Source organism: Aplidium turbinatum, chromosome 6, assembly GCF_918807975.1.
Source record: "Aplidium turbinatum chromosome 6, kaAplTurb1.1, whole genome shotgun sequence".
In the NCBI taxonomy this organism is placed as follows: domain Eukaryota; kingdom Metazoa; phylum Chordata; class Ascidiacea; order Aplousobranchia; family Polyclinidae; genus Aplidium; species Aplidium turbinatum.
The window spans coordinates 7,219,298-7,363,476 of record NC_137477.1 but is presented as its reverse complement, the minus strand read 5'-3'; the positions used below and the strand labels follow the sequence as shown (position 1 = coordinate 7,363,476).

General features: G+C 37.7%; 9 protein-coding genes and 1 pseudogene across 9 annotated transcripts; 8 read left to right on the top strand and 2 right to left on the bottom strand.

The window, feature by feature from the left end:
• Nucleotides 1–1,643: 1,643 nt before the first annotated feature.
• LOC145771618 (sodium-dependent phosphate transport protein 2B-like) lies at nucleotides 1,644–14,008 on the top strand. Its single transcript, XM_082583333.1, has 11 exons — nucleotides 1,644–1,729; nucleotides 1,897–1,971; nucleotides 2,787–2,840; nucleotides 6,784–6,927; nucleotides 7,951–8,097; nucleotides 8,712–8,823; nucleotides 9,270–9,435; nucleotides 10,255–10,359; nucleotides 10,994–11,108; nucleotides 11,819–12,022; nucleotides 12,242–14,008. The coding sequence occupies exons 2-11, from the start codon at nucleotides 1,950–1,952 to the stop codon at nucleotides 12,940–12,942; spliced, it is 1,770 nt and encodes a 589-aa protein (XP_082439459.1). The 5' UTR covers nucleotides 1,644–1,729; nucleotides 1,897–1,949; the 3' UTR covers nucleotides 12,943–14,008.
• A 19,389-nt stretch (nucleotides 14,009–33,397) lies between these two features.
• LOC145771883 (uncharacterized) lies at nucleotides 33,398–38,490 on the top strand. Its single transcript, XM_082583635.1, has one exon. The coding sequence runs from the start codon at nucleotides 33,398–33,400 to the stop codon at nucleotides 36,689–36,691; it is 3,294 nt and encodes a 1,097-aa protein (XP_082439761.1). The 3' UTR covers nucleotides 36,692–38,490.
• Nucleotides 38,491–49,044: 10,554 nt separating this feature from the next.
• Nucleotides 49,045–52,940, top strand: LOC145772365 (uncharacterized). Its single transcript, XM_082584244.1, has 6 exons — nucleotides 49,045–49,192; nucleotides 50,167–50,360; nucleotides 50,813–50,999; nucleotides 51,524–51,664; nucleotides 52,081–52,322; nucleotides 52,905–52,940. Exons 1-6 carry the CDS (start codon nucleotides 49,045–49,047, stop codon nucleotides 52,938–52,940), a joined length of 948 nt encoding a protein of 315 aa, XP_082440370.1.
• An 8,089-nt stretch (nucleotides 52,941–61,029) lies between these two features.
• LOC145772055 (cytochrome P450 2J4-like) lies at nucleotides 61,030–67,210 on the top strand. Its single transcript, XM_082583864.1, has 3 exons — nucleotides 61,030–61,883; nucleotides 62,736–63,046; nucleotides 66,757–67,210. Exons 1-3 carry the CDS (start codon nucleotides 61,085–61,087, stop codon nucleotides 67,162–67,164), a joined length of 1,518 nt encoding a protein of 505 aa, XP_082439990.1. The 5' UTR covers nucleotides 61,030–61,084; the 3' UTR covers nucleotides 67,165–67,210.
• Nucleotides 67,211–81,009: 13,799 nt separating this feature from the next.
• LOC145771888 (telomere length regulation protein TEL2 homolog) lies at nucleotides 81,010–95,903 on the top strand. Its single transcript, XM_082583641.1, has 16 exons — nucleotides 81,010–81,145; nucleotides 81,752–81,936; nucleotides 83,916–84,101; nucleotides 84,318–84,475; nucleotides 86,081–86,228; nucleotides 86,506–86,677; nucleotides 87,061–87,202; nucleotides 87,446–87,578; nucleotides 88,266–88,376; nucleotides 89,076–89,304; nucleotides 89,498–89,626; nucleotides 90,172–90,288; nucleotides 90,863–90,994; nucleotides 91,758–91,853; nucleotides 92,132–92,317; nucleotides 94,580–95,903. The coding sequence occupies exons 1-16, from the start codon at nucleotides 81,035–81,037 to the stop codon at nucleotides 94,859–94,861; spliced, it is 2,517 nt and encodes an 838-aa protein (XP_082439767.1). The 5' UTR covers nucleotides 81,010–81,034; the 3' UTR covers nucleotides 94,862–95,903.
• An 831-nt stretch (nucleotides 95,904–96,734) lies between these two features.
• On the bottom strand, nucleotides 96,735–99,459 carry LOC145772763 (triple QxxK/R motif-containing protein-like). The gene is made up of 4 exons (XM_082584640.1): nucleotides 99,321–99,459; nucleotides 98,744–98,825; nucleotides 97,504–97,589; nucleotides 96,735–97,034 (listed from the first exon to the last, which is right to left on the bottom strand). Exons 2-4 carry the CDS (start codon nucleotides 98,799–98,801, stop codon nucleotides 96,951–96,953), a joined length of 228 nt encoding a protein of 75 aa, XP_082440766.1. The 5' UTR covers nucleotides 98,802–98,825; nucleotides 99,321–99,459; the 3' UTR covers nucleotides 96,735–96,950.
• A 1,095-nt stretch (nucleotides 99,460–100,554) lies between these two features.
• Nucleotides 100,555–123,155, top strand: LOC145771565 (rhophilin-2-like). The gene is made up of 15 exons (XM_082583269.1): nucleotides 100,555–100,687; nucleotides 100,898–101,013; nucleotides 105,399–105,527; nucleotides 107,252–107,330; nucleotides 107,706–107,908; nucleotides 110,383–110,549; nucleotides 110,779–110,966; nucleotides 112,602–112,758; nucleotides 113,709–113,828; nucleotides 114,549–114,643; nucleotides 115,101–115,200; nucleotides 119,356–119,432; nucleotides 120,182–120,322; nucleotides 120,675–120,833; nucleotides 121,403–123,155. Exons 1-15 carry the CDS (start codon nucleotides 100,643–100,645, stop codon nucleotides 121,763–121,765), a joined length of 2,139 nt encoding a protein of 712 aa, XP_082439395.1. The 5' UTR covers nucleotides 100,555–100,642; the 3' UTR covers nucleotides 121,766–123,155.
• A 10-nt stretch (nucleotides 123,156–123,165) lies between these two features.
• LOC145771564 (MMS19 nucleotide excision repair protein homolog) lies at nucleotides 123,166–132,928 on the bottom strand. The gene is made up of 6 exons (XM_082583268.1): nucleotides 130,817–132,928; nucleotides 129,799–130,020; nucleotides 129,445–129,672; nucleotides 125,593–125,703; nucleotides 124,808–124,903; nucleotides 123,166–124,299 (listed from the first exon to the last, which is right to left on the bottom strand). Exons 1-6 carry the CDS (start codon nucleotides 132,806–132,808, stop codon nucleotides 124,135–124,137), a joined length of 2,814 nt encoding a protein of 937 aa, XP_082439394.1. The 5' UTR covers nucleotides 132,809–132,928; the 3' UTR covers nucleotides 123,166–124,134.
• A 2,381-nt stretch (nucleotides 132,929–135,309) lies between these two features.
• LOC145772364 (zinc finger MYM-type protein 6-like) lies at nucleotides 135,310–135,892 on the top strand. The gene is made up of 2 exons (XM_082584243.1): nucleotides 135,310–135,677; nucleotides 135,790–135,892. The coding sequence occupies exons 1-2, from the start codon at nucleotides 135,310–135,312 to the stop codon at nucleotides 135,890–135,892; spliced, it is 471 nt and encodes a 156-aa protein (XP_082440369.1).
• Nucleotides 135,893–136,127: 235 nt separating this feature from the next.
• On the top strand, nucleotides 136,128–136,612 carry LOC145772363 (zinc finger BED domain-containing protein 5-like; annotated as a pseudogene).
• The last annotated feature ends 7,567 nt before the right edge of the window (nucleotides 136,613–144,179 follow it).

Here is a 144,179-nt window from a genome sequence, read left to right as displayed (position 1 = left end):
TCTAAGAATAAGCTATCAAAGGCTTTGTCAGTCCGAGAATAATGATTGAAAACCAACCATAGAAAAAATGAAGGTAATACCGAGCTATTTCAGCTTCTGGCTTTCATCCGTACTACAGTACAACTATTCTAACCACATTTTTCGTCAACCGCGGTCTTTGCTGCAAATTATTATCTTTTCCAGCCAATGCCCTAAACTACATTAAAACCGTTGGTTGCATGGTCACAGTGGGCAGCAGAGTTTGTTTTCGTTTCGTGTTTTGTAGTTATATAACTCGTGATGAAGCTACTGCACAGTTTGCAATACGATATAACAATTTCAGCTATTCGCTTTTAGCCTAATTATAATCTTTTATTTCTGCCTCAAAATAACATTCACGACACAAAATTCTATATCACAGTAGGTTAGCCTACATAATTATAACATAGCATGATGCCCTTCCGTGCCATTGATCTTTGTATACCGGACACTTGTATCTTTACTCGATAATGAGCTGATGGATGAGCATTATTGCTATATCTTATCTTTAAACTTTAAAAAAAGATTGGCCTTTCAGCAACAAAAGTGCCCTTTTTTCATGATTTTGCTCTCCCAGTCAAAAACCGTTCCGGCGCCCCTGGCTAAGGCTATTGAGCCGAATCAAACCAACCCACTCGGAATTTTTTAAAAGCAAGCTCAAGCCAGACCTTCTGATCAGGCTTTACAACCATGAATTAATTGGCGCACCACCAGCGTTGACAAGAAGTCGGGGATGATTTTTGGGCCCGAAATGTATCTAGGGCCGTGCCTTTTTAGAGGTAACCTTACTTTTTGCTTTCCATTACTGTAATGCGTTTGTATTAATTCCAGGATCTTGTTCTTTTAGAGATCGGTGCCATACATTTTGCAGTTTTGAAGGCTAAGACTTCTAATAACTAGTTGGTGTCGAGCACAAGTTATATTTTCCCAACGACCCCGACTGCCACCAAACCCAAGAAAAAGCCTGAACACTCCAGCACCAGACTTGAGCTTGCTTTTAAAAAATTCCGATTGGGTTGGTTTGATTGGACTCAATAATCTTAGCTTCATCACTGGTTACAGTATAACTACAAAAAAAATAAAAAAACACCAGGCCTTTGTCACCTTTTCAACATGTGTAAAACAAGTTATACGATTCTTGTTAAGTTGGGCGGTCACACGCTACAGTGATTTTCCCTAACCCTACAAGAGTAGAGTAAAAGAGTATTTTTATTTTAGATTTGTTTAACTGGCACATTTTTGCTTGGGATACGTGTTACATTATACACAGTACACTTGCATGAGTTGCCGACATTTACTTTTTTACATTCTTTCTTTTAAAAAGTTTTTGTAGAACTTCAAAACTTTTCAAATCAAAGTCAATGTGACCATGACAAGAAGCTTTTGGACCTACTTTGGAAACCACTGCACTGTGCAAAATGCGAAACTTTGCTTTCAAAAATACGTTCTTTAGAAAACGAATGTAAGCTAAAAAATTTTGTCAAATTTTTTCCATGCGCACACCACGCGTTGCCCATGCCGCCTTAGACGCTATGCTAGAGAAAAAAAAGACAAAAAAACAAGAGCAGCGGATTCTAATTTCCTATAAAATGCATCGCTTCTGGGCACTTAGAGTACTATTTGCGAACAAAGTACTCTTTCAATGTGTTAATTTAATATCTGTTTCTTGTAACAGACAATTTAAATTCAAAATGTGAAAGCACCTTCGCTGGTAAGAGGCGTCTATTTTACATTGTACAGAAGTGAAACGTTGTTTTTGGCATGTAAAACTTGAATTGTTGTCGGATTCATCAGCTAAGTAGTCTAATAGAAAGGTTTAAACATAAATGCAGTTCAAATCTTTATAAATCGTCTGAAACTGTATATTTTAATTTTCAGTTGTTGTGTGTTAAAATATTCTTTCGTCTACAAAGTAGAAGGTTTTTGCAAGAATGACCAGAAAAAGAAACTCAGGTAATTAAAAATTTGTTAATAAAGATAAAAATTAAAACATGTAAGATGATACTTTTTTGCAACAAAGTGTTATTATTGTACTGCAGAAAACCACATAGCTTTTCAAAAAAAGTGACTTTGTACCAAGGCATTCGCGCATTTAAATTATTTTGATATCTGACGAACGTCTGTTTTTCACCTCACAAATAAGTTTTGAAGACATTGAATCAACGTAAAAAGAACAAACTCTACTTGCTAGGCTATACCTCGCATAGTTTTAAAACCATTTTCCTGACATGCCACTTAAAGCAGACTGGTCTTTGTCACTTAGGCCTACCCAGCCAGGAAAAGTTACCCTTTTTAGATTGTTTCAACATCTTACGATGTAAAAAGCAACTTTTGCTAAATTGGTATCAAAATTTCTTATAAACAAAATTTAGTGTTTTCCTGATGAATTATCAAGTCTTTGGAGTATTTAAAAGTTGCTAACATTCCTTGATATGCCATCAATTCATCTATCTATGAACATTATTGCATTCGCAATCAGTTTCACATTAAGATTAAACGATAAAATATTTTTGGAGAGTACTTATGTTGTATTGCACTATGCAATAATATTGCCTTCTCAAGTACAAAAATCACTTATTTCTAGGCTATAGGTTATTAGAAGAACAATACTTGACAGCTTTACTTCAATTGTTCTCAAACCGAATGTAGCCTACAATAGTAACTACTCTAAAAGTTGGTATTTATTTTGAAGTGATTTATTTAAAAAATTATCAATTTTTCAAAACTCAACATTTTTTGTAGAAATTAAATTTCATTTTTTTTTATAGTAAGTTCCGAATCTTCATCTGAAGATCCTTGGGGAATCACCAATGACCAAGAAGGTGAGTTTTTGCAAGGTACAACTTATTCAATTTGATAAACAAATAAATGTAAATAAATATAATGAAGGAATAAAGATTTAATATAATTTTAAAATTTAAATTAAATATAAAAATGATCGCTCAAAAAAGAATAAAAACTATTGGACGGGTTACCTGAAATGAAGTTAAAAATTAGAATCTTTTAGTTTACGATCAGCCCTGGATTGGTGAGTGAGAGCACTAACTAGACTCAATAAGTGGTGGGGAGGAGAGATCCAACCAGTCGGATACTCGGATACTCAATTTGCTCCATGATTTCATTAACTGAGGTCTCAGATAAAACTATATATCAGAGTTTAGAATTATTGCAGTCTGCCAACTTGCTCTAGAAAAAATGTAACTTAGTTTGGTTGTTTTGTCATTAGAAAAGCGATGAAAAAACAGTTCAAAGAATTTCGATTGTGCTCATGCAATGCAACTGCGTGCATGACGTCAATGAATGGAAAGAGGTCGATGACGTCACTTTTTGTGACATCATGCACCGTGACCGGAAGTGACGAGATTTTAATTGAAAAGTTTTATGTCTAAACTATGGGCAGTGCCAACAAACACTTGCACACGATTTTTTGACAAAAGTCCCAGCTATAGGCTAGGACAACATTAATGACCTTGTTAGTGCTGAAAAGGTTACGGTTGCTCCACACGACACATTGAAATTCACGTTACATAGGCTCATATGTACAAAATCTGTGTGTATTTTATTGCTAAGCCTACGAAATCCGAATGTATACTGATAGGTCACTTTAAGGATGCTTAAGCATTGTTATTAACCAGGCTAACTTTGGCCATGTCCTCTTCATTTGATTCTAGGACACACAAGATTGTTTTATTTTCAAAAATGAAAGATCAATTCAGTTGTTTTTTTTATTTCTGACCATCACAGATGCATCCACTGATCTTTCCGCTTATCGTGACATGCTTTCGGTGTGTCTACCTGTGCAATAGTTGCAAAATAGAATGCTACTCAGCAAGGTCACATTTTTACGCATTATAAAAGGGGGCGTTGCCTAAACCGTCACGCTCAAATGCAGCATAAAGTGGCACGTCATACTGACGTCACCCCCAACGCGCCAAAGCTGTTTTTTGCTCATACAGATGCGCTTGGATGAGAAACGAACAGACTTTTTATGGTTTCCTGCTCAAGTTCAAGCTCGTGATCTTCAGCAACAACCAACGACATTAGTGACGATTACTTGTGGCCTAAAGCATGAGCGACGCCTGATATACAAACAACTGTGTTCGCTTTAAAAAAAAATCAAACATTTGGAATTTTTACATCAGGCATTAGCAAAATATGTAAAAAAAAGGCAAAATTTGAACAAAAGAATAACTGTGTGATTTTGCAAAACTCTAAAGAGTCCTTACGTCATCACTAACCTAATAAAAAGGAGAAGTGAACAAAAATTCTTTCATACAACCGATGGTTAACCAACCGTTTTTCTATTTATCTAATAGAAAACAAGTGCAAAGTAATAGTATGATCAACTTTTTATTAAGACTTGATGAAAACCAACGAATCAATCGGTATTATTTAAATTAAGGTTTCCCTTTTAAAAGCGAATTTTTTTTTTATTTAGCCCATATAGTCAAATTCAGTTACTATTTTCTTATAACCTCTGCAGTCTGTTTTACCCAATTACTGAGGATCATCAGAAGGTCAAAAAGGAACCATCAGAATTATTAAAGTGCTGCCACCAGCGGATGCCGCAATATCCTCAAATAAGACGTCTATTAAAAAATAAACTAATCTAAATAACAACATTTATGACGTCACAGAGAAGGTGCCTGTAGAAATAAAATTGATATTATTTTAAAGTGATTGAGTTTAAATTTGTTGCGATGACGACATTTCTTGCAACATTTCTGACAGTTCCAATAATTTGCTCTGCTTGGCTTTTTTGCTTGGCATTGAGCACTTTTTTTTAGTGTTAATAGCATTTATTGTTTAGCCTATGAAGTCTATTTCTATTAAAAGCAGCAAATACATGGATGCATTGCACTTTATATCACAATTTGAAAGTGGAAATTTGAAGAGTGGAAAGAGGGGTCATCAAAAGATCCTTATTTAAATAGAACCATTTTGAATATTTGAATAAGGACCTTCTGATGATCCTCTTTTTAGGGTGAAACAAGCTGTAGAGGTTTTAAAAAGTAATAACCATATTTGATGTAATTTGCTTTGCTTGGCTTTTTTGCTTGGTATTGAGCACTTTTTGTAGTATCAACAGTATGTTCAATTTATTAAGATATAGATATACACAAACACATTGAATGTGCTGCTGGTACTACGATGACAGAGAAGGCCACAGGATCAACGAAGTCAGCTGCCACTCTCATACGAATAAGCAAAAAAGAAAACTACGAAAGGAAGAAAACATACAAATGCGCCATTGTTCACGAACCTGAGCTCTTGCAACATTTTCATAATTTAATTTTGACACTTTTATAACATTTGATGTTCAAATTATTCTTGACCGTCCACGTCCACTGCTTCTTTTTCAATTTATCTTTTCGAACGCGTCGATGACTCACATTGTTCACCGGTTCGTGGTCATCTGACAAGGTCGTGGTCGGCCACATGGACAACACGTGATCGAAGGAATGTGACATTGTGACCTTATGGCTTAGAAGGATGACGTAATACTCCCGTCAATTGGCAGCTTTTTGAAGATAATTTTTGCTTTTTATCTTAATAAGTGTTCATTTTGACTTGAATTAGGGTTGCTTTTGCCAAAACCCTGTAGTTTAAATTAAGCTTGCAATCATTTTTGTCGCCAATAAAAGTAAACAACTGAATCCAGTGAAAACCTGTTCCGACCTAAACCTTGTTCGTCTAAACGCAATACTATTAAAATATTGGAAAGTTTTTTTTAGTGTAAACTCGTTTGACCTCACTTAGATTCAAAAACAAACTAATAACTATATTAATTATGTTTCCCGGCAGCCGATTTGTAGCAAGAATTGACAGCGATAGACACCGTGTTTCGCCCATGAGGGTTAGCGAATCGCAACTGCTCGCTGTACTAGTGAGCGCTCAGCCTTGTGCTGATAGCCGGGAAGAACGCCCCTTTCTTCACAACTACATTAATTTATAATTATAAAACAAAAAAGAATGAGACAAAGTTTTCGTCAGTTTTAAAACGCTTGGAGAACCCAAAATGAGCAATAAATCTATACCAAACAACATCGAAGATTAACAAATCAAAGACATAGGTTTACTTCTCCTTTCATCTTGGAAGTATCAGTGCCTCAATCAAATCTAATTGAGCAGAAAATTAGAACACCTATGGCGCAGACGTGGTGCTTTTTAATTATATTGTCGAGACTCGTGATTAATACTGCTGATCTTTTGAAATTGTTCTAAAAGTAATTCACCAATGAAAGCAGCAGAATAAAACATCTTTTCACAGAAGAAGTATCATGAAATCAATTCCACGTCGGTTTTTCGCAAGATTTGACGCTAAAACTTATATCAGAACGGCACCAAAACGTCATTTTCGATACTGCAAAAGTGATTGTTAAATCATTGATTTTGTGTTGCAGTGTTGTCTATGACTCCATCGCAAAAAAACATCCAGTGTGGTTTGAATGTCCGAAAGTTGTTTGTGTTTTTTGGTTTGCCCCTAGGCTTATATCCGGAATATATTTCATATAATGGCAAACGTGTCGGAACACGATGGCTTTTGTCAACAAATAGTTAACTGAAACCGCTTTACACTGTAGTGCACAAAGCCAAGCACAAACACTTCAGATTTGCTTACGGTACCCAAAGGTTTATTCTCTGAAGTTTTGGTGAAATAAATCTTAACAAACATAAAAGAATCCATATCGAATGTTTATTATCATAATGATCATCATTATTGTTAATATTGCCTATTATTATTACATATCGTTGTGTTTTTAGAATACACCAAATGGAAGGATATGGGCACTAAGAAACGAATCAAATTTGTCTTAATCTCGATTTTGAAGATTGTTCTGGTCTTAGGATGCCTGTATTTGTTTGTATGCTCTCTAAGCGTCATGGGGTCTGCCTTCCAAATTTTGGGTGAGTTAAAATAAGCATGGAATAAAAAACTATGTCTTGATTTTTCACCTTTTTTGCATACCTTGCAGACTGTTGTTACCAGTTTGACTAACAGTTCCTGAAAATTACGTTTCCTATTCTGCCACTGTCGTTCCTACACGAAATAATGGATCTCAGCACTCTGAAAAAGTAAAAAAAAGAAATTTGTAGAACATATGTCAGAGATTCAGAGTATTAGCAGCAATCTGTTAACGTTTGCAAACTGTAGGTAACAAATCAGGCGGCATAATGCTTCATAGGTAGCCTAATCACTAATCAATAATAAAAAAAAATATTTTGAAAAAAACTATTGATTGAAGATACATGTACATTTTTTAGAGCTGAGAATGCTTTTTGGAATGCAAGGTATTGTTATATTTGTTTAGTTAGCATACGTTTAAGAAGAAACTTTGCAAACTTTCTGCAATGTATGTTTTTAGCATGGTTTTCAGCTTTAAATCGAGTTACCAATACTACAGTAGTACAGTAATAAGAAATTGACTAACCTTCTAAACGTACAGCAATGACTACATTGAATTGCTTAGAATTAAAACAGTTTACTTCGGTCACCAGCTCTCTAACAACTAGATTAGGGGTGATGAACCTTTTTGCGGTCGCGGGCCACTTTGTCAATTACACATGAGTTTTCGGGCCACACAACTTTTTTGATCGTAACCTACTATGAAATCTTTTAGAAGCGACTCAAGATACTATTCATGAAAAGTAACAAACGGCAGATGAAAGTAATAAAACCCACACAGTTGAAATTATCTTACGCAGAATCGAAACATACAACAATAAAAAATAAAAACAAAATCAACTTGAGCAAAAACGGTAGGGCAATTGTACTTGCACTGATAATGAAGACAGTTTAATTTTCGAAGCGTTTGCTTTCATATGAGTATGATTTCCGGCCGCAGGCTCGTCACCTCTGAACTAGATCAAACCACAAATGTAAGGAGAATCAGAAAGAAGCATTATCGGTGAATGGTTTTTACTTTGTAGCCGGAAAAACAGCTGGAACAATATTTGGCCAAGAATCCGTCCTATCAAATCCTATTGCTGGCCTTATCATCGGAGTTCTTGTCACTGTTTTAGTGCAAAGTTCTTCGACATCTACGTCCATAGTAACCACCATGGTTGCAGCTGATAGTAAGTGTGTTCTGATGATTCTAAAACTGTTACTTGTTGTAATTCGCTTGATTGTTTGTCGATTACTGGAACTTATCATTGGAACTTTGCTACTGCATTGCTTAGTAAGGATTTTAGAGAACTTTTGTGTCTAAACGGACAATCGTAGCACCCAATTTTAATTATGAAGCGTCGTTTGACAGCGTGTCCGGACCAAATCGGTTGTCTCCTAAAAAAGGCCATCTCCGAATCGGGATATCTTTGAATTGGCGGATCCGAATAGGGCCATTCTTAACTATCATACACCACTTAAATTGCAAAACAAATAATCTCAACTAATTTCTGCGTACAAAGTCTGTACACCATCTTAATAGTGTTTCCATTAGTTGAGTCAAGGAACCCTTCCGTACCAGTTACTCATGAACTGATATATTTCAGCACCATCCACGAAACAAAGAGAATGTTACATTAGAATTAGATTACACTTTCCGGGAAAAAGTGGAGACGAATCACAGAGACTATTGTAGACCTGGCGGCTTTTTTCACAATTTTGTTGTAATTATTTCCTTTATTTAAACAAGGAAAGTTATAGCAATACAAGTTACGTGATTAATCAAAGTACTTTCTTATTTCAGTTATTAAAGTTCATAATGCAATTCCTATTATCATGGGAGCAAATATTGGAACCTCTGTCACCAACACAATAGTGTCACTGATGCAATCGATGGACGTGAAGCAGTTTCGAAGGTCAGTAAAGGTCTAGTGAACTTGACTAATCTCGCTGAGCTATTTGCCATGCATTTGAATTTTGAAAGCTTGCAAAGCTTAATTCAAACTTTACATGATTTTAGTTTTGTGTGGGAAAGTGAGCCTAATATCGAAATTTTTATGATTGAAATTATTTTAAACGTGAGTTAGGTGAATGGGTTAAACATCAAATTGCAGGCCATTGAATTATACTGATGAGCTATCTGGTGAAAATACTCTTTCGTGAAAATTTGCTTCGGTATCGCTTAGAGCCTTAGACATTTGCAAAGTGCAGGCTTATTGTCTGTAATCTCGCAAAAGTTCACTTTTGATAAAACCAGCACGAAACTATTTCGGGAAATACCAACCGCTGCAAAACGGATTTGTGGAAAGTATCATCGTATGCTAATGTTTCTGTCTTCAGCTTTGGTTTTATTTTTTCATAGATCTTTCGCCGGAGCGACTGTGCACGATATTTTCAACCTGCTCTCTGTTTTGATCTTGTTACCTCTAGAGGTCGCAAGTGGTTATTTGGAAAAATTGACCAAAGAAATTATCGATAAAATGTTAGAAAACTACACGAATCAGATCGATCCTCCAGATATACTAAAAGTAAGTTGACGATAACGTAAAGTTGCAGCTACTCAGCTACTGTATGTGTTCTAACGGTTACAATTTACTTGGTGAATATTGAGATTAAATAGACGAGAATTTCAATCAAGCCTATTTCATTTGGCTCTAAGGTTATGTTAATTAACGTAAATCTAACAAAAATTGACGCATTTTCGTCTGCTTTTGCGAATAAATCATTAAAAGTTAATCTGAGAAATATAATAGTCACATCATAACCATGATGCCAACTTGAGAAACTTTGTCAGCTCAGCTCTTGGCAAGCAAATAGTCAACAGACTGCATTATTGTTAAGTTTCACAAAAAAAAAAACGTTAGTTTTTTTAATAAAGCTGTTGGCGCCATGTCACCAATGCTGTTGAAAAATTAGTGGTTTGGATAAAACAGACAGTTGTTGAGAACTAGAATATAGTTAAAGGCCACCGGCTTGCCACAAATTAGATATATTCGAGTTTATCATTACCAGCACTTATCTTCTAATTATTCAAGCAAAAGAACTAAAATTACACCATTGTCCAAGTCTGGAATGTGCAAACCTCTCGTCAGAAGCTGAAGTGTCAATTCCTGATTTTATCAATGCAATTACCGTAACAATTCAACGTGGTGCAATTAGTATGTCATCATTGTAGGCTACTGGCTACACGTCACTATACGAGTTGCTTCAAAGATTTTGAAAAATTGAAATATTTTTTGTAAAATTAAACAAGATAAATAATATTCAAAAGAGAAACTCGCTACTTCTGCCTTTTTATTTTCATTATTCTACCACTTATAACGTAGGGTATTGCATCTAATTAACAGGTAATCACTAATCCTCTAACAAAGAAGATTGTGGAAGTGAATAAAAATGTCATTCGAGATGTTGCACAAGGAAAGAACTTATCTGATTCAACGAGCATTCTGAAGGTAAATCGGGTTGAAAATTCTAACCGCTGCATTAGCCTAGTTATGTCATCAACAAGATGCTAATGCTACCTACTTTTTCGAATACGGAAAGGGTTCATATGTAATAAACACTAAAACGTAAATTCAAACTCAATCGGTTAAACAAAATATCTTCTTTACTGTAAAGTTGTCACTTACTTCACAAAGCTCGTTCGTTGAAAATCTTTTTTTTATGAATAAGCGGATTATGCCCTATGTTCGTGCCAATATCTGTATAATCCTATACAATTCCTCGGTAACTGGATTAAAACTGGGCTACTACTACTAGTATAAGCCGATTTACTCTAGGTAGGTGTATTGCTATAATTTTATATTTGTGAACGTAACAATACGGTAATCTATATCGCCTTTAGTGCCATGGTCTGCTTAAAATCTCACCGCTTCCACAAAAAACTCCCGCTGTATTTACGCCCTAGCATGGGCATCAACTTATCCTGTTGACATTTGACAGTCCACAGTTGCTCTTATAGCCATAGTATTTGTTGAAGACAAACATTCGTTGCAGTTTAATTTTGCTGTAACTCTATTTTAACTGATTTCTTGCTTTACAAAGTTGATTAAATGTAATAAATGGCGATCGTAAATTTTCCTATAGATGTCTTGTCACCTTGAGAACAAAACCGAAGTGGATCTATCGTACAACGCATCGCTGTCGTCAAACACAACGCAAACTATGGCAACCTTCACTGTTGTAAACGAAATTGATGTCTGTGAGTTTTTACCTACAGTCAATTTAACGTGATAGTTCACATGGTTAAAAAGCACAGGAATACCTTTCTGTTTGGATTGTTCATAAAAAAGTACGGTACTCTCCTTTTTTGCTTAATGTTGATGGTGCTTAAGATTTTATAGGACTTATAGCCTACTGCATTTTAGAAAAGGTCTTTGTTTATTGAAATCAAGTTGCCCTATACAAAACTATCAGCCAAATTTCAAACTGTCAATAGCCTACTGTAGTAGATTCATGTGAGTAGTTTCAGACAGGCAATTTGGCTGTTATGAATTGGCTGAGTTGAGTTTCATGCGGCGTGTTTTCAGTTCTTCTATTCTTAATTACTTTTTGTTCTTAGCCAGAAAATTGGCATACTGTACTCCATGACAAAAAGCTTGTTAGAGATCTGACGACTGTGTCAATTTTTATTACTTGGACTCTGCAGCACGTCTTAGCGTTTGTTTTTGTAGTTTCTTTCTTTTTCTTGTCGATAAGTATCGTTGTAGTAGCTTATGTATTCAGTTGGCCAGGATGATCAGAAATAAAACTCAACTGAATTGTTTTCTGTTTACATTATTTTTTTCCAGACTATAATGAGAAATTTTTTCGTGAAGATTTTTTTATTGTGTCTTAAAGGAACCTTTTTTTGTGATTTTCGTATAAGGCTTTAGCTGCTGGTGCAAGTCTCTTAAATTTACAATCTTTTAGGTGTACGAAAAGGAGTATTCGCAAATTCTGTGATACCAGATGAAGGTGTTGGTGCTATTTTGCTGGTCCTTTCCCTGATAGTTCTGTGCGCTTGTCTTTTGACGCTGGTGAAAGTTCTAAACTCTTTGCTCAAAGGAAGTGTCTCAAAAGTGATAAAAAAAGTCATCAATGCAAATTTTCCTTATCCGTTTGCATGGTTAACAGGTAATTTTACTCAATGTTACTTGAAAAGGGACTTAATTGCTTCCTTTAAAGAAAAAAAAAAAACATGCAGTAGGCCTTGTGGAAATAAAATGTTTCAGTAGCCTAAGATTTTTTTTTCATAACGAAACGAGGCAACACTAAAAGTTTGTACATAAAATATTTTCAATTGTTTTCTGTTGAACACTCGTTAACTATGCTCAAATAAAATGTTTTGTTCAGGTTATCTCGCCATCATCGTTGGTGCTGGTTTGACGTTTGTCGTCCAAAGTAGCTCAGTGTTCACCTCCACGATGACTCCTCTGGTTGGGATCGGAGTGATCAGCCTTAAGCGGATGTATCCTCTTACACTTGGTTCCAACATTGGTACAACGACTACAAGTCTCTTGGCTGCTCTCACAGCTGATCCTGACAGGCTCTCTGACACTCTGCAGATTGCTTTTTGCCATTTCTTTTTTAACATCAGTGGAATAGTGATATGGTATCCCATTCCTTTCATGCGACGTATTCCACTTAAAGGAGCCAAATTTTTAGGAAATACCACAGCCAAGTACCGATGGTTTGCTATTGTGTACCTTATTTTTGTTTTTTTCATTATCCCAGCTATCTTGTTTGGTTTAAGTTTGATTCAACCGATTTGGGTGCTGGGAGGCATCCTGATAGTTGTCGGAATATTGCTCCTGTTTGTTGTTGTAGTAAAAGTAATGCAGGCGAAGTGCCTAAAACAACTTCCAAACATGCTGCAAAACTGGAAGTTTCTCCCTCTTTGCTTCCGTTCGCTTGCTCCTTATGACCGAGTCATTATGAAAATCTTTGGAGGTTGCAAATGTTGCAAACAGACTGAAGATGGCTTCCCCAGCATCGACGTAAAAGGCAGAGATAACAAAGCGTTTGAAAACAGTAACGATGTATCTGCAGTCTGATCAATTTCTTGTCCCCATTTGCACTTCAATATTGCTTAAAATGCACAATCCATTTTAACAAATCGTTGCAAATAGTCGTCACGGTTAGCTAGAAATCCGTCTCCTTTTTTGTAGTCGCAACGTTGTTCAATTGGGAATGGTCATCGCAATGAAACGCTTGATTTTATTGTTTGTTGGCTATAAAAATGTACAGAATCCCTGCTGTATATTTTGCTCCGCCTCCGCATTTGGCCTATTTTTACATTGCTCGTCATCAACAAACCATTTTTTGTTTTTGATTACTAGTTAACCCAGATAGCAAATCAGTCGTCTTTTACGTCTGCAGACGTTAAATCAATGTTAAAGGCGACTGATTTGCTGTTATATTTTGTAAAAACACGAAAAAAAAATGAATGACGTGTTTATATTGAAATACCCAAAAGGCTATGACAGAGAAATTCTGATGTATACGCCAGGCATAAGAATGACTCAACTCTTGCTGTATTCACGGCCTATGAGAGGTGGGTACGGCGTATCCTTGAGGGCCCAGGATTGTGATTGTTGGGGGCCCGAAATTGTGATTTTGTAGTTTCATTCTAAACGACTGAATTCAAGCATAAAAGTTGTTATTCTTTAGTCCTGGGGAGGGCCCGTAATGTAGAAAAAGGGCCCGGTAATGTAATTGAATGCATTGCGCGCAAATTAGGGGCCCAAAGTGGTGATTAAATGCTTTACGTGCAAAAATGTTTTGTTAAAAGCATTCTAAATTAAATCATTAAAGTTGGTTATTCTCCTGTCCATGGGGGGGGGGAGAGGCATAGTGTAGCAAAAGCAGGTTTGAGAAAAACCAGGTTTTATTAAAAAAAAAAAAAACTATTTGTAAAAGGTAGTTTCACGCTTATTTCACTTCAAAATGAATTTCGGAGCAGAAGCCGGAGTGAATACTTTCGGAGCAGGAGCACAGCCGGAGTAAAAAAAGTGACTTCGTTTACTTCTGCTAGGCATTTGGTGAATGTAAAAGTTAATGAAGAAAGGTTATTCGTCAGATGATTAATTTGATTATGTTTTAACAAGATGTTATGTTTGAGCCTTGGTAGAGAGCTTGACTTGTTGTTCCAGATACATAGCTATACATAGCCTCAGTAACGTTAATATGGATTTAACATTTTTTATTAAACACACAAAAAAAGAAAAAAAACTACCAAATCCAACGTTTAACACCGCATAGTGTCCTCATCAGGATAATTATAGGCTACATCTAAGAGAAATAAATAAATGAATTTGAAAATTTTATATTAAAGATGTAGCCTACAAGCGACATCTCTCAACAGCACCAACAACTGACACACGAATTCAATGCAGGATACCAGTGGCGGCTGGTGGCCTCCTGAATTGGGGGGGCTGCAAGGCAGCATATCCAAGAATTGTTGGAGGGCGATATCAGGCGAACCTTGCGGGCGTGTCGCCGAAGGCGACACCCACGGCGGGGGGTCTGGGGGGCCTCCCCCAGAAAATTTTTTACAATTACATTTAATTTGGTGCATTTTGAGAGCATTTTCAAAAGAAATTTGGGAGTGGAATAACAGTCAAAAATGCTGCTGTAGAGCTTGAAAAATACTAATATTTCAAATTTTTATATTCAAAATCAGTGCTAAATACAAATCAAACTATGTTCTATGCACTTCGTCGTTTTCTCAATAGTTCGCTCAGTTTGTTGTCTGCAAATATTTATTGTCGATCGCCGGCATCGGACACGATTGTCCACATACGATCCACACAAAAAAAATACACAGAAACAAAAGACAAACAGAAGTACATTCACAGGAATGACGCTGAAGTAAGCAATAAATTTATTAATCAATCGTCCATTTCAGATCATGCGATCCATATCACACAAATTAAACATGCGAAACAAAAATCAATATTCAAAATGAAATATCATACTTAATCTGTTCAAACACCCAACTATAAAAAGAAATTTAAACTTTATCAATCGATGAATGTTGATATCACTGCTGTGCCATAGCAGCCATCAAGGCTAGGTAACGGCATAGCCTACATAGTGGTATTATAATGAAGGAGGTAGTTTGAGTTACGATAGCAGTCATACCTTATCAGGGAATCAACAATAGAGTTTGACGATGATTCACATTACCCAACAAAAAAAAGGCCCTTTTCCGTTGTAATGCATCAAATGTTATATGACATACAATGTTACACAAGACTTGATGTTCACGTAGCCTACGCTATAATGTTTGGGCAAATGGTGAATAATTCTAAATGCATTATTGAATGCAACACGCAAGCGATTAATTCACGTTGGTGATAATTTTCCCATGGTGACATGCATACATTGGGGTACAATATGAACGGAAGAGAACATTTTTAACTTCACTGGAGCTCTTGTAAAATTTTAATTTATTGGTAAAACAGTATAGTGATCGTACTTGTCGGTTTATATCCTTGTCATCACACATTGCCGTGTCAAGAAATACACCCAAGTATCTGACGCTATCTACAGATTTGATTTGACTTCCGTTGAGCCGTGAAATTGGATTTAAATTTAACTTTAAGTGATTAGTTAGAAAATACGCAAACGACTTTTTGCAGTTAAAAACGATCTCATTACAAAGTACATAATCTTCGCACACACACAGTATATTGCAGTATACATGTAGTATAACCGTAGCTACATCTTTTTTGGAGCACCCTGCATGTATGCACCCATTGCTCCAGAACTAAAAATGCTTGGAAGTTAACATTTTTTATTCTTTCCTACAAAAATTATCTTTTGCCAGCTGAAGCCAGCTAGCAACCCTGCATGTATCACAATACAGAAGGACAAAGACAAAATCTCAATTCTATCACAAGTATAAATGCCCACTGGATGGCAAGTATAATTCAGTTCAATTCAAATTATTTTTCTTTGACAGAATGCAAAAGAAATGATATTGTAAAAAAGAAATACAGTAACAAAACCAACAAAAGGAAAAGGTGGCAAAACCTTAATGGTTTAAGACGTGCATGAAAGGATCTAATATTGCGGTATATGCATCGATAAATATAGTTAAGCACGGCCACCAAACCTGACACTTTAAAACAAGTAGATGAATTAGTTAAGAATCAGTCGCCTCCTCATTCCAGAAACAATTGGAGCGCCAATTCTTAAAGCAATGAGAACACGACTGAACCTAACATTACAAAAACAAACAAATACACACACACATATTGTAATTATAACCATTGATCTCGCTCAAGCCATAGGTGCCACATTTACTCTTTGCTACACATTACTGAGCATCACGTATAAAGGACAGCGGACCTTTATTTATAGATGAACTCCATTCGGCGACTTTTTGCCATGGCAAAATGGTCAATTACCCTCTCGTTGAAATCTTTGGTTTCAGTTATTAAGCGATTTTCTATTGACACCATGGCTAATGCAGAAAGTCTTTCAGTACACATGGTGCTGCGGGAAAAGGTTTTAATCCTTTTCAGTGATGAAAAGCAACGTTCTGGTTCTGCTGTTGACATTGGAGTGGTAAGTAGAATTTTAGCTAGCTTTATTACTTCAGAAAAAGTTGATTGCATTCCTTCCAGGTTTAGCAACGAAAGCAGCTGCACAAGTCCACTCACTGAATGCATGTCATTTCTAGAATAGAGAACAGACAGCTCCGGTTTGAGCTTGTCTTTGATTAACATAGGGTATGCTTCACAACATTTTTCTAAAGCTTTTTCTGGAAACTGTCTTGCATATTGTGAAGCATTTTTCAAATTAAATAAAGTGCTTGCTTCAAGATGATTGGTGAACTTGAACCTTTCTTGACACTGCATTAAGACAACATCACATACTTCTTTAGCATCAATGATTTGGGATTCAGGCATTCTCCGTGTGGGTGAAGGTGACTCATTGTCTGCAGCAATGCCTTCCCTTATTCTTTGTATTGCTGACAGAAAATTATCCAGAGAGCACTGCACTTTGAATGACTCAAGCTCCACAGACTGCAGCTGAGCAAACAGTATGTCAACATGAGGCATGATTTTCGAAAAGAAATCTAACCAAAACACAAATTTTGGATCTATGAGCATTCGTTTTATACCAGCAGCAGCAAAGCCAGTCACCGAAGAGTTGCTTTGTTCCAAAGTTGAGCAGCATTCTATAAGTGCGTCTTTTACCTCCGATACAGCATTCACCGTCCTGCTTTTAAAATTCCATCGTGTTGCTGATGGGCGAGGAATACGCCTTTGAGCAACTTGGTCCAAAGCAGCCATTCTTTGAGGAGATTTGGAGAAAAAACTTGGGATTCCCGAAAGACTGTTAAAAAAGACTCTGACACTGGTATTCTGCGAAGTGGCTTTTTGTATAACCAAGTTTAGCTGGTGTGCATAACAATGGACAAAGTGTGCATTGCTATATACTTGCTTGATTCTTGATTGCACACCATTTCTTGCACCACTCATAGCAGCAGCACCATCATAAGTTTGTGCTACAAGTTTGGATGTATTGCTCCCAAGCAAAACTTTAAGTTCCTGAAATAGGATTGAAGACAGAGCTTCTGCTGTCTGGTTAGCAGGATTAAAAAAAACCCAAAATCTTTCAACAGGCTTCCCATGACTTTCATACCGTAGTACAATCACCATCTGTGTCTTCTCTGAGATGTCAGTAGTTTCATCACACATGATTGCTACAAATTCAGACTGTGATATTTCTTCTTTAATTTTGCTTTTGCAAAGCTCACGAATCGTTTCCAAAAGCTCATTTTGAATAGTTTTGGATGTACCTTTGAATACCTTTGCAGAATTAAAATGATTTTGGAAGCGTGAGTCAAGATTGGAAGCAAAATCAATTAACCCCATGAACACACCAGGATTTTTTGAGCCTTGACTTTCATCATGTCCCCTTAATGGCAATTCAAATCTGCCACAAAATTTTATACAATCTATAATCTTTGACAATACTGTTCTGTTCTTCGTTACTTCTTCATTATGTTTAGTAATGGAGAGTTGATATCCAGAATCTATAAGTGTAGCAATATTAACTCTGCCAAGCACTGAAAGACTCAAAGTATTGTTCATGTGGAAAGTTGATCTACTATGCTTCTCTGTCTTTCTACTGAGATGTTTCAGGTCTTTCACACCTACTTTGGTCCAGGAATGTTCTTGATCTCCACCAAACAGTAAACAGGGAAAGCAAAAGAAAGCATTTTCACTGTTGCAGCCACACAGCCAGTCATGATCATCATACACATTTCTGTTAAACTTCCTTGCATAAGGGTTACCTCTACTGGTGGATGATTGGGAAATGTCAAGGTTTGGAGTGGGTCTTCCTTGTGCTTTGATGCTAAGTTTTTCTTGCAGAGACAACTGGGAAAACCTAATTTTTTTCAATGACATTACAGAATTATCCATTGTATATAAATTGCAAAATGTTCCAATTAAAGTGTAAATTATTATAGCATAAACCTGTTAAGACAAATGAAATCATTGTCAATTTTTTTAAATGAAGGTAGATTCAGAGTCAAAATAAGAGTATCCATATATATATGATATTTTTTTTTTATTTATTTGCATCAGACTCAAGATGAAAGTAGAAACAAAGCAGATACTCAACTCCGAAGAGCTGAGTCGTAATGTACCAAATACAAAGATTGAGTGTAACAGTCTGTTCGCATTAGTTCATATATCCATTGGTTGGAAGACAAGTTACAGCGGGTTACAAGCTGATATAATTTTTTACAAATGAAAGCTTGAAAAATGGTGATATTGTTATCAACGAATGCAGAGGTGATGCTGCATCGTCTCTGCAGATTAAACAACATTCTGTAACAATTATTGTATCCAACACGTAAGCGATTACTACTGGATAGAAGATAGTTACACCATAGTTGACAGGCATATAAAGGCATACAATAGGAACGAAACAACACATTTTTAACAGCAATCAAACGTTTGGAAAACCTTGCTTTTAACATGTTTTCAGAACAATACAATGACCGTAATTGTCGTTTCATGTCTTTATCATCAGGTAGAAGCGTTAATTATTACTCCAATATATTTCAAGGGTCTCAAAGCAGATACGATTTTTATTTAAATACCGTATTATATATGATCGGATTATAGCCAAATTTCAACATCTAGGCTTTATATAAAACACCAACAGTTTTGTTGCAATTAAATATAATGTCATGAGAAACTACATACATTTGACAAACATTGATGAGTTTCTGGAGTCCCTTAACACTTGATGCAAAACAACACAAGCCTTCAGCATACATTAAATGATTGAAGACAGGAGTTGCCAATGCAGCAGCCAACAGAAAGACCGTTTAATTCAGAAGATAAATCATTCATGTAGATGCACTTCTGCAGCATACCGGTACTAGACCTAGAGGGCAGACACTAGTGAAGCACCTAACTTAACTATCTATCACTCCTGACGGATCACTGAGTGGAAACAATTATCGTTCCTTGCCCTAGAAAATACTATACCAACCCTCAGCAGCATGGAGTCACATGCAAAGATCAAAACTGGGCAAAGATCAAAACCCTAACCTTATTCCTAACTCTAACCCTTACCTTAATTAACCCTACCTAACTTTAATCCTAACTCTGGCAACACCTGATTGTAACTATGGCAACAAGTGTGTAAAAATAGCCACTTTGTAATAACAATAATAGGATGGATAAAGAAAACCGGACATAAAAGAAACCCATCCTCAGGCAAAAGCAGGTTTCGATGTGGCCCAGGAGAGCAGGTGTTGAGCTCTTTTTATGGTCAGACTGCACATCACAGTCACACAGTAGCCTAAGACGATTGAGGTTCGAGATCCAGTGTAAGTTATTGTTTCTTGTCCTAGCACTATTGTTTCTTGTCCTAGCACTGTTGTTTTCTTGCCCTAGTACCGGTACATCCTATAACCTGTTGAATACCCTAATCCTACAGCTATCACATTTACAGTCATGTCTCATCGCTACTCTGCGAAACAAAACTTAACTTTAAAAAGTCTGTAGAATTATTCGGTTAGGGGGGGGGGGCTGTTTTCCATGCAGCCCCAACAGATTCAAAAATTGCTGTTATGTATTCTGTAAAATACCAAAAGAGGTGGAGCTTCAAGGATATTTTTTAGCCAATCAGAGCACTTGAAATCCAAAATCTGGGGCTGCAAAGAATGTTGTCCCAAAGCCATGTTTCCAAACAAATTTTTAAATATTTTAATTTTCAATCCGCAATCCATAAGTGAAAAAAGTAATCGGGTCGGACAAACACAGAGGAAAACATATCTTCCCTTTTTTCTCTTTCTTTCAGGGGGGGCTGCAGCCCTGCAGCCCCATGGCACGAGCCGCCACTGCAGGATACACAAATTGGCGAGGGACAGATCACATGATATGCACAACGCAAAACACTAAATAATAGTTTTATTGCAGCCTGACACTGTTGTTGCGCACAGATGTCCAATTCTGCAGTAAAATGTTGTATGGTGTGCAATATGCCTAAGCAAGCATCACGCGTTTTGCCCAAGACAAAGGGGGCCCGGAGTGAGAGGGGGCCCGGAATGACTCTTCGTACCCCTAGTGAAAGTTTCTCTCAGAGGCCCTGGCTGTATTGTTGCTTCCTTTAATCGTAACTTAACTAAAATCACTTTTGCAGCAACCATTCTCTATTGCAAGTTGTTTAAGCTTTTCCAGGTGGGCCAAATTTGTTTTGCTCAAAGAAAGGTGCATTATGTAGTAACATTGTGTTATTTAACATCATTTTCATACAAAAAGCAATATGCAGGTTTAAGTATTTTGTTATTATATAGCCTAAGTTAGCCTCCGTATCACCAGATATGATATTTAGAATGAAAGTTAGAATATAGCCTCCCTAAGTTATAGCCTACGAGTATCTGCTTTCCATTATTAACTGAAACATTCAGAAATTTTTGTAAAACATAGCTGTGTTAACGTGAAGGATGAAACCTGACGTTTTGATTTCAATACCTAGGTCAAATTTTGTTCGAGGTTACTGGTAGACAAGCAGTGATGGATTTATCATTAGACTAAAGGCTGAAGCCCAGAGGAATTTTGGCAAATTTTGTTTGCCCTCCAAAACGTTTTACTCTCCTACGGCACGGCTATGGTCGTTTGTGCTTCCTTTATTACCAGTCCAGTCCTTGCTGTATCCTTGCGTTATCTGAATAAAAGTCGACGATTGAACTCCGGGATTGAACGAAGGACCCGTGTCCTGATCACCCTTTGTCACTATAACACCCAGGGGTGTCGTTATCCTGCCCACAGTTCGACTCTCGGGGTGTGCGCTTGAGCAACACATTTCTGGACTGCTTTCCATTCAGCGGCACCTAGTGAATGGAATAATTCCCCGGCAACAACACCAAGGGCGGCGGAAACGGGGGGCAGGAGGGGCAATGGTGCCCTTTTGAGGTCATATAGGCTAAGCTACTGCATATTTTGCCATATAACAATTTCTGCTATTCGATTTTAGCCTAATTATAATCTTTCATTTTGCCTCAAAATAGTATTCACGACACAAAGTATCACAGTAGGTTACAGTTACATCATTGTAACATAGCATGATGCCCTTCCGTGCCATTGTTTTTTGTATACCGGACGGCGGACAAGACAGTGAGGACACCTATATCATGACTTGATAATGAGGCTGACAGATGAACATTATCGCTATATTTTATCCTAAAACTTAAAAAAAAATTAGCCTTTCCGCCACAAAAGTGCCCTTTTTTCGTAATTCTGCCCCCCCCCCAGTCAAAAATCGTTTCGGCGCCCCTGAACAACACTTCAACAATCGGAAAACTTCACTCTGCCAATCTCGGTAACCGGCCCTGCGTCAAGAGCCTCTACAGTCCACAAGTAGCCGAAGTAGGCTATGCGAAACTACCAGGAATAACCAATCAAGGCTTTGTCAGTCCGAGGATAAAGACTTAAAAACCAAACCAAAAAAAACCGAACCAGTCATTCTATACTAGGCTACAACGCTGGCCACAAAGTCAAATTAATAAAATAGAAATAGCTCGATTTATGACACTTAAATTCAAACAAATGATCGGAATTAATCAGAGCTAGAACCTAGAACAGTGGTTCCCAACCTTTTTGTTGCCACGGACCCCTTTAGACAAATTATTAATTCTGCGGACCCCTACCTAAATTTTGCCTGAAACTCAATTAACATACTATTGACTATTGTAATAATTATGCTACTCAACTACTGTAGGCTACTGTGTCATATTGCATTGCCGCTACGACTCTTGCGGCAAATATCAGGTCAAACAGTTGCTCAAATAAGAAAATGAATGAATTGTTCAAGAAATGTCAGCAGTAGGCTATTTGAATATTAAGGTGACCCAAAGTGCCATGCCGAAACATTTTTAACGTAAGCCAATTTAATGAGAGGGCTGTTGTTTGTTTTCCTGAACTAAACGACTGAACTGTGGTTGAGTTTTTGACAATGCAACACGCGTGTCATCTTCAACGTCCAGGCGATTTCGATGTTTAGGTTTTATTGCAACAAGAGCTGAGAATCCTGCCTCGCAAAGGTATGTGGTTATGAATGGTAACAAAACAATAATCGCTTTCTTTGCCAAGAATGGGTAGGTTTGCAGTTGTGAGCACCAAAATTCTTCCACGGTTTTTGAATGAAATTCAATGCGTAATAACTCTTTTGATCTCAAATCAATTAGGTCATCTTTACTGAGATCGTCATCGCTAATGTTGTTCAAGTCAAAAAGAAAAGGATTTAGAATCCATGTTTCAACTTCGTTCGGCAGGTGTTCTAAATTAATATAACGTTGAAATGAGATTTGCAGGGTTTCAAAGTGTGCGCAAAATTTTTCTCTCATAGAGATCAAAAGAGTAGGCCTACATTCTCTTTGAGTTTCATCCATCAAGATAAGATCTTCTAACATTGGAAAGTTAGCGTAATTACCTGCTTCCAATATGCGTTTCCAAACCGGCAACTTGGCTAAAAACGCTTTCAGTTTTTCAGCTGCATCAATTATTGTCACACATGGTCCTTGAATTCCACGATTAACATTGTTAATACCAAAATATGACCGAAAATATCGGCTAAGTAGGCCATGCCGTATAGACAACTTTTACTCTCAAACAGTTTTGAGAGGGGACTTTCTTTTGCATTCAAAAGAGTTGACATATGATATGGTTCATTTTTAGCTGCTGCAGTCGTTTCAAAACTTCTCCTCTAGATAACCAACGTACATCAGAATGATACAAAAGTACTTTGTAGTCTGACCCTACTTCTTGACAGAGCGCTTTAAATGTACGATGGTTTAGAGCTCAGCTTTTGATGAAATTAACGACTTTCACGCAATTCGTTAGAATTTCTTTGAGACTTGCTGGTAAAGTTTTTTCTGCGAAGGCGTACCTGTGCAAGAAGCAATGGGTAAAAACCACACGAAGAGCTTCGTTATTTACTAAAGCAGCAAATCCGGATTTGTTCCAGAGCATAGCTGGTGCTCCATCCGTGCATATAACTTAGAACAAAATTCATCAAGTGCATGCATAATTGCATATAGTCCAAAATTCATCAAGGTAATCACGGACCCCCAAATTCTTTCTCACGGACCCCCAAGGGGTCCGCGAACCCCAGGTTGGGAACCACTGACCTAGAAGAACTTGAATATATAATTTTCTGATAGAAAAAAATAAATAATTAATGAAAACATACGTCTGAAAAGCGGACACTGACAAACAGTCCAGGGTTGTCAGACAGCTTTTGAGAAAAAGAGCCAAACAATGTCGAAAAAAGGGCCAAACTGGGTAAAAAAGAGCCAAATTGTTCAATAATGTTAATAACGTTGCTAACAAAAGAGAATAACGTTAACAATGTCAACATTGCAACAACACAGTCTACATTCTACAAGAACAATTGCAAATCTTCATCTTCTACAGTGTTTCCACTCGAATTTCTGGCATTGGCATAAACATTGTCAGCTAAACACTGTCTAAAACAGTGGTTCCCAACCTGGGGTCCGCGGACCCCTTGGAGGTCCGTGAGAAAGCATTTGGGGGTCAGTGATCATCTTGATGAATTTTGGAGAAAAAAAACGAAAAACGATCTTTTTACTTTCATTTCTCTCATTAAATTTGCTTACGTCGAAAAAGTTTCGGCATGCCACTTTGAGTCACCTTAATATTCAAATAGCCTACTGCTGACATTTCTTGAACAATTCATTCATTTTCTTATTTAAGCAACTGTTTAACCTGATATTTGCCGCAAGAGTCATAGCTGCAATGCAATATGACACAGTAGGCTACAGTAGTTGAAAAGCATAGGCTACTAATAGTATGTTAATTGAGTTTCAGGCAAAATTTAGGTAGGGGTCCGCAGAATTAATAATTTGTCTAAAGGGGTCCGTGACAACAAAAAGATTGGGAACCACTGGTCTAAAAAATCGTAATAACACTTTTCAGTCTCAATTTCCAAAAGATCTTTATTTAAACAGCTGGTTTGATAGTATGTGCCAACTGCTTCCAAAAAGAGCCAAATATTGAAAACAAAGGGCCAAGGGGCCAAACAATTTTTTTGGGGGCCAACTACCTCTAAAACCAAAAGGGCCAATCTGGCAAGCCTGAAACAGTCATAGAAAAATAAGCGGCAAAGTTTCCAATAATCCCAGTTTAAAAGAGTTGCCAAAAGGCAGAATTTTAAGTATTCGACAGTTACTTCGGGAAGGTTTGCAAAATATTTTTTGTCAACTTTTTCGCTGGGTAAGCCAAAATGTTGTCGTTGCTCGTAGGAAATATTGTTTTATGCAAGTAGTAGTCTTAAGCTGATTATTGAAGGATTATTTTTCAGGGTGAAAACAAAAACATAAAATAAATTTACATACAACCAGAACAGAATTTTGTTTAAAAAAAAAAAAATGTTGCAACTTTTTGTTTAGGGAGCATGATTTACTAATTTTTACTCAATCTTTCATAAATTTGCTGTGAAAAGCCTTGATAAAAAGTTTTTTATTTTATTTGATAAGGAGTTATCACAAGTTTTTTTGAATCAATGCTTCCCCTTTTTATGTTCCATGGACAACTGGCGAGTGCTGTGTGCGCCGCAGATATGATGTTCTTCTAATGCTACGTTATGGCGATATTGCGAAGGTGTGTGGAAGCAGATATGAAAGATGTTCTCAACTTCTCAAATTGTATTTCCATCAACCCAGTTTTGTTACTTGACATATTCTTCAGAGTTAACACTTGAAATAATCGCGGTTCCGTGACACTGCACGCGATCACTTGTTGGTCTTTTGTGTTGAAAAAATCAAAAATATTTTATTTATTTTATGAGAAAATGTTTAAAAATATTCTTCATTTATTTATTTTATTTTTCGTCATTAACGCGTCTTGGACGAAAAAGATACTACTAACTACAACAATAGTCGATATAGACCTACCTGCACGTCAATAAACGGGAAAAAGTAGGTTTAAATTAAAACGTGCCTAAATAGGAAATCATGCAGTAGGTTCTGTGTCTGTCGTTTGCACGGCCACGAAACCCAAAAAACAAACAGCAAAAAATAAAACAAAAACAAAGAGAAGCACACACTTGTAGTAATAAATACAGCCTAATGAAAATTGTTGTGGATTGAATTTGCCAGTTCCAATATTGATGTGGATGAACTGCAATCATTAGAGTCATTATCATTTGAAAGAAATTAAAGCAAAAGTGTTTATGATCACTCAAATTTTTAAGTATTCAGTCTAAATATCAAGTATTGTAAATATTGCAAATTTTGTTTCCTTTTAACGTGTTTTCAAACAGGGATTTCAAACAATCTGTTTTGTGAATTGCACACAAATTTATAAACTGTTCTGCTTGTCAGAAAATTGCTTTTTATCTGGCAACTTTATTAAGTCTAGGAGAAAGGGCGTAGATACTTATGACTACATAGATTTTCTAAATTTCTGTCAACCTGAAGGCTTTGTCATTGCAATGTAATGGAGTGATGTCAAATTTGCAAGTCTGGATTTTGATGAATTGGTATTCACCCAAACTTTTCCAGCCACCTTAGTTTAAGTATCTTTGCAAAGAAGAGTATATTCAGTCATTATTAAAACTTCTAATCTATTAAACATCAGAAATTCTACGGAGAAAGAGTATGATACAGTATGTACCGTATATTATTAATTAGGCCCAGGCATTAGGCCTATCCTAGTTGAAAGTATTGTGAATGAATTACAATAGACCTAATCTGAAGCACTTTCCTCACAATAAGGTTAATATTGGAAACTTTTTATCTAAAAAATATTGTTTGTGAAGATGGAGAGCCTAAAAAACTTTGTATGCCAAGACATTTATTTTCTAGACTATCTGGTTGTCAAAAAAGGCCTAACGTTGGGCTCTTTACTTAAGACAACACTTTATTGTTGTGAAAGTTTGATGTACATCATTTTGTTTGACATTTTGTCTATTAGTTTTTTTATTGTTTTGTTTTGTCGTTACAATATGTACGGTATGCATATGTATGGTATTGTTTTCAATGTGGTACTGGTAAAGGTTACTATGCTAAAGGAAATTCAGTTAACTGGTATACAAGTGCAGCTTATTTTATTGGAATTGGGAATAAGTATTTGTTCGATTGGTAGGCCCTATGCATATATTGGTCTGGTGGTGAAGTTTGACATTTTTAGATTTGTGAGTACCATGCTTTTGTTACCCAAAATGTGCCAAGCGTTGCCTGCATTGCTTTTGTTACCAAGCTTTCTAAGAGTGCTTATCAAATCTTTGCATTAACAACATTTGTAAATTTGGTGTACGGTACTAGTTCATGATAATATGGCATCAAAACTAGCAAACCTAGACTGATTAGCCTATTCTTGCAATTTCTTTGACAACTGAACTCAAATGTGCAGGAAATCTTGAAACTATTGCCTCAGAGGTAGCTTGAGTGCTGATTGAAATTCCAGATTAAACAACAATCATTTTAGCCATTTCATCATCACTATTTTATATCTTGTAAAGTTTATACAGTGTTTGACCCTTTTTTTATCAAAATGTTTCACTATTGCACTTTTGTTTATTTGAACCATAGGCATATAAAGCCGAGCAAAGTGATCAAGTTTAACATATTCAAGTTTATTACATTTACAGAGACACAAAACTACACAACAAATTAAATATCGTACGTTTTCACATCACAAGATGTCTTCTTTAGGAATAACGTACATATATATGCCTAATATACAATTTAACTGCATCTGAATAAAATACAGTGGTTTACTAAATCTATGTATGAACAAAAAAAAACGAAAACTGCACAGTAGTTCTGACTAGCTCAAACTCAATGATATAGGGTGCAACCTAGTTCGTACCCTGAACAGTCCGTACCCTCAGTTTGTACCCTAAAAAAATCGAGAGAAAAAATAAAAAAAGCCGAGGTTGCTGATCGCAGTTTCCGCAAACATTTTAAAATTTTCCCTCTGAAAAGATGGAGAGAAAAACGCAGTTTCCGCAAACAAACAAACTGAAAAGATCGAGAGAAAAAATAGAACAAAGCTCAAGTCGCTGATTGGAGTTTCCGTTTTTCCACAAACATTTAATAATTTCCAGTTGATGATCCTAAGAGTTTGCTGAAGTCGCTGATCGCAGTTTCAGCAAACATTTTAAAAGGGTTAGGGTTAGGAAAAAATTGAGAAGAAAAAATTAAAAATAGTCCAAGTCGCTGATTGGAGTTTTCGCAAACAAACAAACTGAAAAGATCGCGAGAAAAAAATGCAACAAAGCCGAAGTTGCTGATTGTAGTTTTCGTTTTTCCACAGTTTCCGCAAACATTTTAAAACTTTTGGTAATGATCCTAAGAGTTTGCCGAAGTTGCTGATCGCAGTTTCCGCTTGCAAACATTTTAAAAGGGGTTAGGGTTAGGAAACAACCGAGAGAAAAAAGTTAAAAAAAAGCCGAACTGAAAAGATTAAGAGAAAAAAATAGAACCATTTTTCCGCAGTTTCCGCAAACATTTCAAAATTTCCGGTAGTGATCCTGAGAGTTTTTGTTTGTTTGCGGAAACTGCGATCAGCGACTTCAGCTTTGTTTAAATTTTTTTTTCGATCTTTTCAGAGTACGAACTGAGGGTATGAACTGTTCAGGGTACGAACTAGGTTGCATCCAATGATATAGGCTCTACGAGAATCATAGGTAACTGCTTCAAAAAATGTTGAACAGATCACATGATGTGGTAGAAAGGCAAGGCGCAAAAAAACTAATTTTAAAACACAGAGAGCAAGAAAGATGAGCCGCAAGCATTCAATTGTCTGTTCAAAGGTGGATTGTTACGTCTTATGTACAAGGCTTCTAAGATCTTGGTTTGATACTCAGACCTGCCACTGGACATGATCTTAAGTTGCTTGATAGAAACGTTGTTTTCGTATTCAGTACATGTGAAAATGTGATGTTTAATTGCACTTTTCTGTATCATATAGAATTCAAAGTGAGATGTTCCCCAGCTCTACTCGATAAATGTCTTGTTGGCATACCGATGTATGTCAGGCTTGCATCACACAAACAACTGAATTTATACACGACATTAGAACATAGAGCAAAGGGCGTAGGTGACTTTAGCTGTATTTAATTTGTTGCGTTGTTATGTGTTTCTGTAAATGTATATAATAAACTTGAATATGTTAAACTTGATCAGTGATCACGTTGCTTGACTTCGTATGCCTATGGTTCAACAAAACAAACTCTCTACCGAAGCTCTTTTGTTCATTTATAACAGAAAATTCGGTTTTTAATTTTTCCCACAGTAAAGTCAAAGTTCATCAGATTTGCCTATTGCTCATTATGGTCTACATATGGAATCAATACACATTGAAATAATGATGTTTAGGCTTATATATTGGTTTTAAGAGATCTGAGAAAGCTTCTTGGAGATCTTAATTCATATATATAACTAGTCTATAGTTTCATTCCATGCCTTTGATCTTAAATTTAAGAAATGACTGAAACAGTGGCTGGTTATAAAATTTTACATCAGAAATAAATTGTTTTTATTGTTTCTGGAATTTATTTGCTTGTGTCGTGGTATTTTTAGGACTTGATATCTGAGTAATGTATCTATTTTGTATTGGGATATTGCATTATCCATTCCACGTGCACTGAATGGTTGATAATCATGAAGCTTATGGGATGGTGTCCGTGTCTTAGCTAGTCACCAAATATTTTGAGGTTTGATCTGTATGTATCACTGGAATTCAGCTAGCCTAACTTGTAATCATATTTGCATGCTTGTAACTGAGTTTTGAATCTTTTAAAATTCAACATTGGTTAAGCTTTTATCTATCATCACTTGTACCGTTGTATCACTTTGTCATATACTGGGAAGTACTTTTTCAGCTTTAAGTCAGTTTATTGAAATCATGGAGCAAAAATGCTGAGGTTGAATGATTGGGCAAGTTTATGAGTTTTTGTACATTTATTAGTGGCTATATTGATGGTTTTATATGTTTGAAAACCATCGACTGTTATAGCAGTTTTACTCATGGGGTCTGCTACTATTCGGTGAGTCCGATTCGGTGAGTTCCTCCTCTAACCTCTAACCCTAACCCTAAAACGGCAATGATAATTAGGCTACGGTACCCAATAATTTAAAAAAAAAAATTGAAAAAATCACCGAATAGAAATCGGACTCACCGAAACGGGCCATTCCGTACTCTTGAGTATTATATATATTTGATTGAGTATATTTTTATGTTTTAATATTTTTTATTAAGTCCTCACAAATGGAGTTGTATTCATGCTTGTCTTTTTTTTTATCACGATGTTGAATGTTGATTTGTGCTGATCACAAGTGTTTTTATGTTTATAAATTAACTTAAAATACTTTTTTGTATATATTTATATATATATATCTACTTTTTAAATTGAATTTTCTGATGATTGTCGTTGTGATGAAACTATGATTCTGATGCTGTTTGACTCTTTGTATAGAGTTTGATGTTTGAAACATTGTCTGAGTATGGAATCTGATTAATAAAGCTCTTGTTTTAAAGGATTTATGGAGTACAGTATTTTGTAAGTGTGGTCCTCATCCAAATACATGGCTTTTATCCAGTAGATATACGTACCGGTATATCATTTGATGCAAATGTGATGATTGTTAATTGTATATACAACATAGATATGACTATGTTGTTGGTATTGTATTTTTCTAAAATTTTTATAATTTAATTAAGCCATGAAACCTTTTTTTTGTTTATGATACTGAAAAAATATGCAATACCACGGATCGGATGTGTCTTATCCAATAGGCTTTTTCTAAATGAAATGACATATAAATTTATCTTGTGAAAGGAAAGTAGCATTGATAGTACATGTTAAGTTTACAACAAGTCTTTATGACATGGTTTCAATGACTTCAACCCAAATATATAACCCAATTCGTATGCCGATCATATGCCACCATGTTATTAGGGTCTTCTTCATTGGCAAGGTGTATTCCAGGTCTTCCTTGCCTGTGGCGTGTACTGTGTAGCACTTTGGTGACCTTCCTGTAGGCAGAGGACATTGCTTTGGTGTTATTTTTCAGAGTTCAGCGAGGATGGCTGATGATCCTGATGAAAATCCTGCGATATTAACTGAGATCTCCGTTGGAGCAAGGCTGGCTAGCCACTACAGTGGGCACAGTTGTTGCGTGACATGATGAAGACATTGATTTCACTTTTTCTGCTTGTTATTTATGGTTGAAGTTACTTGTTGGAAGGCCCCTAGAGGCTGCTTTTATCTTCCCAATGTCATTTTTGGGTGAAAAGTGATTACCAGTGAAGTAGTTACAAGTATAGCTTCTGGTAATTTTGGCATCATGGCGTACGAATCGTGTGATTTTGTTGAAGTCGTTTGAAACTTTTTGTAAAGTTGTGGAATGTCTGAAGCTTTAGTAAGATTTCTATTTGATTTGTTTTTACCACAGGTAAAGCACAACAAAACAGCATGGTTGAACAATGAACATTGTCATAATATAATATATATATATTTACAAATAATTTGAACCGTCAAATTTTCAACTTAACTTAAGCTCTCATTAGCAATGTGAAACTATTGGTAACAAAACTACTTAAACGTGACTAATTAACTGATTACCCAACGAGAAATACACACACAGGGATCTATCACAGTAATTTAGAAACACAGTAAGACAGGCAAAAAGAAAATTCAATCGAAAAAAATGATAAAAGAAAAGATGCAGAATGGTTTTGGGTTGCAAATATAAATATTGCTGCTTTGACTTTCTCAACATTTTCTTCTTCAATTTTCGTGCCGAAATCGTCACACAGTTTAAAAATAGTTATTCAAGTCACTGTAACGATGAAGATTGAATATTGCCGGTGGTGGTGGATCTGGTATTGCTTTCACCTTTTCAAGCATTTTTACTTTATTTTCTCGTGTTTTATTCTGTAACATTGTCTTTGTGTGATCATTTGCCTGCATTAACGACGTCTATTACCGCTATTGTTACCTAGCCCAGAGTTTTTCAACCTTTATGAGCCACGGAACACTTTATACATTAAAAAATTCTTGCGGAAAACCAAACGAAATTTTATAATGATGCAGTAAAGTAAATAACACAAAAACAATTTATTCACTTTCAGTTCTGACTAAGAGCTGACAGTATTTCTTATAGTAGTGTACCATATTTTTAGATGTTGTGCAATTCGTTACAGTGGCTTTGCAAAGAATATCTGGTTTTTTACTTTTGTTAAGTTGAAAGCTCGGACTATGACTGCGATCAAGGTTTTCGATCTAGCTTTACTGTGTTTTGTACAAGTATAGCGTATTACATACAAGCCTCTAAAAGCTCGTTTACTTTTCCAAGCATGGCTTACCAAAGCTTCTTCCCGGCGACCAAATTCTCTCGCTGCAGCTAAAATATAAAATCCGTTAAAAATCTTATTTTAAAAAATTCTTTAATTGATATGTTGCTTTTTGCGTTCGCTCAGATAAACAAACGCAAACAAGACCCTAAAACATCTTTGCGATTGTGTTTAAATGCAGTAATGCACTGCTTCTCAAGTAGGTGTAGTAGAGCTAGTCTTTGAGTTTTTATAGGCCGACAACGACGTTCATACTTTGCCTTGTTTGTGAACAAAGATTGTGAATGAAGAGAAAAACGTTTCTAATACCAACGGAATTGAGAAATGTTGGCTTATGGAATCCGGCGACCAAAACTTATGATTTCCTTTTTAAAATCCCTAACTGGGATATTATATGTCTTATATAAATACATTTCCAGCAAAACTATCTCAGTATTTGACACATGTATCAGCACAATCGGTACATTTTTCATATTTTTTGGTTAATGCGAGGTTGGTCGATTTTGTTTGAAGTTGTGGTTTTCTAACACCGCACTCTCTAAACTAATACCGTACTTCATATGTCAGAAAGTATAACATTCTTGACCCAATCCTTGTTATTTTTCAGCTCATATCCATACTTCCTCAAACTCTTCTGCACACATTAACAATGGGTTTGATATGAATCAACCTCCTCGGCCTTTGTCTTCCAGTTTACAATGTGATTTTAATTTGATTTTTAATAAATTTTCTGGTTTTGGTTAGATTTTTTTAAAGTTATGATATATACTTTTTTTCTATACAGTATGTACTGACTTTGTGGTTAGGAGTAGGACAATAATTTTACACTTAATTGCTTGTTGGTTGGTATATAATGTCAGTAAAAGAGAAAAATTATTCCTGTTCCCTTTGCAGGCAACCGTTCTTACAAGTTGTTCAACTTGCTAGTGCTAGCTATTTTTCATGCTTAAAATCAACATGAAAAATTCAAACATTGATTCAACTCATTTCATCAATTTTCAAAAGTTCAACATTTCTCATATTAATGGATAGGCCTATAGCTAGCTATATCATAATCAACGTATTAGAGAAAGCTACAAACTAAGCAACTGAAATATGTTGTACAAATTAGAAAAAAAATTACTTATAATATTTTGTATACATATAGTCAGAATGGCCCATTTTGGTGAGTCCGATTCCTTATTTGATAAATTTTTGATTTTTTTTTAACTTATTGGGTACCGTAGCCTAATTATCATTGCCGTTTTAGGGTTAGGAACTCACCGAATCGGACTCACCGAATAGTAGCAGACCCACATTATGATATAGTACACTAACATTGCTATGGATTAGCTAGTTTGCATTAATTTAAGTTGTGGCTGAAGGTTGAAACCTAAGGAACTAACTAATAACTATACTCTATTAGTCTCAGATAAGTTGAAGCAAACATATGTATGTGTGGGTTTGCTTTTGTACACACTACTTTATGCTGGAGGAGGTAGTGTATGCATAGCAAACGTAAAGGTTTTACATTTTCTTTGCAGTATTTGTTATGGATGTTATTGAATATGCTACTAATCTAGATACACAAATGTTGCAGTGTTTACGTTCTTTATGATTTGTATATATTATGTTTTTTAGGTATGTTGATCCGTTTGATACTATTGAAATGGCAAGTGGTGTTGTAATACGATTGAAAAATCTGCCTCTAACTGCTGGCACTATTGACATAAGACATTTTTTTGGTGGTTTAAGAATTCCTGATGGTGGTGTGCATATCATTGGTGGTGATGATGGTACTGCTTTTATTTTGTTTTCAACGGATGAAGATGCGAGAAGAGCAATGTTACAAGATGGTCAAGATTTGTGTGGAGCGAAAGTTCGCTTAATGCTTAGTAGCCATACTGAAATGAAAACTGTTATTGAACGGAGCCAACGGATATGTGAAGAGTTACGTGGGCAACGTCCCCCCGAGCCGCCTATAACCAATCTTTCAAGTAGGTCCACTACCACCAGCTATCAAGCTCCTCAACGACAGTTTAAAGCTCCAAGCCCTAAAATCACTGCTGATATGATGGATCCAAACGACGTTCACATTGAGATCAAAGGAATGCCTTTCAGTGTCAGTCAGGCCGATATCATATATTTTTTCTCTCCCTTATCTGTTACTGCCATTCGATTTATGTTGGATGAAAAGGGGAGAAAAAAAGGAACGGGTTTTGTAAAGTTTGCTTCCGCTGTGGACAAAGTTGAAGGTCTGAAGAGAGATAGAAAGTATATTGGAAGTCGTTTTGTGAAGCTTACATCTGCGACAGAAAGGCAATGGCTACTTGCAAGTTCACAAGCTTGTGAAACGGTTCGTCCTGGTTCAGAGAATTCCACAAATAGAAAACGAGCACAAACTTCAACTTCTCCTAATAGTGGGACACCAAAACGCTCACGGGCATTTTCACCTCTGCGATCTGACAACTGTGTTGAAGTTCGTGGTTTGCCCTCTTCTGCTACTTATAAATTAGTTGGTGATTTCTTTGCTGGTTTAAAATTCGTAGAAGGAAGCACATACATTGAAATGGATGGCACTGTTTGCAAAGGAACTGCTTATGTTGAGTTTACCACATATGCAAACTACAAGGAGGCATTAAGCAAAGATGGGGACATGTTAAATGGAAAGCAGGTTCGTGTAGTAAGTTTGTCTAAGCAAAATATGGTGGAGCAAATTCGTCGCCACAAAAAATACATCAAAGCAAAAAAAGAAGAAGCTTTGAATCGTGAAAAAATGGAACAAGCAAAAAAACTACATGATAAGAAATCAAAAGATGACCTGAAGAGGAAAAAGGACCATCAGTTACGTAAGCAAAAAGAGATGGATGAATGGTTGAAGAGACAGCATGAAAAAGAAGAACGGGATAGGAAACGACGGGACATTGAAAAACAGGTTTTAGCACAAAACAAGTCTGCAAAACTTTTGGAACGGTCACAAAGTTTGCGAAGAAATAAAAATGATAACAATAAAGTTTTAGAGTCCAAAGAAAGTGAACAGGGCAATAGAATTGAAGTTGGTACGCAAAATACAAAACCGACAGAAATCATAGATGAGCCAGTTTTGGGAGCAGGAGAAATGGACATTGAAGATGACAATAACAATGAAGCTACATTGTTTGTTTCGAGTGATGTTAATACTGGCCAACAGACTATAATTGCGCCATCCACTGTGTTGAGTTTTCCATCTAATCTCGGTACGTCTGGTAGTGTGGTTTCACCTTCGGTTGCAGCACTAAATTTCAACACAGCGATGTCTATGGTGAATCCTGCATTTGCTATACCAAACATGGCTCATATACAAACAAATTTACAAGGTGCTTTAACAGGTTTTTCAGCACCGGGTCTCATGCTGGCTAAACCATCTTTTATGAACCCATCTCAACCTTCCTTGTTGGCACCCCCACCACTGCCCCCTTCTGTTCCTCCAACAATGTTGCCTCCTCCAACACCCCCTAACATTTTGCCTATGACAATGCCAACAATGGTTCCCGGTGCAAGTAAACAAGCAAATAGTTTACTTTTCCAACAATCTCAACCCAGTGAACCAGCAGTTGAATCTGAGTACGTCAGGGTTGCAAATTCACCATACAATGTAACCGAAAATGCCATAAGAGATTTTTTTCATGGTATTACTATTCCGCAACATGGTATCCAGTTTATTAACCGTGTTAATGATGACCGTCGCACTGGACACATTTTTATCAAATTTCTTTCAAAGGAAGATGCAGCAAAAGCAGCTTTGAAAGATGATAAAAAGCTTATGGGTCGAAACGTTTTAGTTAAAGTAGCTACTTTTACAACTTTATCACAAATTTATGAGAAAGTCACAAAAGGTGCGGGTGGTCCGTATGTCCCAACGTTTGATGGTTCTGTTGTTCAGCCTCAGATCACTAAGAAGCATGAGGACAGCTTTTTCACCAAGAGAATCTTGGATGATAAGATGACCTGTGTATGCATTGGCAATGTACCTCCTCTGACATTGGAAGAAGATATAGTCCAACTTTTAGGAAGCATAAAGTTTGTGCCTAATCGTATTATGATTTTACGTGACCTTGAAGGGAAGTGCAAAGGCGATGTTTATATAGAACTGCAAAGCCCAGAAGAATGTGTTAAAGCTGCTAATTTACACGGAAATGCAAAGCTTCATGGTGAAGAAATTCGTGTTCTTCCACTTTCCACTCATGCTATGGAAAAGGACATTGAAGGCAGGCAGGGACTCACAACCATCCAAGCTAACCAACTGCATTCTTCGCTCCATCCCCCTGACATTAACTCAGCCTTTTCTAAAGCTAATGGCAATCCAGATCCTTCCACTGCCAAAAGTGGTTCTCATTCTAAAGCAGAAACCATTTTTAACAAAATCCATCCCAAAGATCACTTTCCTCCCCCATCACTACCACAATTTCCTTTGGCTGGTCTCCGCCAGCCTTTTAATCCCAGAATACCTCCACCAAGCATCCAAGGTGATCTTTTCAAACCACCTGGCTTAAATGCTTTAGGTACTCCCTCTGTTTCCCCACTTGACATGGTTCTGCCTCCTCCAGCTCAAATCTCAGAAGACATCATGCGGATGCCAATTCGCCCCATGATGGATCCTCCATTTGGATTTCCACCTATTCCACCTCCAAATTTTGCGGCACGGTTTCCGCTTACCAGACCTCCACCGCCGATAAGTACAAGTTTCTTTAAAACCATTAAAATGAGCAACTTGTCTTTCAAAGTTACGAGAGAAGACATTCTCGAGTTCTTCAATGGTTTTGACCCTTTACCGGACTCTGTGAGGTTAATGTACAACAACAATGGGAAACCAACAGGAGACGGTGTTGTTTCGTTTCCCAACGTTGAAGCGGCGCAATCCGCTGTTAAACAATGCGACTCGCGTCCTTTGTTGGCACGTAAGATCAAGTTGACATTGCAGTGACTTGATTTGACCGAACGAAAAAACTTTTCCATCTCATCGTTATCTGTGTGATATCTCTGAACTTGGTTATTTGTACAAAATGTGTATTGTGTATTGTTTATTGTATGCGCATATTTACGATGGTGATTTGTGTACATAGCTGAATATCACTACCACGCACAATGCATCACTACGGTGGCAACTACATTGTTTACTGTTTTAAAGCTTTGAAAACCCTGGGTGCTACAGCTCGTGAAAACTATCTATCCAGCGGCGTTTGTCTACAAACGTAAAGTCAATGCAAAAGTGGCGTTGAAGAAATGGTTGTAGTTGTGTATCTAATGATGCTTATTTTCTGCAAAATGTGATGAGTGAAGGTGACATTAAAACTTTTCGAAGTCAAAATTTTTCAATGAGTACGGTTTCCGGTCACTCCCTGTTTTATTTCCTTTCCCGGTCACTCCCCGATAATATTCAGTGATTGCAAAAGGTAATCTTTGGTGCAATTTTCCAACAGTAAGCGATTAAAACCGATCATTGTTCACAAAATTATATGATTGTTTGTTCCAGTTGCGTGTTAGCATCACCCACCAGCAAAGTTGCCCATTTTTATATCAATGCTGCGCTTGTAGCTGCTGAATCAACGCAAAAATGACCAATTTTGCCAGCTGGGTTTGAAGGCTTTGCCCACAATTACGTTTTTAAGATTCACTTCTTGTCGTTACTGATGCAATGCATGGGCGTTCTGCTGTCTAATATCTGTGTTTTACCCTTAATTGCTATCTTGATGCAGTTGGAATCGCCAGTAATGTTGATTGTTAATGTTACAGGTATTTGTGTCCAAAGTTTTGTTTTTTTCACACTTTGCGGATCCAGCTTTTAGCAAGTTGCATTGAACCTGACACCAATTGGACTGGCATTTTAATGATTTGGTTTCAAACAGTTGTTGTTTCATGTTGTTGATTTTGTTGAAAGTGCCATCTGCAATTATGAAGCTGCGTTTGCCACAAGCGATGAACAGAACACCCCAGACAAGCACTAGTTTTCGTGTTTAGCCTCGAAACAAGCGTTAGGTTTTAAGCGTAATTTTATACAAAATCAATCCCTTCTACGACTCCTACAGAGAATGCTTTCTCAGTATTGGATGGGTTTAAACTTGGTTGCATATTACATTGACCATTATCTGACGTTGATGGGATCTATCTTCAAAATGCTTTCTCAGTTTAAGAGTAGACTCGGATGTTTTTGATCATCACGATCTTCCACTAATCCATCGCCACACATGTCTACAGTCTAGGCACCGATGCTAAACCTATAAACAATAAACTTAGGAATTGAGTACCGTACGGTATCTAATGGCAGATTTGTACTTGCATTTGCAATGCACCATAAATGTATATGTAGTTTAAAGCGAGAGCAATATACTGGATTAAAAACGTAAAATTTCACATAAGATTTTCCGTAACTGGCAAAATGTTGTAAACTGATATGCAAAGTGTCGTAATTGCCATTAGCTGCCACGTTGAATTTGCCTACTTGCCTGGGGGAGGCTACTCGCGTAATTGGCCCAATGGCTTTCCACTGCTGCAATAGTTACAGATGATTTTAAATAAGCATTTTCGAAGCTTGCGCGTTATGTGGCTGTTCGAATATCATATATCACGTCCCAGAGGATGGCTAGAGCTGCTATAGTGCGATTAAATATCGCTATATGGAGTTGAGGATATTTGATATTTGTGCAGGCTCAACTCTAGGCTATCGTATGCTCACATTCTTACGGTAATCTGTCAGTCAACTCGTTGCAACAGATTTTTTTAATCACGCTACCAAATGTTTATAACATGGGAAAGACGGTACGGTACGATTTGTACAAGGAATTTGTAGTTGAGCTTGAAAAGTTATCAATCATTGAGGTATTGACAGATGATTGCCGGTACTGCAATGCTGTTATAATCGCAAAATTATAAGAAAACTCTTAAGCCTTAATAAAGCTGGCTGTAACTGATATCGGCAGTAAGCTGAGATCAATGCGATTCAAGCTTCCTGATACGAGTGCAGCTGTAAGGTAAATCTTTGTTGGACCGTTTTAAAATACTTGGTTGCGACGCGAAATTTCTTCTAGATTTATTTCAAATTAACTCTTTCTTTCAAAAAGGTTTGCTTTCAGCAGAATGTGTATAAATTCATTAATTTCTTTTAAAAAGGCGTGTTGCTAGATGGAGATATCAAGGGTTTTGGACGAATTTGTATCAGAAGTTCAGCTCTGCAAAACCGCTTGGGGTTCTCAAGTTTCTTAGTGAAACATATTAAATTTGTTTCTTTATAATCTTCAAAGCTTATTAAGGCAGATAGAGCTTCAAAAATCATGTTGTATGATTTTAAACCAACAGTCGGAAATCACCAGATTGGCTCTTCTGACTTACCTGCCTTTCCGTTGTCTTAATTTATTTATAATTATTTAACCACCATCTATAAGGTTAAACGCAGCAAAGAACATACGTCTTGATTTTTTTTTATCAAAAAATTGGCATGGGGTTTTATAGACCAGAATTTCGATTTTTCCCTAACCAAATTTGCTTCAAACGTTTATGTTTTATCTAAATGTTGATTTCAGGAACTGTTTCCAGTCATCACCATGAGGTGGTTGTCGTAGGCTACACAATAATATGATTTTCGTTTTGGGCCAGATAAGCTGTAGAAGTGTAGATCAGAGTTGACCAAATTGATTTTGAGTTTCCAGAATATTCTGAGACAACCCTTTGTCTCGTATCCGCAGGGAAAAACTTGCAATTGCACCCATATCTGCGGGAGTTGTTATTTCAGAAAATCAGTCTTAAAGGAATACTAAAGGAAAAACCTGACTTGGCGACTTTCCACGTTCTTTCTGTTTAACATGCTACCATAAAACGATTTCAATAAAATTTTGCTCCATTGCGGTCTGACCACCATTGCGCGCGTGCTTTTGTCAGAGCTTTCAAAACGAGATTGGGCTTGAGTAGCGAAGCGTGTGACTGTACAGTCTGCGTCACTGGAGACTAGCAATCAGCTGATCTCGCAATAATTGTTACTGCAGGCTATGTATAAGTATGTATGTACAATTGTACATCAAAACATCAGATTTCAACATCAAAACATCAGATGTGGTAACGTGGCTTTTGTTATTGCTGTCTTTTGTGACGTATTCTCGAGCAGTGTTTGCACTTTTGGTTATTTTGAAAAAAATGAAACTTTGGGCCTTGCCAGCGCCATTGAAAACATTTTTTTTCTGTAATTTTTCTTGAAATGTATATATTCTTTGATGTTCAGTTTACGCATTTTAATGCTTAATTCCTGTTTGAAATTTTCATTTAGTAGGCCTTTAAAACGAGAATCAGGTCTTCTAACAGATCCCAAAATTGCTACATTTGTTTTTTGTAGTTTTTTGCATGTAGCCTAATCCATCAATGTCTTGCCAGGAATGTGCAATTTAAAAGCGTCGAATTTGGAAAATAGCGACTTAGCCTACAGATATGCTACTTTTTTAAATTTTGACAGGAGAGGCTTAGGCATGCTTATTTTGTATAAATTTTACCAATATTGTCAGTTGTCACGTCGTAAACTTATTACTTTCAGGCAATGTCGCAAAACAGTCATAATTTACATGATATCTCCGGGGCTGGGTCTGCTACTATTCGGTGAGTCCGATTCGGTGAGTCTGATTCGGTGAGTTCCTAACTTCTACCCCCTAACCTTAACTCCTAACCCCTAACCCTAAAACGGCAATGATAATTAGGCTACGGTACCCGATAATTTAAAAAAAAAATTGAAAAAATCCCCTGTTAAGGGATCGGACTCACCGAAACGGGCCATTCCGTCCGGGGCTATCCTAACATGATGACTGGAGGATTGTCAATACACTAAATACCTTTTATACATAATTGCGTTAGGTTGTAGGCTGACGACAGATTGTTGTTTCTAACTTCTATTGACACAAGAATTTGATGCAATTTACGTGGACTAACCTTCTGCTATATTGAGACCCAACTTCCTGAGGTACGTGGCCTCCTTGAGCATCGTAAGCTCTGTTGCATCATAAAAAGCCTAATTTGGGATGCATAACTGCTTTGCCCAAGTTGTGAAGAAGGGAGCGTTCTTCCTAGCTATCAGCACAAAGCCACAATTAGTGGTGTGATACTGACGAGCCTAACCTCATGGGCGAAACACGGTGTATATCAATTCTTTCTGCACTCGGCTGCCCGAGAAATATACGCCCAAGTTCATGTATTTTTTTACGGCTTGTATTCTACAGCAGCTACAATTTTTGCCACACGATCTCTTACCTGATTTTCTGTAATACGTCATTAATTTTTTTTTACATTTGTGTTGCTGTAGCAGATTTCTTTGGTACGTTTGGAATACGGCGGTTGGAATACTGTACATGACAACGTTACGCAGTTATTTTATAATTATGTAACTATGCACCTTCCGCCAACCATCCCAGCAAGCAGAAGTTGTTGTTTATTTGTTACATCGTGTAATGACGTTGAAACGATGGAAAAGAGCTAATTTTGTTAGTTGAAGCCTTAGCTAGCATTGCGTGATCTGTTCGTTCTATTTCTAATCGCTTAATGTTTGCTCTGCAGCGACCTCACGTGAGTAAAGTGTTGAGAGTTGAGCTGCAACTTGAGGGAGCTATTGTGACAAAATGTGTTGTTTTTCTTCGCTCAAGCTCGGTTGAACAAGATTTGGTAACCAGAGATTGTAAACTGATTAAATCCTAATGTCTCTTGTAAATACAGTAGGTTAATTAGGAGTGCAGAGCATTCCTTTAACACTTAACGACTTGGCCACAACGAATCAGAACAGGAGAAAATGTTTGTTTAGCTCAGCACAATTCCAGACGGCAAAATCCGTCATTTTTACATTGATTTAAGGTCTGTAGACGTTCAAGCGATGTAAAAACGACAGATTTTGCTCTCTGGTATGTTACTACATGTTGGATGAACAGTTGGTAATTTTTTATTATGCAAATTTGGTTACTTCCTATTGCGTGCGATCCTTACATCACGGTTAGAGATTTGGTGTTGAATTGGTTCTGGTCGCATCATTTCCTTCGCGTGAGTAAATGGCTTTTGGGTACCAGCCCTAGTGTTGGCCGGCTTTAGAAGCCTATCTTTTGAACCACTGAAACGCAGGCTTTTGACCGTTAACCAGGCTATTAAGCTATTCCTTTTGTTCACCGAACCCAGGGTATGATGAGTTTTATTCAGTAATCTAGCTTTTTCTGCTGCACAACTGAACTTCTTCTTCTTGCGTTTGAGGCCGCCACAGATCACGTTGTTACATCCAGGCGCAGCAGCCAATGGATTGTGTATTCATCGAGCGTTGTTAGGTCCACATGTCTATCTTGTGGTCGGTATACAGGACATTGATAGATAATGTGGTGTGCAGTTTGAAAATCTGAGCAACACGCACAAGATGGTGAGTCGGCGAAGCCCCACTGGAACATGTTGCTGCTAAAACGGCCCACTCCAGTCCGCAGGCGATTGAGCTTCACCCATTCCGTCCGGGGTAGTTCTGCTCCAGGTGGGGTGTTGGTATTGGGAAGGACCGTGAATTGGGTTGGTCTCGCAACTTCTCTCCATTCACGGTTCCAAACTTCGGAAATGTGGAAGTTCGATTTGCACATAGCTGCAGCATGTCGGGAGAACGGGCGTCGAGATTTCAAGCGCTGGGGCTTTTGGGAGTGCGAGGTTAAAACAATCTGGTTGAGGAGGTGGTCATCCCTTGACATAGCTTGTAGGACCAGACTACGTACGTGGTTTTCCCTACGAAGTCTACCTGGGGCGATGCCTGATAGTACCGGCAACAGGATAAATTTCTCTCATTGGTCACCGGGGCCGAGGGTTTATCCTTTTACCACCCTAGGTGCCATGTGAGTTGCGGTCTCTGATTGTTGCCATTCGCTTCATTAATATGAATTACCAGGACTCACCACGAGGAGGTTGGCAACATGGCGATATGGTGGTTGGCAACATGGCGATACTGAACTGATTTTGTGAGACATTAAGAATACAGCTAAAATGGCATATAAAATTAAGCATCTGGGGTAGCTTGCACAATTTTTCGTTTAATTTCACAGCGTGATCCTAAATGTAAATCCTACGGTAGGTAGGCTACAAACTTTTGTTACATAGCCTACCCAGTAGCTTACCTATCCTACACCAGTGTTGCCATATCCCAGGCGACTTTGAAAAGTTGAGGAGTCTCTGCTGCTCCAATTCTCTACCTATTCTATAGGCTAACAGGTTGTCAGTGTGAAGTAGCCGCTAACGAATAGTGATTTGCTTCAACGACTCTGCTACCTTATTTTCGTTAGTATCGCCTGTATCGGTGCCTTGATTTGAATCTTTATCCTCAGACAAAGAAAACTTCTAATAGCTTATTCCTAGCAGTTTTGCATACTTGAAGAGGGTTTGAACTACTAACGCAGGGCCGGTTAACGAGATTGACAGAGTGAAGTTTTCCGATTGTTGAAGTGATGTTGTCTGTAAGTTGTTCCATCTACTAGGTGCTGCTGAGTGGAGAGCTTTTATTCAAATGCGTTGCTCAAGTCCACACCACGAGAGCCGAGTAATGGCACCTGGCTTCAGTCTGGACACAAATAAGCAATCTACACGTTTCAAGATTGTTTTTACTCAAGCACTGGTATTTAATTCTGCAGGCAAAAACTAAGATTACAAGTTGTTTACATCAAATTTTATAGCCGAGGTAGTGATTTTTTGTGGTGGTGTTCTGTTGTTAAGCACTGACTTACGAAAATCGATCGTTTCTCGCTGCTGAATTGCTTATGGTTTTTTCAATTCAATCAAGTATGAAGAACGTTACAAGAGGAAACTTATTCTGGCTGAGTTGTATTACTTTGCTTTGGTGAGTACGAATTAAGCTCAAGGGCTGTTCAGACATCAAATAACGTTATTTTTATCACTCCTTTGATACCAAATATGACGTTGGGCCTCAACCTATATATCGTCATACAACAATTCCTCTACTAAGGGCGTCATATTATTTTATTCAAACAATCCATACTCTTGATCGTGTTTCTTCTGGATTCGCTTAAGTATGACGTTTACCTAGCTATTTTATGTAGACTACTGCTATAATAAGAAGTTGCTGCAGGGTGTGCATCCTGAGGGAGTGAACATTTTCTGAATTGTCGTATTTCGTTACAAAAGATAACTTCACAACAATCAATTACCCAGCCAGCAAAAGTTAATCTTTTTTATACAATTTCAAAACGTCTGACGACGTTTAAAACGATGTAAGAACGACAATTTTTACTGGCCGGGTAAAAAGTGAGAAAGTAGCATAACCGTACATTGGAACAGCCTTAAATTGTCCATTGTAGCGAATAGTGATGTCGGTAGTGTAACCAGCGCCTGAACAACGCTGAAAAGGATTTCGTTAACGTTTGTGTTACGTACAGCAAATCTCTGACTTTGCAAAGATGCAGAAGACTGATGATACGCTTTTGAGAAACTATCACTGACTTTATTTTTTGGCCTGAGCATGTTCTAAACTTTTTTTTGCTTTGAACAGCTTGATTTCTGTGCTAAAAACAGCTTTTTTTAGAACAAACGTTAGTTTATTTACTCATTTGATGGTGGTAATCGTTGTTGGTATAACCTGCATAGTGCATATCTAACGTCGTAGTGTTACAACATTTCTTACGGCTATCAATCTTATCACCATGTAATTAAACGTAATCAAAAACTCTTTTAAACGGAGTTAACGGCGCCTAATGCGCATTATCTTGGAATCTTGATGTTGTGCTGGGCAGTTTGTAGTACTATCGTGAAAGATGGGATCTGTTAATGATTAATTCATTATTTTCTGTGATCTTGCACCACAAATTAAGATATATTCGATATCTTGCTAGTTGTTTTTCCGAAGCAGAATAGTTCAATTCTGTTGTGATAAAATATCTTGCGTTATTTTGTACACTCAAATGGTATTTAATGTGCTGGCATGACCCTAACAACAGAATTCTTTTATGCTTATTTCTGGTTCCAAAAAGCTCTTTTACACATTCTTTACAAATTTCAAGTCCATAAGTTGAACATCGACTTGCAGAATGATACTGAGTGACATATAGGTTAGGTTAGTAGCAGTAAAAAAGAGGTCCTCAAACTTAAAGAAACTACCACGTATTCTTTGGATATAGTGTGTTTTTCTTACGAGTGTCTTGATTTGAGACCCGAGGATCTCATTGGTACCGGGCCTTAATTATCCCCATAACGGCCCTGGTGTAAAGCAATCATATTTGCTATTAGAGCATTTTGCGCGACACATCACAAGAATCTTCACACCTCAACTTATTCGTTTGCTCTTGCACGTTGCTCTCGTTCCTTTGAGCTTCGTGCAGCGTGATTTTACACCATCAGCTATTCAAGCCAAACGCAATATTCATTTATCTGCAATATATCCGAATAAACTAAAAACTTTTATTCTTTTTTTCTTAGATCAAAGTTTACTTTTCAAGACGCATCAAATCTAGAAGAGAAAGAGAACTAGCGAAAAAGAAAGAACCCGACGGTGAGCCTGAAGTTTCACGATGAATTTCCCTTGGCCTGAGCTCTTCTCGTATCGGTATTGGTGAAGTTTACAGAGCTGCTTATTGCTATAATCCACCTCGTTAGAACAATGGAACATTTGCTCTACAACAAGTCGCGATTTATTCTCCATCAATTTTTTAAGTTTGCAAAATAAAAAAACTTTATTGCAAAATACAGCTGGAAATGATTGAAGCAAATCATCTCAGGTGTAAATCAACAGCATTGAAAAATCAAAGCATTGTACTAACATGGTTCAGTACTTTGTTATTCTTATACCCTAGTTTCTTGTGTCATATGTTTGATTGAAACAGCCTTTAAATGTATTTTTATGGAAATACATAAAATATCTTTAGCAGCAAGTTTTTAACAGATTCTGTTGCTTATTTTAGTTGTAGATTTATTGAAAGTCTCTCGGATTAAAACCTTGATTAAAACGGATGAACTTTTAAATTTTAAAATTTCAAACACTGATATCTTAAAAGAATCCTATAAAATTTTGAATCATGATTTGGTGGATAACATGGCTGGCATATGAACCACAATAAATTTTCGTACCAGTTATTGCATATTCTTTTGTGTGGCTACAGCCTTTATACCACTGAAAAATAAAAAAACATGGCAGTGGTATTTGAGTAATGTGTAGTAGGCTACTATTATTGATTGGCAATGATTGCGATATATTTTTGATCAAACCGATTTTTAAATTTGTTTTCATGGAATTGCAAGTCATCCCTTCCGCAGAAGGCTGTAAGAAAATTCATTGACTTTTTTCCATTGCATTTCAACCATATGCAAGCTTTAAATTAGCTCTTACCTGCAGGATTGCGTGCCTGTGTCTAAAATCACAAAACCTCAAAGGTTTATTGTTGCAGACAGCTCTTGAAGGTGGTTGCGCTATAAGTAATATAGAGTCCGTCATATAATTGTCGTTTGCAAGTGTTGTTATTTTATGGATAGAATAACTGCACTTTGTCCATCCTCTCAATCAACTTTCCATACAGCAAAATCCGTCATTTTTACATTGATACAACGTCTGCAGACGTATCAATGTGAAAAAGACGGATTTTGCTGTCTGGATTGATCTTACTTAATCAGACGTCAATCGCGAGCATTTCGTTTCTGTGTGTTTATTTTGCTGTGCCATTTCAGGCTTTGGCTGTTTGTTTACAAATAAACTATTTCGAGGTCCCGGCGTGTTGACCTATGCAGAAAATAGTCACAATTTTTTTTTGAGTGACCCGTTATAGCCGCAGTGAATTTAGTCATGAAATTTAAATCTAGATAAATTTAAGCGTTTACTTTTATGGATTGCAGCACGAGTTGGATTTGAACTGCAGCAAGATTTACATTACTGGCCTGCTATGTAATGTCTAAACCTCGTTGAAAGACATTAAAAAAGTTACCTTTCTACTCAAATTGTGTTGTTGGAAGACTACCGTAGGCGTATTTAACTTAACAACATTGCATGAAGCTTTGGCGTGTTTCCAATTGTATTTTTTCCAGCGCAATATGCAGTCCGCCCCGTTAGCTCAGTGGTTGCGCGCTCGACTCAAGATCGTGCGGTGCAAGTTGTGCGCTTGTGCAACGCATTATAAGGACTGCTCTCCATTCAGCGGCACCTACGGATAGAATAATTTCCCGGCAAAAACACTTTAACAACAATCAAAAACACTCGGTCAATCTTGGTAACCGGCCCTCCGTCAAGAGCCTCTACAAGTATGCGAAACTACCAGGAATAACCTATTTTTTTCAGAGTCATCGTGGTTTTCAGAGTCATCATATGACAGGGGTTCTTAACCAGGCGTGCACGCATCACTGAGCAGCGGCGAGACATGCTCCCAGGTGATGCGTAGATGCCTAATCATCAGGATTATTTATTTTCTTTTGTAAAAGGGCGTGACAAGCTATGTTTGTTTGTTGAAGTTTTAACCAATTTTCCAAATTGTAAGTTAAGAGGCAATTAGCTACTTTTTAGTCATTATAAGAGGGAGTACGAGAACTGATTGGTAATTTCAAGCCACAAAGGTTATGGACCCCTGTCATATAATGTGGTAGGCACTAGGAGGTGGCGTTAACGGGAGGCACTTTTGGGCCAGGGGCCGGGATAATTTTAGGCGCCCGGAATATTTCCAGATGGCCCGAGAACTTGAAAAACAACATATAGGCTACCGGTACTTTAAATACAGTGCGTTCGCATGGCCTACATTTTTTGTGAATTTTAAAACTTAGGCCAAATTCACAAAGCGGCGTCGACAGCATTGCCAACTTTGAAACCGTTGCCACAATGTGTCTGTTCTGCAAACCCATCAGATTCACGATATCATTTGAAGAAGAGGCTATTTTGTAGGCTATGCCTATTCTAAAATATGCCTTTATACCATCAGTACGCTAGACTACGTACGTTTAAACCCAGTTCATATTTTAGAAATAGCCTACCTATTGGATTGCAACCTTACCATCGAAATTCTAAATCACAATCCAACAAACACTGCGAGATTGTGATTAAGGTCTTTAGTCATCATCTTCCTTAGCCTACTCATTGAAAACCTAGCCCAGATACCAAAATCCGTCAATGTAAAAATGACGGATTTTGCTTTCCAGGTTATCGCGACTACGATAACAAACCGTTTGGTTTATTTGTTGATGTAGTGGTTTTGATAAAAAGCGAGGACAGGCGAGCAGTGCAAAAATTTGCTGCCTATTTGTTTAAGCATAAATATAGATCTTTCGGATAGGCCGATGCTTAAGTATGGAAGATGAATTCAGATGAATGGTCAATATAAAACCCGTTTGATAAAAATAAACTACGGTAGTCTACTGTAAAAGGCACTTTTCTTTAAAATGCTTGGCATCTAGGGTTGATTTAAATTGCTGCTTCGTATCTGGACTCAACATTGTAGGCTACACTTGCGCCGTAAGATAGGTTGCTGAAGAGTGGTCTGTTTTCATGACTAACTACTTTCTTTCAATTTAGTTTAGACGAAAAAGAAATGAAAATATTTGAAAAAATATGTTGATAACTTCAACGTTTCAAATACCGTAACCTTACCTTGACCGATTGGCCTCTCAAATGTGTAGTTAGGCCTACATAGCGTTTGATTGCACTTTATTTTGAGGCGAAATAAAACACTTTTAAGTTAGGCCTAGTTGCTGTTTTTCTGCGGTTTTTTTGTTTTAGGCTGGTAGCCTATAATGATCCACAATTGCAGATTTTGTGAATGAACATTAGCAGACGGGCCGCGGCAGATCTTTAAGTCGATGTAGGTTGGCTTGAGCTACAGCATTGCGAGTCGTCTGTAGCTTACTTGTTGGAGGCAAAGCCGTTTTTGTAGCCCCCTGAAGCTGTAGGCTATCATCTGGGTGGAGGCTCTATATATTATAGTAAGGTTCATTTATTCTGAACAGTAATTTGTAGGTTCTAGTCACGGAATGGGACGTGGGGAGGCACTAGTATTCAGTCCAGCCGATAAGACCATTAAGACTTGCAATTTTGACCAAACTGTTTTAAATTCTGCAAATCGTTAGCGTTTTTTTATTGCGAAGACGAGGGACAGCCATCACCGTAGCCTATCTGCAGCGCTCCGAGAACTATTACAATTGGAGTATGGCCCCTGCTTTAATTTTTTAATCATCTCCATCCAGGTCAAACTGAACAACGAGTTCTTGTAATCCTTTAGCCTATTAGCTACTGGGCTAACATAAGCATCCATATATCTTTTTTAGACGTTGAGAAATCACTGTTTTAATACAAATAGAGTAGCAACCTGGTTACATCTGACAATGCAAAGTCAAGCAAACAAAATAGGAACTGTCTGCCTGGGGATAGTTGCTTTGCTTGCAGTGACCAGTGCTGCAATTTTTGCTTTTCTAAACAGCATCCCTGTGAATTTGAACACTTTCGGAAAAAATGTCAAGCTCCTTGCTCCAGGTAGGTTATTTTTATTGTCTTATAGACAAAAATCGTCAAACATTACTATTGATAATAATTAATCAACACGGCTCATAATAATGAATTGCTTGACATGAATTTATGATAACAATAAGTCAGCTTTGCAAAATTTCCAGGATTGAGCTTTCAAAATAGCTTTCGCAGTTTGCGGTAAAAAAATTCCCACAAACAACCAATTAAACATCATACATGAGGTACAATTTGGGTAGAGAGGTTACTTTTTTTAAACCATAAACAGACATAACTATAAGCAACAACACTGTCACTACATGTAACATTATAAAAACAATAAGCGAACGTCTTCAGCTATTTCATAGGCTATAGCCCTTTCAAGCCTATAAAAGAAAATAGTGTTAAAAAAGAAATAAGTTAGGTACTAAAGAATCATTAGTAGGCCTATCACAGTAAAACTATGACTTAATCTAAACATTTAAGAAACCGTAGCTTATAACCACTTGTATAACCAAGACTCGACTTTCACTCGTATCATAGAAGTTGAAAGCTAAATTCCCTCAAATCAAAGGCATCTTTGCTTCTGATTAGAACAACGTGAAATTATCAAAATAACTTACGTAGCCTACGTACAAAGAGTTTTTTGCAACATGAACTTTAAACCAAAATGGCGCATGTCCAGTTTCTTCTTTGCGTGTCTTGATACATGCTCATGCCCCAAAATGTCTCACAAACGTTTCACGAATATTTGCTATCCTGGTAAATTTCTTTGATAGTTTTTTTTCAGGGATTCATATACTATGAATCCCTGTTTTTTTTTTATCGAACTGTTGTTTTACTTACTTTTATCGGAACTACAATTGGCAAGTTTCAACCGAAAATGTTTAAAACATACAGACTAATTTGGCATTTGTAGGCTACGTATAAAATTATACGTTTGGAAATTCAATTAATTTATATGTATATATCGACGAGTTGCAAATCTTTTTACTACTTTTCAGAACTTTACAATTATAACATGGAATTTTTGAGCAACAAATACCCAATAGAAATTACCCCAGCTGGATGGGTATTTTCTGTTTTATGGCCGATGATCTATCTTTGGAACTTTTTATCTGCAGTCTACATAGTGGCATCTTTTACTTTTAAACCTCACCGAAGCCCAATTCTTAGAACAAATCCGCTTTTACCTAAGGTAAGATCGACGAGGAATATTATTTCTATGCCGTTAGGCTGCCAATCGATAATTTGAAGAAAATATATTGGTGTTAATTCATTTTGCTTTTGGAGATAGATAGCCTAGAGCTTTTTGTTTACAGTGCTCTAAGGGCCGTATGCAGAAAGCATTTAAAAACTCTTTTTAAACTACACACATTTTAAGCTTGGAATTTTTCCGCCATTAAGGAAGGCCGGTTCAGTGCTGACGTCATTATGACAAATTTATGGAAAAAAGTTCTGTATTTAAATTGTGTTTCAATAAACCAAATTCTGCACGTTAACCTAAAGATAAAGCCACAATAAATGTTTTTTTTTTGTATTAAAATGCTTGCAAACACACTGTAGCCTATTTATAGTCTACAAAACTTGATTCATGGCTCACAGGTTTGTTCGATTCCTAATGCAACCTAATCCCTTGTTTATTCACAGTCTTTCCTTCTTTCTTGGACTCTTGTATTTGGCAGCTTAATCGGGTGGTTGTTTGCATTTGATCGCGAAATATTCGAGTTGTCCGCAACACTTCTTTTCGTTTCAACATTTGCTTCATACTATTGCCTGGCCGTTTCGTACAAAGCTATTCATAAAGATGTCAGATACTTAAGCAAGCATTGCAAAGGTAAATTTCGTTTTTCAACTAATCTCAAAACCTAAACGTTCAACTGAGAACCGCTAGTCTGCTTTATTTTACAGTTAGTAGCGTTGAAAAGGGGGATTCAGGGGATACTTGTGGGCCCGGGCCCAAGATTTTATGAACCTGTAACCTTTCCAAGGGATCCAGGAACTTGAAAAAACCAGCTCGTTTTTGTCATGATGCGTTGTTCTTAAAAGTGTCTTTACTTGAGGCCCATAGTTCCCACTGATATTGGGTCCAAAATATCCTCACAATGGTCCTGTTTATAGTGAATATAGTAGCAACAAACATTTATGCAAAACAAATGGTGTAAAATAAAATGAAGGGTAGATGTATTGTTTCTCTACCAATACTTTCTCGTGTGGATAGGAGTAATTTTGTAAAAGAAGATTTTGTAAAAAAAAGATTTTGTAAAAGAAGATTTTGTAAAAAAAGATGTAAATGAGAACCAAAGATCTGTGCATTGCGTTTACACATATTTTTTATGAAAACTTAACGTTGATTTTCAGTTATGTTGTATTTCGTTCGGATCGTGGTACACAATGGACTTGCTGTCTTGTCAAGCTGGATCACTTGTGCCAGCTTGCTGAATCTTAACGTTGTCATGTTATATCATGATAGTCCGAACAAACATACACCATCTTTACGAGGTATGTTAGCTTCGAAAGAATTTTCTATATGTAGTGTCTGTTATCTGTCGATGTTTCGCTTCTTTTCATTTGTGCAGTCTTGATGTGTTTGTAAATCATGCGACATTTTTGATATTTACTATTTTCAATATAAGCTAATCAGCTACTTCATATGTTATGTCGAGATGAAGCTTGTCAAACTGCTTCAAAACTTGCGGAGTTCAAATATCACTTTAACTTGAGTTATTGTCTTTTGCTTTTATTTGATCATTGGTCATATTGCATCCGATAAAGCTGTCCATACCCTAAACGCTAAAAAGGAAAATAACACACCAACGGCAAAAACACAAAGATCGCAATGAATCATTTTGGATGTTGTCAGTTTGAGAGCTCACTGAACGTCAGGATTACATTTTTGATAACAGTTTCCTTTGCAGGTACCATATCAATGCAAAATGCAAGTACAGTCATCCTCGCAATAGCTATCGCCTGGTTCATAACCTGGTTCATGTTGGAAAACTTTGTCTTTGACAAATACTGTCGATATACGTTGACCATCTATCCCACTTTGGTATTTGCAATGTCAGGACTAGTTGTGAAAAACTGGAGCTATCCCAGCGAAACTCGAAATTCGGTGATAGGTTGTGTGGGATTGGCTATTTGTATCTTAGCTTTATTGGTTAGAGTGGTATTTGTGACATTTAGACATAAATATAAAAAGAATTATTGGTCTTCTATACCGTCTATTTAGAAAATACGAATTATTTAAATCGCGTATAAATTAAAGAAAATTAGCTGGTCATATAAGACAGCCAATATTTTTTGCAGTATTTCAGTTGTTTGTTTGAATTGTTTTTATAATAATTTTGTTGTCTCCCCGAGTAGGCCTTCATATTATTTTAATGAAACATTTTTTCGAAATACACTATATTTCGTCATCAATATTTTAAGCCGTTTTACTATTTTCAATCGGTCAAATCAAAATTTTATTATTATTTTTTTTGTTTCTTGTTTTTTTTGTAGTTTCTTGTCTTTTTGTGCAAACATGCACCAACCACTGGGCCAGTGGGGGTTTTATAAAAACATTTTGGAGAGCACAAGTTTCCTTTTAAAAAGGGAAAATAAGCAATGCAAAATTCAAGATCTTATGAAACGAACAGTTAGACAAATGATATGTGGTGCTTGCCCTTCAAAATATTTTGACATTTTATGTTAGTCGCTTTTTACATATTTTGTTACCCTGTGATGTTTTTGTTTATAGACGCACACTTTGAATTTGACAAAATTCATCAAATAAAAGCTAGCAATCTGTTAAAGTTAGAGTTCAAGGCAGTGCCGGTCTTAGGGCATTTCGGGCCCTGTGCGGAATATGATTTGCGGCCCCAATGACAATGATCCAATTCAGTAGCGTAACTAGGGATTTTGAAAGGGGAGGGGGGTGGTTTCACGGTCGGCGGGGAAGCCTGACGGCGTGATCGCCGAAGACAACAGCCAGCGGCGGGGGGTGTGGGGGTCTCCCCCAGAAAATTTTGAAAAATTACTTTGAATTTGGGGCATTCTGAGAGCATGTTCAAAATTTGGGTATGAATATTACTGTAAAATGGTGCTGTCCGGTGGCATGGCAAAAGGATAAAATCATGCATTCTTGGGCATTTTTCGGAAATAAAGCTATGTTGAGTCTAGATGCAACCTATTTCGTCCCCTGAAAAATTCGTACCTCGATTTCGTACCCTGAAATCGGAGTAACAAAATCAAATTTCGTCCCCTGAAAAGATCGAGAGAAATTTGAAATGTTTGCGGCAATTCCGATCAGCAACTTCGGCTATGTTGTTTTTTTTCTTAATCTTTTCAGGGGACGAAATAGGTTGCACCCGTTGAGTCTAGGGTTGCCAGATGTTCACTATTTTAGTGAACAAATCACTATTTTAAAGGGCGGGGAAACCCAAATTCACTTTTTGCGAGTTTTTTGTTTCAGCGTGATGTCATTGTGTACAACATGCGTTTTAGCAAAAAAAAAAATCCAAATTTTGTTTCCCTCGTCTCGCTAAGGCCGCTTTTGTTTGATACCCGTTTGCGAGGTCTCGCGCACATCAAGCTGTGATTCTGTTCGCTGTGACGTCACAAGGTATATATAGTTGTGGCCAAAACTTTAAGACCATCAGGCTTGATTTATGACGATTTTTGCATTACTTCAAAATACTGCATCATATATTGTTTCAGTTGCATCATCTTTATGCATCATCTTATATCTGGGGCATCAGCTTATATTTGACCGCCCGCCGGCGGTCAACCCCACCCCCTTTCACAATTCCTGGCTACGCCACTGCTTTGAGAACTTTGAGGATGCTGTCGCGCGCTTTCAAAATTTTCACTATTTTGAGGAAAAATATCTGGCAACCCTAGTTGAGTCTTTCTTGTTGCTAATTCACTTGTTGAATTTTTCCATTAGAAATGACAAAATTACTGCATTTTCTGAGTAAATTGCGGGCCCCCTAATTTGCGGGCCCTGTGCGATCGCACGGTTTGCACACCCCAAAGACCGGCACTGTTCAAGGCTTGCGCTTAAAATTGAAGTTAAGTGCCCACTTATTATTTTTTTATGGCCGCAGAAGTATTTCCATAACTTTATATTTTTGACAACGTTTTGTAAATGTATGGTGTTGTAGGCTATGTATACTCTTTCAATGAAATTTCTAAATTTTATTTGAGGTATTTCCATCTTTGCGTATGGCAAAGCTACCTAAAACACGTTTGACACTCATATCTCTATCCACACTAGTATAGGTTGTTTTAGTTGTCAACTAGTTGAGTGGGGAATGTAGCCTATACTTACTTTGGAATATTACAATATTTTTCAATTTGTCGAGGAGCACATAAAAACGATCTAGCTTTTGAACCCACCGTTGAAAGCGTAATGTGCCCTTTGCAACTGGTCAGGTAACAGACTAATGAAATGTTATTGAACAAACAAAATTTTTTTTTTTAAATTGATTGATAAAATCCTCTGCGGCACTGACGTCACTGCTTTGAGAACAGCAGCCATTTTGCATCTCCCAATGTCAGCTAAATGGTTTTATGTCTGCATCCAGTCTATTGTCTATTATGAGCTATATACTTAATGTCAACAGCCAATAAAAGTATGTTATTTAAAGGTTTTGTAGATACCCTATACATTTTTTATTACCATTATTAGAAGAAGCTATCTCTTCTTTTTCTGTAGGCCAACCAGTATACGAAATGACTTCGAATGAGTCATCACAATACAGTATGCCTTTTACAAAACATCAAAAATAGAATTTTGTCCAAAATGCTACTTGCAAACGTACAACTAACCTCGCTGTTTCACAAAGCTTACAGCAGTGGTCAGCGACCCTTGCAGTCAGAAGATCCAAGTCAGAAGTCAGAAGATCCAAGTCAGAAGATCCAATGGAGAAGAAGATGTTTTAAGTTTTTTAAGCATTTATTGTCAGAGGTGCATAATACAGAGAGTGTTCTTTTTTTTAATTGGCAGGACGTTCACAGTAAAGTATAGGCATAAACCCTACTTTAAATAACTCTAATTATTTATGATAGTTACACTGTTAAATTTATTTATTTTCTCAAAATAAATTAAATTATGCCATGGGAATATTGAGTAAATAAATATAAAGGATGAAACCCTGGAAAAACAAATGCAAACGAGGAAAGCCAGAAATGAGATGGAGACAAAATTGATAAAAAATGTGGAATAACAAACTGATAGCCTACATAAAAACACACGATCGACTGGATAGGCAAGAAAAAGGGAAGGCCTTCGCCCAGCAGTGGGGTAGGCTACCACAGGCTGAATATGTTGATGATGATAGGAATATTGCTCAGTGGGTTATACTTTCATAATATATGTAACATCAGAATTCTCACAAAGTTTTAAAATAACATGGCAGTACAAAAGGCACATAATAAGAACTGATCGCTACAGTTTTTTTCCAAATGAAATAGCCTACTTTTTTTCCTTGGAATGTTTTCCTGCAGTATTTGATGCCATGGTCTTGATAGAATGGAATTTGCAAGAATATTCTAGAACTATTTAAATAAACTGATAGAGCCGCACCAGGCCCGTAGCCAGCCGGGGGCCAGGAGGGGCCTCACCCCCCTGAAAAAAATTTCGCCCCCCCTGGCAAAATCCCAACATTCTTGAGCAACAGCTGCAATTATAAAGATTTTGCCCATTTTCGCGTTGCAGAGCTCCAACTGGCCCAATTAACTACAATTGTTTTGTTTAGTTAACAGCTATGATGATTAAACAATTTCGCCCCCCTCCCCTAACTCCTCTTTTGGCAACCTCAACAGGTTCAATTCAACCAAGGCCAACACGTGTTAGGTTGGTAAAAAAAATTGTCAGAAACTGTGTAAAATAAAAATGTTTTGGGAAAGAATGATAACCTAACAAAGAGGGAATGGATTTCCAGCAGGCCTACAAACCGGTACAAATTAGGCTATACTTAATTCTTACCATTCTTAAATACTTACCATACTTAATTCATACTTAATTCATACCCATTACTTACCATACTTAATTCTAAGGGTCAGTGATAACCAATTTGTGCAGTGATAAACCAAATTTGTGCAGTTAAGCAGTGTTTATTTTTTTTCTTCAATCCAATCAGTGTAAATAAATTTTGTTTCTAGTTTTCTGATCTGTGAAGTGTTCAACCTTGCAGCAGATATTGCTACATTTGAATCTAGCACTGCCGTTTGTGAGTGTGGATTCTCAGTGTTAACAAGGGCTGACGCTCCCACTAGACGGAGCATGTTACAACCAAGACAGGCAAACTTAGTGCTTATGGCCTTTGAACATTCTGTATCGAAATCTATCGATTTAGACTTGTTTGTGAGACGGCTTGCATCCAAACATCCGCGACTGCAATTGCAATAGACTAGCTCACGGTTGTATAGGCGGAATGTAATCATATATATCAAAATCCTCGGCACTAGCTTCTTCGAGCCAGTTAAAGTTTTTGCTCGTAACAAGTACCGTTATTTATACAACAAGTCAACAATTGTTTTGTTATGTTGGTCATTGTAATATGGTTGCCGTGATAAGAGACCAGTGTTGGTCTTAACCAGTGGCGTAGCCAAAGGGGGGAGAGGGTTACAACCCCCCCCCTTTGGCACGCGTGTGACGTCACGATATTGAGAATGATGCTTTCAGTCTCTTTATGCTTGAGCATGATGCTTTCAGTCTAAAAAATTTTGCCTAATTTTAAACAAAACTGCATTAAAAGAGCGAGTTGTGCCAATACCAAACATTCAAACATCTCAGCCAGGAATTAGCAACAAGAAAACATAGAGACTTAGCTTTATTTCCGAAAAATGCTGAAGAAAACATGATCTTAACGTTGTCATGTTATGTTATCCTTTTGCTATGCCACCTGACAGCACCATTTTACAGGAATATTCATACCCACATTTTTGTTGAAAATGCTCTCAGAATGCACCAAATTCAAAGTAATTTTTCAAAATTTTCTGGGGGAGGCCCCCCAGACCCCCCGTCGCTGGGTGTCATCTTAGGCGAACACGCCGTCGGGCTTCGCCCGCCGGTCGTCAAAACCTCTCCTTTCAAAATTCCTGGCTACGCTACTGGTCTTAACACTAAACTGACATATTGCAATTTTTGTGGATACCGGTGTTTAAGAGGTTAAAATACCAAAATCATTCAAATTTTTTCGGCCCCCCCTAACGAAAAGTTGGCCCCCCCCTTGCTCTACGGTCTGGCTACGGCCCTGAGCCGTACATAACTTTTGCGTCATTAGTAGCCGACGTGCCAACGCCATTGTGGTTACTGGTTATGCCCAGTAACGTTGACAGAGAGTCCTGGGGGTAATTTTAAACCCGGGCCCGGGAGGGTTTTAGGGGCCCGTAACCTTTCCAAAGGGCCCGGGAACTTGAAGATGCCACCGTGTATTCTTAGGATATAGCGCGTTTTTCTTTTAAGTGTTTTGATTTGGGCCCCGAGGATCTTATAGGCCCAAAATATCCTCTCAACAGCCCCTGGTTATGCCAGTGGTGTTGAGTGAAATATTGAGTGCGTTCTTTACCTCACTAACGATCAGACCGCTTATCAATCTGCTGATAAAGTAAATGATTTGTTTACAATTAAATAGTGCTTGTTGACTATGTAAACGCATCAAACAAGGATTAATGAGCACTGATAGCACCTTGCACGTGGTTTTGACAACATTGCTGCCTTGCTGGATCAAACACACGGAAATTTCGAGATTAGCCTGTGTTTGAAGTTCTAAAGTAAGCAAAAATTTAAAAGTGCCAAATGATTAACAGACAAATAACCTTCGCTTGCATTTCTAAGTTTCAAAAAATGCTCACTCAACAAAAATAAAACACCTCATACTCACACCACCACATAAATCCAAATGTTTATTTTTCAAATTGCGCAAGATGCTGCATTCTTTATGTTTGTTTTATTTATTCGTAGGCTCATGGCCGAGTGGCCAAACCAGTGCCGGTTTAACCAAGTGCGAGGCCTGTAGCAGATTGATTTGATGTACAGATAATGACCGGGAAGTAATTTAATATTTTATAGATTTGATCTACATTCTACAACAAAAAAAGTAACAAAAGTCTAATGTAGCCTAATGTTTTATTTGTAAGGAGAAATATAAATCTTTAACAATATCATTCAAAGGTCTTTTCGACGCATTTTGATACCTGCGAATTTGGCAATTATTTCAGATGAGTTCAGTGACTTCAGAAGGTGATTTTCAATATTCAAAAGAATTAAATAGTGTAGCCGCTCTTGCCCCATCGTGTTTCGCAGATAGTTGTTAATGAACTTCAATTTTCAACTTTTTCTTGTCGGCTGCATAGTCGAGTGGTGAGAGCCCTGGAACAGCAATCGAAAGGGCTCCGCTTCGACACCGCTCAAGAACATACAGCTGTGTCTTTGGCAGGACACTTAAATGCATGCCTGAAGGTGGACACAAAGATTGGCTTCCTTGCCTTCCCGTCCATTTAATCTAAATCTTCAACCACTGGGTGTAAGCCTGGATACGACAAACAAAATGCAAACAACTTCAATTTTGAAAATGATCATTCTCCAGTAAAAATAGTTACCATCGTGCATAGATAAATGGGTAACAAATTGTCAATGTTAGGAAACGTGGTGTTAATATTGTTTTCTTTAATCAAAGTGAAATAGTTGAGTTCTGGAGAGAAGCAATCAATAGTAATGTGCTTTACGAATTCTGAAACCTGAGGTAGTTCATCTTTCAATCTGTCTTCCCTTTTGCTCGAAGAGAGGCTTGAGTTGCCTGGAAGCGATCGAGTAGGCCTAAGCTATCCAAAAAAAACACTAAGATTCCAGTTTTGAGCTGGACTTTGGGCTAGTAATGTAATCCTACAACTATAATATTCTTTTATGTCATTCCAGTTTGCAAGCCAAAAATTACTAACCAACTATGTTCGACATTGTTTTGAAAAAAATCTTACCTAATCTTAGTAAACGCTGATTCACGAAACTAGGGAAAAGTATTGGGGGCCTATAATTTAATAACCTTTGTTTTTGTTTTGCTTAAACCGTCATTTCGTCCATCGATGTTTTTTTGCAAAGGTGTTTAATCAATCCGTTTTATTTCAATCCATTGTCGATAGGCCTACATAAGCTGTAACCTACCCTAAAACAGATCTGCACAAGATGCGACCCGCGAGATGACTTTTAAATAGACGGTATTTTACAATTACATTCTGCAATAACAAAGTTTGTTTTTTATACCGTACGATTTTAACTAAGTACCGATTATTTATTTTAATACAACAATGCTATATATAGTGTGGTGCGCTACTTCGGCAGTTAGCTTTGGTCAGGACGATTGGTTATATTTTTTTCCTATCTGATATCCGATAGTCACTACAAAAACGTTGCAACAACGTTTGTATGCAGCCGTGAAATACAGTTTTTCTTGTTGCGACCCTTGCACCATTTTGAGCTGTGAAGGCCTGGAATAAGATCATCGTTCAACAACAAGGAGTTATAATGATATAGATCAGGGGTGTCTTTTATGTTGCCTAAAAATTATAATAAGTCTTCTTTGATATTCGGTGGTGACAATCGTGTGGTTTGGATTTAAAACTGATGCGCATAAATGCATCATCAGCATGATTAGTGCATAGTGAGGTGGTGTAAGTTTCAGAACACTGACCGAAACCGTTGACCTGGAATTTAATGAAACCAAACAGGCTGACTCTGAGCAACTGCATCGCTGAGATTGTACAGTAATTGGAATTCAACGCTCCAGAAAAGGAAGTTAGGTAAGCATCAAATGTGATCAGAAAGCTTATGCTACGCTGCATAACGTGAAAGTAACGTATCACCATAGCTAGGAATGTTTAACATCACGAATACCGCAAATATGAACTGAGTGTTTTTCAATACGTTTGTTTAAACCTTTCTTTGCTCAGCTCAGTTCCTACTTTCCAAGATTTGTTTCAATGATTGATCGATGACAAGAATTGAAGTGCAACAGCCCCTAAGCAGTAAATTTGACCTGCTCGGTGGCAATGTATAGTTCGTGCCTTTCAGTTCCAGCAGTAGGTTAGGGTTCGATTTCAAGTCGGATCAAACGACAGACATTAAAAATGTTTTTTTTTCTTGCCAACAACAGTGAGGACATGTCAGAGGAATATTGTATTTGCATTAATACAGTCGCAAAAAGATCCTAAAACTGGTTGAGAAAACTTTAAATAAATCATTGCCTACCGTTAAAGCAATGTTGTAATTATCGTTGGTTATAGCTATAGATATGAAAATATATAAAACATAGCCTATACTACTTACTTTTGCAAAAATAATGATAGTGATGGTAACCTAATCTATGTTAGAAGTACAGCTAGGAACTTGATTCTTAAAACGAATGGAGATGGCACTGGAATGTGTTTTCAATGGAGTTGTTGTCAGCTGTTGTATCTGAAGAAAAGGATATCGGTCCCATATTCAATTGCTGAGTGTCGGAGAGACTATCTTGAAAAAAATAAAAGCCCAAAATGCAGATAGATACTAAACCCATATTCAGCAAATGTTTCAAAAACATTTGATGAGAACCATATAGTTCTTAATTGCACTCGGTTTTTCTCACTAACGAGAATAGCGTGGTAATGCACGTTCACAAACTATAGGCTAACGTTTCATTTCATTACACTTGGGGTAGAGATGTTTTCAACAACTAAGCCGGATTTCGAACAAGGATCGCATGGTTAGAAAGCGAAAGCCTCAACCACTCACTCGTTATTACTTGCAGTAATTTTTCACTTTTATTCATTTATCAGTTTTGTAAGTTTACTTAAGATAAGTAACCCGGTAGTAAATTAGTAATGCTGTGGTATGATGGTTGGAATACAATTGACATTGTCAGAAGTACGATACTTTTAATTTTGGTGTCTGGTGTACTAATGTGGATAACTTGGAAAAGAAGAGCACAAGATAGTCCGCCTGGAACTAATGGAATACCTTTTCTTGGAGTTCTTTTGTCAATGGGGGTGAACTTGCCGGAAAAAATTATGGAAAAATGGTTTGTCAAGTATGGACCGCTGTATATGGTCAAGTTTGGTTTCACAGATGTTGTAGTAATAAGCAGTTCAGAAATTGCATATGAAGCATTTGCAAAGAACGATTGCTTTAATGATAGACCGGACTCCGTGCCAATTTTTGCTGGGAAAGGTCTTATCTTTATCAACTATTCAGATTTCAACAAAGAACAGCGACGTTTTGGCCTGCATACTCTTCGAGATTTCGGGATGGGCCGACGGAGCTTAGAACCTAAGCTGATTGAAATTTCGACTGACCTTTGTCAAAAAATTGAAGGAGCCTGTGGAACAAAAAATAAATCCAGTCCTATTGATATACATCCTTTTATTTATGAAACAATTTCAAGTGTCATATCTTGCATTTTGTTTGGCCATGACGTCGGCAAGGAAAATCCTGATTTCAGGCAGTTGATAGCAGATTTGACAAAAACGGATAAAGAACATAAATTAGTCGGGATTATGATGTTTGCTCCCTTTTTGAGACGTTTTCCAATTTTTTCCAAAGTTTGGAAAAACTCCTTCCTGTTCGGAAAGAGATTTAGCAATGAAATTCTCAAATTGATAGATGAACATGAACAGTCACGTGACATCAAAGAACCACGTGATTTCATGGATTGCTTTTTAAACGAAATCGACAAAGTTGATAACAATCTGCCAGCTTCAGGTGATCGTTTGAAAGTGTTATTTCTTTAATTCTTTTCACTCACATTGAAACGCTGTTCACACAATAAAATATAGAAATTTAAAATGTAATTTTAGCTTATGTATTTTTTTCACATTTAAACATAGCTGAAATGTGCTTTGACATGGTTACCTTTATGATTAGACAAAATTTTAATTGTCTATGATTGATGAATCACCTTTTTGCCAAAATTGTATTACCTTTAATAGTAAAAAAATGTTATAGTTTCAAAATCAAACGAAGTAGGCTACGGTTTTAAAAGTGGTAGAATATTTTTGATCTCATAAAAAGATGGTGAAACGCTGTATAATCTCCTTAAAGGATCAAGAATAACTTTTAAAATTAGTAGCCTACATTTACAACACTAAAAGAACTTTTTCAGTGTTGAGAAGGAGCGATCTTCCTGACGCTTCCTTTTGCAGTCGAGCTGAAGCTTTTATTTGTAACTTTTTACCCGTTTTGTTGTCGCATTTGTAGCTCAATTGATCGTTGTGCACAAAAAAAACGGCAAGATCACATAGAGCTGGTTCGATTCTCGGAGTGTGCGCTTGAATAACGCACTTCAGGGACAGCTCTTCATTCAGCGGCATTTAGTGGATGGCATAAAGCACAAACAAGAAGCTGAAATTTTACTTTGCCAATCCCAGTGACTAGGCTTGCATCAGTTCTTGACAATCTTTACAACAACAAGTTTGCAAAATTGAAATTTTAAAAGTTTTTCCAGTTCCAGGATAAACATTCTGACAATCAATCAGTCGTTAAAGTTTTGTTATCTTAATAAGAAGACGTATTTTTTTTTGTTGAAAAACAATCGCGAGCAACACTTATTTGAAGGTGCAGCAAAAGAGGAAGCCGATGGCTGGCAAAGCCAGTCAAAAGACGAATCGGAATATTGTGACTACTCTAGTGATTGGAAACGCTTTTCATCTTTCACCACCGATCAGCTGGTGGCAGTGACCCGTGACCTCTTTACGGCTGGAACCGATACGACGGCTACTACACTTCTTTGGATTCTTCTGTTTTTATGTAAATATCCACAAGTTCAAAAGAAAATGCAAGAAGAGATTGATGAGGTTTTGGGACACAGTGGAACTCCACGAATGTCTATAATCGAAAAGTTTCCCTATGTTAGAGCTGTCATTCAGGTAGGAATTAAAATAAAAGTTATGTATGTCTTAACTATTCGGCTATTGTGTTTCATAATTGTGATAATGATGAAAGTCATCAGTCGACCTAAACGACGTCACTCTAATGTTTAAATGCCACTTTATGGGTCAAAAACTTAAAGTGCCTCTGACAGGAAAATAAATTCGCAAAATTTTCCTAAGATACCAAAGAGATGACACTAACAAACTTCCCTGACCAGCAAATCGTAAAAAATATCAACAGGCTACTAAGTTACACGCTTGTAAACTTTCGTTCACTTTCGGCGAATCTGGCACTCATTCAACTGCGAAAATAAAAACAGCAACACCACTGTGACGTCACCATGGGTGAGAAAGATACTTTCTCTGTGGTGAGTTGGTAAGGTATGGTACGACTACTGCAAAACGTCAACGTCAATGTGTGGGGCTCTGTTGGTCTAAAGAATGTGCAAATTGAGAATTACCGAAATGAAAAAGTCAACTTATTATTACTATCAGGTTTAGATCAAATAGGTTGAGTTTATTTTTATCAAACAACATCTCAATTCAATTGAGATTGCAGTTTTTTTAACCTCTTGTAGGGCTACAATTTTGATAATTTTTTATTTGTCCTAATCTGGCTATAGCCATTTGCAGTGTAACAGCAGTATCTCACAAACAGTACCGTACCCTTAATTTATGGTTGAGGTAATGCCTGCAAATTGCTGTTTATGTGACAGTGTCGTGACAAAGACATGTGCTATCTTTTAGCGCTTTCAAACAAAACAAGGTGCTGAGAAGGAAATAGTCAAAGTTTTCTTCAAGTGTTCGAAAGTGGGATGGGCCATACAAAACTAGTCGTCTATGTTCTCTTCACTTCACTGGAGATGATTTTGTTAACACTACCAACCCGATTTGGATCTTCCCAGCTATGAGTGGCGTGCTGGGAACTCTAGGTGGTGAGTTTGCCACAAGTGCGAGTCTATGCCTCAGCCCAATGAATGTGTATGTTGCCATGAAGTGCCACAGACAAAAGAATTTTTGAAGAAAGACAAGAAAGACGCATCTAGCTGTGTTTCCAATTTGACCGATTTTGAGGCACACTTACATCCTGCACTTCTGGGTACTTTTTTAATGAGGAGCAGGAAGAACTGGAGAAAAAACAATAAACCGAAAGGAGAAAACGGAGACCTATCAAAAGAGTAAGGATGTTACATTAGGTTAAAAATACCCTAAACGCTAAAGAATGCACACTAAAAGAAGTGATTTTATTTCCTTGCAGGCAGAATCAGTAATTAGTCGCTTACAGGCATGTATTGGAGAGGATACTAGGCTACAAGGTGATGCTCTCGGAAGCAACAATCGGATTGTGCTGCCGTCATGCATTGTTTGGCGAATCCGAAACAATTTTCCAAGTCCAGATGGCCATTACACCGGATTTCAATGGCCAACTGAAGGCACATTATGAGAGAGAACTTTTATTTATTTATGAATAGTGATGAATGATGATGAATTAAATATGAATGATGATTCGCACGATTTCTTCATTTTTCACTTCAAGTATATTTTAGGCTTTGTAGGAACGTATCCAGTAGGCTACAGTTTTATTAAACTGCAAAAAACAATAAATCTTTGAAAAAAGCAACCGCTTGTACCAACTCCGACCAAACTGTGATCCACCAATTACATCTAGAAAGCATTGGTTTTATCCGTCGCTAACGACGCCCACCCAGGATGACTTAATAGCCTACAGGGGTGACGAACCTTTTTGCGGTCGCGGGCCACTTTGTCAATTACACATGAGTTATCGGGCCACACAACTTTTTAATCGTAACCTACTATGAAATCTTGTAGAAGCGACTCAAGATATTAGCCTATTCATGAAAAGTAACAAACGGCAGATGAAAGTAATAGGCCAAAACCCACACAGTTGGAATTATCTTACGCAGAATCGAAACATACAACAGTAAAAAATAAAAACATTAACTTGAGCAAAAGAGATAGAGCAACAGTACTTGCACTGATAATGAAGACAGTTTAATTTTCGAAGCGTTTGCTTTCATATGAGTATTATTTCTTCTTTTTTGGCTCTATCCTTTTTGCTTAGTTGACTAATTGTTTCGACCATTATGCTCCGAAACAACAAATCAGTTAATGAAAATTTTTTTTAAACAACAAACAAAAGCCCATGCGAATCATACAGCTGAAGCTATGTAATGCAGCATTGAAGCACAAAATATTAAAAATAACATTGAAGCATTGGATTTTGTTCCTTAGTGGGATTTTTGAAAAGTTTTTTGCTTGACTAAGCGTTCAATATTAGGTCAAACAGACGATGTGGCAACTCTCAACTGCATACTAAGATTTTCATCTGTCAGCCTCGAGCCCTCGACCTGTAACGACTTTTTAAGCAATAAGTGTTTAGGACAAGAAAATAGCAAAGGAAAAGTGTAGCCTACCAGTGAAGACATAAAACAGCTTTGAAATGACTTTTGTCTTTAATGCATGAACGATTGTCAAATTGTATTGCGGGCCGCACAAAATTCTTTGACGGGCCGCAGGTTCGTCACCTCTGACTTAATACCACCAAAGTCGTCCCAGAGCAGTGAAATATGGAGTTTCGCCAGTGGTGGCGCTGCGAAGCAGTCGTTTTGTCTAAATTTCGCCCTAACCAGTCGAGCTTCGAGGTTAAGATTAAAAAGTTCGCTAAGCATAATTCTGCGCTAAGAAATGCTTAGAAAAGTTACTATACTTGGGTCCAACCTGTCAGGGGGACTTTAATTTGTTGCACGCGTGCAATACAAGGTCCGATAGGTGCTGGCACGTTGTTGTGCACCCCAAATAAACTGACGTGGCATTTAAGGCAGGAAATCTGAATTCTTCATTACTTCTACTCGGGACAGAGGCAATACCGGGATGACTTTCTTTACTAATTTTTCTTGCGATATGGATACATAGAGGGTCATTACAAAACTCAAAGATTGGCAGACTGCAAAAAGTTTTTCTTGCTTTTACGTAAATTAATTCTTATCAAACGAAATGCTATATTTTGCTTGAAATTTTGGGTTGCTGAAATATCGGCAGAACCTTACTGCAGCAGTTTGAGGCTATCTACCGTTACCACTGTAGTGTGAAGCCTACCGCTGCATTATCATGATTTGAATAGTGTTTAAATAAACATGATATCACGTATTTCCATGCATTTGTTTTGGCAATACACACTTTGTACACACGTGGACAGGTCACGCATACATTGTACCCTGATAGCCTATGCGACATATAGAGGTAGCCATCAAACTGTAGTGTATAGCTACCCCAAATTTTGTCCCAACACTATGACCCTCCAGTTGTCCATCTTCTGTTTGAGTGAGCAATCCCTAATTTTACCATCCTAAACTTTTACGTAAAATTTGTATTTCACTACTGCAACAAAGCATAGCATAAAAGAAAACTGTAGGCTGTGTTTTGGCTAGTAAGTTGTGTGTTGATTTTCACCACTGTAGTTTAAAAAAACCAAGCGATCAATTGAAGTTACATTAGACTAAGTATTTTTGGTTTTGTAGTACTTTGATCAAATTGCTTTTTTTCTGAGTTTCCTTGTAATTCTCGCTTTACTTAATTAGGTTATGACCCCCAAATAGGATTGTTTTCTTTTTTATTGGATAAAAATTAAAAACCTAGTCATTCTAGGCCTGAATACGTATTCCATCAATTTACTGTATGCTTTGCAGGAAGCCACAAGAATGCGTCCCATCGTTCCCCTGAACGTACCTCACAAAGCATCTCGCGACGCTACTTTGAATGGTTATCGCATTCCAAAAGGAGCCATTATACTTACAAACATATGGGCTATTCATCATGACCCGAAAATATGGAAAGATCCGAAAAAATTTATACCAGAACGACACCTTGATGCCGGCGGAAATTTTATGAAGTCCAAAGATTGGATGATTTTCAGTGTTGGGGCTAGAAGTTGTCTTGGACAGCAATTGGCCAAAATGGAATTATTTATTTCTACTGTGATGATGTATCGTCGATTTCGATTTACTTTTCCAGAAGGAACAAAGCCAGATATGGATGGAGAAAATGTGATTTCTTTGAGACCACATCATTTCAAAGTTATTGCTCATCGACGTTGACGAGAAAAAATAAATTATTTAAGTTAATTTATTTGAGTCCGTTTTGATAGATAACACATAGATATAAACGATAGGCCTACTGTAATTGTAGGCTATGTAATAGGCTGGCGCAAAATCTCGAAAAAAATTTTTTTTTCTTTTAAACTTTTCGTCAGTTTGGAATATTGTTCCTTTTGGTAAATGTATCTCCTACACCAAATTTCACAAAAAAATATTAACGTTTGACCCTGGTTCACCTGGTTTGAATTTTTTCAAAATATCGAATTTTCGCTTATCCCTGAAACTGCTCACCCGCTATCTTCTAACGTACTCTAGCATCTTAATGGACACAATAAGAGGCAGTAACACAAACTTGTAGCAAGAAAAGTGGTTTAATTAGCAACTCCATGAACACTGACACGTGTATTACTCTCAAAATGTCGAATTCTACCACATTTCAGACATGATTTTCTTTGTGCATCCTTCACCGTAGTAAATATCTACTGCTTTCAGTTTCTTGAATCATTTGACGATGTTTATCGATTTTCACAGGCCAACAAAACTTTTTTTTATATAAAGGCAGTCATTTTAAGGTCATTTTAAGGTATTTCGAGGCCCCTTATTCTGAAAATGCACTAAGTTTTCTCGAATTGGCTCTAGTTTTTGAGTTACAGCAAAAATATTTTTTTCGTAATTTTTGAGACCCTTTGGATTTAACGTCGTGTCGTTTACTACATAGACAAAACTGGAAGTAATCCCAGGCACATTTCTGAGTTGTATTAACGCTATTTGGAACCAATCACGTTGATTACAACCCAAACAAACAGCTATTTAACGTTTACTGGCCTAGTAACAATCAAAATATGATGTGAAGTAAGCCTGAGGATACAAGATGTAGAATATAGGTCTATAACTTGCGTTTTGCATTAATATATTTGTTGACTTCAACAGTATCAGACTTACTAAGTAAGCTACTAAGTACAAACAAAATGCATACATTGATGTTTTGCTTAACAAACTAGACAAATAAGCAAAACAAAGCTGTCGATGAACAAACGCAACTCTTTATTATGATTGGCCTACTGAGCAACACCCCATCAAGGTATGAAGGCCATTTATATAATTACAGAATACAAAGTTATGTTATTCAGTAAAGTAGCTGCTTAGAATTTTATCCTTGCTGCGGAAGAACGTAATCTTGGCCTTGGAGTCAAGAATGCCATGTTGATCGAGATGAGGAGCCAAGATTCCAGCTACCACTTTTGATAGCTAAATCTTTAACTACTACAGTAGGTAGTAGAAATGGTTTTGAGAAAAAAAAACTTGACCTTGCTCCAAAACACTACTGAAGGTATTGAGGTTACTCTCAGTCATGCCCGTTTTCCTATTTTTTCAAGCAAATCACCACTTGAAACTAAAGAGGGCAAACAAAAAACAGAAATAGCAACGTCCATGCAATGGCTGCCTTGCACACTCCATGTAAACATGATGTTCCAACTTCCTTCGAACATCCTCACCGTGCAGGAGTATCAATTTTCATGGTGATGCCACGATTTTCTTTATGCCATGGCACTCTGAACTTCTTAGCCTTGAGCCCAGAAACGGGTTTGCGTGCAATGTTTGCATACTTTATAGGAGGAACCCAGGACTTATCTTGATCACCCAGCTTCATGTCAAAGTAATAATAATAATAATGCTTGCTTTTATATAGCGCTGTATCTATCGCAGAATGCGTTACTCCTCTACGTTGCCTCATGCAGCAAAATATATCTGGGTTGTTTGTACAGCATCCTACTTGTCACAGGCATATTTTATTAGCCTATATGCCCTTTATTTAGCCTATAGACCAGAAAAAAACTTCTTGCAGCAAAGACTTGGCCTTAACAAAGGCTTAGAATACAATTTCATTTGTACAGTATCCATTTCAGTAGGCCTACCTATTCAATATAAAGCTGCATTCATAAACACATGACTTTCGGGATATTTTTCTTGTGAGGTAGGCCTACTGATTCACAACTGTTTTCATTGAATATTTATGTCTCCCTTAGGTTAAACACAATTCATTTCAACCTTTGCTTGCGTTTTGAACTTTCGTGCAATATGAACCAGTTGAACTAGACAGGTGCAATTATGACATCATAATGGTAAACAGGGCTGAAAATAAGTAATTTGCTAATTGAAAGCTTTTGAGAAACGATTTCAAAAATATTTTCATTGTCGAATATCTCGAAAACTAGAGCCAATTCGAAAAAACTAAGTGCATTTTCGGAATCAGGGGCCCTGAAATACCCTATAATGACTCTCATCTTCTGTGCCAAATTTTTTTTGTTGGTCTATGTTATAAATTCACTGACTGCGAAAAGGTTGTAAAATCAACTAAAATGACACTAAAAGCATGCACTATTAGTGACTCTCAGACTTGGAGTAGGATGAAGATGTTCCACGTGGAAGTTAACAGAGTAAGTGACGTCAAAATCACGTGGTCAAATTTTGAGAAATCCCCTCTTCAGATACTGCTAAACCACTTCAAAATTTACTAATTTTTCAGAAAAATTCAGAATTTCTCCTTGGGTGAACCAGGGTCAAAGGTCAAAACCCAGCAAAAATTTTTGGTTTACAAATATCAGTGAGCAAAATGGAACATTATTCCAAACTGACAAAAATTTTAAAGAACATCAAGGAAAATGAGCCACCCTACTATGTAACAATACAAAGCTATTGCCCACCTAATGGTGAAACAGAAAGTCAGTTTCACAGCAAGGTAGTTCTAAAGCAGCAACATCAGCGTACATTTCACCAAGTCGATGCTTCTCAATGGACAGAGATGGGCAAGATCACCAGTATTGGTGATCTTGAAGATCAAGATCAAGATCACCAAGAATAGGTGATCTTGAAGATCAAGATCAAGATCACCAAACTAAGTGATCTTGAAGATCAAGATCAAGATCGTGATCTTGAAGATCAAGATCACTTTCAAGATCACTTTTTGTGTACTTGAAAAAAAATGAAGTTTTTGGTCAATGATGTTGCAAAAAATAGTTACTATGCTGTATAAGCAACCCGGGTAAAGGTATATAGTTGGTATTGCTAACTTTTACTTTTAACTACTCGATCGCTGGCCTAAGGATTGTAATGAGTTAGTGACTGTTGCTATTAGGCCTATCCAGGCGCGGATTTATGGGGGGGGCTCAGGGGGCCCGGGCCCCCCCGAAATTTTGTGAAAATTTGTATGTTTCCGCATCAAATGGTTTGATATGCTTCTAAACAGCTGATATTAGTCCCTCGGCATCACAATTGATGAAAATGGTTGTTTTAATGTCTATTTTTTAGCATATCGTATATGTCGTAGTATCATTGTTCATATCTGTTTAGCTTTTTCTTTCTTTTTAATTGATTTTCAAATTTTCTGGCCCCCCTCGAAAAAAACTCTTAGATTCGCGCCTGGGCCTATCAATTGTTGACGTAGTTTGCGTAGAATCGCAACGTCACCCCAAGGCCGAGGTTAATTACAATAGTAGCCTACTGAAAAAGCAATTAGTTTTATGCTTTTTATTTATAATAAATAAATAATAATAAAGTTTAACTGCATCATTTTTTACCAAATTTTTGTCTGGTTTATGTTGGAGTTTTTATTCGTGTTACTAAGTTGTTTTAACTTTCACTGTGTTATGTCAATGTTTATTGCACCATTTACCCACCTGGCAACCTTGATACTGTTGTCTGCTATCAAAAAAGTTCCAGTGGTTTGCGGTCAAACAAACCGCTCCATACTCAGACCGTAAACAAGTCTTGGTCTGGTTGATTTGCTGCAATAAACCACTTTACATGACCAAAGTCGGCTAGAGTCCAGATTTTTTAACACCGCCATTCTACACTTTTGAAACATCTAAAATTGGGTCAAAGAAAGCAAACATTTCTTTAAAATTCACACATGGAAATTGTGAACAAAGTTAAATCATTTTTTATTATACGTCAACATAAAGTACACGGAAGTTGACTTATTTATTATGACCAACACCGAAAACTTTTTCAATTTTGAAATGGCAACACTGACCAGATTAGATGGAGATTTTAAATCGTCTTTTGTTCGACACATACCAGATTAGCAGTGGCTTAATGTTAGTAGTCGCCACTAACTACTTTGTACAGTACAAGTTTTAAAAAAATGCCTCTATCTAGGAAGTAAACTTTAATTTTAAAGTGATCTTGATCTTATTGTTCTTCAAGATCAAGATCACACAAAAAAAAGTGATCTTAGATCAAGATCAAGATCACCAAAAAAAAAGTGATCTTGAAGATCAAGATCACGATCTTGATCTTCAAGATCACTTGTGATCTTCAAGATCAAGATCACGCCCATCTCTGTCAATGGATATGTGTTAAAATAAAGCAAACCGGAAAGCAAAGACGCCACTCTCGGTAATGTTGTTAACCCAGCTGGTAGTCTATAGGCTATATCTATAATGTAGGGCTAAGCTACATTGAAACTTTGTGTCACCAAAGAACATAGAGCAGTGGTTCTTAACCTTTTGCCCTATTGGAACCAATTTGAAATTACCAACCAGTTCTCGAACTTTCTTGCGGTGGCTGAAAAGTAATAATCACCTACAGTTCAAAATGTTTGTTGAGACCTGCTGGTAATAAACATTACTTCTTACGTCATGTTATAACTTACCTTGTTTAGGATTTAGCATCTTCGCACCACCTAGGAATAGGTTTTGCACCTTTTAATGGTGCGTGCACCCCTGATTAAAGGCCCCTGTCAATGAGCTTCTCTTTTACGTCGTGTAGGCCTAGCCCAACGTACAGTTAACAACTTCGTTAAAAAATAAATCAGTGAAATCCTTATGCGGTTATGAAAAAGCCGTTCCAACCTAATTAGGAAGAAAAATAAATCTAAATAGACGGTAAATACTGAATATACGGTAGCCTACATCAATCCCAGACAGCCACTTTAGCTTGTCCGGATTTGGTACAGATCTGGTAAGATCCGTATCCGATCTGGTTGGTTGGTTTAGTTGGCTGTGTTTTTACGCAGGGCCGGTTACCAAGATTGGCAGAGTGAAGTTCCCCGATTGTTGAACTGTTGTTGCCGGGGATTTATTCCATCCACTAGGTGCCGCTGAATGGAGAGCAGTCTAAAAATGTGGTAGCCACTTTAACAAGTCGAAACTCTGCCACTGAAATTGACTACAATGCAACCGCCAACCAATCAGAACGCGTTATAAGAGGCTACCGTCCAATTGTGACGCTTCTAGCACTCATCCAGAGAGTTAATGCTTGTTTTGAACTTTATTTGGTAATTACAGAAGAAAAAGAGCAATAGCAGTGGTGAGAATCGAACACGCGTCAATGAAATGACTACTTTCTAGCCCTAACCCTAACCCCTAACTAAGCCAACCAGCTGACAAAAAATCCATCACTTAGTTTGCGTTCTATGATCTTCTTTTCACCATTTTTTACGTCACTTTAACCGTAGCTTATGATTGGTTGGCGGTTGCATTGTAGTCAATTTCAGTGGCAGAATTTCGACTTGTTAAAGTGGCTACCTAAAAATGTATTGCTCAAGCGCACACCCGATAACTGAGTCAAGGCCTCTTGATCTTGAGTCGAGCGCATAATCACTGAGCTGACGGTTAAAAGCTGGACCTGATACAATGGCTGTCTGGGATCATTTAGCTTACTTTTTCTGATGACATAATTCTTCAGCCAAATCGACTACAAACAATGCTAAACGAACATAAGGCGGAAAGCAAAAAGTCGGTCTTCAAATGAACATGAACAAAACAGAAGTCATCTCTAATACATTGGCAGAAACTAGTAGCTTAGCAGTATTATAATTACACTTTGCCTAATGGAATAGCCTAACCATCGAAAGAGTTGATCCATATAGCCTATTTATCTTGATAAAAAAGTTGCAACTATCTCTAGCAACGAAAACGAAATAGCACGAAGATTATCATTTGGTTAGCAAGCCTTCGGCAGAGCAAGTTCAATATTTAAGTCAAAATGGTTGGTTTGTTTGGTTGTTTTTGAATCTTTATCCTCAGATTGACAAAGCCTTGATTGGTTATTTCTGGTAGTCTCGCATACTTGTAGGTAGAGGCTCTTGACTCATGGCCGGTTACCGAGATTGGCAGACTGAAGTTTTCTGATTGGTGAAGTTTTGTAAAATTGTTTCAATCTTTCAAAAAAAAAGAAGCAAGTCTGCATCCGATGCATCTTTCCAATTGTTAGCCTACAAATGGGGCAAAAGCTTGGAACCTTACAAAAAGTTAACCATTTAACTGAGATCAATGCAAAGACCACATGAACGGATTATGATGGGTTTAACGTAGGGGCAGGGGGAATACCGGGACGACTCACTACTAATTTTTCTTGCGATATGAACAGCTGGAAGGTCACTGCGAAATTCAAAAATTGATAAACGTTTTCTTTGCTTTTACGTAAATTAATTCTTACCAAATGAAATGCTATATTTTGCTTGAAATTTTGGGTGGTAGGCTATAACATCGGCAGAACCTCACTGCAACAGTGTGAAGCTACCTACCGTAACCACTGTAGTGTAAAGCCTACAGCTGCATTATCATGATTTGAATAGTGTTTAAATAAACATGATATCACGTATTTCCATGCATTAATTTTGGAAATAGTAGGGGAGAGTGGGGCACAATTGGACATGGGGTACAATTGGACATCGCATTTTATAGAAAAAATTAAAAACTCTGGAAGTCCCTGCCTTGGCAAAAAATTAGTTTCATATTAGTCGTTATACTGTGAAAATTCTAAGAGTTTGTGTTGGTCGTGTATTGAGTTTGGCGGTGGGAAGTCTTTTAGCACCTGCATAGTATTTTTAGCAGATTTTGTTTTAATCGTAATTTTTTTATGTAAAGTAAAGATTTTTAGATTTTTTCTTTTTCTGTTCAAGCCATATACAGTAAAATATCTTTTCATTACCTTTGCTTTGACCTGACTTTTAGAACAGGTTGTCCCTGCCCAACTTTAAATCGATGTTGGTGTGTGGGGCACAATTGGACACAAATTTTGGGGTACAATTGGACAGCAACACACATGGTAGATCATACTGTAAAAGTAGTTCTTTTAATATTGCATGGTCTCATGCAACGCAATGTCATTTAAACGTTGTAATAACATTAAAAATAAAAATTTTGGGAGACAAGATAAAATTTTAGGGGGGGGTAAAATTGCTTTTCCAAGACCCCCCTCCCCCGTGGCAACGTCCCTGATTTTACTGCAATAAACAAGTAAAATCTATTTATTAGAGTCCTTGTCAGTTTCTTGATTACTTTTGTGTTGGTTTAAACTGTTGTTTCTAAACCATTGATAATATTTGCAAATGTCCAATTGTGCCCCATTACCGGGGCACAATTGGACAAAAACAATATTTTTTTTAATTGACTGTAGTATTTAATATGCATTACCTAAGTGTTGTTTCACTGTCTCATTTTGTTAACAGTGTGATACTTTGTTATTGTGCAAAAGTTGGATTTTGTTAGACTTTTAATATAGACGGGACTTCTATTTTACTATTTTTTGTCCAATTGTGCCCCACTCTCCCCTACACACTTTCACGCACGTGAACAGGTCACATGACCTACGCTGCATCTGGGTATGCGACACATGGCGATAGACATCAAGCTGCAGTTGCCCCAAATTTTGTCACAACACTATGACCCTCCAGTTATAGCCTACACTTTCTTTTTGAGTGAGCGTTTTTTACTTTTATCATCCTTAGTTTAACGTTAACAAGACGAACAAAACTGCTGACTGATTGATTGTGGCAATCTTTATCTTCGGACTGAGAAAGCTTAATTGAGAGCTTAATTCTGGTAGTTTTACATACTTTTAGAGGCCTTAAACCACTGACGCAGGCCCTACCACCCATTGAGTTTGACAAAATGAAGTTTCAGTTTGTTGAAGTGTTGTTGTCTGTGAATTGTTCCATCCACTAGTAGTCGCTCAATAGAAACCTATCCTTGAAATGCGTTGTTCAAGCGCACACCTCGAGATCTGCCCCTAGAGTTTAACCAGCGCCACTTGATTTTACAGTTTCTTTGTTCGTAAATCGGGCGACTAACTAACTGAGTTATCGGGTATTCGGATTGAATGAATCGGGAGCGGATACCAAAACTGAATTTAAAATCAAACAAACCTAGCCTACGGCCTAAGTATTGTCATAACCATTAAAAAAACTAAAATGTTTATGGGCAGGTCATATTGCAAGATATCAGGACAACAGAATGATGGATTAACAACTTGGACACCCTTGTTAAAACAAACGCAAACAAGAAAAGTCAAAATTAGATGGAGTGACGAGATTGACAAACAATGTGCAACAACCAACTAGCAGGTAAAAAAGGGGAAGGCTTTCGCTCTGCAGTGGGCTGCAAGAGGCTGGAAATGAAGATGATAGTCCGCCCGATAGCTCAGTTGGTTAGCGCGTGACTTCTGGAAGGAAGAAACTTCAAGATCAAGCGGCGCTGGTTCGACTCTCGGGGTGTGCGCTTGAGCAACGCACAATAAGGGTTGCTCTCCATTCAGCGGCATCTAATGGATGGAATAATTTCCTGGCAACAAGACTTCAACAATCGGAAACTTCACTCTGTCAATCTCGGTGACCTGGCCGCAAAACTTTTTTTCCCACGAGATTTCTGTCTCATTGATTCTAGTCACTCTAAAAGTAAGATTTTCCGAAAGTGTTTTGAGAGATTGGTTGATTCAGATTGCGAAATAACTATTTGCCAATAAAATACTGCAATGATAATAAAATATAAGCTTTCCCTAACCCTACTTTTTTTGAAAAGCTCTTGTGCACCGCAAAAATTAAAAAAGAAAAAAAAAGTTTGACTTCGACGAGCGTCGAACCCTCGTTCTCACGATCACTAGGCAGAGGATGAAACCACTGAACCAATCGTGCCAACGAGAAAACGTTGCATTCACACGGTTTTAATACAAACTTTTACCAAAATATGTAAATGAGACAGAAATCTCGTGGGAAAAAAATTCGCGACCGCGGGCCTGCGTCAGTGATTCAAAGCTTCTAGAGTCTAGAGAGTCTAGAAGTATGCGAAACTGCCAGGATTAAGCTCTGCAAGAAGCTTTCCCATTCCGAGGATAAAGATTCAATCAATCAATTTTCAGCCCCTGTTTTCAGCCTTTTAGTTTTGCTATTTTTTTTGTTGCTCCGGAGTTTATGTGTTTATTGTGCCACCTTACGTTGCAAAAAAAAAGATACGCGTGAGCGCGTAAAGTCATGCTCGATTGAAGTAAAGTCAAGGTGTAACATAACAACAATTGTGAAGAAAGGGGCGTTCTTCCCGGCTATCAGCACAAGGCTGAGCACTCACTAGTACAGCGAGCAGTTGCGAAACTTGCGATTCGCTAACCATAACGGTGTAGCTTCCACGCTAGCCATTCAGACCATCCAATCAACAATATGTTTCTCGGCAGCCGACGCCTGCTGGTTTTGTTGGCTCTTTTCTTTCCACAAACATAAGAGTTAAACTGACTGGTAAAGCGGTGGTCGAATGTTTCGAATTATCTTACGCTGCCTTCGCCTTGTAACACTGTTCTTGCCCGCTCGGATCAACCTCGCTCTGCTTTCAACGCATTGATCAACACGATCCCCTGATCAACTCGATGCAGCCTCAAAATTTCCACCCCAATTTTCTACTTTTTCCTGGTAATGTAGCCTATCAGTCAGCGCTTCCACTTTTGTGGTAATTACCACAATTGTGGAATTTTCATCATGCTTGTGGTAAAAATGTGGTAATGAAAAATTTGTGGTAAAAATGTGGTAATATGGAAATTTTGTGTGGAAATGTTGCCAAAATGTGGAAATTATAAATTTTGAAAATTTGACATAAAATACTATCAATAAATAAGAGCATTTAAACTGTTGTCCTCCAAAATCGAACAGATATGCAAAAAACTACTTATAATAGCATGTGACTAGCATGTTCCGCTGTTTTCGGTTTGATTTTGGAATGCGTCCTGACTTTTAACTTTGAAGGTAGGGTGACCATGTGATCATATTCATAGTCAATATGTCTTTCAGATTCTAGCTGCGGTGTCAAGTACAGTACTTTGCAGTGGCGTAGCCAGGGGTGAGGTTACAACCCCCCCTTTGGCACGCGTGTGACGTCAAGATATTGAGAATGATGCTTTCAGTCTCTATGTCTCTAAAACAAAGTTTGCCTAATTTTAAACGAAACTGCATTAAAAGAGCGAGTTTTTCGAATGCTAAACATTCAAATATCTCAGCCAGGAATTAGCAACAAGAAAACATAGAGATTAGCTTTATTACCGAAAAATGCCCAAGAAAACATGATCTTATTCTTTTGCTATGCCACCAGACAGCACCATTTTACAGGAATATTTATACCCACATTTTTGTTGAAAATGCTCTCAGAATGCACCAAATTTAAAGTAATTTTTCAAAATTTTCTGGAGAGGCCCCCACACCCCTCGCCGCTGGGTGTCGCCTTTGGCGAAGAAGCCGGCGGGCGTCAAAACCCCCCCTTTCAAAATTCCTGGCTTAGCTACTGGTACTTTGCTTTCTTAATTCGGACGTTCTGTTAATAAACTGAGTACGGTAGTTGTTTTAGGCCTTATCTGACACTATATAGTGTAAATATAACCAAATAATAGCGTTGCCGGATAAGGAATTCTGTTGTAATTTGAGAAAAGTTTAAAGCTGTTGAAAACAAAAACTTGCATTTTAGAAAATTTTTTAGTTCTGGGTAAAGATCAAAACCCTAACCTTATTCCTAAGTCTTACCTTAACCCTTACTAACTTTAATCCTAACTCTGACAACACCTGATAGTAACTATGGCAACAAGTGGGTAAAAATAGCCACTGTGTTAATGTAAAAGTAAGTCGAAATACAGTTAAGATCGGGTAAAAAATCACAGTTAAAAATGTGGTAATCTGAGGACAAATGTGGTAATACAAGTGGTAATCTAGCTTTGTAAAAGTGGAAGCACTGCTATCAGTGCCTCTAGTTTCAATCGCTAGCCTCCCCGACCCAGCTGGGCGAACCTGCGTCAACGTCTGGCCAGTGCACATCCGTGCTCGCCGAATCAAAGCTTACTCTTCTCCAGTGAGTATGTATTACAATCCCACCTATATTTTTTGTTTCTATTGATTAATCGAGCCTCTGCTCCACATTTTTATTTGAATTTTGTTTGCCACGAGAGCCAAATTATCCTTAAATAGTTGACTCTCTTCCTCGTGGTAGACCCCAATTTTATCCGCTCTGCCTACTGGCAGACCGGGTATAAGAGTCAAGTACCTGCGCCGAGGTCGCGTGAGGGAGACGTGGGCGCCGCCCGGCGGTCAATTACTGCCGGTTCCAGCGTCCACACGCGACGGGTCGCCTGGCCCGTCGCAGGCCATCTTTCTGGGCAATGCAGAAAGAGCCTGTCTCCCTGGCCCGCTCCGCCATTCTAAATTTGCGGACGGGTCATGTAACGTTTTCGATCCACACTCTCCCTCCACAGGTACCTCGACTCCCCAGCCTGGCCCCGGCGACCTAAGCTGGTGGACTTACCCCTCCGGGTGCATCGTCACCCCTAAATCACGCCGCTCCCCGCCGCCGCGGGGTGTGGCAGGCCGGTTTTCTAAAGTCTTCGACCTGGCTATGTTTGTTTGTGCTCTCTCGCCGTGTCAATTATTTGTACCCGTGCGCTGTTGATGCAAATAAAACAGTTTAACACTAGTGGTGCGATACTGACAAGCCCAGCCTCATGGGCGAAACACGGTGTCTATCGCTGTCAATTCTTGCTACAAATCGGCTGCCGAGAAACATAACAACAATTTAATCATAATGTAACATACAGTCAGTGATGTACGCGCATACCTACAAAAAATATTGACGCCGTCAGCGCAAACGCAAACGTTCGAAAAACTATACGCCGCATGCGTCAACGCAACTTGTAAAAAAAGTTGGCGGCGTCAGCGCATACGGTACCCTAGCGCAAACTCATTTTGTTTGCTAGGTGCCAAACATTCACACGGTATAAACCACTCGAAACAACACACTTTTCAAGCCACTTCGCGATTTCTCGTTACAAGAAATTATCTTTTTGGCCGGAAGACACATCTGGCATTGAAAATATAAGTTTTTGCCTTTCGAAGAAGAGAGCTTAAAATACTTTTCCATGTAGGGCCATGGATTTGTATTATCATGCTCCATTTCACTTTTTATCATGCTCCATTATTATCATGCTTTTAATGCCATAATTCTCTCAGTAAGCTCTATGCTTTTTTCTGATAAGATTTTTAAAAAGTGGGTTAATGGAAGACAAAACTGCCAGACACAAGCAAGTTTAGATTCTGAACTGCACAACTCTTTGTTACCGTATTAGCGTTCAGGGATAGTTAGCATTACTAGTGTTATTAGCAGTAGGCTACTCAAAAGCCTCTCACAATTGGCATCTGCATGCATGTTTTGCTAAACTGCTCATCAAGTTACAAAACGTGTATAATTACATACTACGCAACAGAATGTATAAATTGTCAAGTAAAAATTACCTTAGCTTGATAGCCTACTGTATGTAGGCCTACACATTACTACGCTACATAGCCTACAACCAGAATAATCGGCAAAGGCAAAGTATTGTAGCCTACTACATATAACATACAGAGTACAACATCATTCAAGCAATCACGGTCGGAGACCAAATATTTGAGTTTGTTTAGATACATAGGCTGCACTGCTCATTGCCTGAGAAGTTTCTGATTTGCCCCAAAATGCAAGACTTAACTAATATAAATTAAAGTGCTCACAATTGCTTACAAGCGCCTTCAACACTGCATGACTAAAAAAACTTCACACTACGAAGCCAAGTCATTGTTTACATTTTACATGGAGCGACATTACCAACCTACCTACTTGCTTGCTTACATTACATTCCTGTTCTGACCCGTAATTTACTAAGTAATTTCTCAGTTAGGCCTAAGTTGTTTTAACTAATTCTTTCTTTTTTTCTGCAAGACTTCAGTCTCCACGTGGGACTCCAGGGTCAAAGGCAGTAGTGCGATATACAAACAAACTCCAGCTGACTGAACAATAGATGACACTGTGACACAACACTAAAACAATGGGCAATTGCAAGACGTCAACATTTCGCAGTTTGACAAAAAAAAATGCAAACAACAACTAAGACATTAAAAAGTATGCGTTGACGCTATGCGCTAAAAAAACGCGAAAACTTTACGGCGCATCCTCAAGCACAAACTATTCAAAAAAATGTGGCCGCAAGCGTTAGCGCAAACAAAAAGTCTACGCCGCAAGTATGCGGCGTAGAATTTTCGCCGCATACGTACATCTCTGCATACAGTAACAACATGGCCAATGGCCATGGCCTCAGAGATATGATTACCACATTATTATATTGGTAAGGTAACTATAGTCTCTGCCAAAAAGTTGATGCTTTTTAACGTGATGTTGCAGAAGGATATTAAAAATATCACACAAAAACACATTGCGAATAAAGAAATTAAAAATAGAGTTAGAGTATAAAGGTAACTTTCGGTATGGTACTGCACATGGTTGTGAACAGTCACACTAAGACTATATACCGAACATTATGCCACTGCTCAAACCAGCAACTTACTACACTACAACAGACTAGAAAATTGCACTTTAATGGATTTAAAGGTGATAGCACTTTATTTGTACTTTGAGTCAATGTATGACATTGTAAAGTGACATACATGACCACACATGTGCGATCTTCACTGCACAACTGTATGCTCATGTGATCATGGATTTACAGACCTAATTTTAATATCATATGCTCAATCAACTCTGAAACCATAATCACTCTCCATTCAATTGCAGGATAGATCAGCTGAAGAGTTATTATGAGTAATCATTGTCAAAATTCCAGGGTGTTTGTACGGGAATGGACTAATCATTTGACATCTGTGGATTTTGCAAATGACATTATTATAAAATGCATTTCTGATATAAAAGTAAGAAGTTTTGTGATAAGCTTTTTGTGTTTAATGCTAGTTAAGTATGCTGACTATTTTAACTAAAATTTTGAATAAATTAGACAACTAAGTTTGTATTTATGTAGCCTACTTGCTATGCATTTTCGGGATGGCTTAACAAATATGGTATTTTCCTTCCAAATAGTCCAACTCTCGGCTTAAGTTGGTTGTTAAAAAACACTGCTCACCTTTGCTTAGGATCTAATGTGACAATGTCCGATTTGTAGTGTTTATATTTTGTTTGTTTTAATAAACTGGTTTTGTACAAAACCTATTGCATATAACTGTGAAATTAATGTATGTGTGGTACGGTATGTCAGAGCTGGTGTACAAGTCTCCGCCCTGGTAAAAATACCATGATGTCATACACAGGAATCAACCAAGACGTATGGGTTGAAGTGTATGAACAGTAAAGCAAAGATAAAGTAGTTTTACCTTATATGTTTGGTCAATCCCTGTCTGTGATGTCATGTTTTCAATCCAGCTTACACATTTGGCTTGAAAACAGAGTGTTGAATAGAACTTTAGAAGTCTTTTATATTGCGGCTATTATTACTTATAAGTTATATTTTCTTGTTTCCTTAGCATGCTGTAGTTCATAGCAGAGATGACCACTTGCAAATCTTGACATTGATTGAGCGCATTATATTGAAAGCTTCATTAGAATTCGTGTCCAGTGAGTACAGTGAAGCATTGGTAATGGATGCCCTCATCAACATCGCTCCCGATTTAAAGCTTTTATCTGTGATTTCCTTGTTGTTTGAGTTAAAGTAAGCAAGAAACTTTAGCCAACCAGTCTTTGTTTTTGCTTTGAGAAATAGTTTTAATATATTGCAAAGGAACGCACCACATGCATAGCCATATTGACTTTTGTTAATTTCTAGTGTGGTTAAGAAAATGTTTTTTTAATGTTTGCATTTGAACATTCAAAAGATTGCATTTGAACATTCAAAAGATTGGAAAAGATTTATTTCAATTCCAAAGAAAGGAGACATATGGACATGTTCAAACTATCGAACCACAGCCTTAATACCTCATGCAAGCAAAATTCTTTTGAAAATCATCCAAAAACGACTGGGCTCAATTATTGAAAGAGAAATGCCAGATGAGCAGGCTGGATTTAGAAAAGGCAAAAGTACTCGTGACCAAATTGCAAATCTCAGATGGATTATGCAAACCAGCAGGGAGTACAAAAAAGATCTGTACATGTGTTTTATTGATTATTCAAAAGCTTTTGATGTTATCCAACATAACATTCTTTGGAGTTGTCTGAGAGACATGGGAACGCCAATGCACCTGCTGGAACTCATAAGGTCATTGTATTAAAATCAAGAAGCTACAGTTCGAACAGCATACGGAAATACAGCCTGGTTTATAATTGAAAAAGGAACACGGCAAGGGTGCATTTTATCTCCTTCTCTATTTAATTATGTACACAGAAATGGTCATGAGGAAAGCAGGGTTGAATAATTCCAATAATAAGAGTGAAAATTGGTGGCAGAATTATAAACAACTTGAGATATGCAGATGACACTACCCTTTTGGCCTAGAACGCACAAGATCTTGAAGACTTAATCATCAAAGTGAAAAAGGAAAGTGAAAGGACTGGATTGAAACTCAACATCAAAAAAACAAAAATTTAAAACAACTGGTAAAGCAGATAAAATAAATATCAAGATCGATAATCAAGAAATTGAAACAGTGAATGAATTCATATTTCTAGGCTCAAAAATAAGCTGGGATTCTAATAATTCACTAGAGATAAGGAGAAGAATAGCGCTGGGAAGAAATGCATTTGTTGGAATGAATAGCAATTGGAACAGCAAGAATATAAAATTAGAAACAAAGAAGAAGCTGCTCAAAACTATTATATTCCCAATTGCAACATACGGATGCGAAACATGGACAATGAACAAAACAGACAGAAGAAAGATTGATGCATTTGAATTGTGGTGTTGGAGAAAGTTACTGCGTGTTCCTTGGACAGCCAGAATAACAAATGAGAAAATTCTCGAACAAATTAAACCGGACAGGCGGACATATCCCTAGAAGCTAGAATCGTCAGGCAGAGACTTTCATATTTTGGCCACATAATGAGAAGCAAATCAATGGAAAAAGACATCATGCTTGGTTTGGTCAGTGGAGGAAGAGAAAGGGGGCGCCCAAAAACAAGATGGCTTGACACAATTGTAAATGACAGTGGTATGGGAGTGCATGAATTGAAGGAGCTGCGTGGGATGGAGAGATGTGGAGAAAGATGACATATAGAGTGACCGAGAGTCGTAAACGACTGAACGGATGAAGAAGAAGCATTTAGACAAGCTGAACTTTAAAATCTGAATTCAATGTTCTAACTGGATATTTAATTAAGAGAGTAAAATAGCTAGATATGGTGCAAAATTATGATTAAAGTTTGTATAATATGTGATGTGCATACAAACGATATGTCTTCAAAACAAGCCATTTGCCAAGTAATCTTACTTAATAGGTGTATTTAAAGTCTTTTCTTCATATTTGTATTCCTGTTTAAAAGTGTCCAATATGAATTGTTTTAGGTTATTGTTAATAATAATATATGTGTATATTGGATGTTGTCAGCACCGAGGTGGTTTTTCATCTTTATGGTGTGCTTAATGCAGTTACTGTTAAATTAGGTTAACATCTACACTTTCATAACTAATAACAATAACTATTAATAATGTCTGATAACATTCCAAAACACTAATTAAGCATATGTCTGTTTCTTTAGCATCGGAAGCTGTCTCCAATTTGTTGTCTTGTTGCTTGAAAAGATGCTGCAGAAAGGTTGTTATAAACAACTTTTGGTTCAAGAGAGCAGAACCCCACCAGTTGCCATGCAACATTGGGACAAACTGGTTTCCTGCCTTGCTTCTTTGCCCGATCATATTGCAAATAAGTTTCAAAACAAGAAGAGGTAAATTGTGATGTAAGATTGGATGATGCAATTGAGATATTTGCAAATTCTTGGCTGTTGTTGACATTCTCATACCTGATATGAAGAAATGCTAAATAATTTTAAGCCAAGCTTACAAACGTTTATTTGTTTCATTCTTTTAGTATGGTACCAGTGTCGTATAACAAATATCAGATTATATCTTTATAAATCATCTTGCTCTAACCTATGTTTCAGTTTTTCCTTTTTTCATCATGAAAAGTTTTTTATCTTTCTTGGAGTTCAACTAGCTGACGTAATGGAAAATTTAACCGAAACTGTACGTGGTGGGCTGGATATCAATACAGAATTTCTTTCAATGAACATAGGGCAATTTTGTCTGCTGGGCAAGCAAAGTAAGAATTTTTACGAGTTCTGCTCGGACATACATTTCGTACAGTACAACTCTGTTTTATCACCAAATTAATTTGCCCAGAAATTTATGTAGGTTACCGTACTGCGTTTCACTGAATATTATTGAATGATGTAATCAGTTTGTTTATTTTTATCAAATATCCAGTATGATTTGAATCTTGCAATCTTTATTTGATAAAACAAAAGAAGAATTGTCTATATATACGATATGGAAACAACTCAGTTTGTCTACACCTTTTTTGCTTGGCATTGTGCACTCTTTGTAGCTTTAACACTATTTAGTGTTTTATGCATATATGTAGGCCTACTTGGGACAAAACCTGTTATAAATATACAATTATACATGTCATATGTATGTAAGTGTTCAAGAAAAATGTTAACCAAATTCTAAAAATATTTCTGTCAGTTGTTACACTATTTAATTTTAACTATCGTATTTAATTTACACTATTTGTTACACTATTTATTTTAGTTGTGTTCTTTGGCAAATTTTGAGTTGATTATGTTCTGACACACGATGTGCAATAGTAGAATATCTCCTATTCTGCAGGTCAGCGGTCCCCAACCTTTTCTTCTATCACGAACTGGTTTTAAAATGAAAATAGCCTAGCACACCAGCAATAGGAAAAACGAAGTTTGACGTTTAGGCGAGATTTACACCGAACATACAAAACTGCCTTCAGCATACAAAAACGTTGCACCAAAAATGGCGCATGTTTGTTTCCTTTTACCATTCACACCAGGAATAAAATTTCTTGTGTGAATGGTAAAAGGAAACAAGCATGCGCCATTTTTCATGCAACGTTTTTGTATGTTCGGTGTGAGTCTTGCCTTAGGCTACTTCCATAAATCTAATTTTTAAAGCGGTTAAAACACAATTCAAGTTATTAGTAGGCTATATAGGCCAGTATCGATCTTGGCTTTTGAGGCGCTCCTAATAGCCTACTTTACCGATATGCTACTAGGCCTACCGTGCTGTATTCTTTAACTGCATTTTCTGAAAATATGCGTTTGCAATGCCACCTGAGAGATGGACAACATGGGAAAGGGAGCGAGCAAAAATATATAAAAAAATTACGTGTTTTTTTTGGGTAGCATGTGGCTGTGTCCCCTCCCTGGATCCGTCGCTGCTTTGACAGATATACAGCAAGTTGTGGGTGAGATTCCTACGTATTATGGGCATGACGGCATTTGCTTCCATTGTAATCAATCTATTTTATGGCTGAGGACATACTTTCAGCCAACTCAAACACTTCACCATTTTGAATGAGTGTTGTCGCGACCCAGTAGCAACCTGTTCACTACCCGATGGTTGGGGATCCCTGTTGTAGGTTATGAATACAGACAACACAGAATGATCGCACAGTTAATTTGCTTTAATTTTTAATTGTTTATGTGTTTAACCGACATATGAACCATGGAATTATCCAAATCAGATTTTTCAATTAATTGTTAAAGTTTGGGATTTAGAAATTTCATGCAATTAACCGATTTCATCTGTATTATTTGATGTTTCATATTTTACTAAACTCTGAATAAAAAATAAAAACATTTTTAAATAATTTTTATATATACTTAATTTTTAGATCACCTTTTCAAAGCTTTACTTCCTTTACTGGTTGTGAAAACAGAGCAATGTTATATTTGGAAAAGTCTCACTCACAAATGCTTTCTTAGAATACCTGATCGATGTTTGGATTCTGTATTGCTATACATCTTTAAGTTTGCGCCATCGTAAGACTATGATTCTTTTCTAAATGCTTATCTTTTGATTGGTAGACAATCTTAATAAATAGAAAATAATGCTATAATTTTAACAAGTATATATACAACTTCTGGAAGTGTCATTAATTAGGTATTACTTGTTGAAAAAGGTTTTCCTACTGTATATACTGTAGTAACATGTTTTTAAAAGTTACTTTTTTTTGCAAAAAAGCATAATTTGTAATTTAAATGGCAGTATGAGTATTCAATCTATCTCACTTTGTTTTTTTTTTGTATTATTCTTCAGGTCTCAATGTCTATTAAAGATCTTAGGAAATCTCGTGGTTGAGAAGCCAAAGGCAAAGTTTATTATTCTTCACAAACTGCTGCTTGTCCACAGTTCGTCTGATATCACTCTAGCCAGAAATGTTGTGGATTATATTGGGAGTTTAGATTCGAGCGATCAATTGCTTGCAGAGGTGGGGGTCTGGGGCTGCACTGTCCGTTGTTTTTACGTTATTTCAAGCATGCTTTTTGTGTTCATAGCTATGAATTTGTTTCTCTTGACTGAGGTCCTTTTTGTTGCCTAGAAGTAATCCAAGCAAGCGGTTGGTTGTGTCAACTGACTCAATTCAGAAAGCGAACTGCCAACTGACCAAGTTCGACTTTTAGTCACCGGTTTCTAGTTTTGCAATTGTCTTTTTGAAATATGTTTGTTTGGGCTAATCAAGCATGTGTAGGTTGCCACTATTATCCTTAAATCTTTTTGGGTCCCACCATAATATGTGCTTTCATTTGCGATGTCAATCATGTTGTGGCATATGTGGAATATTGATCTGATGTCATTTTTTTGCAACCACAGACTCTACAAAAGTTGCTAAACGCCTGGAGTAGCTCAAGTGCAATAAAACACACCTCATACGAACAGCACCGTTACATCACGGCCGCCATCTTGGTTTGTGTGAAGCATTTCAGAAAAACCAAGACAGATAAACAGAAGGAAGGTACGTACGTGGTAGCCTGTTGTAGATCAACAGAAGATAAACTACCAGTTGTAATATTTGATTACTTAGTTATATCGTTTATCTGTACGGCTTTTCTTACTTGAAAAAAGATGGAACGGCTGTTTCATTTTCTATATAAAGCCAGAAACTGGCAAAACAGCTTTTGTTATCATAAAGCAAAGACATTTTTAAAGCTAAGCAGATGTTTGTTGGCCAACCTGACGTAGTTTGTATCAACTATAGACTTGATACTACCTTTGATGGCTGGCATGAAGACACATTTGGAATCACCTGATGAGTCTATCCGTGTGCTTGGAATGATAGTTGGTGAAAAAGTGACGGATTTAATCAGTCCTGGTGACAAGAAAGACAGCAAGTAATTTTATCTTTTTCCTATCAAAATCGTGGTTAGCAGCATAGGCTGATTTTCAAGCGTGGAGACACTATGTTCTTGGCTGCCCTTTGCAGCTGAGGTCATGGTTATTTTTGTACCATTACTAAAATTAAGTTTTCATAATAAAGCGATGGTATCCAATCCGCTATATCTAGTTAACGAAATTTCACAATTTGAAAGTAAATACTTTGTAAAAAAAGGAAAAAAAAATATTTTGTAACTTATTTCCTTTGAGAGCCTGCATTTCACTTCTGTGGCTTGACTTGAAAACCAAACTCTGCCACCGCTGTTGTTGTTCAGCACCAAAGTGGCCTGAAGTTGATTGTCAGTAGCGCTGGGCTTTCGGGAGATTAGAAAGTTCTCTGAAGAATGGACCCAGTTGTCGATGATGTCTCTCCGTCATCGCTGCTGGTCAGGGAAGCCAGAGATGTTCTGCTGACTCTTTTTCATTGTACGGCCGTCATCGATCGTCCACCCTCTCTTTGTCAGATGTAGCCATCTTCGTAAGCGGATGAGGCCACTTTTCGACAATAAGGGTCATCTGCACTAAACGCCATACCTTTCACAGTGGCTGAATTTAATCAAACGTTTTCTCTAGTACACACTGATATGAAATCACCAAGCGCATGCTTTTCCCAGTTACACTAACCATGTTTCCAAATGTTCCAGGCTTAAATTTGAGTATTCTGCTACAAAAGAAACCGACTTCCTTTCGTCTTTGTGTCAACCTACCCCGCCACCTGACGAAGATTTCTACAGCAAACAACTGAATATTTTTGAGTGAGTCGATCGAATCGTGTAATGAAAGCAAGCTTAGACAATTAGACATTCATCATCAGTCGTTATCTCCGCCTGCGGCAGATTGCGCATCAACATGGCTTATTTGCTTCCAAGAGTGGCGATTTTGAGCCAACTCGCCCAGTGTCGTCAAGTGGAGTCCGGTCCATTGGACGACACTGGGCGGTGTTACGTCTATACTTGCTGTGTTACGTCTTCAAGGAAAATTCTCAAAACTAGTTCTCATACAGTGCTATTTCCCTACCTCATCCCACCGCGATGAGGAAGTCCAAGAACTATATGACAAAATCCAAGCTATCATTGACAACGTACCAAAAATTAGACAAATAGACATGTATTATTGCTATTTTATTGGACTGAGTATGCTTTGCTGTTTTGTCCAACTGTCATTCGCCGCTCAGTTTTACTTTTTTGTTGTTTACCAAGTCTCTAATTAATATCTTGATCAGTTTTGAAAAAGTAAGCAAGTTCTGTCTACGATTGTCAACAAGTTTTCAAATCGACAATAATCGTATTTATTACGATTCATGTCGTATGAAGTAACATTTATTTATTTTCTACCATTTTCAAATTGGCGTGTTATTTATGAAATTGTATTTAAATTTACTCAACGCATTTATAAACTTTTGCTATACCTCGATCACTTTGGTGCAATTAACGTTTGGTGCAAATTTTTCTCAGAAAGGCAAAAGCGGAAGTTTCTAACCCCACGTCTACCATACCTGCCAACGAAACAACGTACTCGGCTCGAAAGAGCTCAGTTTTTAAAATGGCTCAAAGTCAAAAAATAAATTTGTCGCCGCACGATAGCAACAAAGTGTCAAATGCGTCACGAGATGACGACGATGAAACAGACAGTGACGATGAATTGACTCCTTATGACTTGCCAATCGAAACACCGTTTTCAAAGGTTTGTGTACAATCTCGCTTTACTAGATGTGTCGTTTTTAGACTGACCACTGACCAGGCTTCAGCTAGTCTGCTGACTGTTTAATTTTCCCTGGGAGCGTGACGTATCGTCATCCCCGTGATGAGTATTAGCCTTGGAATGTCCTTATTTTATTTTGTGACTTTGGTTTAACGATTTGATTATTTTGGCGTAGGTTCCTAAACCGATGTACATCCGGGATTGCATGGACGGCCTGATTGATAACAAAGATGGCGAGCACATGGAAATCTACCTTTCAAGCATTGCTAGCCTTGTGGCTGCCGATCAGTTCTCTGCTAAGGAGGCAAGTACTAACGTAATATACTCTAATATTGACATCTTAACACCGATGATGAAATCGATCAATTACATTTTCTGGTTTAAGTCTAGGAATGGAGTGACATCTGCATTGTTAATACAAGGAAAGAAATAATTTTTTGAACGAACAGACAAGGTGAAGCGACGTTGGTTTAAACAAGGGGCGGGGAAGCGGTTATTTCTGTATTCGATTTCACATTAAATTCCGCCAGAAGTTACCACAGACAACTCAAATCGCTTTCTGCTGAAGCATTGTGGAAAAAGCAAACAGTGCTTTCAATCATTGGCCCTCCATTCATGTTTGTGGCATTGGTTCGGACAACTGGTCTCGTTGATAAAGTGTTTGGCTCTGAGTTGGTCGATGTTGGTTTTACACCCAAACGAATCACACAAAATCATTTTAAAACTGTCAGCTAACTTCGTGTGTGTACGATGTAGACTCCTGAAAGTACCGTATGTGCATGGTAAAGGGCTTACAGTATATGATATGAAGGACTGGAATGATAGTAATGCTATTTTGTTATTGCGTAGGTGGCTGTGGAACTATGCAAGGTGTTGCTCAATCTCCAAGACAACTACGCAATCGATAACTTCAATGAATTAAGGCGAAATGCCATGGTATCAGTTCTCGTCTGTCATCCAAAACTCGTAAGCTGTTGCAAGAATAATGTTTCAATCAACTTAAGGAATTTCGTATGCAATGTATTAGTTTTTACGACTCTGGGCTGCCACAAGAAGATAAAAGTAATAACTAGCTTTAAGCCATCTTAACGTTGGACAGGAAGATCAGACCTACTAATTCCTTGATGAAGTCAGTCGTACTGACTGATGAAACGTCGGAAGGGCAACTGGTTATCAAGTTATATTCTTATACCCTAGCTTCCAGAAAGCAACACATCAGTTGATAATTAATCGAATGCGTGGTGAACAGACGTACTTGACGAGCTTCTTACATTGTTACCCGATTTTCTTTTTGTATCGCGGCCTGTTGTGTTTGCATTCTTTGAACTAAAACCTGAGCACATGGTCTTAAAAAGGCGATTCTGACCATGCGATTAGATTCATGTTACAGCTGCAAGGTGGCATTTCCTTGCTGTGGCTACGATAGTGCAACAGTTTTGTACGTAACTAATTCTCAGTGCAATGAGTAATGATCATAATGAAGATGTACATTGCATTCATGCCTGCCTGTGTATCATGCCTCATCATCATGCCTGTGTAGGTGGCCAAGTATATCACAGACGAATTCTACAGCGAGCATTACAACTTGCAGCAAAGAATGGACATGCTGGACGTACTGGTTATGGCAGCTGGTTGTCTAAGCGGCTTGGAACGAAAGGAAGATAGAGTGAATGTAGGTTCTGCTTTTTATAACGTGAATATTTTTAATACCCCTGGCGTCCTCATCACAACTATCAAAAAAGGCAAATGACATTTATCGGGCATGTCTACTGCAAACGCGGAATTGAACACTCGGCAATGATGGGGAGACTTCCTGGTCAGAGGCACCAGGGGTGTCCACGTTTGAAAATGTTTAAAAATCTTTCATGAACAAACCAAAATTTTGAAAACTTAATAAAAACTATGGACAATCGATCGTTGTGGAGACTCACGGTAGCCGACGCCTTATTCAGGCATGGCCGATGATGATGATTTTTAATAATATCAATTAAGGTGTTTGTGGTGCGTACGAAGTCTCAAGATCCCAAGATAAGTTTTGTTGCTTCGGGATGAACAAGACCGAACAAGTATTGGCATTGTACTGCAGTACTAGTAACTGAAAACTTTTACCCCGAATTAGTTGTACCAGTAAGTCAACAGACCAAAAGTTTGTGCACGGATATTATTTGAACTTTATAAATCCTGGCTGTTAGCATTGGACCAATATATCTATCACTGATTGTACCATTCTGCCTATCATGTATAAAGATAAAAGAAGTGTTAATTATTATTTGACATATAATCAATCCGAAAATCTTGGAGTATTACGGTCGTATGTTTTTATAGTCATAGTGAGGGTAAAATGTGGTCAAAAATAACAGATTAAAATGTTATATTCTTTAAGAAATAAATTCGTGAACAAGTGTACTTGAAAGTAACCTTGATTTGGGTTCTAGAATCAAATTGAAGAAGTGGAGCCGCCTACAAAAGAATTGCCATGGCAACAAGTGGTTGAACGTAGAATAGAAAGTAAAACAAGAAGGTTTGGAAAGGTCGGTCAAACGTGTAATTGTCTCTCGTTATCGCATGAATGATATGATGTAGTTATGTCGTTGCCTTAAAATTGGGCCCATGTGTTTGACACTATTTCACGTTGGTAATATTTCATAATCTGAACCTTTGCCACTTACACATCAGATCAAAGAAAATTAGATTTTCTATCAAAGCAATCACAAACTATGTCAATGTGTAAATGGAGAAAAAGCACCAATCCACTTAGTTTGTGTGCAAATGCAGGTTGTCTTGTCGAAAATGTGAACATATTTTGCAGGCGCGAAAACCAGTTCAATCCAGTCCAGACCGGTTTGGTCCTGTTGCTGGTTATTTTTTCTATCCACTAATGGCGGGATACGATCGCCGCATTCGTACGATGGATCTTTTAGGAACAGATTCCATCATTCTCGGAAGACTCCTTTACGCCCTTGGGACCATCATTTATTCAACGACCAACTCAATGGTAGGGAAAACATCAGCATTTAGCAATTTGGCTGAACTTTGGCACTATGTCAGTTTATTTGTTTTTTATACAACAAGAATTCAACTGGCTGGCGGTGTATGGTGCATTTCAAAGAGACTGGAATTATTCTGTTTCTTTTATGCAAGAACATTAGGGTGTCCCACTTTTAGGCGACTTTTCAGGAAAATTAGGTTCGGGTCAAATTCTGAATGGATTTTCGTCACTGATTTCAAAAATGACGTTATTTTTTCATTGTGACGTCATCTTGATGTGCCAGCTAGCGGATTTTTGCTATTTTGGCCTTATCACGAATATGGTAAGAGCTAGAGACTTGGAACTTGTGCCAAAATGATCGGAAGGGACGATTTCCTATTTGTTGTCAATACAATATGAAACGCTAACTGCAACAGAAAAGGAGTTATATTGAAAAAACATGTTTTTGCTCATTTTTGGACAAAATAATGAGAAACAAGGCAATTTTGCTACTGTGATGCTTTTATTTCGCTTGTTAAGTTGCTCCACCTTGTTTAGCAATTAAGTACAGTGGTAGTAGTAGTGGTACACACACACTCTTGAATGTCTCTTCCATGTAAATGAGATTTATTTTACACACGCAAAAAGCTTTTTGGAAGGCAAAGTGAAAGGCCCTAATGCATACGAAAATGGTGGTTTGATGAACATAATTAAGAAAATATCAAAACTTAAGCCCCAACATCTGAAAATCCGACAATATTGTAAAGTTTCATCACAGCTATAGCCGCAAATCATTTAAAAGCCCAGATCTGATGGTTTTATGAGCACAAGAAAGAAGCTAAGATTCATTTTTCCGGAGCGACCGTATGTGTCTTCTTGCTATGGCAGTTCATTTAGTGATGAATGTTCCAGGAAATTTAAAACCCCTACTTTTTTATCGTCAAGAAAGGTTGTCCCATGCGCGTTGAATAACAACAGCGAGTGGTTACTTAAGATTGCAGATTTTTGGGTATTGTGTTGGGCCTCAGGATATCCGTAAGCTTCAACCTATGGTTTCTTTTATTGTTTGTGTTTATTTGCCAGCATTTTTAGTCATCCATCTTAAACCTTCCGCTGCTGAAGGTCCCTCAATTGGTACTGCTTACAAGAGATTTATTACTTGCATATAAATCTGTGGATAAACCAGTATTCAACGCTGTTCTGAAACATTTCGTTAAGCATGCATCCCAATGGTTGAGCCCTAAAAACGTTGCTTTAAGTTCTCCACGCTGAAGCTTCGCCTTTTGCTGCTTATGCGGCAAGATAGAAAAGTTTTCCACGAAACGTTGATATCGAGCAAACGCTTTTGAAGCGTGACAACTTAAGTGATTTTTTTCTCCGAAGAAAGTAAGATGGCTCCACGCATTGCATGTTTTTTATCTCCATCAGTGTTTTTGCGTATGATCAACAACAACAATCGAGGAACAGAGCGCTTTATTGGCAGACTGAAACGCGTTGTGAACGGCTTGCGCATTTGTGCTGCTTTGCACAGTATGGTGTGATAAATAATCCCATTGAACTGTGTTGTGTTGTTGAATGGTGGTTTTGTTTGATAGATCTTTAAACGAAATGATCAAGGGTTTAAAGTTAGCTAGTATTAGTAATTGCAATATGCATGTAAAAATCAATGCTGAGGTATATAATCAATTGTAAATACAATATGCTAGACTAACTACCACTGTACTTAATTGTTAAACAATGTGGCGCAGCACAGCAACTTAACAACCGAAATAAAAGCGTCACAGTAGCAAAATTGCTGTGTTTCTCATATTTTTGTCCAAAATGAGCAAAAACATGTTTTTTCAAAATAACTTCTTTTTTGTTGCAGTTAGCGTTTCATATTGTATTGACAACAAATAGGAAATTGTCCCTTCCGGTCATTTTGGCACAAGTTCCAAGTCTCTAGCTCTTGCCATATTCGTGATAAGGCCAAAATAGCAAAAATCCGCTAGCTGGCACATCAAGATGACGTCACAATGAAAAAATAACGTCATTTTTGAAATCAGTGACGAAAATCCATTCAGAATTTGACCCGAACCTAATTTTCCTGAAAAGTCGCCTAAAAGTGGGACACCCTAAAGAACATGTTTAATTGACATGAAAAACATTGACAGATGTTGAGTTAAAAAGCATTTTTGACTGAAAAACCCTAACTGGCACTTCTGGTCTATTTCTATGTAATTCACTGGTACAACTGAAAGGAAAGTAAACATTCTGAGCTGGTTTTTGTATCAATTCTTTTTTTTCTAGAAAGCCGAAAAAATGGGACTTTCCTTGCTGGACTTCATTGCGCAGTTGAAACGACACGTCGAGCCTTTCGTGCGTAAAGCTTGTATCTACTGCGTCACTATGACGTCGCTCAGCGCACCAACACTGACGCAAAGACTTGGCAGCCAAACTATGGAAGCCCGTGAGTGGCTCTGTGACGTCATGGGGAATGATGACGACACGGTGACGAAAGATTTAGCGGCAAGTGCCCTCGGGATAATGAATGGAAAGCTGCGAAAAGAACTAAAGATCGAGCCTATATGACGGCGTTGTGGATTATTGAAATCTTAGAGCAAAGAAATGCTACTATCCCGTGGAGATGGAAGCGCAGGCCTACCATCTGGCTTCAACAACGAACAATGATGTTGAATGCGTGATCACTGACCTGTGGCAAGCTACGCTGCAGTGCACTTCGTGAAAAAACATTACTACCACGGTCACTGTACGTTCTTATACGGTTGCAACAGGCAAAGGAAGTTGCCAGTGGACTCGCCAAGTAGTACCATTCACGACAATTAATGTTTGTCGTACGTGCAATTTGTTGTCTGACGGCGGCTTAATCTTGCTCCGTGGTGCAGGCTCCTTTGGTCAAACAATCCATTTCTTGTAATGTCTGCTCCCCTTCTTGCCATGGAACTTGGTTGGTTTTTCAATGTTTATCCTCGGACTGATAAAGTCTTGATAATGATAGGTTATTCCTAGTAGTTTCGCGTACTTGTAGAGCTTTTGATCGCCCCCCTCTCTTGGATCTGATACTGTTAGACACGCAGATGTAAAAGACATCAAACGTAGTCTCAAATAAGCTTCAGTGAAACCATTTTCTCTCGGCCTTTTCATAATTGCTTCATAAATAGAAGCCTAATCTTGGCCATCTAGTTCAGTTCACAAAGATCCAAGTTAATTAAAAATAGTTAGGCTAACTATGGAAAACAGCGTTTGTCACCAATTTATCTTTATAACTTTTACTGCTTTTGTTTACTGCTCAATCCAAAAGTTGTTATTCACTCAAAAGAGCTGAAAAATAAAAGATTAAACGAGCCTCCCAGAGCCCTTCCATATCTGGGTGCTCAGCTCCCTCGAGTCCCCCCCCCCCCCCCTACCGATAGTATCTTAGCTATGAACTCGCCAGTTTTTGTAATTAAAAAGGTATCGCCTTCATTAAAACTGTCAATCTTTCGAATGTGGAGTGTGCGTTATCTGCGGTAAAGCTCTATTAACATAATGTTACCGTACGATATTTTATTGTAACGCAATATGACCACCCCTTTCCCGACGGCGTAATAATATATTTGAACAGTGCCCGAAAGGTGTACTCATTCTTCAAAGCAACTTGCAAAGCGGATACTCTTCAATGCATTCATTATTATGGACATTATCACTTGAAATGAGTCGTAACTTGAACAATAGTTTTCACAAGACTACATTGAGGTACGCCATGCACGAAGCTTCAGTCTGCCCAAGAGAGCAAAATCCGTCATTTTTACATTGAGTCATTGACTCAATGTAAAAATGACGGATTTTGCTGTCGGGGTGGTGATCAGATAAAGAATATGAAACAGTCAAAATAAAATAGATCTACGAGCAACGTACACAGACGACAATCGCCCACCCGTACTCTCTGTTCTCGGGTAGAGTTACTTAACGGTAAAGATATGCCAAACATGCTCCACACCAGAGACCCAGCTCTGCACTTCTTACGTTCCTGGAGGCTTATTAATTCGAACAATGTTTTAGCTTATACTAACATGGATTGAACACTGTAGGAGGGCGAGTTTATAGAAGTGCTGTTCGGAAGCTAATGCAAGAGTGCTTCTTTTTTCTGAAAACGCTTTCTTGAAAACGCTTTTTTCTGAAACGCTTCATTTCAATTTTAAAAACGTGTTTTTTTTTTTTGCAACTTTTGGATGAAATAAAAACACGTGCAATCTAATATGTTTCAAAACAATATTTTGTAAAGCATAGAAACAAACGGTTTGTCCCTGTAAGGGTTGGTGTAAGATTGGAAAACGTTTACTTCACCTCTCTATAGTGTAAATAAACTTTAATTTTCAGCAAAGAACATTACAATGAATTATGCATTGATGAAAGATCTGAATCTGCAATAAATCACCTTGTTGTTTTTGAAACTTATGCGCTTCATTAAAAGATTTTGAGACTAAAAGAGCGTGTAGAAACTTTGGAGGATATGAATAAAAATATAACGTACGGTGGCTTTTTGAAAAAGCTCAAAAATTCTTGCAAGGATGCAAGTACCAGCAATTTTTGTCCGAATTATAAGCCTACAGTACTACACTAACAGAAGCCAGTAGTAGGCTATTGCTACAGTTCAACCTCTTCAAGGGAAGTGGTGATCTCATTCCTGTTGAAATGACAGGTAGAACAAGAGGTAGATTGAAGACAAGAGAACGAATATGGCAACCAATACCAACAGAACATCCTACAAAATAAAATACCAATGACATTTTGGTTCTGTTAATAAAGTAGCCCAGGCATGTTAGTGATGTTGTAACTTCAACCTGTAAAACTTAACCAGTTGCAATTGTGGATGGAGAATGACGTCGTAACATGTAATAATCCAAAGGTTTTGGAAAAACCAATCATGGTAAATGTAATCTTAACTGGTAACTAAAAATCATTAATTTTGTAATGTTATTGGAAGCTTAAGTTCAACAAACAATTTGTCCCATGCTTTATAAAAGCAAGTTAGATATGATACTGATGTGACTTCTGGAACGAAGAAGCTTCAAGATCAAGTGGCACTGGTTCGACTCTCGGGGTGTGCCAGTCCGAGGATAAAGATTCAATCAAATCAAATGATGTGACAAGATAAAAATGATAAACATCCATTTACTCCTGGTTATGACAGAAACACTTCGATTTTTGGTGATATCTATCCATATACCTACCTTTATGCCTATCGATGATTGTTTGGCTTCTGCTGTGTCTTTCAGTGACTTTGCAACACTTTTATTTACTTTATGCTCTTGCTTTCCTGCCAACAACAGGGATCAGCTAGGTATTACTTGGGTCTACTAAATACAAATATGAAAAAGAAAAACTGCACCAGTACCCACAAAGCGTTTAAAAGTTTCACAAAATCAAAAAGTAATAACTGATACAAAAAGCATTTTTTGACTAGTCCATTTGTGAGTTTTTCATTGCAGAATCAGAACCCTATACAAGGCCCTTCAATAAAAATAATGATCAATGTCGTTGTGTGAGCCTCTGGGGCAGAGAATATATCCTTTTTACTGCCCCAGATTCACAATGTTCTCGGACAATTGGACAAAGCAGAAAGGCTACTAGAGAGCAGTCAGTCTTGTTTCATCATCCGAGGCACGAATAATGATGCAAAACCTTTAATTTAAAAGTTTAATGACTTTATACAAAGCAGGATCACAAATACAGCATTTATTTCAGCTGTGTATACTGAACTTGAGGGTGAAGGCTGTGCCTGTTTGTTGCTAACAAGTTTCTCAATCTAGTAGTGATAAAGACTATTAGACAGGTACGCAACTACGCACATAAGTAATGCCCCACATCAACTTGATTGATTGATTGAATCTTTATCCTCGGACTGGGAAAGCTTCTTGGAGAGCTTAATCCTGGCAGTTTCGCATACTTGTAGAGGCTCCTCTGGAAATAATCCTATGAAACCCTAGGGGCTTGTAAATCCAGGTTGAGAACCTCTGCTCTACACGTATGATACCACTGTGAACCAAAAGTAAGCTTCCAAACATGTTTTTCAATATTTTTTTTTCAATTTAGCACAGATTATGACACAAACCGAAGATTCTACAATTTTTATCAAGGTTTTCTGCTTTTGAAAGCAGATGTATCATTCTTCTTTGTGTACTATGCCAGTTCCAGGCTTAGGCGTTGCATAGTTCTTTCCATCTATCCCGATATTTGACTAGTACCGTATATTAAAAATTGTTGTGATTGTAACATGAAGATGATCCTTGAGGTTATTGATGTATATATATATAATAAATAATTTATAAAAATATTGCAATATAAGCAAGCAATCACATAAAATTATAAGTGCAAAAAATTGTAATAAAAACATACTACTGTAAGAATATAATATATTGCAACAAGAAGTTGAACATATAAGTTGTTTGTATATTCTTATCTATAACTTACCTATTCTCTTTCTGTAAGTATCAATATTGCTTCCTTTATTTATCTCCTTTTTTCCCATTTTTCATCGGCAACGGCAACTTATCTACAAAATTGATATCTGCTAACAGTGTTATAACAGAAATCTGCATCTAGTGCAAACCATTTCACTCAATAGTTTTAATTTGTATCATTTTATAGGTGAAATACTTTACAACTGAAACAGACACTAAAAAAATTTAATTCCCAGAACAATGAAGGCAGCGATAAACCAAAATTTAGTGCCATTTTTATACAGTACCGGTAGCTCAGTGTTTTGAACATTTTTGTGTGGAAAAACATGTTTCTGTTACTTATTGTCTACTTGGGTACTTTGCTGCAAACAACCATAAATTAAAGACATTGATTAATATGATTATGCATGTTATCGTAATTTGCAATGGCGACACACTCAAACAATTATTAAAAGTTCTACGCTACTTAAGAATATGAACTGATGTAGTAGAATTCCTTTAACAAAAGCTATGGTAATACATAATTTGGTAAATATGTTTCTTTAAATTGATACTTTAAGGTTGGAGTTACTACAGTCACTACTTACATTGCCAACTTTGCTATGTTGACGTGTATTGTTTTGATAAGATGGTCAGAAATAAAAAAACAACTGAACTGAACACCTGAAGTCGCTTTGATTGTTTCCAGTTGTCAGCTTTGTGACACGTCATGACCTGGTAGCGTTGTGCGGGATTTCCCTCCTTGGGCTGATGTAAAATGATGAACGCGTCATGCATAAATTACAGTACTTCAAATCAGGAAATTACATAAGGTGCGACCAGTTTATTTTATGCCGATTGTCGACCATGACAACACGTATTGGGGCTGTACGTTTTACTCGTTTTCAATTTCTTTTCTTTGCAATTCAAATGTAGGCAACAAACAGACGAAGTTTCATAAGCTTTTGAGGTAGGCTGTGGTTGTCTGCCAAAACCGAAAATGTTTTCAAATGATGTAAAAGGCGTCAGGATACTTCTGACTGATTTTAGGCTTTTCCCCGAAAGTTACTTTTTCACCATTTTGGCTAGTTGACTGGATGCCATTTCCTATTTTCCAAGTCCAACCTATCTATGGAACGAGAGAACAAGCTTTTACGGAGAGGAAGATGAAAATAACTGAGTTTTCTAAGCCTTTGTAGAATATAAGTTTAGCATCTATATTTTGGGTTATATAATTTTTTGATTCGATTAACCAGGTGTCCCAACAATTTGTTCCAAAGCGATGTGTTCCTCTTCAAAAAAGAGCTTCCTTTGTTAACACTAGGTTGCGAGCGCAAGCTTAAACTAAATCTCGAAGCTCGAACTTTAAAAATATAAAATTCAGACAAGATAAGCCAAAGGCAGTAGTTAGCAACGGTTGTGTGTGTTTTCGCTGGCGCGAAGTTCAGTGTAGCGACTCTAGCGAGTGTTCGATGTTAAGAAGTGAACTATGAAATTTAGGTTACTTTGGTTCTTCGGAAAGTTTATGTTGTAGTTTTATCAAAGTGCAGATGTCTTCCTGATTACTTTTTGAAATTTTGTCTATCATGATGCTTTTCAGGATGTTGTGGAAGACAATCTTAGTGATATTTTACAGGCTAATAAAATAAGTTAATATTCTTGTTATGGTGCTTTAGTTAGATCCACATACGACTAATATTTCACTCCTTTGTGTAAGCTATCATAGGCACACTAGTTTAAATTTGCCCTATTTTTTAACTGCTTTAAAAATCACTGTACAAAGTTCTGTATGTATTGTTTAGATTAATATTGTGTTTATTTTTTAATTTTTATGAACTAGGTATACTACACTAACTGCAGTAGTTGGCACTAATTCATTTAATACAGACAAGGTTGTACCCACTGATGAAAATTCCATAAACTTGGAAAAATGGAGATTTTAAGACCTTTATCTGCATCACCTACCCCAAGAAAAGTAAGACTTCTTGTGTAGTCTAGAAAGTTAGTTATAACTTTGTTTAGAAGTTACTGACAATTTGAAGACTTTTTTACATAGTTTGTTTATCTAATGGCCATTGTGTGTCTTTAGGAATATTATTAACACTTCAGCATGAAGTTTATTTATAAGCGTAGTTTTTTACATAATTTTTATTAGTCTACTTACATAATTTTTTATTTCATACAGGGATGTAATCCTGTTATGGCCACCCAAAGAAGTAAAATGCAAAGTCAGCGGTCACTCATCAATAAACAATTGTGCAAACAAATGCGAATGCGTGCAGGAGCTGAAAATTTATTTAAGTAAGTCAAATTTGTTAATGTCCCTCAGTTTTATAGTGTGCTAAAAACTGTAGCGTACTACTTGATATCTTCAATGAAATGTATGTGGTTAACATTGCTAGAATGATTTTATCTTGGTAAATTATAACCTTGCATTTGCTGTTGTTATTGCTATAACAACTATCAAGCATACTACTGTAGTTTTGTTTTTTTGTACATCAGTTTAAAAAAATGAGCTTATCGTGCTATTTTTTGTTGTCTAATAACTTAATATGGCTATGAGCTGTTTATAATATTTTGCTATTTAACAATGTAAGACCTGCTTTCTTATTCCTAGTGTGTAAGATCTAGTTTACTTCATGTATTGTTTTCTTTAACATGCTGCTTGAATGAGTGTTCTAAAATTCTTGCAAGCTTCCACTAATCTTTGTGATTAATCATTCCATGTGATAACAGCCTCATGACAAAACACACTGACAGAATAATGTTAAGTTAATGTGTTTGAATTTTATTATTTTGTTTGAGCCAAGTTAGTATCATGTTGTTTTTATTGTGCTCTGTAGAACTGTAGTAGGCCTATTGTATCTACAAGTTTTGTGGTAGTAAAGCCTAGATACAATAGCTCAATACATGTCACAAGCTTCACTTCACTTTTTCAGGTTTCAACTTTTAGTTTTGATGCTTCTAAGTTAAACTTTTGCTGAACTTTGAATTTTTAAACATTTTATTATATACCGGTAGGCCTATTAAAAAAAAAAACAGCTGAACCGGACCTCTGTCATTATATATAAATTGAAACAGTCATCTTATTTTTTGTGTTTGTATGTTGAAAATCATGTTGTGTTGGCCAAAGCTCTCATATTTTATGGTAACTAACATTAAAACATATTGTGCTGTTTGTACAAGAAGCGAAGGTTGTAGCTAAGCTTGTTCGACATCATGTTCATGTTGTATTGATATAAAGCAGAGAATGATCTCAAATATTCCAAGTGCTTAATGTCTTACCTGGTTTTAAACCACATGGTAGAGGACAGAATGGCTTGTTGAGGTGGTACTTGAAGAGAGCTGAAAACCGTGGTATTTTCAAGTGCTCTACGGTTTAGATTTTTTGTCTTATTTGCATTTGTAGAAATAATTTCATCCCATAACTTTACTTTAGTAATGTATGTAGCCTACCTCATATCACTTAATGCAAACAAACGTAGCCAAACATGCGTTGCATTGAGCGACTTTCTATGACAAAAATTAATAAGAAAAAAGTTCTTATTATTCTCAGTTGATATTTACTCAACGCGGTGTTTCGTCATCATCGAGTGTTGTTTTTTTAACGTGCAGGTTTTGCGGTTGTGCTTTGAAGTCATTATATTTAAACCTGTGCATTTTCTGTGTTAATGACACTGTTCGCATAACACAACGTTGAATAGGTGGCGGTGATTGCTCGAATGCGCAAAATACCGTTGCGAGTGCGTTTAATCCGGCAGTGCCTGGGGGCAGGTGAAAATCTTTATTTCTAAAAAAATGCAATTTTCAACTACGCGTCATTTTTATCGGATTATCATCAATTGATGTTGAATAACAATGTGTTTTCTCAAGAATTTAATATTCTTTCCACTTATTCGTTTTTTTTAAACACCTGAACGGAATAAGCCGAAAATGATTGCGTAAGTTGATAAGTTGTTCATCATCATCATTTACTTTTAGCCCTGCTTATCAAGTGATTCAAAAAGTATTAACAGAAAACGACGAAGTACTTTAATGCATACTAATGTTTTGCGCAATACGGCAATGCGCATCTGATCATTCTATCATGTATATATTTATTATAGCTTTGAACGGGTTAAAATGTTTAGCAGTGTCCATTTTTATTTTGCGTCGTTGTAACCATTTGAAAGAAATTGCCTTATCGCACCGACTTATTGTCTTCGCTGTAACAACAAGTAAAGTTGCGAGTTTGAATACTGAATAGTTTAAAGTCTCATATTCAAAAGTTCCAGCACAAAGACGCCAAGTGCTGCCTTCTAAAACTTCGCTTTTGTGTGGACGTAGGACAATATCGCATTTTTTGTGCTTTTCTGACGTTCCAACGACTTGGGTTAACGAGGTTTCAACGTATTGATTATTCGTTTCGAGATTGCGTGGTTGAATGCCACCAATGAATACGACCAGACCAATATAAAAATCAAAAGTTTTGAAGCACTTTTAAATATGACATATATAATAATTTATGTTTCTTATTTTATGGACAATGTTTCTCCAATAACCTGTTTGGGAGAAAAAGAAGTACCAGCTGCAATATACGATATCACCCAATTCAATGGGAAAGGTGGTTAAAACACTGTGAGGTAACAAGGTGCAAGTTTAAGTGTGCTTCCTTTTATTGCGGTTTTCCGAAATAGAAGAGTTTTTCAAACCCCTTGAGTTTGACGCTTTGTTGCTGTGCGGTGCCTGATTGTACTTTGCAATAACTTTCATAGCTCCATTTGTCAAATTACTTTAAGACCCTAGCGAGACGTCGCAAACAGCCCCATAAATAAGTTTTCAGCACAACTGACCACTTATAAAAGGTCGTACTGCGACGTTTTGACTGATTTGTTACTTGCGAAAGGACAAACGCTTTGTCGACAAAACGTTTTTGCATTTTTAACTTCTGTTACGAAACTTTTTGCAGAAGGTTATTGCAGTGTTAAACCTGCTATTGCGTAAAAATGCTTTTTAAGAATATTTGAAAGCTACCATAAGATCGTGGTTACATTATTACACACAGCTAGCAGCTGTACTTTACTTTCGCGCAAAAGTAACAACAACATCGTACGAAATGTTTGGATCATTGTATGTGATGGCTTTTCTCATGACAAAAAATTGAATGTACTAATTATTCGTCACTAAAGTGGATCATCTACTCAACATTTTACATGGTCTTCAACTTGTGCTTCATAGAAGAGCAACACAAAACGATGTTAAAATGGCAATTATTAAGCACTGAGGATTGACCTTCAACTTAATTACAAAATCTGTATTTTTAGGAAGTAGTTGATTAACTTAGCGATAAAGACATTTTATGAAATCTGATATCACCCACGCTTACGGCTCATCAAATGTCAGCTTCGAGTGGTTAATTGAGATGGGCTAGCTATATCTGCTGTTGTTTTCATCTATGGCTGTTTCGTAGTACAAATATTTGGTGGTGGTTCAATTTTAAGCTTACACCACATTTAGAAGAAGCTGTGATGTTAAGCTTTTGAAACCATATTGGTATTTGGCAGTAAATTCGAATTTTGTGTCAACTGTAAACATAGGAGACCATGGCTAATTGCTAAACGCCTGAAGCCGTGAGTTATTTTGTTTAGTCAATTGACATGTTTGAGTATGCTTACATTGAATGACAAACAACTTCCTTCAAAAGTTCATTATTCTACAACTTCTAATGAAACGTTTAAAAAGTTTAAACAATAAAATTCGACGGTTTATTTCATTTCAATCATCTTTCGTTTTTTGTGAGATCACGTTCTTGCCCTTTCTCCAAACTTCATATGTTTCTTGAGGAAGTGTTTTCGAACAAAAGAGACACAATTGCATAAAAATGTTAAACTTCTATCTTCAACTGGTATTTATATCTTCAATATGTCAAAATGTTAAAGCTAACAACGTCTAATTTGTATACTGTTTCTCAAGGTGGTGAAATTTGTTGATTCAAGAGGGTGGAGTATTGCATTGCACACATTAGTGTCGTATTAGTAATATGTGCTCGTATATGTAATTACTTTATGACGTGTGACCAACTGCAGGCGACAGTTTATTTGCTCTCAGATCTTCACTTGAGTTATATTTAGACTCAATAGTTTATCACACAATTTTCACCAGCATAATAGTTAAACACTGAAGTTTTCAATACATTTCCCAGTTTGGTTAGCAGTGGTCTTTCCAGACAGCAAATCAGCCGCTTTTTATCAGCCGTCTGCAGACGTTGAATCAATGTAAAAAACGACTGGTTTGCCGTCCGGAGTTTTTCAATTTCATTTTTGTAACCCTGGCATCGTTAAGCAGATTAATGCACGGAGATTTGGTTGCTAACGTTTGTAAGAAATGTTTTCATCGTTGATTTATCATCTGACAAATTAATCCGCTCATCTAGAATTTCATGATGTTATTGCTTGTTGGTGGATTAATTTACATCCAATCAGTAAACCTTGCGTTTTTTCACGTTTGATTCAACATCTACAGACATTACATCAATGTAAAAAGCATTAATTTGCTGGCTGGGTAAAACTTACTTGCTGTGCATCTAGACTCGCATTTGAGCGCGTTAATTCCATCCAGTTTTACAGGAAGTATTATTAACTCTTAAAACAAGGTTATTTAAATCGTTTTAAAATGCTTCTAAATACCAATAACGTTTATCTTTACAGCGCTACTACAAACGCTAAAGTGAAGGAGACCGTGGCGTTGGAGTTAAGCTTCGTCAACAGCAACTTGCAACTGTTGAAGGAAGAGCTCAGCGAAATAAACTCGTCTGTAGAACCATACCAGAGCAAAAAGTAGGTTAAACAGTTTTTGTAACGTTTGCTTTTCTAAACGTTAGACACCCTTCTTTCATTGCTGCATGGCTTCTCAGAGTTTTTCATGCAGCAATAGCTTGGATACAGCACAACACAATTTTTCTAATTTCTATGGAGTGAAACTTCATGAAATGAAATTTAAGTTTAAGTCTACTTGATGGTCAAAAGATACGTTCAGCTACTGTATCTCGAAACAGTATAATTTCATCGCGTAAACAGTAACCTTTCCTTACAACAGATATCACTGGTTCCCAAACAGCAAAATCCGTCAGTTTTTGCATTAATTCAACGTTTCCAGACTTTGAATCTATGCAAAAATGAGGGATTTTGTTCTCCAGTTTGTGACTGTTACGTGTCCTATTCCTCGACGTGGTCATCACTGCAATGTGGTGACACGAAGTTCACCTTAATTAGATGTTTCTGCTATTGAATGTGTGTTGATTTTAATGCCAAATGCGTTGCATCTGATGGTTAGGGATGGTTTTCACATCATTATTCCTGATGAAGCTACTTACTTGCTTTGGCGAAACGTGAATGTGATTGACAGCTTGGTGCACTTTCTCACCGACTGACGTGTTAAATTTCGATAATTTTACTTTTGAAACTGGGAAACTGTAACTTGTAAAATTGAAAACGTTTTTGAAATTTTATCCACTAATTATGTTGCCACCAAATTTATTTCGTTTTTGTTAGTGACGGGAAATAGTTCATATTTATATTCTGAAACGATAAAGTCAATGTTAGTATTGCTCCACTTGGCACTGCAAATCACAGAAGATATCCAAATCCTTCCTAGTGAAGGTTAGATATTTTGAGCTTAAAAGACTTGCTTTTAAACATAGCCCACTGTGCAGTGTGCACGCACGGCCGGTGCACGTCCGGTCGTGGTTAAAGTCAACCTTTAAAATTTTACTTGATGCGACCACAATGGCAAAGCTGTACTTAAAATGACTTTCTGAAAGACAATTTCAGTACAAGTGCCATTGAAGCTGCTTGAAGTGTGGTTGAAAAATCCGTAGATCACCTTTTGTTCTGTTCAGTCAGCACAGATCTAAAACCTATTCGCTCGTAGTTCTTTGGCAAGACGGCATTGCGCATTCTCACTGCAACTGTACTTCTCAAAACCTGCTTGAAATTTTCATATTGCGAGCAATGACTGGGCATTCTCGCCGTAGTTTTGCAAGCATTTCCCGATATTATTGACCCTAAAGAAGTGCATTGACACACTGTACGAAGCATCAACGAAGTGACAATGGTGGCAAGGTAGTTGCCATTTTTCTGGCGAGTGTTGCAATGATGTAAAAAGGCAGCGTGGTAACATAACATTAAAAAACGCTACGCCTAAACTTCTCATCCCTTCATCCACGTTAGACATCTAGATTTGATCCAATCCAGAACTTATGAAACAAGTGATAAAAATAAATAGGGTAACCAGGGTGTTCTAGCAAGGCAATCAGAGTGTTGAATGATTGTTGGCAATGAATTTAGGCGGTTGTGGGTTTTACCGTTATGGCTGCTGTAGTTGTATTAGAACAGCACTGTACCATAATTTCAATTTGAAAATCGTTCACTTTTAGCCTTATGTTCGTGAAATGCTCCAATATTAATTTAGACCTTCTACACTGGCCTCCTTTGTTATAACAAAGGAAAAGTGCATATAAACTGAACAAGTTTATCAAGACATTTTCTTTATTTGTTTTCAGTGGGAAAGCGGTCAGCATACCTATGATACCACTTGGTTTGAAGGATACGACAGAATTGGAGTTCACTGAGTTGTTTGAGGTAAATTAACACAAAGAACTCCTTTTATTTACGAACTATACCCAATTTGTGTCAATTATTTTCCTCGACTGTTCATTCACAGTGTTCAAAAATCACGCCAACCATCCGTACCTGCAATTACTAGATTAACAAACGACGTGTTCCAATTATCGAATGAAATCTTTATCACAAATGACGCATTTAAAGTAATGATTGCCCACAAAACAGCGCTTTGGCCAGTAATGATGCAAGTTTTAATATTATTTGTTTATGTCTCCAGACGTTGAATCAATGTAAAAAGCGACTGATTTTCTGTCTGGGACGTTGCTTACCTCAGGTGGAGTAGCCTACGACTAAAGGGCGTGGCTGGGCTCAATCGACTGTTTTGTCTTTCAGTCTTTTCTATCCGAGCATTATGGAGAAGACCCGAACAATTTTTGCGACGAGCTAGCTGACTTTGCTGACATGAGAACCTCGACCCGCACTCCAGCCAGGACACACGATGGAGTCGCCTTGCTCCTGGAATACTACAATCAGTTATATTTCGTTGAAAATCGCTTCTTTTCTCCACACAAGCCACTTGGAGTGTACTTCCACTGGTAAAGAAGTGTATTAACCCAGACAGGAAAATTCGCCATTGAGGGATTTTGCTGTCTGGGAAGTTTACGTTTTGAGAGTTTAAGTTTTTAACACAGTTACGAAACTTTGACGTTTAATCCATATGTCCTTAATTATTATATAGCAGTGTGTTGGGTGTACAAACGACTTTTTTATGAACTTTGATGATTTTCGTAAACCACTTAATGTGTTTTGCAACATTTTCTCTTCGATAGATTCGAACACAATTGTAGGTAAAAGTTGGTACAGCTTGCTCCAGGGCAACAAAGTTTTCCTTTTTACATCGCTTGAACGTCGCCAGATGTTGAAACGATGTAATGTTACGACTGCGCAGCGGTAAAACGTTGAACTTTTTATAGTTGTAACAGGTGTAAACCCAGACAGCAGGTCAGACGGTCAGTCGTTTTTCACATTGATTAACGTCAGCTGACAGTGGATCTGTTGACCTTGAATTAATCTAAAAAACGACTGATTTGTCGTCTGGAGAAGAGCTGAATTTGATATGGTCGATAAGTCATTGTCCTATATTATAACATAATAACGCGATGCGGTGAAAAATGAGTTTTTGAGCACCCAACATTATGTTGTTTCGGATTGGGACACGATTGGGCCTTTACCGTTTTAGATATCTTCGAGGTTAGCTGAGTGAAACTCTCTAGATTTAAAAAACAATGATTAAATTTATTCATCTAAAAACGACGAGCGTCGTCGTTCAAACCTGGGTCTTTGTAGGCCCTAAGGTCTAACTTTTTACCGCCCCTATATCATTACCCCCAATTTTATAGCGTTCTTTATCTCGTTACCTAATTATACAAATAGCATCCAATTGCCAAGTCGTTTTCGATACTTTAAGTATGCTGGAAGCTGAACGCGTGTCTAAAGTGGAATTTCGATGACATCATTAATCTGCAGTTGATATATATTGCTCACCGTAGAGGAAAAAGCAAACATACCTATTTCCCTTCTAAGTGACACACCCTGGTGTGGCATGTTAGCATAATGACAACTTGCGTGGGCTTAATCTTATGGTTGCTCACTTAGATCATAAAATTCATAAAGGAAATATGCGCATAGTTGGAAAATGAAATGATGTTGCTTGATACAGTTAAACTGTGACTTGAATTTAAGTTTTTGTTCTTATCTTTTATTGATTATATGAATCTTTAGGGCTTTTCCGTTTTTCCTGATTCAACGGCTGCAGACGTTGAATTAATGTCAAAATACACGAACTTGCTGGCTATGTTTCTCTATAGTCTTTTCCCTATCATGCCCATGTGTGTCTTGTTTACAGTAGCGTATGAAATTAATCTTGCGATTATTTGAATCCGTTTTGATGTTTTTTGCTTTGTTTAGGGTACTCGTGTGTGAGTGGCTTCAAAGCACGAGTTCTGTTTTCTTATACATTGAATGCTTTTAAACGTTGCAACAACGCAAATACAGTTATTGTTGTGTATTTCATGTTGCGCATCAAACAATGCATTGCTGAAGGCGAATTTCAACCGTTCTGTTTTTAAAACTGCTTTTTTTACTTTTATTTAACGTCAAACAATGTAAAATTGTTATAGCGTTGTACACTGTTCTCGAACTTATGATGCTCAGCTGACAACAGTGAGGCCGCAAAGATTTCTGTGCTGGAATTAGTATAATCCCTGGCGTTTCTGTTGTACACCATAAACTTGACACACATACGGGATTTTTCTTTGACCTTGACAAGTAGTTTTTTGCATTAAGCCAACGTGAAAAAAAACTAGAAGAAAAAATACGAGACCTTGTCGCATCCAGTGACCTATTAAAATGTCAGGTTTTATTATTTTGTAAACCTGGTGCAATCCAAAACAGAATGAGTCACGTTTCTAATGTTCCCATTGTCAGTGCCCATAACAATGGTACAATCCGATGCTTTGTAGTTGGCTGCTTTTAAAGAATAAGACGAGTTTGAATTAGAGATAAATGTGTTTTACGATTGATTTAACGTCGCTACACTTGATAGCAGATTTTTGGAAATTTTGAATTCATAATTCCATCCAATCAAAATGAACTGTAGGTCTTCGGCTAAGGTTTTTTTTTTTATTTCATTAATTACCGGTAACTGTGAACGAAGCCGGTGAAGTTATTGTTTACAACAGGTTATGTACGGTAACTAAACTTCTGAATTTTTTTTTGTTTGGCCAAATATTTCGTTTTTTTTTCACTTGTACGGTACAAAAACAGTACATAATTTCGTTCAACTTCACCCTATGGTGTTCCTCTGCTATTTTAGTACCACCAATATATTTTACATTTTATCTAACCACTGTTAACAATTTTCACTTGTTGAAAGCCGATATGGACAATGAGTTTATATATTTTCATAACTTTGTTCTCATATTCATATTTCTTAGAACTGCGGGTCACGCGTGAAAATAGTGACCGTGCTAAGATACGATTTTCCAATCACTTGATTTCTTATCCACAGGTACGATTCCATCACCGGTGTTCCTTCAGTCCAACGATCTGTGTCCTTGGAGAAGGCCAGCATCCTCTTCAACATCGGAGCTTTGTATTCACAGATTGGAACAAGAGCCGACCGCACCAAAAGGAAGGGGGTCGACAAAGCCATCGACGCTTACCAACGTTCTGCCGGTTAGCGTGGGGAAACCCTGTTTTTTACATTTTTTCAAAGCAAATTTTATAAAAGTGTTTACCTCGGCTCGGTATTTTTTTTACTCTGTTCGGTTGAAAGATTTCCCAGCTTGCAAACGTTGCTCATTTTACATCATTTTAACGTCATCAGAGGTTGAAACGGTGTAAAGAGACAACTTTCGCCAGCTTGGTAGACGATTTTTTCAGAAAACAAATCATTTTTCTCCAGGTGTGTACAATTACCTGAGGACCAATTTCAGTAACGCGCCTACTCCAGACCTGAGTCACTCGTTTTTGAGTGCACTTACCTTCCTCATGCTAGCGCAGGCTCAGGAATGCTGCATGGAAAGGAGTATTCTCGGTGGTTTTGAGATCCAACTTGGAAAATGCGCTTCCATTGCCCAGGAAGCCATGCAGGTGATTCACAACGTTTACAACCTATTGTTGAAATTGATATTTATTGTTTTTTGTAGAAATTTGTCGCTTATTAAGCTAATTCTGAACCACGTGATTGAGGCGGGTGTATTTATTTTAAGCTATGTGTATTGTGTATGCTGCTTATTTTACATTAACAGACTTTTTATTGGTGAAATATCAAATGATTTGTTTATAGTTTTCCATTGTCACTCACATGGCGTAATATTAATAAGTTTCCAGATTTAACTTCGGAAACTTTTTTTCAATTTGAACTTTCACCGTTTATCAATTTCTTCAAGCTAAAAGCCCGAATTTTTGTTTTTTAGTTTTTTTAAACTTTCCAACTCCAGATAATCAACATGGTTCTCTTCGTCGGCGTTATTTTTTCAAATTCATCACCAGTACGTGAGACTAACAAGATCAAACTAAGGCTCATAAAAGACTTTCTCATGTTGGGAATAAGCGTTTTCTCAACGAATTGTTTGCTCAGCATTCGATTTTTGATTGACCTAGTGCTGACTTATCATATGTAAATATGACGTCTTGCGTTTCATAATAAACCATTTCCGCTTGCCTGGTCTGAATATGTTTAGCGATACTTTGGAAAACCTTTTTTATTGCAACTATAAGTTGACCGTCAAAGTGACCGTGACCGTCAAAGCCATTCCCGAGGTGGTTTATCCTTGTGGGCATACCGGCATATATTGTATTTCAAAAGATAATAATTTATTCTGCTATAGCAATTCTATTTGCTCTAACCCACGTCGAGACACCACTGACGTGCGATGCCCTTCATACACTGAATTGCCGTTCAAAATCGTCACTGATCTATTATTGTGCGCCAAATCGCTCTTCTCTGTCAAGGCCAATCTTTTGATCCTTGTTTTCGATTGATCGACTGTAGGAAATCAATGTTTTTGATTTTCTTATGTGATATTATTTTACATTTGTTATGGTTCTTTTTTCGTCAATGCCTTTCAAAACCATCAGTATTTTGGTGTTATTTTTATAAGTTTATTTCCATGCTGATTTATTGGCTGAGCTGACACCTAGTTACACACATCAATATATGAAGGCCAAAAACCACAAGGTTTCTACAAGAATTTTTAAAATCAATTAAAAATAGAAAGACTGAGCGCTCACTAGCACAGCGAGCATGTTGCGTTTTATTGATCGTACATGATGTAATCGTAATTGGTTATACGATGTAATCGTAATTGGTTGCAATGTCATTGTGATCATCTGTCCTTGATCGGTGTAGCTTTCGCACAGGTCTTACCACTTCCTATCAACAATATTTTTCAACTTGCAAGCCACGCAAACAAACTAATCATGAAGAATGATTTAGTTGGCCACATGGACAAGGCATGAGTTCATCATGCTCTTATGTTACGCTTCGGTGGTTGGATGTCACGGCTAATCGGCTTAATTAAGAATTGAAATCGTCTACTATCTACTACAGTATATGAGTTGCAAAAGCAGGTCGCTTTTTACTGGAAAGTCGCATTTTTCAGTGTCCACTTTTAGTGGAGAATGTAAGAAGAATCCATTTGTAATCTAAATACTTCAAATAATTACAAAAACCCCTAATCCCTCATGAAACACATTTTTAACTGATTGTGTTCTTTCTCATAGGTGGCTGACAAGTACAGCCTCGCAGACAAAGCCTTCGCTATCGATCCAGTGAAAAGTTACGTGCCCTATTCATGGATCAATATGGTCCAAGTGAAGACACATCATTATCGGGCTCTGGGTCATTACTATGCCTCTTTAGGACTTTTAGAACAACACGGTATGATATGGTGCTTTTTTTGTAAAAGTTTATGTAGTGACACGTTTTTTACGATTTTGTTTACTGAACGTGATGCTTTGCATGCGAACTTTTGCGTACAATATTTGTTTTTGCCTTCCATTGGAAAGCGTAAATTTATTTGGCTAAGTAAACAAATTTTGAAGACGGTTTTGCACAATCAATTTTTAAATTCCGTCTAGATTAACATTAAAAGCGATCATCGCGTAATGTTTCATCACAAATCGAACCGCTGCGATTTTTTCTCTATCATTATTATGAGTCACTGATTTGACGCATGAGTCACTGATTTGACGCATTGCGTAACCAGCAAACGACGTAAATACTTGAAACGCGTCATTCAGTGACTGAAATGCCTTTTGAGAAAAGCGAAATTTTTTCTGCATTTCAAATCGCCGATTCCAATCATTCTTTGCGTTGCTTTACAATCATTTGACGTTGAAACACCACAAAAACCAATGAACCTTGAACAGAAATTCCATTATGTTATTGAACGTTTGAAAACCAATTAGTCTGCACTCTGCAATAAATAATTTACACTTTTCTTATCTATTGTTTATATTTTTGGCAACAAGAGAAAGTCTTTGCACTCCCTGCCATATAAACCACTAACTTCAACGTTACCATATGTTGAAAAGATGTGATGAGAGCATGTTTTGTTTACTCTGACCCACGTTAACACATCCCCTAATTTCGTTCGGAACTATTAATTTAGTGCCCGGAACTTTTGCGCCTCTTAAGTTTATTGCATTTAAAGTCATAAAAATTGTCAACAGAACTCCGAAAGTGATGCAGATAAAAAACAAGCATCTCGGTTGCAGCGCGAGCTGTCGCTTTCCGGTGATTCAACGATGCGCGTTGAACATTAATGAACCGAATGATAACGCAACGTTTTGTGTTGCAATAAGTTACAACGTATTTTCTCCGCACAGAGGCGGCAGAGCCTGTTGAAATTGCAAAATTGCTCTCCACTTTGTATATTAACGTCAACGGTGATGACGTCCCAAAGCCTGATGACGCAGCAAGAAGGAAAGGTGACCGTCGAAGACTAGGTAAATAAATCTTGTTTTTTTTTCACTACAACGAGCATGTCGTTTTTTCTAATCGTATCCCAGACAGCAACTAAACCTTTTTTTTACATTGATTCAACGTCTGGAGACGCTGAATCGATGTAAAAAAACGGTTCAGTTTCTGTCTGGGATCGTTGGAGCTTCCACACTAGTCGTAAGACTTCAATTCAAAATTGTGCTTGAAAGCAGGGTTGTGAAGTCGGGCGAAAAATATACTACTCCGACTCCACAGTTTATCACTGGCCTACTTCTGACACGCCAAAACTCATTCGACTCCACAGCTCTGCTTGAAAGCCAAAATAAAGCCAGAATAGCGGTAGACACCATGTTTCTCAAGTTCGGCTGGCCTCGTCAGTTCAGTCACAAATATCTTCACCATGACTTATATCATCAGTTGGTTACGTCCTTTCGATTGTTGTTGGAGAACACCCAACTAATTGTAGTTGGGGGTATAAAGTAGAAAGAAGAAAAGCTTCTTATATTTACCGCTGATAAATCAGCAGGGAAATTCGTCTTTTGAAGTGGCACTTTGAGGTCCTTTCTTGGAGAGAATGTCGACATTCGAATATTTCTAAAATTCGGCTGTTTTCACAGTCAATAGCTCTGAAAAATACTTTGCCATGAGTTTTTAAACTTGCTGATAATTGGTACCTATTATTTTTGTTGCATGTTACTACGACTCTTAACTGGCAAATGTTGCAGGAAAATCTCACCTTCGCCAGGCTGTGTTTTGCCATGAACGTTCTCTCCAAACTCACAGCTTGTGCAAGATGGCCAGAAGTGTCGATATCTTGAAGGTACAGGCTGCTTTGGTGATTTAATTCAATATTTGACCATAGTAGTACATATCATGTATATGTGATGCGTCATGGGTGCATATATGTAATATATATTACACAATAGTACATCAACTTTGTACATAGTACGTGAGAGCGCGGATATATTTAGATCATGTTACATCAGGTTTAAGAAGTTTTAACTGAAACCAAACAAGACCGAGTTGCTTTTCAATTCCATGTAAAGAAGCAAAAAAGAAACTATTTTAGGTGTATCAAGTCATAACAAGTTTCCAACCGTGCAAATGCATTTTGAGCGTAATCTAAATCACTTGACCCAGGGGCCAAGCTTGACCATCACATCATTACATGGGCAATGAAAAGTTATCGTCTGGAAAACTAAATCCACGTATGGTGACGCTGAATCAATATAAAAAACGCTAATTTTCTGACCGGATCATTCATCCCTATCTTGCAGGAATACTTACAGCACGCACACCAAAGGTCTGTAGCCAAGTTTGCCGAAGTCGACACGGAAGAAGACTTTTTCGAACTTGTCGACGCGCCCAATATACAACGTGAGTATATCATGCTTAATCATTTTCTACCTTTCAACCACTTAATATTATTTCATTATTTGTTTGATTATTATTACTGTAATGGTCCTTCACATACAGTTGTTTCATGCCCATGCGGCCATGGAATTTTTGGATTGATTTCAAGTGGCACTTGACGATTGTTTTTAAAATAGCAGTAAAAGATCAAGTTCACCGTTTTTCCATGTTTGTTTAGCATCTCAGGATAATGAATGTACGTTAGTTTTTAAAGGTTTAATGGCTTGTGCTTGAACAGTTGTTAAAGCTCGAGTTTAAATCCTATTGTGTCCGTTCTGGTCATAACCATATACAAAGGTAGTGTTTTGGTTATAAGTATTATCTTTGTCTTATGTCATACAATATATCAACATATTTCAACAGTTTGTGAACGTGAAAGTTTGAAGTTAGGTTTATTTTCGGAAATCTTTTCATGTGAACTTGTTTTGACTTGCCTATAGTAACAACTCTGTGTCTCTTTATTCAAGTAGCCAAGGTATACACTTGTTTCATTCATAAAGCAATGCTACGAAATTGCGCGGTTCAAAATCTTGTGATTAAACTTTCCTTTTTGTGAAGTGTCGATTCAGTTTTAAAACGGCCAGTGTGATGTATTTTGGTGTGATATATCTGTGTTGTTTCATACAAAGAGCTACCAAGTAAAATTCTAGTTTCAAAGCCACAGTATTTAACTGTTTTCAGGAAATAGCTTTTGATTTTGAAAGCACCCATAAACATTTTATTTTAAAAGATTTAATTTCAATTTCCACATGTAAACATGCAAAATATTATGACATTTTTATCTTAGTCACTTTTCCTGGATTCACTAACTGGCATACAGGCGCTACTAACGTTTCAGTGGTAAAAGATTATGGCTTGCTTCGTTTTTGTAGGTTTGCTTTGTATTGTAATGTTGTTTGAAAACAACAAATGCAGGTGCTTGAATAAATCTTGCACCCGAAATGAAGCGTATGATCAAGTATCATTACACTCCAATTGCGAGGCTCCGCTCTTAAGTTTTATCATTTAAATCTCCCCTTTTGCAACACAAAAGTTCAAGTTTATTTTTTTCTTATTTAATTGTGTGGTTCACAAAGTCATGTCAGGTTTTTGTCTTGCTAAACAAACAAAACTTGTGGAATTGTCAAAGTATCAGCGCCTAATAGCTTGTTTCTTCATTCTCCTGCTTGCTTTTTCAATGGAAAGCAATCACCCGTTTCTGATCTCGTTTGTAACATTGCTTATGTTCAGCTCAAAAGATGACACCTTCAAAATACATTATGTTTTTTCTTTGGCTCTTGAAACGTGTAGGCTTTGACATTAAGTTTTCACTTGTGAACGTCGAAAACAAATAGTTATTTTATGAAGTTGTATCTACTTTTGGCGATGCAAAATGAACATGAAGCCCGAAGCAGTGCTTTGATGTGTGGGAAAAATACCGTGTGACGACTGTTTGCATTATCACTTACGAGTTGGACTAAACAGCAATGCCACTTATCGGTATCAGATGCGTATGTTTCTGTGTAGTAACGTCTAAAAACTCAATAATAACGTAAAACTGGGCCAGTAATCGCTTAGCAACGCACAGAAATTTGACCAGTTATTTCCAGACTCTCGCGTTATTTGAAAAACAATGACTCTATTGACTATGCAGCCAGCACAGCGCGTATTTTGGTAATTGCTTGTATTTTCAGCGTTGAATGTGCCCAAAATAGACGTGTTTACGACTTGTTTTGTTAGTGATAAACACCATGTCTCATTAGCGGCTTTCAAGAAGGTATCAGTGCTTATCATTAACTCACTTCTTGAAGCTCTTCTGACTTAGGATTGAAACAGAAGTTACAAACACAATTTGTGAAAGTTAAAGAGAAGGGCATGTTCCTATATAATATTCAAAAGATTTAAAATTGTGTAGAGAAGATCCTTCCTGGTGTAACGTGGATTGTTTATTCTGCGGTTTTCACTCCATCTTACCACAATGTTTGAACGAACTGTGAATTCTTCTTTTCACATAAAAGATAATTTTATGACCATCTGAGCACACCGAAATGCAGTTTAGTGTTTTCTTGTCCAATTGTGACCAGAAAGTTGATGCTACGCTGATGTTAAGAAACGCTGCATAACGTGAACGTAACGTATCACCATAAGAAAACACACTAACCTAGTCGGAAATTCCTGAATGAGCAACTAAGATACACACGATTTCTACCATTTCAGCACATGGCCTTTTTCAGTAGCGGGTAGTGTTTTTGAATCGATCAGGACAGTGCAATTGTGCGATTACTTACATCTACTTCAATTATCGCACAGTTTCCAGGTAATCAGTTGACATGTGCACTTTGGTCTTCTTATTACGACTCCACGAGAATTCAAAATTGCTTTTCAACTCAACTTTTTACATGCAGTCTCGGGACATTTTTTCAACGTATTTTAAACGTTGTGTATAGCGAATATATAGCCCTGTTTTCTGTTGGAATTAGCTTCATGCTCTGTCTTTCCGCGTTGTCTTTGGGCAACTTTTGGTCTAATTAGTACCGTCTGGTGGGATGGCGCAGCGGATAAGGCGCTCGCTTTCCAATCACGCAATCCTGGTTCGACTCCCGGCTTATGCTGGTTGTTGACAAACACCGCTCACCTCTACCCAGGGTGTAATAAATTGGGTGGGCGTAATTGCTGAAGTAAAGGCGGCCGAGAGAAAGGAACCGGCCACCCTACTCTCGTTAGTGCCGATGGCTTAGTATAATGAGAACCTTATCTTCTCATCCCCCGATGCTTGGATTCAAGTATGGGACTCACCTTTACCTTTAGTACCGTCTATTTATGGCACATTGTCTTCAGTGGGATTATTATACAAATGCAGATTAGATTTAAATCTAATCGAATACAAGACGTCGAACTTTTTCTCTTCATCGGTTCAGTTGGATTCCACTCATGGTCACTCCATAGATTCTTCCTCTCCACAGCGTTCGATCCCACGCAATCTCCTTCAACTCATCCATTTCCATCCCACTGGCATCCATTACTGTGTCATCATAGAATATTTTGGCAGAATTCTGAAATAGCTTGCCTGATCTTTTCTCATCTCAGAGCCTTTGAGCTAGCTTATGTAGCACACATTGTTATCACCTCTGACTAAACCTCCTTGAGGAAAACGATTGATCATCTTAGGGAGAATAGCCTTTGAACAAAAGTCTTTCATACTGGAAAATTTCTCATACTGAGAAAAGATGTTGTTACACAAAAACAACGTTAAATAAACGTTGAAATGCTCATGCGTCTGTGTGTGGACCACGCTGATCTCATCAAATTGTTGCAATCGAGCGAACTGCTCCAAACTAAGCAGTAAGCAAAAAGCATGCTTTATTGCTGTCATAGTATCACACTGCCAAGATTTATTTGTCACTTGAAATGTCAGAGCGTTGCAGAAAAGGACGTGCTGGTTTGCTCTACAGCGGTAATTTGTATTGTTCGTACCATTGTTTTCATTGTTGGTTGGATCACTTTACAAATCTGCTTGGATAGAAGGTTGAGTTCTTGATCAAAATGCTTTGTTCACTATTCCACTCTTACTGTTCTCAGACTTCCAAGCTCTACATGCTGCAACGGGAGTTGTTTGTTTGAAAACATTTAATCGCATCCTTTAATTGTTTATTCGAATAGTCGCGAATATCGGTTAAACGTATGAAAAAGTTTGGCAAATTGACCGGTTTCGTCTGTGTCACATAATGGATCCGTTTTGATCTATCTACATTTTGCTTCTACACTGTGGATGGTACTTATAGTGTTTAATTTTTATTTATTTTTGCATTATCACCGATATTGTTGGGATGATCAAACTATTCACACCTACATAAGGAGCTTTATATTATGTCGGCTATATAGCCTAGTAGTGAAGGGCCTGGTACTACGCCGGCTCGACACCGCTCAAAAGAATGCGACTGTATCTTTCCAAGACACTTAACGACATGCCTGGAGGTGGACACAAAGATTGACTTTTCCGTCTACTTAATCCAACTTTTTAACCACTGAGTGTGAACCTGGATGCAAAAAAGTTTTTGCTGTCAACCACGCACGACGGAGATTCGTCAGTTAGTGAAGCAAACTTGTCGTTTATGCAAAATTCATGTTTATGCATTACAGCTTACACCGCCAACGAATCTGAGGCTATCCCGCCTGCTTTTGGTTGCGTATCATCAACTGACATTTTCAAGCGATTGGTAAGTTGCTCGCTATAACTACCGTACTAAAATGTTGACTGCTTTGTGCTACTCTATGCAATTGGAAAAGCGTGTTTTGTTTCTTGGCCTGACTGCGTAAACGACACAGCAAGCCTATTGTTGGAATTGCGCACTGATTACTCGTTTTCGTATCTTTAGCGATTCTGTGTTTGATTTTAATTTCATTTTTTTAATTGCTGTTTTTTTATTGTGAAGTTTTGAAATTTTATACCTTTCGTAAGGAGTATGCTCCCATAATTGCTCGCAGTTGGGAAGCTATCCCAAACTGTCGCAATCTGCAAAAAGGAACATCGGAAAACTGCCTGTGACTTACAAGTTTGTTTGTTTATCTTTATCCTGCATTGCGGGAAAGCGGACTTGAGCGCTATGCATCGGTGTACGCCTTCCGACATTCACCTGACCCACGCTGCAGCCGACGGCAATGTCTGTTTCCGGTTGTCTACTCTACTTATTACTTAAATTTGGTACTGCCCATTGCTCGAAATCGACCACTGGGTAGAGGCAATTATCGTAAAGTTTCTTGTGCCCACCATGGTCCCACGCAGCAAACTAGCCCCTTTTACATTGATGCAACGTCTGAAGACGTTGATTGAGTGTGAAAAGGAGCTAATGTGCTGACTGGGGTAGCTACAACATTATCATTTATTGTAATCCGTTTCCTTGGAACGCAATAATTATTCTTCATTTTTTGTAAACATCTGTTGTTTGACAATCTACTTCTCATTCAGGGTCCTCTCACCGTATTCTCTTCTCATTATCATCTCGGCTCTCCTCGGAGCGTGACGTTGGCCAATCAGGAAGCGATATGCGGGTTTACTCTTCACGGGAATTCCCCTGTCACAGTGACCAATCTTGACGAGAAAGCAAAAGTGAGTGAAGACTGAAGAATACCGGATGTTATTTTGAGCAGTTTTCTGCTATACCAATCTGCTACACAAAATTCTAGTAGCTGTTGGTGGATTAAAATGTGTAAATACTCAGATGCTTGTATTGAAAGATTGATGAATTCTGAACTTGCAAGTTTTTTTTTTAATTTTTAAAAAACTTGTTAACACATCAAAGACAATAGATGACTCTCTAACAACCTCCTGGACTTTAAACGATATTTTGAATAGCCTCTCAGCCTACAGCACTTGAATTTGGTATTAAAATTTTGACGTAAACCCCCCCAAAAAAATGAGGCAGAAAGCACTGAAACAAATTTTCTTTCTTCAACATCAGCAACTGGGCATGCGCACTGATGACATCGTAGTGGCAATTGACGGAATCGACGTGAAGTGGAGCACACACTGCCAGATTGCCGATCTCATAGCCGAGCGGAGAGGAACCCCCATCAATATGACCCTTATTACTGTGTTGGGAAGCATGTGCAATAACTCGGTATGTGAACAGTAGTTTATTTATTTTTTTAAATTTTGGTACCGAAATTTTATTTTTCTATTTTTTATTTGTTTTCATATTTATTTTTTTCATTTTCCTATTTTAATTTTTTTAAATCAAATGAGTTACCAAAAGTTACAGAAACTAACCGATACGGCCGCCTATTCTACGACGGTTGGTGAGCCAGGCGGGGAGTCGAACCTCGGACGTTCGAATGAGTATTTAGACCCGGCGGCCAAATACCACAGATATAAATAACACACCAAACAACAAGTTCTTTAAAAAACGATTCTAGTCAACTACCGTACTGGCCAACACTCTCCGCCGTTAAGTATTTCTCCAAGAATCGAGTAATCTTTATTGATAACAGTTCGAAGGTCCAGTTTACATCAGGCCAGTAACATGTTGGTAATCAAGACAAACAGCTATATTAAAGTTTCTTGCGTGAATCAGAATGCAGTTAACATCTATTGCTGTATTTCATCGATGTAATCATAAGTGATTATGTAAATGAAATGTCGTCATATGTAATAACAACGCAAATGATACTGATCTTGTACTTGTGGCAGACATCCACCACCATGATCAACGATTTCTCTGGAGGATCGGGAAATAACAACAACAACAATAATGGGAAGATTTACTCTGGCGATCATGTTGCCAGGAGGGTCCATAACCGGGAGAAGAATAGGGACATAAAGAAGCGTCATTCGTTTGGGCTCTTCCAGGGCCTCAAATTGCGCCAAAAGCAAAATCGCTTCTCTACCATTTCAGAAAACACGCCAAGCCATATCGACCCGCTGCATGTTCAACGGGCCGTTTCCCTGCACCGCAGTGCGACCACGGCCCAGGCCCTCACACGGCCCGGCCCAGGAAGCACGGTCTTACGACAGAAGAAGGACTTGTCTCCAGAATATCGATCAAATTGTTAGTTTTTACTTGTTTGTGGAGTTACGAATCATTGACCAGTGTGTCGAGAAAAAAATATTGTTGCGTTCCACAAAATATTGTTGTGTTGCGTTATATTACGATAATGTCACGCAAAAATAGCCACTTTTCTTTCATCGTAGACGGTCTGTTGTCTGTGAAGACAGATCCATTTTAAAGATGAAATCATTCCTGTTAAGGATTGTTTTATGAATTAACATAGAAAACACTAATTTTGCTATATAGAGTTATTTGCATGCAATCCTAATTGTCGTACTACCACTGGAATTGTTTTTATATCAAACTTGCAAAAGGACTTCCATCTGGAGTGGTTTAAGGCTCTCAAGGTAATGACTAAACTCCCCAGACAGCAAATCAGTCATTTTTTACATTGATTGAACGTCTGTAGTCTGCGTATTCTACGTCTACAGACGTTGAATCAATGTAAAAAGCGAGTGATTTGTTGTCTGGGTTGTTTTTGTGGTGTTTTTATTTTCTATTACATTTAACTTCGTACTGTCTAGAAACGATGTAAAAACTGCGTAACTATTTCATTGCCAATTATTATTTTATGATGTAAATACGCGCTACCGTTTTGCCGCAATACGACATCGATTCAAATGTACTATATTTGCCGTTTATTACTGTGATGCGTATTACTCCATTGACTGTTGTCCTCTGGGGGGAAAAGTTGGTGTGAAGTTTTCATGAACCTTTGAATTCCGCTATGAACCATTTGCACCGACTACCTGCTAGGGCTTTTTGGAACTAAATTTTGTACTGTTTTTGTTTCAAACAACTTCAGTCTTTATTAACTACAACGGAGATTGATTGCGCTGCCGTTAATTGAGACACCATTGTCTTTTCGCTTTTGTTCAGTCAAAATAGTGGTTATACAAGGCAAGTCTTTTTCCTTACCATTAGCTGTTGCCTGCTGTCATATCAATTTTAATCTAACTTGTTCTACTTCTGTCCTGTAACGATGGCGACTAACAAATACTCCCATGCATTCTCAAGCCGGTTTCGAAGGTGTTGCAAGAATAATTCCCCAGCAACAGCACTAACAATTGGAAAACTTCACTCTTTAAATCTCGGCACGGGCACTGCGCCAAGAGCCTCTACAAGTATGCGAAACTACCAAGTATAACTTATCAAAGACTTTGTTAGTCCGAGGATAAAGATTTAAAAACTAAAACCACTTTTAAGTTGGTCATGCTGATGTTTTTTTGTGAAGCTGCCAACATTTTTTTCTAAGGTAATTAAAGAGCGACTTGATATTAAACCTTGCTATTCATTGTGTTCATGCGTATGTCGAAGTACCGTACTAGAATCTATGTGCTGCGTACAGATTGCATTGTGAACAATTCTGCCAAATACAGTATTATGTCCTTTCAACGAGTTCATACAAAATTCAATTTTATTGACAAAGCTGGACTGCCCATACTAGTGGATTGGTATATACAGTTATGTCAGTGAGGAAAATTACACGAAACGTCGTCATGCAATGTTAAAATCACCAAAACTAAATTATCGTCACTGATGGATGGCGTGAGAGAAAAAGCTGGTTTTGAAATTATCTAGAAACACGGCTGGTTGAATGCAGCAATTCAACGTTAACAAAAACAGTAAAGACACAATCTGCAACATATGAACTCCTTTTCACCTTGATTTAACATCTGCAGACGTTAATTCGTGAAAAAACTATGTTAGCTTGGTAAAAGCACAATCCAACATGTTTAAATATAGCTGTTGAAGATTATAGTTGAGGACCGATTACACTGATGAGACTAAACAGTAAAACACACTGTATTCAAATTACGAAACATTGAACAGTTGTCCCCGCTTATTAAGCTCACCTCAGGACCGGACGATTTTGAGCTTCTTAAGCGGGAGACGATTCTCGGCCACACCTATACATTCAGTAATTCCGGACCATATTGGGCTTAATAAACGTGTGGGCCTACTAACAGCGGCTTAATAAGCGGGGACTACTGTATCTCAATATTCAACGCAATTGAACAGTGGCACCAGTAACTTGACGAATTTGTGTTATCTGGGAGATGTATCCCAATTATTTCTATTCAGGTATGTGTGCATGATGTATTTTATCCCAATTCCAGACGATCTGAGACAATTCCATTTGTTACAAGTGACCTACAGTACTGTCAAGGTCAATTGGCAATGTATCACGACACAGATGTACACTCACAAAATGCACCCACCCACACGCTGATGAGTTATCGTAAGCGATAATTAAAAAATCAGTCATTTTGTACAAATTACGCATATGCAACATGACAGTGTGATGTTGCTGGGCGTACAATAAATGTGAAACAAGGTTTTACCCAAGGTTTACCCAACTGGTAAGCCCATGTCAAACGCCAACCAAAAACCATTCTGATCTTGCCTTGGCTGCTTCAATCCTTACGTCACGTTTGTGGTCGTCAAGAGCTACAGCAAGGTGTCTGACCACTTTGCATTGCATTGGCAGCAGGACATGAGTGGGAAGCAGTGTACTCGCTCCTATGCACTGTACGGCCTGTTTGGATACATGGTTTTAAGATCAGGATCTAGATACAGTAGCATTAATCTTTGTCACCTCATGATGAATTAGGCGAACTGACGAGTTATGCAAACAGGTCAAAACTAACGACGTCTGTCGGGACCGACAAAACGTGTGACGAACAAGGCGAACTGACTAATTAAACGATGCCGAATTCTACTGTATCTCATGGAAACAACGTTTGCCTGAAGGCAAACACCAAACTACAATACAGCACTACAAACGATTTTCATGTTGCAACAAAAATTATGTATTTGTCAGGTTGGGTGCATCTGAGGTTCTTTAACCGCCATTCCAAGATCAGCAACATACTCTTAACAATCTCATCTCACTTAACTCTTAACAATCTCATTAACAGTAACATCGTATAAAAATCTTTGCTGCTGTGCTAAAAAATAAAGGAACCTTAGTTGTATGCAATACGACGAATAGCCTACATGACTTCTGTTTCAACATAAAGGCCACGGGAGCACCAACGCCTCACCTTTAATCGAACAGCCAAATCATTTTTGAAGCTAGCCAGACGAAGAAAATCGTCCAAAAGTGAATCGATATGACTTTCCATTAACCCTGAAGCATCCTGCTCGGAAAAAAATACAGAAATGAAATGCGGGGTTTCCTGTTTAGTGTTTATGAAAGTTGACCTTTTTGGTATCACTGTGACGTTGTGTGGCGACATCAACAGGTTGAAAAAATGTCAACTTTCACTGGCTACGCTAGAACCACAACTGCCATAGCATGGTGTACTCGTCTGTAGAACCAAAACTGCATAGTAAGAAAAAAATACCAAGCAAAAGCACGTCAGCATAATTTTCAAAATCCAAACAATACAAGCTCATTAGTCAGAGTTTCAGCTCAACTTTATTCCAGAGCAATGAGAGAGGATGCGAAAGATATAGGAAAACGCTTGAACGAAAGAAACGTAAAATATGGTTCAAACGGTCGATTCGAGTTCATTGGACTGGCTTAACATACTAAGGGAGTATTTTAACATCATATGGCGCTTTTGGAGGTGTTGGAAACATCATGTGAGGTAAGTTGGTGAAAAGCGTACCACTTGACGTCTGATAGTGATGTGGAGGGTATAAAGAAAAGCAAAACAATTACAGTCATATAATATTTGAAAAACCCTTGGTACAAAAACATGTTGCACATCCCTGGATGGTCACTTGTGATAATAAAAAATCGCTAATTATAAAAATGTGATAAAACTGATGAAATAATTAACAGAAATAGCTGTATACATCAATGAAAAAATAATACAATTACCTGCAGCAAACAATAGAGAGCAGATAGCACAGAATGAAGAAGGCAAGGATCTTCGGAATGCATCGATTGAACCAGCAATGGCAAGAGATTGGGGAATTCTTGTAGCAATACCTATGACACAACAGATCATTGAAACATCAAAGGAAAAGCAAGAATAAAACAAAAGCTAGGAAGAGAAATAGCTTTGTCAAGGGGTCTGCTACTATTCGGTGAGTCCGATTCGGTGAGTCTGATTCGGTGAGTTCCTAACCTCTAACCCTAAAATGGCAATGATAATTAGGCTACGGTACCCAATAATTAAAAAAAAAAATTGAAAAAATCCCCCGTTAAGGGATCGGACTCACCGAAACGGGCCATTCCGTTGTCAAGCATAGCCTACTGCACTTCAAAAACTAACAAAACGTTTACACTAGAGTCCAGGGGGTTCTTAAACTATTTTGGCTGCGTTCCCCTTGACGTCACTTGTAAAACTTTGTGCCTCTTCTTATAGTTTAAGTTGTTGGCAAAATCAAACTACCTAGTCCTAAGGTTTACAAGTTTTGGATTGTAAAACAAACTTTATTTTATGTTTTCCATCATGCATCAATCAAAAGATTAAGTGGAACACAATCTACTTTTCTTCGCATGTATATAACACAAGCGAATTTATTTTCACACGAGTCAGTTCATTCATAAACAGCTAAAAATCGATTTCAATCAGCTGGCAGCTAGATCATCTTCAGTTAAGCTCATTCAAATAGAATCAATTTAAATAGAGCTTATTCAAATAAAGGGGTCCACGTCTTTTAGGCGCAGACAGTTGGGCGCCGGTCAAATAGGCGTGCACACACTGTGGCGTTTGGATATTTAGGTGCGGAGCACTGTGGCGCCCGTTCATTTAGGTGCTATTCCTAGTAAAGTCTGCAGATTGTATCAGCTTGGCAGGTAGGGCAATGCTTTTCACACAAAATGTTATATTGAACAGAAAAATATGTTGTTTTGTTAATGCGCGTGTGGAGATGAGGTGCGAGACAACGCTCTACTACTCTTGATATTAGCACATCTCCACAGGACATTTGCTATGCATCCTGAACACATGTTGCAGCGAGATGGAACCTTACTTAATCTGTTATCTTTCGCAATTTTTTTTACTCGGGATGGTCGTGTGGCGAGTACGGATGAGACAATACTCTACTGCATGAATACTTTTCTATAGGGCGTATGAACCCTGGCTACAAGTTGCAAGCATAATGGTTCGACTTTGCTCGTTAATAAACCTAGTCGGGGTTTTGACGGAAAACTAAGTTACTTTTCAGAGTCTTCACTCAAGCCTACCACCCGCTTGAATATAGGCTAGGGTATATTTTTTTACTGATGTTTAGTGTAGTTACTATTTGACTCACTAAAAGTGAACTCAGTCATGTTCGGAAACTTGAATAATTTATTGATAAAGCTTTTGCTGACGCAAACCTGGACTAACAACAAATAAATGCCGAACACGCGCAATACAATATGTTTTTCTGTTCAATATAACATCTTGTGTGAAAAGCATTGTCCTACCTGCCAAGCTGATACAATCTGCAGACTTTACCAGAAATAGCACGTAAATGAATGAGCGCCACAGTGCTCTGCACCTAAATATCCAGACGCCACAGTGTGCACGCCTATTTGACCGGCGCCTAACTGTCTGCGCCTAAAAGACTTGCTCCCAAATAAAGGATGCAGCTGCTTTTTTGAAGCCAGCAATTTAATCCGTGGTTTAGAAAACAATGCACATCGCATGTTAGGTTCACAGTCAAGTTTGTTTCGAGGTTGTTTTTTCACACTTGCAAGTGCAGAGAAACCACTTTCACACAAAATAACGTCACAAACAGTCATTTTTAACGAACAATGGATTAACAAAAACAAAAACCGCAAGAATAGGCGATGAGAACTAAAGTCAAAACCAGGTCTTATTACCATTTACCAGTCAGTAATCGTGACACAAGGTAAAGTGTCACTAATATCTCTGTTCACGACTTGTACAATACAGTAGCATAGTAGTACAACCGGAATGGCCTGTTTCGGCTAGTCCGATTCGGCTATTACCCTATTCGGCTACAGCCCGATTCGGCTAGTCCGATTGGGCTAGTTCCCTATTTGGCTACAGTCTTTATCAGTTAGTTCCCTATTCGGCAATTTTTTGAAAATCCAACGATATAATCCTTCTGTAATCCAACAAAATCCTTCTGTAAATCCAACGACGCCTTCTGTTTATTTAGAGAATTTTGTATTTTATTTCACACTAGGCTATATTTCTTTTGCATTCTTGCATTTTATCCAGTGTTTACCTTTGAGTGCCTTCCCAGACGGCAAAATCCGTCATTTTTGTTGTCTGGGTTGGTTCAAAATATGTGTTTTACATCAAAACAACATTTTTCTTGATTAACAATAGAGGTTAATGAGATAAATAGAAGTGTTTTGTTAGTTGTTCGAGTGTGTTATTGTTCAAAATACATGTAAAAACTTACATACGAGTTATTAATTACGGAGATAGCATAAATTTGATGCTCTAAAACAAAGTCATATATTATCATTATCATATACTGTATAATCAACGTGGCAAATGCGCGGACGGACAGTTTTTACGATAATGCACGGTCCATCAATTTAGAGTATTAACCGGCGGTAAGTATTAACCGGCGATTCAATTCGATAATATCAAACCTCCATCTTTACACTCTGACTACAAAAAAAAATTAGGCCTATATCACGTGAAAGTTACGAGTAATTAAGCATTGATTTCAACGACCTAATTTTTGGGCAAAATCAACTTTACGACCGGTTTTGCAAACTTTGATCTTCCGCTTTGCAAGGCAACTTGATAGTTACTTTGAACTTTACTCCAACGTAGAGTGGTTTCACTCTTATAAATACAGGCGCGCGTACAAGGAGTGGTAATTACGCAATTCATTATGACGCAACGGAAGGCTTTAATTTATCACACGGCTCACCCCGACAGTAAGATCCGCCATTTTTACATTGATTTAACGTCTGCAGACGTTGAATCAATGTAAAAATGACTGATTTTGCCGTCTGGGAAGGCACTCAAAGGTAAACACTGGATTCTTCTTCTTCTCTCGTTTGACTTGCAGTAGCTTAGATTGGCAATGCCTCCTCGTGCAGCCAAGATACGGTAGTTGGGTCCAGTTGTCGAATACCAGTGATTCCACTTGGGGGTCGTAAGATGGGACATTCGTGGAGTATGTGTTGCATTGTTTGTTCTACCGCTCCGCAGACACATATCGGCGAATTATGCAACCCCCACCTAAACAAATTAGCTCCAGTACAGCCAACGTCACATCTGATCCTGTTCAATGTGACCCATGCCTTTCTTGAGAGGTCTGCTCCAGGTCAACTAGGGCTCAAGTTGTCAACCTCCACGTGGTGAGCCCTGGATTCCACTAATGACAACAAACCGACAAGTAGCAAAGAGAAACACTGGATAAAATGCAAGAATGCAAAAGAAACATAGCCTATTGTGGAATAAAATGCAAAATTCTCTAAATAAACAAAAGGCCTCGTTGGATTTACAGAGGGATTTTGTTGGATTACAGAAGGATTATCGTTGGATTTTCAAAAAATTGTCGAATAGGGAAATAACTGATAAAGACTGTAGCCAAATAGGGAACTAGCCCAACCGGACTAACCAAATCGGACTAGCCGAATCGGGCTGTAGCCGAATAGGGTAATAGCCGAATCGGACTAGCCCAATCGGACTAGCCGAATAGTAGCAGACCCTAGTACAACAGCCTACCACGTTCACGCCATCCTTGAGGAATCTTTACGCCCTAGAGTTTAAGAACCACTTTTGGAAAATAAAATATTGTTTACCTGTTTGGGCAAGTGAAGAAGAAGATGCGACAGAGCAGTCAAATGGTTTCCTCTTTCTTTGTCTCGGTTTGTCGATTTTAAGGAGCCACTTTCGCAAACATCAACCATCTCTTCCTCCTGAGATTTAGATGCTGCGTGGAATCCCGACACTAACTTTGGCAAGACGAGGAGGAAAAACCGCTGGTGATACATGATCCGAATCACAGCGTGTGATGCGGGACATAAAACCTTGGAGAAAAAGTCAAGTGATGAACAATCGAAAAGTGATATGAACAGAATGTTGAACTGCACTGAGAAGAATTTGAGAAACGCATGTATATACTTTTAAATTATTTAAAAATGCATGAACTTCACCTCTTCGGATTCTCTTAAAATAATATCAAGTCCTGCAGCGGCGATTTCACCAATATCAGGATCAGATAGCAGAGAAAGAAGATCGCCGACTATGTCACTTGTTTGTTTGTGATTGCAGAGTACAAGTGCTTTAGTTGTCCAAATGAGTAGCGTCAAGGCACTTAATTTTTTCTTGCTTCCTTCTTGGGCTTCTAGGATTGTTTCTTTGCAGCGTTTTCGAACCTTAGAAGAACACAAAGTTGTGTAAGGTCTGACTCTGACTTTTGAAATTCTTATGCTTCCAGAATAGGAGACAATGGCAATCATGATAACCACTTTCTATAACACTTTCTTGCATCTTAAACATATTACAATGCGAAAAAGCATTTGCTGGCATGCCTTCAATTAATTCGAAAAGGCCCGTTTCGGTGAGTCTGATCGCTATTCGGTGATTTTTTTAATTTTTTTTTTTAAATTATTGGGTACCGTAGCCTAATTATCATTGCTGTTTAAGGGTTAGAGGTTAGGAACTCACCGAATCGGACTCATCGAATCCGACTCACCGAATAGTAGCAGACCCCAATTAATTATATACTGCAATTCGTTGTTGAAGCATAGGACGTCTTGGTCTATCATGAAAATTTGATTTGATTTGATTTAGCCTCAAACGAACGAAGAAGAAGAATGAAAAGTACAAGGCCAATAAAGTCACTGGGTATCCTTTCTTTTAAGGGCAAAAAGGACTGTGGACTCATTCTTCACAAAAACACTAGTGCTTGACAACTTGCACAACAAATTCACAATATATTATGTCAGCAGTCAGCTTTGAAAAGTTGAAAGCTAATCATGCATTAGAAATTTACACCAAGATACAAGTTTAAAAACCTGTCAAAAAGAAGCTTTAGAAAACTGCCAAATAAAAGCTTCAATCAGCATATGAGACTCTGCCAGGTAGCCTAGTTTAAAATATTAGATACCCCATTAACTTCTAAGAATACCTTCTAAAAATACAATAAAAGCCAATGACCAAGTAACATACCTTTGAAATTATTTCTTCATTCACTTTATGATATTTATTGATCAATCCAGAAAATGCTTTGGCTGCAGCAACAAATGTAGGTTGGTCAGCCGTGTGTAAGCACAAGTTCATGAGCTTGTCTAGGAATTGATCCACATTTGGCACTGTCACTGCTTTGTCAAATGCACAAATAGTTGATGTTAGAAAACACACTGATCTTGACTGAAGTAAGGAAAAATGGGGATTGAAAGGTGTGAAACTCATGCCATTATCTTTTATGTCAAACATGTCCACATTGCCATTGAGATACAATTTTGTTAATGATTGGATGATAAAATCTGCTGTTTTGCCAGGCCTTTGTTTCTGACATATATTTCTCATCACAACAGCCACTGACTTCATGATAGGCAAGGAAATGCAGTCCAAAGAAAAGCCTTCAACATTTGAGCAGCTTGTACAACATTGCTCCGGGGTGGACAAATCAAGAAATGTTTCTATGCACATTTTCATTATTGGACGGACAACATTTAAAGCCAAATACTCAACATTTTCTGGACTGGCACTACAATTTTCGGTGATAGTTTGGAAACAAGTTAACAGTTCTTGTAAGAATAAACTGTGAATTTCATCAATTTTGCACTTTTCCAAGAGCTTGAGCAAAAAAGAAACCACTTCTTTAAGGATTTCAAAATGAGATGACAACGCTGAAAGTGAAGTGAGTGTTGTATTCACTGACTCAATTTTTAAGTCAGCAAAATTCTCAATCGGTATCATCGCATACAATGTGGGCAACATTACAGCTTTCGTGATGTGAAAGTGCTTGGAGGAAAAGTAGCCTGAGGCAGATAAAGTTTCATAATATAATTTTTTGTCTGATTTATTCATTAATAGAAAGAGCAAACAATCGGCAACTTCTTGCAACTCATCAGTGTTCAAAATGTCCAAACTTAAGAGTGATGCCAATCCAGCAATGCTAGCACATTTTGCTTGTGTGCTGAATTCTTGCATCAAGACTTCTTTGAATAAATGTAAAATATCGCTTTGAAAGGAAGAGAGTGGATGATCTTGGAACGAGAAAAAGCTACACGTGGACACAATCTTCACTAAACTCTCGATAATACTGAGAAAACTAGTTGTCTTTAATGGTGTCGCTTGCTGTGTTTCTGCAGATAATGCCATTTTGGCTTGCCGGGCTTGTTCAAGAAATAATGGTGCAGTAGCTATTGCTATCTCATGACAAGCGATGTTTGATCCTTTAGCACAAGCCAGCAACATTAAACCAGACATCCAAGTTAGTTTGTCCTGAATTGGCTCTTTGAGACGAGGAAGACAATCATTTAAGACTTCTTTGAGAAAAGAGCGAAGATCAGTAATCTTTTCTCCTGCCATATCAACAGGCCATTGTGATAGGTTAGTAACAAGTTGTGTTAACAATTCTAAGGCATTTTTTTCTACTTCTTGTGATGCAGCATTTATAACTTCTTGTTTCAGATGACTCCATAATGAAGTAAGAAAAGATTCTAAATTTGATTTACTGTATTTTGGAAGACATTCTTTCAAAGTTAAAATTGCATCAATTTTAGCACTCTCAATATCTGATTCCATTTTTTCCAACATTAAGGGTATGCAGTACTGTGCGAATTTGTTGGTGGAAGATATAAGTCCACGAAGCCCTGAAACCAAATCTTGATTGGTAATGGAGGTTTTCTTTCCGGCAGAAGCTGGGTTAAAATCTATAGGAAAATAGCATGAAGTCACTTCAAATAATTCCTCCTCCTGACCGGAGATGTCTATCCCGTTATGAACCAGATCAGCAGCAAGATGGAAAATGATCAAAAGATTTCTTGGATCTTGTTCCCCATCAATTGCCTGAATAAAGCTACAAAGAAAATCTTTTCCCATGGAAATGATCAATTGCTTGTGAATGTCAAACACGTTTCTAAAAATTTGATAAACTTGAAATCGCTCTGACTGTAGACATGATTGCACATGTACTTCTTTTGTAATTGACATTACTAGGTTTCTTGCATCTTTTTCAGCTAAATTTAGAGATGTGCTAAGCTTATTCAGAGCTATCAATACTGAAGGTTGCAAAGTGTAATGATCTTGCAAGCGAGCACACAGAAAACTAACCAAACATTCCAACTCTTTATCTGATAAATAATCATCTTTGAGTTTCAATAAAATATTTCCAATCAAATCACATGCTTTGATTCTAACGCCAGTCTCATTGCTTGTTAAGTGAGCCCCGAGCTTTTCTATTAAATCCAAAATAGAACAAGTTCTGCACTGAATATCATAGGCAACTTTTTTAATTTCACCATCACATTCTTCAGATTTACAAATGAAGGTATCTACAAGATTATCCATTTTAATAGCATACTCTATTTACAGGAGACAGTTAGTCTTCTGAAAGGAAAAATTACTAAAAGTATTTTCCAAAGTTCCTGATACAAAATAGGCTATATATATAATACAACTTAGTTTACTGAGTGATACCAAAGTTCATTATTACATACCGGCTGGGTTTTTTTTTTCGGTCATTTATCGGTCATTGACCGACTTTTTAGCAAAACGTCCGAAAAAAATATAGTTAATTTGGTCAAATTGTCCGAAAAAATATATAGTCAATTGACTAAATATGACCAAAAATGACTAAAAATGACCGAAATAAATAAAAAATGGCTGAATTTGTTCAAGTCATTTTGGACAAATGATCGAAAACTCTCAGCGAAAAAAAACCCAGCATACCGGTACTAGTCTAAAGCAAATTTCAATTGCAAATGACTTCATGTGTCCTCAAGTTTGTTTTTGATTGCAACATGTCTTGACATTGACACGTTCCTTGCACATCAGATTAACATATTTCCATTACCGTATATATATGGCAGTGGCTATTTGACCGGCTCCGGTTTTTTAATCTGAAACACTATTTGACTGGTCATGACGTAATTTTCTTTCACCTTCTCATTCAAAGAGAGAAGAAAAAAAAAGAACCTATATAAGTTCTAAATTCAACAATTTTATTTAACTGGATCAGTGGCGCGTACGATATTTCTCGGGCAGGTGTTCTCGAGGGATTGAGTTCGATACTACCCGGAAGCATTTTTTAAAGGCAGTGGCTATTTGACCGGTGCCGGTCTTTGAATCTGAAACCCTATTTGACCGGTCATGACGTCACTTTATAGGCACTTCTTTCTTTTTCTCTTTCAAAGCAAAAGACGAGAAGAGTGCCTATATAAGTTCTCATCATCATCATAATCCATCGTCGGTTTGTTCCCCACTAGTGGGGGTGGCCGATTGTTTCCGTGCAGCAATTGTCTTAATCCCTTTTCTCCATTTCACCCTGTCCCTTGCATCTTCCTCCTTCAGTCCGACTTTTTTAACCGTTAAACTTTTTTAACCTTTTTTAACCGTGTTAACAGTCCGACCGTGTTTGCCGAACAACGCAAAAATGTAATGCGTGACCGAACGACGAACTATGAGTAATAAAGTCAGAGTTTTTTAATTTTCTTGAATTTGAGAATTTCTCCGGATAATTTTCCGTTCGTCATAAGAGGATGTGAACGTGTTTGTGGAACGACGCAAAAGTGTAATGCGTCGTTTGGCATACACGGTCACATCCTCTTATGACAGGGGTTCCCAACCGGTGGTACGCGTACCACTAGTGGTACGCAGGAGCTTTTTAGGTGGTACGCGAGCAGCTCTCCGTTGCACGCGATATGTAGTAGTATTGTCAAATAAAGTAGGCCTATTGCAACAATTATTTAATTTTGAGTTTCTAAAATATGCGAACAACACTTTTATTTCATTCCGTACTAAATTCTCTGCACTCAGTAAGCTACTTTTGTCGATCTTGCTCCCTGCTGTCATTGTTATTAATACAATGCTGGTGTCTGTGACAAAACTATTATGTGTGCAATGTGAATGGTGTCTGTGACGAAACTATTACGTGTGCAATGTGGTCTGTGCAATTGCAGAATTGCGTTTATTCTGATGTTGGTTTTCCGACGTGTAGTGGCTGAATCCTGAACAGCATTACATTTTTGTCTAAATATTTGAAAATGTCAAAGCGAAAGAACAGCGCAGATTATATTAAGTATGGCTTCATTGCTATTCAACATCGTGAAGATAGCTTACCTCAGTGCATGATCTGCATGAAAACCCTTTCAAATGCAGCTTTGAAACCAAGTTTGCTTAAGCAACATCTTGAGTCCAATCATGCAGATCAGATGAATCGAGATAACATTTATTTTGAGCAACTTGGGGAGAACGTGAAGCGACAGCGCATGGATCACACAGGCCAGTTTTACCGAAATAATGCCAGAATTGTGAAGGCATCCTATGAAGTATCTCTTCAGGTGACCCAAAACAAAAAAGCTCATGTCATTGCGGAGTCACTTGTTTTGCCAGCAGCAAAGATATTAGTCAGAAATTTGATTGGAGAAGATTCAGTAGCAAAGTTGGATAGTGTATCGCTTTCTAACAATACTGTGAAACGACGCATCGAGGAAATGTCAGTTGATATCACTGACCAAGTGATTGCAGGAGTAAGAGATTCGAAGTTTGGGTTTGCCTTACAACTTGATGAATCCACAGGTGTCACAAACTGCTGCCAACTGCTTGTCTACGTCCGCTTTACACAGAACGATGCTGTAAAAACGGAATTATTGTTGAATCATGAGGTGTCCACTACAACAAAAGGAAAAGATATTTTCAACTCCTTGGATAATTTTTTCAAGGAAAATGATCTGGATTGGGGAAATCTTGTCGGATGTACGACAGATGGGGCTCCCTCTATGCTCGGTAGAAAGTCTGGATTTCAAGCCCATGTCAAAGCTGTGTCCCCTCGTGTCATAAGTGTTCACTGTTTCATACACAGGTTTGCTCTTTGCACAAAGGTTCTTCCTGCAAATTTGTTAATGTGCTTGAACAGGGTAGTCAAAATCGTAAATTTTGTTAAAACTTCAGCTTTAAATACTCGATTGTTTAAGGTTTTTTGTGAAGATCTCGACTCAGACCACACTTGTCTCCTCTATCACACAGAAGTGCGCTGGCTCTCTCGAGGAAATACAACTAAACGTCTTTTTGAAATGAGGAATAAACTACTGTTATTTTTCCAACAGAAAGACCATGAATTTCAAAACGATCTGGAGGACGAGGAATTCATTGCAAGATTGGCTTATTTGTCAGATATATTTGAAGCTTTCAATCATTTAAATCTGTCATTTCAAGTGCAAAACTGCACTGTCGTAAACTTTGTTTCAAAACTGGGAGCTTTTATCCGAAAGGTGGAATTATGGAGGAAAATGTGGAAAACAAGCGCTATGGTATGTTTAAATTTCTGTCAGCCCTTGAAATGGAAATCAGTGATGACTTTTCCAGAGAAATTACCCAGCACCTCTCGCTGCTAACTGCTGAATTGCAGCATTACTTTCCAGATACCACAAGCTGCCCGTACATCACAGATCCTTTCTCAGTGGACCAGCTGACCTACCTGTCGGTACAGGGGAACAAGAGGAACTGATAGACATGCAGGAGGATCAGACAGCAAAAAAACAATGCAAAGAATGTTCTGCAATAAATTTCTGGCTTAGTATGGCTTCTTCATACCCAACGCTAGCTTCCCACGCTGTTCCACAACTACTGGTTTTTCCTTCTACTTGGGAATGCGAGCAGGGATTTTCTATTCTTATAAACATCAAATCAAAAAATCGAAACCGACTAAGTGCTCCTGGACATGACTTCAGATGTGCTATTAGCAAAGTTATGCCACGCATCGATCAACTGGTGAAAGATAAACAAAAATCTCGATAAAATTTAGTTGTATTGTGTTTGTGTTTAGTTGTGTCTTTTTCTTTGTTATTCTGATGCGTTCTGTGCTGTTGGTGTAATGGACTTTGTGATGTTTTGTTGGTAATTTTGCTACTTTTGCTGACTTTACATCCAGATTCATCATCTTGCAAATAATTTGATATTGGATCAAATTAGTTGTTTTGAAAATAATGGAACGTGTCGACAATCCGTGGTGGATAAGTGGTACGAGAACATTAAAAGGTTGGGAACCCCTGTCTTATGACGAACAGAAAATTACCCAGAGAAATTCTCAAATTCAAGAAAATTAAAAAACTCTGACTTTATTACTCATAGTTGAAAAGACGTAAAAAATTGGGCTGTAGGCTTCTGAAATTAAAAATTGACCACAAAAATGTAGCAGCCTAACGATTGAGTCACTTCGGATCAAAATTTAGTTAAAACTTTTAAAAAAAACGCTTCCGCGTAGGATCAAACTCATTCCCTCTGGAACACCAACCGGAGACGTATCCCACGCGCTACCCAATCAGTTGAACATAATAGTCGAATTTAGAACTTATATAGGCACTCTTGTCGTCTTTTGCTTTGAAAGAGAAAAAGAAAGAAGTGCCTATATAGTGACGTCATGACCAGTCAAATAGTGTTTCAGATTCAAAGACCGGCGCCGGTCAAATAGCCAATGCCTTTTTTAAACTAAACTTTGACCCTAAGTCAGGGGTCGGCAACCTACGGCCCGCGGGCCGGATCCGGCCCGCCAAGCAAAATTATCCGGCCCGCAGCATTTTTGCAAATTGTAGTTGGCGGGCCAAAACGAACATCCCATTATTTTATGTTGCCATTAGGTTTTACATAACAGAATTAAGATTACTAAATGTTATGTAAAACTTTCGCAATTTTTACTTTTCCATATTTATCCGTAACGCTCACTTGTAATCACGTAGCCTGTGTACTTATGCCGCAACAATGCTTAGTTAGGGCATTGTCGCCATTTTGAATTTCCTTGATATTCTTTCTCTGCAAACTGCATTTTAGAGAGAGCGACGTTGCAGGCCTGACAGATAGTTTGATAGATTTGAAGTTTTAAGAATTAGTTTGTTTGAAGGTTGATAATTTAGAAATATGTGTAGCTTAGGAAGCAGGAATTGGCCTTTTTAGTGACAGCCGGTCCAGACTTTTAAATTACTTTATTTTTTAGAGTTATAATTTACTCCCAGTTCCATTTTTCCGTTTTTTTCAACAAGTGATTCTTGTCTTTGAAGAATTTGCTGCTTGTTAGAATCCACCAAGCATAGGAAATTATCACAAAGCGCCTTTGTACCCGCGACCTATCGATCACGGGTCGCTTTGTTATAGTAAACTAGGTTTGGGGCAAAATTTAGCTTAAGCTTGCAGAAGGTAGCATCAAGGTACTTGGCAGTTTCACCTTGAAGTCCGGTTATATTAGCCTATTTACTGCATGCTAGTTGCAGGCTACATGAGTTGCGTTAGTAATAGTCAATTAACCGTATATTTAACGGCAAGTTGAGAACACAACTTACTGATGACCACTTGCAAGATGTTATGATTCTTGCCTCATCCAACCTATCACCTGACCTTCAGAAACTTTCTAGCAGGAAACAACATCAAATATCACATTAATGTTGTGCTGTCAATAAATAAAGTAGGCTACTTGGTGTTTTTCGTTACCAATTGTTACTAATTTTCTTTATATTAATCTATATAAGCCTATAGTAGCTAAATATGGAGATACTCTGATAAGAACGCCAATTTTAACAATATTATGAAAAGTAAAGAAAACGGAAGTGCAAATGGAAAACTTGTACGGCCCGTTGACATCTGCGCAGTTTTGTTTTGGCCCGCGACTGAAGAAAGGTTGCCGACCCCTGCCCATTCTATTTGAATAAGGTTTAAGAGAATAAGAGATAAGATAAGTGAATTGAATAAGTTGAATAGTTGATAAATGAAAAAATAATTTGTGCTGTTTGCCCTGTTGAAAAGAGCAACTATGCTGGACAAAGCAAAAGAAAAATGTCCTACATGTACTAAAGCAGTGGCTAACAAAGCAGTTGCATGTGACTTATGCGAATATTGGTACCATGCAAGGTGTGTAAACATGCCAGAGGGCACCCTAACTATGCTGGCCAATGGTGATGACAAGGATGGTGCAAAATGCGGATCCCTTCTTTGGATCTGTCCCGGTTGCAACCGTGGAGCTAAGAAGCTCATGGTGCATCTGTCCAAAATGCAAGAACAAAGCAACAACCCACACCAAATCGAGTCCCAGCTACAGAAGCTAACCGAGGTAGTTACCGACTTATCCAGTAAGGTGGCCTCTTTAGAGCAGCGATCAACACCCAACATGGCCGAACCTCAACAACAAAAAACATGGGCAGAGAGAGTTGCTAACGGGGTTACTGGTGGTCTAGACAAAGTTGTTCGGAACTCTGTCAAGTCAGTGCTGCAGTGTGAAAAAACAAAGTCCGAACTTATCATATCACGCATGGAGGAGTCCTCTTCCAAAACTGATCAACAGCAAATCAACGAAATTGGAAAGAAGATTGGTGTGCAAGTGGAACCACTAAATGTCCAAAGGCTAGGCCAAAAACTCGGTGACTCAACCTCAACTCGACTTGTAAAGGTGAGCTTTCCCACTGAGCTTGATGCAAGAAATTTCAGAATGAAGTTTACTCAGCACAAGAGGGGCACTAATTTCCAACACGTTAAAGTACGCCTGAACATGGATCTAGAGTCTCGGCAAATTTACAACAAGAAATCTGAGAGTGTTTTCAATATGAACAAGACTGCCATGGAAAGTGGCGTCAGCACAGTCAGCTACAGCCTAAGGGACAATGGTAAAATATGGAAGTATGTAAAGCAAGCTGATGGCAGCTGGAAGAGGGACAACACTTGGAATGAGTCTAACAAGGAGGCAAAAAACGACGAGTAAAAGTAAGGACCAACCCTTACTTCCTTATAATCAATGCGAGGAGTTTACCTAACAAAATTCACATGCTGCAACTATATGCTGCTCAATATACACCCATGTTTATTGGCATAACAGAAACATGGGCGAACAAAGATATATCAGATGTCGTTTTTCAACTAAGTGGATACAACATGTTCAGAAATGACAGGAGGAATCGTGCTGGGGGGGGAGTTCTGTTGTATGTAGATAAACAGATCGAATGTACACTTGTTGAAAACCTAACTTGTGATGTGTATGAAGAAACTATATGGTGTAAAGCCAACTTTCCATCAGATGTAACAGTGCTGATCGGCATTGTCTACCGCCCTCCAAATAATTCCGCATTGGACAACGAACATCTCAATGAGCTTCTGTGCAAAGCCTGCCGTCAACTTTTCGACTTATTGCTGGTGATTTCAATTTTCCTTCAATTGACTGGGCTAACCTCTGTTACAAGCCAAGCAATGATGATTTTATGGAGGTAATTCTGGACAATAACTTAGTGCAGTGTGTATTAAGCCCAACAAGAGAAGAAGCAACTTTGGATCTGCTGTTCACCTCTAATCCAGAGCTTATTACCAACGTCGATATTTTAGAACCCTTAGCTAACTCGGACCATAACATGGTCTTGGCAGAAGTTGCGCTGTTAAGCATCCGCCGCAATAAAAGCTCTAGATTGCGTCGGAATTTTAGGAGGGCAGACTGGGTTCTGTTTCAAGATCTTGTGAATGCTGCTAACTGGGAAAATGTTTTTTCCACCGTAGAGGTCAATTCAATCTGGGAAAATTTTGTATCAACCCTGGATTGTATCTTGGAAGTTACAGTCCCATCAACAACACAAATAACTAAGACATCTCCTTTGTGGGAAACTCAAAAGGTCCGTAATGCTCGAAAACAACGCAATAAAGCAGAAAGACAGTTTCTCGCAAATAAGACTACTGAAAACAGGAGAATGCGAAATATTACGGCAAAGAACCTTAAATCAGAAGTTCGGTATGCCATCAAAAACTTTGAATGCAGACTAGTTGAAACTACTGATGCCAAACCGTTCTGGCACTATGTGCGTTCCAAGCAAAAATCAAAAGTTTCCGTTGGTCCTTTGGTCAAGAACAGCGATTGTGATTTAACAAACAATGCAACTGAGTGTGCACAAGCCCTGAGTAACTTTTACTCCACTGTCTTTACCTATGAGGATACCAACCACATACCTTTTGCTCCACCAAAAACCAAAGAAGAACTAGTCAGTGTCACCTTCACGACTGAGCTAGTATCGAGGAACCTGACCAAGACAAAAAATTTTGCCTCAACTGGGCCTGATGGTATTCCATACATTGCACTTAAAGCTGGTGGTTTTACTCTTTTATGTCAGTTGTGTCGACTTTTTCAGCTGTGTCTCGATTATGGAGACACTCCAGCACAGTGGAAGATTGCCCATGTAACCCCAATCTTTAAAAAGGGAAACCGAAGAACTCCTGCAAACTATCGTCCAGTGAGCCTCACAAGTTGTGTCTGTAAGTTAATGGAGTCATGCCTAAGAGAAGTCATCTGGCACTTCTGGGATGAGCGTGACCTTATTAAATCATCCCAATTTGGATTTATCCCATAATCCTCATGCACAACCCAACTTCTTGAATTTCTGGAAGACATCACATCTATTGTTGATAAAGGTCAATGCGTTGATGTTGTCTATTTGGACTTTTCCAAAGCCTTCAATTCGGTTCCACACGAAAGACTAATGAGGAAACTGTCGGCTTTGGGTATAAAAGGCAATGTTTATTCGTGGATACGTTCCTTCCTTTCCGGTAGGAGTGAAGTCGTTGTGGTGGATGGAGAGAAAAGTGATCCGAAACCCATGATATCCGGTGTGCCTCAGGGAAGTTGCCTTGGGCCTCTGCTGTTTATTGCCTATGTCAATGATGCTGATGACTACATTAGTCACAGCACCTTGTTAAAATACGCGGATGACATGAAAATCTACACAGAATTGAGCAAGGATGATCCCGATCTTGCCTCATCCCTGCTACAAACGGACTTGAAATTGTTAATGAACTGGTCTGAATCCTGGCAACTACAGTTTAATGTTGACAAGTGCTCCACTCTGCACTTTGGTCATGGCAACTTAGAGCATCAGTATGTTCTAGGTGACATGCCAATTGCCCCTAAAAAGAGTGAAAAAGACTTGGGCGTTATGATAACGATTGATCTTAAAACATCCACCCATGTCTCGTATGCAGTTAAAAAGGCGGAGATGGTCCTGGGTGTTTTAAAACGAACACTGGTCAGCAGGGACAAGCATGTCTTTTTAAGATTATATAAACAGTTGATCAGGCCCCACTTGGAATTTGCAGTGGCGGCTTGGAATCCCCATTCTGTTCGGGACATTGATTTGCTAGAGAGGGTGCAACAACGAGCAACAAAATGCATTCATGGACTGAAAAACCTAACCTATGAACAAAGACTGTTTGAACTAGACCTTCTCTCGTTGGAAAAACGGAGATTAATTTTTGATTTGACAGAAGTTTTTAAATTAGTACACAATGTTTCGGTATCACCATGTTCCAAATATTTCCTTTTTAACTCTAATTCAACCAGAGGCCATAATTTTAAATTGCATAAACAGTTTGCTCAACTGAACTGCCGTAAATTTTCCTTTGCCAATAGAGTAGTCGATACTTGGAATAATTTACCATATGCTGTAGTCAATAGTACGGTATGTCTATTGCGACATTTAAGCGACGTGTCGAAAACTATTTATGATTGTGTCTTATCTTTTTTGTTCCTTGTGATTTTTGTTTTCTCTTCAAAATTTTCTTATTTTTATTTATTTATGTTTTCTTATCAATTGTTATCTGCGAGTATGTTAATGTTTTTCTCTGTAGTACCATGTGTACTGGACCAGAATACATTATTATTATAAGTGATTCAATCGTTAGACTGCTGCATTTTTGTGGTCAATTTTTAATTTGAGTAGCCTACAGCCCAATTTTTTATGTCTTTTCAAGTATGAGTAATAAAGTTAGAGTATTTTTAATTTGCTAGAACTTGAGAGTTTCTCTGGGTAAGTTTCCGTTTGTCACAAGAGGATGTGACCATGTTTGAAGAACGACGCATTATATTTTTGCTCTCAACAAGTTAGTTTGGTGGCTGTAAAAAGTTACAATACTTCTTTAAAAAAAATGGTGTAATCAATGTTCAGTTTACCGGTACTTTTAGACGGATGCAACTAGAGATGTACCGATATATCGGTATCGGCATCGGTATCGGTGATATCGGCCATTTTTTGAGTATCGGTATCGGCATCGGTATCGGCAAAATTTGGCCGATACTGTGGCCGATACTAAACGTGTAAAAAAAGGCGTTTTCTGCGGATTTTCTGCAGAAGCAAAGATATAGATTTTTTAAAGTAGTAACTAACGTCAATGTCGTCACATTGAAGTAGAAAAATAACAACCTGATCAAATTTTTGATACCTCACACTCCCATGACTTCATGGGCGCATCTTTTGGCATTGTTTGCTTACAGTGATTCTTTCACTCAAACAAAACGTTTTGTTTCAGCAGTTTTGCGTTGTTCGATTCTTAAGTTGTGAAGGAGACTCAATTTCTCCAATGTTTTTCATTTGTGTTTCTTTTTTACTCTCAGCAGAGGATAAAACCAGGCCAAGACTACCCAGTACCCAGGTAGCGGGAATGTGTAGTTTTGCATCGTTTTTGCATTGCTAGACGTTTGAGGGACCCGTGTGGCTTGGTTATTTTTGGTGGGCTGGTTCTGTCAGTTTGTGATTTGGTTTCCGCCTTTCGTTGTGGTGGACTCACCAGGCTTGAACAATGTCGTGGCGGATTGGGTGGGCTCGGGGTGGGGGCGGTGGGACTGCAAATCCTCACTGAACTAATCAATAAGTGGTCTTGTTGCGCTTGGGATGGCGGCCTCATTGTGGGGGGAAGTGTCCTTCCCTGCTGTCGGCACGGGGCTGGGCGCTTACTGGTGCGGCGGGCTGTTGCGATTCGCTGGCCATAACGGTGTGGCTTCCACACTAGCCATTTAGACCATCCAATCAACTATATGTTTCTCGGCAGCCGTTTTGTAGCAAGAATTGACATCGACAAGAATTGAAATGGCTAGTGTGGAAGCTGCACCGTTGTGGTTGGCGGGTCGCGGCAGCTCGCTGTGCTGGTGAGTGCTCAGCCTTGTGCTGGTGGCCGGGGGGGACGCTCCTTTCTTCGCAATGAGGTTGTCATCTTGGGCGCAACGGGACCATTTTGATTGGTTTTTTGAGGATTTGTGGCCCCATTGCTTTCTTTTTGGGCCTACTTATTCTGCTGTGACATTGTTTGGGCTTGGTGATTTTGTTGCGGCTAAGGGTGCAAGTTGAATTGCCGACTGGTGGAGCCGGCTTGCTGGGGGCAGCCGAGTTGCACAGGTTTTTTGAGCGTTTGGCGGGGTGGGAGCTATGCAGAATTGTGCATTTTTGCTACCTGGGTAGTCTTGGCCTGGCAAAAGCTTTTCAACCAAACGACAAGCGCCCTTAGGTGGCACATTACTTGTCGAGTAGTTTTTGTACGACTACACAAATCACTTGGTTTACATTTTACATCTTATTATCAA

Bases quoted from the DNA above. Each gene is read 5' to 3' on its own strand.
- LOC145771618 (XM_082583333.1), top strand. From the start codon at position 1,950: ATGACCAGAAAAAGAAACTCAG. The intron at 8,098-8,711 runs GTAAGTGTGTTC...TTCTTATTTCAG, and splicing joins CACCATGGTTGCAGCTGATA to TTATTAAAGTTCATAATGCA. The intron at 10,360-10,993 runs GTAAATCGGGTT...ATTTTCCTATAG, and splicing joins ATTCAACGAGCATTCTGAAG to ATGTCTTGTCACCTTGAGAA.
- LOC145771883 (XM_082583635.1), top strand. From the start codon at position 33,398: ATGGCAAGTGGTGTTGTAATACGATTGAAAAATCTGCCTCTAACTGCT.
- LOC145772365 (XM_082584244.1), top strand. From the start codon at position 49,045: ATGCAAAGTCAAGCAAACAAAATAGGAACTGTCTGCCTGGGGATAGTT. The intron at 51,000-51,523 runs GTAAATTTCGTT...GTTGATTTTCAG, and splicing joins CTTAAGCAAGCATTGCAAAG to TTATGTTGTATTTCGTTCGG. The intron at 52,323-52,904 runs GTTAGAGTGGTA...TTTTGTTTATAG, and splicing joins TTTGTATCTTAGCTTTATTG to ACGCACACTTTGAATTTGAC.
- LOC145772055 (XM_082583864.1), top strand. From the start codon at position 61,085: ATGTGGATAACTTGGAAAAGAAGAGCACAAGATAGTCCGCCTGGAACT. The intron at 61,884-62,735 runs GTGATCGTTTGA...ACTTATTTGAAG, and splicing joins TAACAATCTGCCAGCTTCAG to GTGCAGCAAAAGAGGAAGCC. The intron at 63,047-66,756 runs GTAGGAATTAAA...TATGCTTTGCAG, and splicing joins ATGTTAGAGCTGTCATTCAG to GAAGCCACAAGAATGCGTCC.
- LOC145771888 (XM_082583641.1), top strand. From the start codon at position 81,035: ATGAGTAATCATTGTCAAAATTCCAGGGTGTTTGTACGGGAATGGACT. The intron at 84,476-86,080 runs GTAAGAATTTTT...CTTAATTTTTAG, and splicing joins TTGTCTGCTGGGCAAGCAAA to ATCACCTTTTCAAAGCTTTA. The intron at 90,289-90,862 runs GTAAGCTGTTGC...ATGCCTGTGTAG, and splicing joins TCGTCTGTCATCCAAAACTC to GTGGCCAAGTATATCACAGA.
- LOC145772763 (XM_082584640.1), bottom strand. From the start codon at position 98,801: ATGGGAAAAAAGGAGATAAATAAAGGAAGCAATATTGATACTTACAGA. The intron at 97,590-98,743 runs GTAAGTTATAGA...TGTTGTTGGCAG, and splicing joins TACTTACAGAAAGAGAATAG to GAAAGCAAGAGCATAAAGTA. The intron at 97,035-97,503 runs GTAGGTATATGG...TTTATTTTGTAG, and splicing joins AATCATCGATAGGCATAAAG to GATGTTCTGTTGGTATTGGT.
- LOC145771565 (XM_082583269.1), top strand. From the start codon at position 100,643: ATGGAGATTTTAAGACCTTTATCTGCATCACCTACCCCAAGAAAA. The intron at 120,323-120,674 runs GTGAGTGAAGAC...CTTCAACATCAG, and splicing joins ATCTTGACGAGAAAGCAAAA to CAACTGGGCATGCGCACTGA. The intron at 120,834-121,402 runs GTATGTGAACAG...TACTTGTGGCAG, and splicing joins GAAGCATGTGCAATAACTCG to ACATCCACCACCATGATCAA.
- LOC145771564 (XM_082583268.1), bottom strand. From the start codon at position 132,808: ATGTCAATTACAAAAGAAGTACATGTGCAATCATGTCTACAGTCAGAG. The intron at 130,021-130,816 runs GTATGTTACTTG...TGTTCTTCTAAG, and splicing joins ATGAAGAAATAATTTCAAAG to GTTCGAAAACGCTGCAAAGA. The intron at 124,904-125,592 runs GTAATTGTATTA...TTTTCCGAGCAG, and splicing joins CTCTCTATTGTTTGCTGCAG to GATGCTTCAGGGTTAATGGA.
- LOC145772364 (XM_082584243.1), top strand. From the start codon at position 135,310: ATGTCAGTTGATATCACTGACCAAGTGATTGCAGGAGTAAGAGATTCG. The intron at 135,678-135,789 runs GTTTGCTCTTTG...CGATTGTTTAAG, and splicing joins GTTCACTGTTTCATACACAG to GTTTTTTGTGAAGATCTCGA.